This window comes from Ustilaginoidea virens, chromosome 1 (genome assembly GCF_000687475.1).
Source record: "Ustilaginoidea virens chromosome 1, complete sequence".
NCBI classification, from domain to species: domain Eukaryota; kingdom Fungi; phylum Ascomycota; class Sordariomycetes; order Hypocreales; family Clavicipitaceae; genus Ustilaginoidea; species Ustilaginoidea virens.
The window spans coordinates 702,422-844,877 of NC_057316.1; the positions used below are offsets into that span (position 1 = coordinate 702,422).

General features: G+C 46.0%; 20 protein-coding genes across 20 annotated transcripts; 11 read left to right on the forward strand and 9 right to left on the reverse strand.

Moving 5' to 3' along the window:
• Window positions 1-7,437: 7,437 nt before the first annotated feature.
• On the reverse strand, window positions 7,438-9,217 carry UV8b_00118 (uncharacterized protein; the record flags this gene model as incomplete). Its single annotated transcript, XM_043137616.1, has 7 exons — window positions 7,438-7,809; window positions 7,908-8,007; window positions 8,099-8,182; window positions 8,283-8,337; window positions 8,391-8,527; window positions 8,669-8,843; window positions 8,920-9,217. 7 exons carry the CDS (start codon window positions 9,215-9,217, stop codon window positions 7,438-7,440), a joined length of 1,221 nt encoding a protein of 406 aa, XP_042993550.1.
• Window positions 9,218-12,042: 2,825 nt separating this feature from the next.
• On the reverse strand, window positions 12,043-13,327 carry UV8b_00119 (uncharacterized protein; the record flags this gene model as incomplete). Its single annotated transcript, XM_043137617.1, has 5 exons — window positions 12,043-12,555; window positions 12,638-12,784; window positions 12,849-12,869; window positions 12,974-13,230; window positions 13,297-13,327. The coding sequence occupies 5 exons, from the start codon at window positions 13,325-13,327 to the stop codon at window positions 12,043-12,045; spliced, it is 969 nt and encodes a 322-aa protein (XP_042993551.1).
• Window positions 13,328-14,824: 1,497 nt separating this feature from the next.
• Window positions 14,825-18,043, forward strand: UV8b_00120 (uncharacterized protein; the record flags this gene model as incomplete). Its single annotated transcript, XM_043137618.1, has 1 exon — window positions 14,825-18,043. One exon carries the CDS (start codon window positions 14,825-14,827, stop codon window positions 18,041-18,043), a length of 3,219 nt encoding a protein of 1,072 aa, XP_042993552.1.
• A 128-nt stretch (window positions 18,044-18,171) lies between these two features.
• On the reverse strand, window positions 18,172-18,642 carry UV8b_00121 (uncharacterized protein; the record flags this gene model as incomplete). The annotated part of the gene is made up of 1 exon (XM_043137619.1): window positions 18,172-18,642. The coding sequence occupies one exon, from the start codon at window positions 18,640-18,642 to the stop codon at window positions 18,172-18,174; it is 471 nt and encodes a 156-aa protein (XP_042993553.1).
• A 450-nt stretch (window positions 18,643-19,092) lies between these two features.
• On the reverse strand, window positions 19,093-19,749 carry UV8b_00122 (uncharacterized protein; the record flags this gene model as incomplete). The annotated part of the gene is made up of 2 exons (XM_043137620.1): window positions 19,093-19,488; window positions 19,594-19,749. 2 exons carry the CDS (start codon window positions 19,747-19,749, stop codon window positions 19,093-19,095), a joined length of 552 nt encoding a protein of 183 aa, XP_042993554.1.
• Window positions 19,750-20,265: 516 nt separating this feature from the next.
• On the forward strand, window positions 20,266-21,087 carry UV8b_00123 (uncharacterized protein; the record flags this gene model as incomplete). Its single annotated transcript, XM_043137621.1, has 2 exons — window positions 20,266-20,733; window positions 20,887-21,087. 2 exons carry the CDS (start codon window positions 20,266-20,268, stop codon window positions 21,085-21,087), a joined length of 669 nt encoding a protein of 222 aa, XP_042993555.1.
• Window positions 21,088-21,302: 215 nt separating this feature from the next.
• UV8b_00124 (uncharacterized protein) lies at window positions 21,303-23,839 on the reverse strand (the record flags this gene model as incomplete). Its single annotated transcript, XM_043137622.1, has 4 exons — window positions 21,303-21,471; window positions 21,574-21,737; window positions 21,781-22,281; window positions 22,334-23,839. The coding sequence occupies 4 exons, from the start codon at window positions 23,837-23,839 to the stop codon at window positions 21,303-21,305; spliced, it is 2,340 nt and encodes a 779-aa protein (XP_042993556.1).
• Window positions 23,840-24,681: 842 nt separating this feature from the next.
• On the forward strand, window positions 24,682-25,578 carry UV8b_00125 (uncharacterized protein; the record flags this gene model as incomplete). The annotated part of the gene is made up of 2 exons (XM_043137623.1): window positions 24,682-25,020; window positions 25,162-25,578. The coding sequence occupies 2 exons, from the start codon at window positions 24,682-24,684 to the stop codon at window positions 25,576-25,578; spliced, it is 756 nt and encodes a 251-aa protein (XP_042993557.1).
• A 2,695-nt stretch (window positions 25,579-28,273) lies between these two features.
• Window positions 28,274-29,156, forward strand: UV8b_00126 (uncharacterized protein; the record flags this gene model as incomplete). The annotated part of the gene is made up of 3 exons (XM_043137624.1): window positions 28,274-28,290; window positions 28,673-28,779; window positions 29,107-29,156. The coding sequence occupies 3 exons, from the start codon at window positions 28,274-28,276 to the stop codon at window positions 29,154-29,156; spliced, it is 174 nt and encodes a 57-aa protein (XP_042993558.1).
• Window positions 29,157-30,068: 912 nt separating this feature from the next.
• UV8b_00127 (uncharacterized protein) lies at window positions 30,069-32,474 on the reverse strand (the record flags this gene model as incomplete). Its single annotated transcript, XM_043137625.1, has 4 exons — window positions 30,069-30,533; window positions 30,686-31,990; window positions 32,059-32,167; window positions 32,272-32,474. 4 exons carry the CDS (start codon window positions 32,472-32,474, stop codon window positions 30,069-30,071), a joined length of 2,082 nt encoding a protein of 693 aa, XP_042993559.1.
• Window positions 32,475-34,647: 2,173 nt separating this feature from the next.
• On the forward strand, window positions 34,648-36,052 carry UV8b_00128 (uncharacterized protein; the record flags this gene model as incomplete). The annotated part of the gene is made up of 3 exons (XM_043137626.1): window positions 34,648-34,669; window positions 34,780-35,876; window positions 36,008-36,052. 3 exons carry the CDS (start codon window positions 34,648-34,650, stop codon window positions 36,050-36,052), a joined length of 1,164 nt encoding a protein of 387 aa, XP_042993560.1.
• A 3,201-nt stretch (window positions 36,053-39,253) lies between these two features.
• UV8b_00129 (uncharacterized protein) lies at window positions 39,254-42,642 on the forward strand (the record flags this gene model as incomplete). The annotated part of the gene is made up of 3 exons (XM_043137627.1): window positions 39,254-41,174; window positions 41,246-41,880; window positions 41,941-42,642. 3 exons carry the CDS (start codon window positions 39,254-39,256, stop codon window positions 42,640-42,642), a joined length of 3,258 nt encoding a protein of 1,085 aa, XP_042993561.1.
• Window positions 42,643-43,847: 1,205 nt separating this feature from the next.
• UV8b_00130 (uncharacterized protein) lies at window positions 43,848-45,377 on the forward strand (the record flags this gene model as incomplete). Its single annotated transcript, XM_043137628.1, has 2 exons — window positions 43,848-44,099; window positions 44,202-45,377. The coding sequence occupies 2 exons, from the start codon at window positions 43,848-43,850 to the stop codon at window positions 45,375-45,377; spliced, it is 1,428 nt and encodes a 475-aa protein (XP_042993562.1).
• Window positions 45,378-45,776: 399 nt separating this feature from the next.
• UV8b_00131 (uncharacterized protein) lies at window positions 45,777-46,824 on the forward strand (the record flags this gene model as incomplete). The annotated part of the gene is made up of 3 exons (XM_043137629.1): window positions 45,777-45,899; window positions 46,020-46,310; window positions 46,459-46,824. The coding sequence occupies 3 exons, from the start codon at window positions 45,777-45,779 to the stop codon at window positions 46,822-46,824; spliced, it is 780 nt and encodes a 259-aa protein (XP_042993563.1).
• A 463-nt stretch (window positions 46,825-47,287) lies between these two features.
• On the reverse strand, window positions 47,288-48,955 carry UV8b_00132 (uncharacterized protein; the record flags this gene model as incomplete). Its single annotated transcript, XM_043137630.1, has 1 exon — window positions 47,288-48,955. One exon carries the CDS (start codon window positions 48,953-48,955, stop codon window positions 47,288-47,290), a length of 1,668 nt encoding a protein of 555 aa, XP_042993564.1.
• Window positions 48,956-49,910: 955 nt separating this feature from the next.
• Window positions 49,911-52,543, forward strand: UV8b_00133 (uncharacterized protein; the record flags this gene model as incomplete). Its single annotated transcript, XM_043137631.1, has 2 exons — window positions 49,911-50,273; window positions 50,423-52,543. 2 exons carry the CDS (start codon window positions 49,911-49,913, stop codon window positions 52,541-52,543), a joined length of 2,484 nt encoding a protein of 827 aa, XP_042993565.1.
• An 869-nt stretch (window positions 52,544-53,412) lies between these two features.
• On the reverse strand, window positions 53,413-54,420 carry UV8b_00134 (uncharacterized protein; the record flags this gene model as incomplete). Its single annotated transcript, XM_043137632.1, has 1 exon — window positions 53,413-54,420. The coding sequence occupies one exon, from the start codon at window positions 54,418-54,420 to the stop codon at window positions 53,413-53,415; it is 1,008 nt and encodes a 335-aa protein (XP_042993566.1).
• A 3,005-nt stretch (window positions 54,421-57,425) lies between these two features.
• Window positions 57,426-57,911, forward strand: UV8b_00135 (uncharacterized protein; the record flags this gene model as incomplete). The annotated part of the gene is made up of 1 exon (XM_043137633.1): window positions 57,426-57,911. One exon carries the CDS (start codon window positions 57,426-57,428, stop codon window positions 57,909-57,911), a length of 486 nt encoding a protein of 161 aa, XP_042993567.1.
• Window positions 57,912-61,252: 3,341 nt separating this feature from the next.
• UV8b_00136 (uncharacterized protein) lies at window positions 61,253-63,365 on the forward strand (the record flags this gene model as incomplete). Its single annotated transcript, XM_043137634.1, has 2 exons — window positions 61,253-61,265; window positions 61,351-63,365. The coding sequence occupies 2 exons, from the start codon at window positions 61,253-61,255 to the stop codon at window positions 63,363-63,365; spliced, it is 2,028 nt and encodes a 675-aa protein (XP_042993568.1).
• Window positions 63,366-63,734: 369 nt separating this feature from the next.
• On the reverse strand, window positions 63,735-64,346 carry UV8b_00137 (uncharacterized protein; the record flags this gene model as incomplete). The annotated part of the gene is made up of 1 exon (XM_043137635.1): window positions 63,735-64,346. The coding sequence occupies one exon, from the start codon at window positions 64,344-64,346 to the stop codon at window positions 63,735-63,737; it is 612 nt and encodes a 203-aa protein (XP_042993569.1).
• Window positions 64,347-142,456: the final 78,110 nt, after the last annotated feature.

Consider the following 142,456-nt stretch of genomic DNA (forward strand, 5'->3'; position numbering starts at 1 on the left):
ATTTGCTTCTATAAAAAGAGAAGCTGCTAGTGTTGGAATCGCTATCGCAAGGTGCCCAATTGGGCATATTGCGACGAATGTGCCACGCACACCCGTTACGCACGATGTGGCCACTTATGCCCCTATGCCCCTAAGCCCGGTAGGGCACGCGGGCAGTCCGGCCCGACCGCGCCGAATCACGTGACTACAGCACGCACAAAAAGGCCATATTGTGTAATTACTCTTTTGCTTCCTTTCTTTCCTCTTAGTTAGTCAGTTATAATCAAAGAAGTAATCATACCTTTAACCGGTGACCTCACGGTACTTAATACCACGCGCGCAACCTTACGTATAACTGGGTACCCCTTGATGTGACACCAACATATTTACCGTTATATTTAATAGTCAAATAAGTAACTGGAACGCCTATAATATCTTGCCCGACTATTGCTTCCTTTTTTACTTCCTTCCTTCCTTTTTTTTATTAATTACTTCCTTCTTTCTTTTATTAATTACTTCCTTCTAATATATACGCCTACCCCTATCAATATTACGATGGAAGGATTACTACCCGAAAAGCTCAGGTCTTACGCCGATACTATTATAGAGGATTGGGTAAATTTAAAAGGGCAGATTGACCCTACTAATGCTACAGACGAATAGTTATACAATCGTATCGCCTACCTCATCAATAACTATATAATAGGCGATAAGATAGATGATGATCTATGGGAATAATTCCGTGATAATTGTAAGGAATAGACTGAGGAGCTATTTAACTATATTAATAAACGGCTTTTATAGGAATTCCGAACAACCCTATGGGAATATAGGGTATATGTTGGAAGCATAGGATCGTTAGCAGTTAAGACCCTTACCTACTGTCTCTAATAAGAGTATATGCCTGAGTGGCCTTAAGAGGAAATAGATCTCTAATTTGCACGCAAAACCTTTATATCCCGGTTAAATCTAGATAGGGAATAATTAGTCCCTATTGCTTATACCGAACGGGAGATATAAATGAACCAGAATGCCCCCTCTATTACAAGCTCGAAGAATTCACTCCCTGCTATAATTGTTTGAATACCCTTATAGATACTATTACGAATACCCTTATGAATACCCTCGCGATTACCCTTGCGAAGACCTTTATAAGCCCCTTCGACCCCCAGGGACTTTATAATACTAACGGCATAATAACCCCTTATCCCTCTATCTATGTTAAAGAAGGCCCCTATTCCTACCGAAGAAGAAAGGGGCCGGCCGCTATAATAGAAAGGGAAAGCGCCTATTTATAGGCCGCTATTTAAGATAAGGGAAAGCTCCCGATAATAGCAATATTTAACAGACGATGACTATAGCCCGACCGACTAAATACTTCATCCTAGGGGTTATACCCCTAGCCGAGCTAGCCGAGGCGGCTATCCTAATGCCCCTTGGAATTATAGTATGCCCATAAGGACTAGAGGATAGGTTATAGGCCCCGATGATATGCTTTAATCAATAGAGAGCGCCAACAGTAACACCCTCGAAGTTGCTAGCGATACTATCTAAGCTACCAATATTAATATTCCCTAATATACCGCTATTAGCGGCACCGGGTAAGCCCCTAATATTGATAAAACAGCTGCCCCTAATACTAGATATCACGAATCATAGTATCGCAGCTATAACCCATAGGCCCGGATGCCTCAACTATAGGCTTAAATGCCTCAACTACCGGCTCTAATGCCTTACCTAATAATGCTAAAGATAGGCACGGCACTAGACCCCTCCCGGCACTATCGGCCTACCTAGGCCGATGAATGGACCATCTTAATAGGAAGACCAATAAACCTAGACTGACCTGGGTTATAAGATAACCCAGCTAGAGATCCCGCTAGCCTACCGTAAGGCTACCGATAAGCCGTTCCGGAATACCCTCCGGAATAATAATACCACTAAGAAGATTATACCCGAAGAGCCTATATAAAGGCCGGGTTTAACAATATTTCGAAGAAGATATCTAACCTCTTATATAGCTATCGTATAGAAGATAGATATAGCGGCAAAATAGATGACTTTTTTATACTAAAGGTAGTATCCTTTAAGAGTAAGTGCTGCCTTCTAGGACTGCCCGATTATATATTCGCTAAAGCTTTTTAAATTATGCTAATCGGCGATACTGAGATATATTACTTCGATAATATCGAACGCATTCGTAATACCCTCACTTTTGACGATATAGTCTGCAAAATTAAAAGCCATTTCGAAAATAAGAGTATAGAATAATTCTATTTGCACTATTAGAATAGAATAATACTCTAATTAACTATCGCGAAATATCCCGATAAGTTAAAGCTAGAATGCCTTAACATCCTACTAGAGGAACTTTAGCGCCTATATCGTGGTCTTTTTCCCCCCTTTATAGCTAATATAGAGCTTCATCGGCAAGTGCTTAACGCTATAAGGGATATCCCTAAGTATAGCCAGGCTATATATCATTATGCCTCTATATTCGAAGGCCTTGCTACTAACCTATAGCGATCCCTCTCTATCTATAAGTTAATTTATACGAATTAATAGCATTATTTCCTTTAATAACAATATTAAAATACTGACGATATTGATGATAATATAGCGTTATTTATAGATCGTAGATATAGTTAATCCTATAACCGGTATTAATGCCCCTAACGATACAGACCCTTTCAACGCCGATTTAGCCTAAATCAATAGCATTAATAATAGAATCGCGCCTTTCTAGCTAGGCCCCATAAAAAAAAATACTTTATTTACGATAAATTAGGATATTAGTTATCTAACTATACTGCCTAAGAACAATAAGAATTAAAGGCATAATAGCTAAAGAACCGTTCCAACCATACCGCCCCTAATGATAGGAAATTCCGTATTTTCCTATAGGAATACGAAGGGACTACCGACTAAAGCCACCTCGATAATGCTAATTTTGATAATATCGCTAAAGATATTGAAGTCATAATGGCAGGGGTTATATATTGGAAAACAGAAGATGCTGTCGTACCGCAAATTATAGCCACTTAGTATTTCTTAACCCCTGCGCAAATAGAACCGTCACCTTCTTTATCTATCGAGATGTTATAAGCCCTATAGGATGAATCGTGCCGATATGCCTTCCTATAGATTAACCCTTTCTGAATACCCTTATCGGACCGTAATTCTACCTTTCTAGAAGAAGAACGGTATAGTGACTATATCTTTTATAGAATCCTACCGGATATCGGCGCCTCCGGCCTATCTATAATAGGCATAGGTTAAGTAAGAGCCTTAATGAGATTGATGAAATCTTTAACGATTGAGTCAATAGATAAGCAGTATACCATTAATTTTAGAGCAGGTTCTGCTATATCTTCTAGTATATTAAATATCCTAATGATATTCGGTAATATCCCCTTCTATGTTTTTAATAGCGGCACCCCCTTTCTCTATTCTATTATGGATATAGATAGGATGGGCGTAAAGCTAGATAATATTAATAACTTGCTTATTAAAGGGGATATTAAGGTTCTAATTATCAGGAAATAAGGACATCTATAGTAGACTCTTAATGCCATAGATACTACAGCCTTCTATCTATCGTTATAGGAAATCTATTAGCTATATTGTCGATTCGGGCACCCCTCTATCAATAGGCTCTCTAAATTGCTTTAATAGGCTAGTTATAATGATATTAACCGCAATATCATCAAGAGTATTACCTATATGTGCTATTAATGCCAGATGAATATAAAGGCACCTAACCGGTTTAAATTCACCCTTAAGGATAATAATACTAGCTAATTCAACTATAAAATTATCGTCGATATCCTTTATATTAATAATCGGCCGGTATTATATATCGTAGATGCTATAATAAGCTTCTAGGCAGCTAGGTTCCTCGATCTATAAAGATAGAAGGCCTAAGACGTCTAGAATACCCTTAAGAAATACTGGATCGATACTTACCTTAGCCCGCCAGATTGGATAATTTATAATGCTAGTCTAAACTTCGCCTCTACTGAATTCCGTTATAATGCCCGGCTTTTCTCTATTAATATAGATAAAATCCCTATTGAAGCCTACTATAGCATTAGTAAAATCGAGAGATACTACGCCCCGTTACGTAGAGCCTATACTATCGTCAATAAAAAAGTAGGCGATCTAATAATAAAGAAATAGAAATTATAGCTTGCTGTAAAAGCTATCAACGATTCCACTAGACCTAACGGTCTAGTGCCTACATTATTAGTCTTTAGAGTATATCCTCAACTTACGGATAATTTACCCCCTAGCTTACTAGTATCATAATGTGCCTTAATGTTACGAAAGGCTACTAATAAAGCTAGGAAATGCCTCGCCAAGCGATAGGTTCGCGATGCCCTCGCCTAATAGAACGGCCTAGATACCCGGCCTATCTACCGACTACCCCTATAATCAGATATATGGGTATAGAGAGAAAAGGGTGGATAGTATAGGCCATACCGGCTAATTAGCCTTAAAGGTAAGACCTATATCATGCAAATGCCATATAGCCCCATTAAGTTCCGGTTAACGGTCGTTAAGCTATATAATTACGACCCCGACCGTAATACCGATCCTAAAGATATCGTCTATCCTAAAGGCCCGGCCCGCCCCGGCAGGCTAGAAGTCAGGATACCGGCTGCAGCCGCACCTCCAGCCGCGATGATACCTGCAGCCGCGATATTATCATCGCCAACCCCTAACCCAGCCAAGGTACCGGCATTACGGCTAATATCACTATTACTAGTAAGGGTGGTATCCGATATTATAATCAATAAGGACTAAGAAGAGGCTCTCGTTAATACTATCGCTTTTAGTACTGTTATTAATGCCTCTTTCCTTACCGCGAAAGAGTAAGCCGACCTATAGCTTACTAGTTAATTATGCTAGGAAAAAAAGATTATAACCCTAAGAGACCCCTTCGAATAGTCTAACCGTATAGAGGTAGAAGCATTATAGGCCTATAATATATTCTGACTTATTACCTTTAATATCGGTAAACATAGAGCCTAGCATCTATTTAACTCACGTATAGTACGAGAGATTAAGGGTAAAGGCATAGATATACCGTATAAGAAATCACGACTTATTATATAAGGTTATAGTAATAATAAAAAGCAATTGATATTGACTTAATCCCCTATAATCTAACGGGCTAGTTAATAGTTACTTATATTATTAGCCCTATTACTATAACGCTCTTACGGCTTATTCCTCTAGATACGTGATATCATATAGGCTTACATATAGTTATCAACTACCCTTAATCGGTCGATTATCGCCAAATTACCTAAGCAAATAGCTCACCAGTACCCTAATAATACTATTATAGAAGTGGTAAAGCTACTATATAGAATAGCTAAGGCAGGCACCTACTAGTGGGCGATATACTTCCGGCACTATCGCGAGAAGTTAGGCATAACTATATCGACCTATAACCCCTATTTACTAATATCTACTAATGTTACCGACCGTACTAGCGATACTATATGCTTTGGTATCGTGGGTATATAGACTAACGATACCCTCGGCCTGAGTGACGATGCCTTCTTCCAACGGGAAGAATTAGAGCTTACTAAGGCAGGCTTTAATACTAAGCCTAAGACAAAGCTATTACCAACCGTGCCCTTAATATTTAACGGATGTATGCTCACATTTAATAACGCAGACGGCATAATAATGTTGTGCTAGAAAGGCTAAAGCAAAAAGATCGCCACTATCGATAAGAATGCGCCTATAGTATAGCATAATTATATCGAGTAATACGCTCGCGGTGCTTATATGGCTATAGTCTGCCAGCCTGAGGCATCCTTTGACCTATCTATTGCAGCATAATACTAATAGCCTGACCCTATAAATATCACGAGATTAAACAGGCGCCTTTAATAGCAGCTAGATAACTAGGATCGTGGCCTACGGTATATCAATTTAGCCCTTAATATAGCTAAGATCTTTATATTTGTTAATGGATCCTTTGCCAACAATAAAGATTTAAGCTCCCAGATTGGTTACATAATTATGCTAGGTAATAAGGCAGATACTATAGATAACGCCTTCTAGCTGACCGGTAATATTATTACTTATAGCTCTACAAAGAGCAAGCGGGTAACGTATAGCGTACTCGCTTCAGAGCTATATAGTATAGTATAAGGGGTCGATATTGCATACACGATAGGCACGACCCTTAATATAATTACCAGTAGGCTAGGACTGCCGAAGATCCCTACCATTATATATATAGACTCGTTTTCATTATACGAATGCCTTATTAAGCTAGGCACTACGAAGGAGAAAAGGCTTATAATAGATATTATGGCCTTACGATAGTCATACGAGCGCCGGGAGATATATAAGGTCCGCTAGATTAATAGGAACGATAATCTTGCCGATATAATGACTAAAGGAACGCCAAATAAAGCCCTTAAGACCTTCATTGACTACAATAAGGCTATAATACATATGGAAGGGTGGGTAAAGAGGCCGGTCAATGTCTGACTGAATTTGGGTATAATTAGTGATATCATAGGTGGCAAGTATGTAGATTTTCCTATATTTAATATTATGTTATATTTACTGCGTTTACTGCTGCCCCTTTTTGCCCTTTTGTTTTGGCTGCGATATTCAATATACCGGCTGTACAGTATGACGCCGGCCGCGCGGCGCGATAACGTTATCGGCGGCATAACCTGCCGAGACCGCGCCGCACTTTCTTTTCTATATGTGCGCCTTACATCCTAGCGATTCCGATGTTTGCTTCTATAAAAAGAGAAGCTGCCAGTATCGGAATCGCTGTCGCAAGGTGCCTAATTGGGCACATTGCGATGGATGTGCCGCATACATCCGATGCGCACGATATAGCCACTTTTGCCCCTGTGCCCCTGAGCCCGGTAGGGCACGCGGGCAGCCCGGCCCGACTGCGCCGATGCACGTGACTACGGCACGCACAAAAAGGCCACATCGTGTAATTCCTCTTTTGCTTCCTTTCTTCCCTCTTAGTTAGATAGCCATAAGTAAAGCAATAGAATCCGTTGCTTCGTGACCACTCGGTACATCCTACCACGCGCGCAACCCTACGTACAACTGGGTACCCCTTGATGTGACACCAACAGTACCAGTCCAGGACAACTTGGTACAATACGTACTCTTTTGTCTGGTCTAATGGTCAGACAGAAGGTTGGGCCAATACCCAGACGATGTGCGCAGACACCCGCTTAGGGCCCAATTGGGCCACTTCGTTACAATATTAGCTAGGGCGCGGCGCTGCTAGCGATCTAATAGTAGGCATACAATCGATATATGGTAGCTTAGTCGTCAGGCTTTATCAGCGCACTGTCGTATGGTCATACAGTAGAGCTATTAGCGCGCGTCGTCTCATAGCTTGGAGTAAATTTTATTAAACTAACGGAATTAAGACCCATGGCTGCACATCCTCATCGCCTAATAGATGGCTTGGCTAATGCCTATGTCCTGCGCCGGAGGGCCTTCTACAGCACGGGCGGAGGAGGAGCTGGCGTTAGTGTCCCTGCTCCTCTCCCTGCTCAGACCAGCATGCATCTGGTGGTCGGCCTCCTCGACCATGCACTCGTTGCTCTCGCCGTCCATGGTCGTCCACCCCAGCCCCTTGCGCCCGCTCTTCTCCTTTGCGCCTTTGTCCAGAACCGACAGCTCATGCGTGCCAGCCGGCGAAGCCTTGGTGCCGTCTGCCCCGTACGCGGACGCTTGTCTCGACCTCAGGCTTGGGACTCGGCGCACGCCTCGGGCAAGCCAGGGCCCGACGATGGGCATGTTGGCGGCCACGATGCCAATCGCCTGGGAGAGACCCCGTGTCAGAGCGCGTCTTGCACCTTTCGCGGGCTCCGGCTTTCCGGCTTTGGAAAGGGGGAGGTGCCGTAATCCCGGGCACTCACCGCCTCTCTGATGGACCACACGGTTCGATCGTGGGGCGATCGAAGGTGCTGCAGGGACAAGACGCATCGGAGGATCGTGGCAATGACGATGAAAACTCCGCTGCAGAGCCAGAGACCGCATACAAGCTTCCTTTTTGGGGCGTGGATGCCACGCCAGTCAGCATTGTTCCTCGTTTTACGCACGGGAATACCACGCAGGCGTCGCGTACTTTTTCCACGGAAGCTGCACCGTCAGGAGCAGCGGGATGGGGATGACAGCAATCAGCAAGTCGGTCCTAAAACTACAGTCAGTCACCTCTTGCGCCACTTCGTGAGCATTTCCCTCCCTGCTCTCTTGGGGGGAAAAAAAGGATGCTTGGTGTCGGCAAACCATACGGGACGTTGGTGGCCATAATAGCGTAGTATATAGGGGTTCCGAGAACACAGGCGTCTTGAGAGCATGGTCAGCGTCTCGTCTGCTTTCGCCGTCGCTCAAACACATACCGCCGGGATAAGGGGTGATTTGCCACTTCTTATGTATGGGCGAGCAGTGTCCCAGGACCACGGCTATGGCGGCGATGAAGGCAACCGCGCAAATCCACGCCGTGATTTTCACCAGTCTCTCCTGCTTGAGGTTCAGCCTGTGCAAGAGTGTGGTCAACAGGCGGGTCAAGCATAAGCCAACGATGCACGATGCTCGATGCTCGATGCTCGATGCATGCCAGGTTTGGTTCCAAGGGCAAAAGCGCGAGCGCTGGCCATGACGGCTGGATGAAACTCACGTCAACCTCTGGTACAGAAACAACATGCACGCCTTTAGCAGCCAGATTAACAGAACGTAGCCGCACCAGAGCACCAGGACGCATTTGCGGCTGACGACAATAATATTCTCCTCGTCATCTGTCATCCTTGTGTTGAGACGATGGCCTCTCGTGGCGATACTCGCGGTCTTGCGTGCTACGGGAAAGACAGCGTGCAGTGGCTCGTCAGCAGGCGGCTCAAAGACAAGCAGACGTCCGTGGACGCGTTTTACCTATGTAGGACACCAAAGTTACCATTGCCTTTGCGGGAGAGGAATTAGCGAGTCGGTCCAGAATCCATGCCATGCTGTTTTGCTTCTTTTTGCTCACCGTCCAGAGAAACACGGCGGCAACCGAGCAGTAGTCGTCTCCATCCCACTTGGAACCCACGGATAGACACCGGCAGATGATGCGGCACAGAAGAATGGCCAGACCTATCGAGTATTCCACCCATATTTCCGTCATGGTTACATTGTGCCGCGTGGAGTCGGACGCTCTTCGGTCGAACATGATGGACGACGGAAAGGTCATTTGCTGGCTGGCGGTGATCAGGTACGAGTTCCGTCTGAGCCTACGGCACATGCCAAGGGGCCTGGCTGTTCTCTTTTTATCCTTTCCGGTGAGGCGTCCTAAACAGTGCTTTCTGTCAACGAGCGACAGGGCTCTTTTTGAAACACAGTTTCCCCAGGGCTGGCCGCATATCGACATCTACTCCAACAACTGCTCCATGCATGCCAGCCTTTCCGCCGACACGTCACTTTCTTGCTGCGAATTGTCCTCCTCCCAGTGGCCAACGCATCCGAGCTGTACTGTTGGTCGTGCCCTAATATTCAAAAAAAAAAAAATAAATAAATAAAAATAAAAATCATGGAGTGTTGGGGCGACGCTCGTCCTCCATAAGGACTCTGTTCGGGTCATCGGCATCCCGCCTTGTCTGGTTCCGTAGCCCGCGGCCAAATCCGAAAAATGACGGGGACCAGGAACAATTCTTGCCTTGGTATCGTTGGCTGGATCAACTCGAGACCCGTGCGCGGCGGAGTCGGCGTTGGTGCCTATCCCCGGGCCGGATCCCGACGGACAACCAACCACGTACATTCATCATCGTCAAGGACAACGCCAGGATTGGGAGCATGTCGTTGTAGACAACATCTGTACATACCTTGTGCGACATGGTCCACGGAGATGGTTGCCGCTTGCCGAAAAAGCAGAAAGAAAACGGAATAGAAAGAAAAAAGAAAAGAAAAGAAAAAGAAAGGGAAAAAAGGGGGGAGAGGAGGGAGGGGGTCTTCGCTTCATTTACAAGACTGGAACCCTCCAGTCTGTTGGAAACGGGGTTCGTCTCCTTCGTCCTTGGCTCAGTAACGTGACGGGTTGAGGCTGCACGGTGGGCATCTGCGAAGCGGCGCGGAAATTGTCGTCCCCGAAGTGGTTGCCTCTGTTGGCTTTTACAAGTTCCACGACGAAATTCCCGTCCCGATATGGACGCGTTGGCCTGATCCTCCACAATGTGCGTACGGTCCTCCCCTTGGCCCTTGCCTTTGTCGAGATGTCCCCCCCCCCCCAAAAAAAAGAATATGCTATCAATGAGACTTTCAGCTCCTGCACCAAGCATAGAGTAATCCCAATCCAGACTGCCTTGTTATGGTGGATGTGATCGGTCACACTGACCTCACTGCCATCCCTTGATGGTTCGAATGCTCACTCATTTCGCTGAAGAACGGGCTATTTAATTCGAAAGGTTGGCCGTCGGAACCAGCAAGCTTCCATCATCGAGTACAAGTCACTACTGTTGGCAGCGGCATTCTCGGACATGGCGAGCGCGCCCCTTTTCGTCAATTCCAGCGTCAACGGCATCATATTCATCCATCCAACATGAAATAACTAGAGACGATGCATTCAGGGGCTGCATATTCTCTCTCGCCAGTACATGTCGAGTAAGCATAATGTGGCCATTGACATTCAACTTTGGAAAGGCGAAAGCATACAATGATGAGCGTACCTATGACTCGACAATATCTCAAACCAAACTATCTCGAGCAGGCTCCCAAGAAACATCTTTCTAGTCCTGATCATCAAGCCTCTCTAAACTGTTTTTCTCTTCTTCTTCTTCTTCTTCTTTTTTTTTTTCCCAAGTGCCTGTGGCTTTGTTCTTCGGTGATAATTGGGCAACGTCGTCATCATCTTGGACCTGAATATATGGCAAGGGTGGGGAAGGGGGATTATCGAGGATACAGCGTGACGGTAAATGTTCCAATGTGTGTGACGGCAGGCGTTACCACAACCCACAATCGACGCGGTTGCGTCGGTCGTGAATGACGTTGTAGACTGAACTGGTGTCTGGTTTGCGCAGCAACAGGTTCCGCTCGGGAAGCAAGGGAAGTACGGTGGATTGGGTAAAACGAGGCGGCTCGTCTCGCGAAACTGAGTCGAAAGCGAACCGACTGACTCGAGGCTAGACTACTTGGCTGCTGGATCGACGTTGACTTGGGGCAATTCTGTACGCAGCCGGCGCATGCCATGCCATACGTGTATGCGCACGGCGACGGGACGTGCCAAGTGCGAAGCCAACAGTCAAGAGACCAGCAACGTCCGAAACAGTAAGCAGAAACAGTAAACATAAACCGAAGACAACAGAGCGAGGGGGAGAAGCTTGCGCCGATGCAAAAGGGCTCGCAGATCAAACGCAATCGCGACGTGTAAGCGTGACGGTGTCGGTGGAAGCCGGTCACGGTGCACAGCTACGAGCCAGCCCGCCGCATTCGCCTGATGGCATGCATCTGCAACGGAGCTTCTGGAACGGCGCATTGTGCCGTGGAAACAGTCAAGGGACGTCGTCATTGGAGGTCGAACCGAGTGGCAGCTGGCTCCATGCCGAGATGGGTGCTGCAACGCCAGTCGCACGTCGGGTCGTGAGTCAAACGTTTGAATTTTTGCGCCGCCTCGCTCGTCCACGGATTGCTTTTGCGCTTGCTGACAATTGCGCTTGTCACCTTGTCCCTTGATTGCCCTTTAGAATGAATGGACGGGGCCGCAATACGGGATGCGCAAGACGGAACAACCCGGACCAAGGATAAGGAGCTTGCCATCCATTTTCCTCTCCCGACTGATCCATGTTCGGCAGTCAAACGACGTCTCGTCCAAGGCAGCATGGAAGCCACGCATTGGACGGCATCTGCCATCGGTCCAGCGCTTGGAAGCAAACATGAGATTCACCAGTTTATTCACACGGCGTATAATAGGACAGGACGCAATCCCCCTCTCATCCGGCGTGTTCGTGCCACCCCCCTCCCGCTAGTCTCACCCAACTCTTGTCCAGAGCAGCACTGTTGGTCATGCCAATGTACGCAGCACTCGTTTCATTCAATTCTACGAACCTCAAACGTCATCAAGTACGCTTCCTCGCCATGAACTGCGTGTATCAGGTCCAACCTTTTTGGTTCGCCCCTGTCCGTCCGGACCTGCCACTTGGTACCAGTCTCTGCCCCCATCTTCTCCCAGAGCATCGCCCAGCTCTCTGGCGAGTGCACAAACACGTTGCCCAGGGACGGAACACGTTGCAGTTTTGCGGTTGCGCTGCCGACTTGGCTTCCAACCAGCAGAGTGTTGGTGGTCGGCCTGAGCAGGCCCAGAACCGATCGGATGATCCTGACCTGCTCGTCCATATCGAACAAGTGGAAGAATAACTGGGCGTTGATGATGTCAATGTCTCCCTGCAGCTTCTTCAGCGCCTCACCGGGGTTCAGCAAATCCGCAACGATGAACCTATCCTGGAGGGCGCCGTGGTCTCGGAAGAGCTTGTAGCCCAGCGCAATGAAGCTTGCGTTTGCGTCAGAGCCAAACACGTTTTCGCTCGAGGCGCCGTCCATCACCTTCTCGCCCGTCAGCACTGGTGGAAAATCACCCTTTTCCTTCCGGGGCCCAGTCAGCGCAGCCGGTGCTCTCAGTGCTTACAAGCTTTCGCAGGTCCTGTCCAAAGCAGCAACCCAGGTCAAGAAACTTGGCCCCTGCCTTGACGCGGTCCTTGACCTCGCCATAGCACGCCAGACGCATCAAACTCAATTCTAGAAAAGCGAAAGCTCCAATGCATGGGTAAGGCATCTGAGATTGAAACTGGTCAACGCGAATGCGCGCGCCTGCTGGGGGTTCTCTACTTTTTGCTTACTATTGCAAGCGCGCTGTCTCGCTTTCGTTGCGGCTCTTGTCAGGTTTTTTTTATTTTTTTTATTTTTTTTTTTTTGTTCTCTTCGTGCGAACTAGCAGTCTTTGGCTGCTCGTGACTTCACTCACCACGCTTTGAATGTGTGGTATGACTTCCTCGGCGGGCAACCCGGCGTATTTTTCAAACAGCTCCCTTGCAGGCTCGTTCACCTCTCGGAGCTCTTGCACATACCAAGGCAACAGTGCAGCGTTCTCGTTGGTCCATGGCACGGAGGATGAATCCATACTGATCGGCGTTTTCGCAAGCTCGTAAAATAATTGCCTGGTTGTGATGCAAAAGTCTGCAAACGACAAAACGCTACAACCGAAAGCAATCCCGGAGTTAACTGGGTCCGGAGATTTCCAGAGAGACCAGCTGAATATACAGCTCCCTTATATACCTCGGAACCCACAGGTCCGGAAAGGAAATTCTCTCATGGCCATGCCGTAGCCAGCTAAGGATGCACGATTTTGTGCTAACGAGCCAGGGTCTAGCTTTGGTCCGTCATGCCTGCAGTGCCATGTTGCCATTCGTTGATGGCACGGGTGGATAAATCTATATTGACCGGGATGTCGCAAGCTTGCGGAGCAATGCCGGGTTATAATGGCAACTATCGGAATGCACAGGGAAAAGACGATCTTATTAACGACCAATAACAAGCCCGACTGACCGACACTCGTTGTACCAGCTATTTATAACGGGAAAAGGAGTAGCCTCAAGGTGCTACTGTTACTGAGGTGATACTGACGTTATAGTGAGGTTATAGTGGCGTGACCGAGCCGGACGGACTTTGGCGATATCCGCGTCAAGATATCCGCGTCAACTCCTAGGATATCCCCTGCGAGACAGACCCAGCAGAGATTAAGACGTTGCGGTGAGGCACACTCAATAGCTGATGCCAGGCGTTTATTACGTAAAGATCCGGGAACTCCGGGAACGTGCCCAAGACCTCGTTAACTCGCGCACGCATCACCCCTGCCCGGGCTGACCCAGCCAGCTGCCACATGATGACAGGTGGTGTCTGGTATGGAGTATGTGAGGCCGTTAAAGAGCGACAAGCAAGCCGTCGCAGCTCGCGCTATTATATACCGAGAGCACCATCGTCAGCTTGGACCCCGTTTGTCCGTCCAACCAAGGCTGACTTCTTCTTGCTTGCATAAATGCACAGCTCTTCTCGGTCTTTCCCTATCCGGTATTGGGCTTTTCCTTGTCGGTAATACGGAGTTGTCACTCTCACGGGCAGGGAACGCTTCGCCCCGGGGTATCGCACAGAGCGGGGTACAGTATGTAAGCGAGGAGAGCAGAAAAGTCCTTGATTACCTAAGGTGCCTACCTACCTAGGGAGGTAGGTACAGTACGTAGGAAATGGCGAATAACGCCGCTATAAATAATGCTCTTATATCACACAATTGTGCATATAAAAGATAGGATTTATAGAGGCTAACAAAAGGAATTGCTAAGGACTAACTTGGTGTCCAACGCATAAAAAATGACAGAGGATTGATTGAGACTGCCTTATACAGCTTAGTAGACATATGCTCGGAATAAGAGACATACGGGAGAATATGCGCTACATATATCACAATAGGGGGGTATGAGGGGACGACTTACTATAGCTTTTTTATCATTGCAGGAATGGTTTTTCCCCCAGCACTCGAGTTTTTTCCTATCCGGTTTGCCTGTAGAGGTTCTAGCTAGGTTATTTAGATTTGGATCTAAATAGCCCCTAGTGTATTCTAATAATACATAATACGCAGTTATCGACGAGGGCTTTTGGACAACTTTTGACAGCTTTTCTGGGCGACGAGAACATGGCAGTCCCACTGCGCTCCACTTTTCTTGAATCTGCCAGTCACGTGTTGTGGTGCTTGCTTAGTCGCGTCCCTGTTGACGCGCATCACCGTGCTGACTGCAACAACGCCCAACATGGACCGAGAAAAATGAAAAGCGAGAATGAAGATGAAATAATCGAAATCTTAGATGATGATCAAACAGCCTCCGCCAACGACAGCCGCTCCAATGAGGGCGACTTTGCCAGAGGGTTCAGGAAGCGAAAGGTTGGGACAGACGACATCTCGGAAAAGGTTCAGTGGACCGACGACTCTGACGGAGCGCCAGTGAAGCCGAAAAAAAGAAGAGCCAAAAGGAAATCAGCAGCCAAGAGAGGCAAGAACTGCCATCACCATGATGGCCATGCGGCACACGTCGACGACATTGACCTCGGCGAACTTCCAGACTACCTCCGGGAGAGACGCCGGCGGTTTGATGCGAACAAGAAGCTGCATCACGAGGCTGCTCTCATGCTTCCCCCAGACTATACCGGCATCGATCTTGACAACTCGTCAAGGCTCGGGGGCCCGCTAAAAGAGCGTCCTGAATTCGACGTCGGCAGCGGCGTCAAGCCGTCTCGCCCATACAAAGACATCCAACTACCTCAGTCAGGCGGATTGATTCCCGCGTCAATCGCTCGATACTTGCGCGGCTATCAAGTTGCCGGGGTCAGGTTCTTGCATCAAAAGTTTGTTTACCAGGAAGGTGGCATTCTGGGTGACGACATGGGCCTTGGAAAGACGGTTCAAGTAGCTGCATTCTTGGCCGCCGCCTTCGGAAAGACGGGCGACGAGCGAGATGACAGGCGGATGAGAGAAGTCAGGCTCTGCCCTGGCCGCTGGTACCCCAGAATCCTGTTGATCTGCCCTGGGTCTTTGATTATGAATTGGAAAAACGAGCTGCAAAGATGGGGATGGTGGCATGTCGACGTCTACCACGGCTCCAACAAGGAGGACATTCTGGGAACCGCACGTGCCGGCCTTTTGGAGATTATGATTACGACGTATGACACGTACAAGAACAATCGCAGCGCCGTCAACATGGTAACTTGGGATGCCGTCATCGCAGACGAATGCCACCGCCTCAAGGACGGATATTCCGAGACAACCAAGGCGATGAAGGAAGTCAACGCACTCTGCCGTCTTGGGCTGACGGGAACTGCGATTCAGAACAACTACGAGGAGCTCTTTACACTGCTGGATTGGACGAACCCGGGCCATTTCGGCACAAAGGCCGAGTGGATGCAAACAATCAGCAAGCCCCTGACGGTCGGACAGTCTCATAACGCTACCGTTGCCCAACTAAGTCTAGCCAGGCAAACGGCCCAAAAGCTTGTGCAGAATCTGTTGCCGCGCTATTTCCTCCGTCGGATGAAGACGTTGATCGCTGACCAGCTGCCAAAGAAGACGGACAGAGTCGTGTTTTGCCCCTTGGCGGATTCGCAGCGGGAGGCGTATGAAGCGTTTCTCGCGAGCGTGCAGATTTCCCTGCTCCAAGGCATCTCGGAAACCTGCAAGCACGGCAAAAGGCAGGGCTGGTGTTGCCGCAGGACGCTGCCTGACGGCACGCCGTGGCAGGCCACAGTGTTTCCCAGCATGATTGTGCTGCAAAAGCTGGCAAACCACCTCGCCCTCCTGGCGCCATCCACCTCGGATGTCGACGCCAAGCACCAGAAGGAGCTAGAGACGGTTCGGCTTTGCATGCCAAAAACCTGGAAACCATTTTACGAGCAGAGGGACCAAATCAGAAACCTTGTGAATCCCGAGTTTTGCGGCAAATGGAAGGTGATGAAGAAGCTGCTGAAGTTTTGGCACCAGAACGGCGACAAAGTGCTGGTCTTCTCGCACAGCGTTCGACTGCTCCGCATACTGCAGCACCTCTTCACCAGCACCAGCTACAACGTCAGCTACCTGGACGGATCGCTCAGCTACGAGGAAAGGCAAGACGTGGTGGACACGTTCAACTCGGACCCAACCCAGTTTGTCTTCCTCATCTCCACGAAAGCCGGCGGCGTCGGTCTCAACATCACATCCGCCAACAAGGTGGTCATTGTCGATCCGCACTGGAATCCCTCATACGACTTGCAAGCCCAGGATCGAGCGTATCGCTTTGGTCAGACGCGCGACGTGGACGTCTTTCGGCTCGTCTCCGTGGGCACCGTGGAGGAAATCGTGTACGCGCGACAAGTATACAAGCAGCAGCAGGCCAACATTGGCTACACGGCCTCGTCCGAACGGCGCTACTTCAAAGGCGTTCAGCAAGACATGGACCGGAAGGGCGAAATATTCGGCCTGTCCAACATCTTCACCTACCGCAGCGACTTTGGCCTGTTACGCGACATTGTGAACAAGACAAACATAGCAGAGGCCAAGGCCGGCGTGCATCTGGTAGGCGTGGACATGGAGCGAGCAGTCAAGGACGAGGAGGCGTCTCTGGGCCCTGCCAAGAAGGAAGACGACGGGGACGTGGAAGATGACGGCGGCATGGGCCAGCTGGCGACAATCTTGACTGCCGAGGACCAGCAGCAATTACTCGAAGTTAAGAAGGCGCGCGCGCCAAAGAGCGACGCGATCCAAGCCATTCTAACCTCGGCCGGCGTCGAGTACTCGCACGACAACTCCGAGGTGGTGGGGACATCCAGAGTAGAGGAGCAGCTGTCGCGGCAGGCGGCCATGAGATGCTACGCAGACGGGGATGTTGAAGGCCAGAATGCGCTCTTCGCAGACAGCCAAGACGACGGCGACGGCGACGAAGTTGACGACGACGAGACGCCGCTCCACGGCACGTACCGGCCACCCGAGGATGTGTGCCTCCGGCAGTTCTGCACCATGGCGCGCGAATTTGGGTTCGTGAATGCCACAGAGTTTGCCCTGGTGGTGGAGAGCTGGTCGCAAGAGGCGCGGCGCAATTGCCTAGACACCTTTTACAGGCGACGCGAAGCGGCTTTCAAAAGAGCAGCCGAGCCTGTCAAGGCGGAGGCCGATGCTGAGCGCTCTACGAGGCCAGCTGTCCAACCGGCCGTCAAGGCGGGAAATGGGGCTACGTCCGCCGACGAGAGGGACCGGAAGGAACCAAGGGGCAAGGATCCCGAAGGCATCAAAGAGGGAAGGGCCAAGGATGAAGACGCCAAGGATGACGGGATGAAGTCGGAGCTGCTGGACGTCGGCGCCAAAGCTGGGATCGAGGATGGGAAAGCCAGCACTAACCACAGACACGTCGCGCGGGAAAAGAGCGAAACCCGGGGGACAGGCGGCGACTCCAGGTCGGACGACGGGGGCCCAAAGAGAAACTCGATATTCATCTCGGATGACGACGACGACGAGCTCTAGGGGGCTCGGGTAGGGTTCCTAGGCAGGCTTGCCGTTTGTTGTCGGACGCGGCCACGCCGCGACGAATGGAGCCACGCATGCCTCATGTTCATGTTTCGATGCCCTGCGAAAATTTTTCTATATGAAAACTAGACGCGCCAAATAGCCACGTGAAACGGACCGACGCCCACGCCATGCTCCGCTGCGCTGTGCTCATCACAACCAAGTCGACGACTTACTTGGCCAAGAACACCGACGACGTGCGGCAGAGCCGCAGAAGAGGGCGTATCAGGCGCCGCTGCGAGATCAAACTCGTCCCACGGGCCGGCGCAACGCCCGCGAGAACGTGGGCCCAGTCGCCGGATGCGGCGGCTCCTACTCTGCCTTGCAGCAGGACGGCGACGACCTCTTCCGCCCTGGCTGTTGGTTGCGGGCCCAGCGCCGCCCGCGCGTTTGCGAACAGGTCGTCGAGAAAGGCTGGCGGCAGCAGCCGGTTCAAGTCGCGCGGGAGGGAGGGCCAGGCGGCCACGTGGTAGACGCACATTGCCGAGACCCCGATGAGGAGCCCACGGCTCGAGGAGGCTTTGGAGAAGCTCCGCAATGGTGGTCAGAGGAGGCATGGTTGCGCTCGGGGGATGCGCGTTCAACTTGGGTGTGGTTGTCGAGAGATGACGGTTTGGACGAGGGCGAGCAGCCAGGTCAGGTCAGTTGCTTCGCTGTCGACAAGAACCTGAACCATTATAGATTGATGGGTGTGCGTACAGTCTTTCAAGGGCTGCAGATTCGCTCCGTCAATTTTGCAGTAGACACACGTAGTTTGCAGTCCAAGCAGCAGACTCCGACTCGGCGATATCTCACGATCCCCCCCTTCTGAATCCCGCAACCGTGTATGCACCGGCCATTGCAACGGCCATCGCAACGCCGCATTCATCCCTAGCAATGCATAAAAAAAAAAGAGAAAAAATCTATGAGCATGATGCTTCCCGTAGAAAAAGAAAGAAAAAAGAGAAGAGAGAGGCAAGGAAGGAGAGGGGAGAAGAAGAAAAAAACGCCGGCCCGATGCTCCCAAGTCACAACAGCTCGAAATCATCCAGCTGGTCCCGATACTTCATGATGTTCCTCTTGATCTTGCTGCCGACCGACCACGTCACAAAGTCCTCCGTCGCCCTCGTCACCAGATACGCCGGGTCGGTGACGGTCTCGACCCCCACGCGCACATGGCCCTGCTCAATCATCTTGGTGGCCGCCTGCACCGTCTCCGCCATGCGCAGGCGCGTCATGACCACGGGGAGCCGTCTCCGAGCAAACGCGCTGACCGTCACGCTCTTCTCCACCGCCGACAGCTTCGACTTGCTCGGCAGCACGCCCATGTCGTACAGCTTGTCGAGCACGAGGTCCTCGTGCCGGCGGCGGACGGCGTTGTCGGGCGGCAGGAGGGAAAGACGGTGGGCCAGCTGCCGCAGTGACTGCAGGGCCGCCAGGGGCACGGGTCAGCATTTCTCTTTGATTTTTTTTTGCACCCCGGGTTTTTATGATGCCATGTAGGAGGGAGGGGGGGGGCGAGGACGTACCCCGCAGAGTCGGTTGTACTTGTGGTAGTCTTCGGGCTTCTGAATCATGTAGCGCCTGATGACGGCCTTGTCGCGGTGTCCATTGTCGGATTTGTACGAGATGAAGTCGGTTTTGCGGAGGAGCTTCTGCTCGTGGTATTTGAGTTTGCGCACCATTTGGGCCGACTACGGTTGGGTCGGGGAGCTTGATGCGTCGCTGCTTCTGTTGTCTGCTTCTGTCGCTGCTTTATCGCTGCTTCTGTCGCTTCTTCTGCCGTCTGCTTCTGTTGTCTGCTTCTGTTGTCTGCTTCTTTGGTGATTCCAGGGTATTCCAGGGTCAACAGATTGGTTATCGCGGCCCTTGTGACATGAACCTCGTCGTCGGCTCTTGGATGTCCGAATATAAAAATTACATCGGCAAAGGAAAGAGAAAGAAAGAGAAAAAAAAGTGGGCCAGGACCACTCCGAAACTCGGATAATTAGGGGAGCCGGTACGGAGCGACGCAGCTGTGGATGAGCCAATCAACATGGTGAAACCCGAGGTACTTGCGGATTGCATGCCAATTAGCCTGCGGCCCTCGTAACCCCCCGTTATTCCTTGCAGACAAAACAACCTCTCAACTCCAAATCTTCCACCCCGAGACGAGCAACCACGGCACCAAGACTTCGTCTGCGCCAACCCCCCAAACCACCATGCCGCCCCGACTCCCATGCAGCGCCCTACGCTCGCCCGCACCGCCGTTCCGCCTGCCCACAGCCCGCGCGCTCTCCTCCACGCCCGCGCCTGCCTCCCCCCCCCGCGACGCTCCCGCGCCCCACGCCAGATCCTCCTCGAGCGGCGACCTCCTCTCCCTCATCCACGACAAGCCCCGGCGCGCCGGCCGCCTCGCCCGCCCCGTCGCCCGCCCCGGCGAGACGGCCAGCAACCTGCTCAGCCGCCTCGAGAGGGAGACCAAGCACCGGCGCGAGTCGCTCGAGGCGCTGCGCAACGAGAAGATCTCGACCGACTACTTGAAGCAGATGCCCCGGCGCTGGGACGCCGGCGACGTCTACTCGCCGCATGACCTGAGCCCCGCCGAGATGCAGAAATGGCGGAGGCGCTCGGCCCGCCGCAGCGACGTCGTCGACGCGCTGGGAATCAGGCCGCTGGACATGTACAAGGTGAGGGCGGCCTGCGCGTGCCTCGCTGCTGGGAGCTTCCCCCTGCGTCCTTTTGCTTCCGCTTGGTCTTCTTCTTCTTGTCCTGAAAAAAAGGGGGGGGGGCTGCTGCTAACATGCCGGGTCTTCTTTGCCCTCCTTTTTTTTTTACTTCAGAATTTCTCCCTCGTGCAGGAATTCACCACCTCCTCCGGCCAGATCATCCACTCGTCAGGCACCAGCTTGAGGCCCGTCAACCAGCGCAAAATCGCCAAAATGATTCGTCGGGTCCAAGGAATGGGCATCTATCCTACGATTCACGATCATCCCGAGATGATTCGGGAAAACTTCTTTCCACCTTCAAAGACGCATCATTAGCGTCCTTTCCAAATCTCCTTGCCGGCGTCGTGGGAAAAGGAAAGCCAGCACGCCGAGAGAGCTATGGCCGGGTCATCACATCTTCATGCATTTACTTTTGATGTAACCGCTGCATCCACAACAGCCCAGAGCAAAGGCACGGACGGCACATCTTTCATGTACGAGTAAAAAAAAATAAATAAAAAATTGTCTATCATCTAGTTGCGGAAGTCGCGTCACGTCTTCATAACTCGCTTGATCTTGATTCGGCACAGGCCAAACTCGTCCAGACGCCTGCTCACCTTGTCCAACTCCGCCCATGCCGCGCGATAGCTTTTCTTGGCCCAGTCGCGGAAACTCGATTGCAGCTCCTGTCCGGGCAGTGCATTGTGCGCAATAGCCAACCTGTTAAAAAAAAAAAAAAAAAAAAAAAAAAGAAAGAAAGAAAGAAAAAAAGATCAGCAAAGGTGTTCGCAACAATGGTCAGCGCCGGAGATTGGAACCCACGTCATGAAATCCGGCTCCGATCCAACATACGACGCCATGTTGGCAATCAGGCCACGAACTTCCTTTTCGTTGCCGTTGCCAGCAATCGCCCCCACGTAGGCGTTGTACACGGCAGGGGGCACCTCCAAATCCATGCTCTCGATTCTCTCCCATATTTCTCGGGCCTGCTTCCCCCCCCCCCGGTTTCTTCTCCAGCGCCCAGAATACGGCTTCTAGGCTGGCGTACGACGGCCCTTCCGCGGATTGGGTAATCTCGTACCAGAAATCCAACGCCGTGCTTGGCTTGCCGCAAGCCGTGTAAGCCAGCATGAGGCCCGTGTGGAGCCTCGTGTCTGGCTGCGTCGTGGTGTCCATCTTCAGCATATTGTGTATCATCAGGAGCCCCTCGGGGTCCGGGTGCTGCGTGACCCCTTCCAAATACTGAATATACGTTTCCATCGTAGGGTGGTAGGACTTGTTGCGGTGTTGGCGCATGTGTCCGAAAACATGCGCGGCCATGTCTGGTCGGCCGCGGTCGAAAAAGGCCGCCATGAGCTTCATCCGCAGCTCCAAGCTCGTGTCTTGGAAGAGCTGCTGGAGGAGTTGGTATGCCCCCCCAAGCGCGAGACGTGCTGACGCCAGAGTCGAGGCAGAATGCGACAAAGGCGTTTTGCACGACTTGCCGTTGTTGCTCGCTATAGTGGAACGAGTGGACAGACAAGAGATCAACTACGTCAAAGCTTTGGTCGTTTTCCAGCAGCTTGACGCACAGGCATCCTACCGTTTCTGGGTCCAGCAGCATCTGCTCCTCCTCGACAGCCCGGATGAGGCCGAGGATCAGCCCAAAGTCTGGGGGTACTTGCCGAGACAGCAGCGTCAGAAATCGGTTGGACAATCGTCGAAAGTTGTTGAAGATGCCGGATCCCGATTCGGTGGCCCAAGGTTCGGAGTAGCCGACCTGTTCGTAGGCTTGTTTTGCCCCTGCCAGGTCGCCGGTTTCAAGCCGTAGTTCGAGCAGAATGAGATGCGTCTCTCCGTCTGCGACCAATCCCTTCTCCAGCCCGAGCGCGATGATGTTTTCCGCCAACCTTGTGTCTCGCGTCTCGAGGGCAACTGACAGCAGGCCATTCATGGTACTGGTGGTAGCGCTGAGCGGGCCGCTGTGGTCGACCATGTGCGACATCATGGCTTCCACTTCGGGTAGGTCTCGTCCCAGGAGCAGGATCGATTGCAGGATTGCGTCCCAGTGTTTTGGTCCTGGTTGGGATTGCCCTAGTTCGAGGAAGAGAGGCACCGCCCATTCTTGTAGGTTCTTTCGCCTGGCCAGAGACGCCACGGCGCGGTAAACCTGGACCCGCGAGTACTTTTGACTGATGGGTTGATTCAGCCAGTGTTGAGTCTCGGCCACGCGGTCTCTGCTAGCAAAGAATTCCACCAAGACGCATTGGATGCCGGCATCGTACGGGATCCCGTGCTCTATCGCGTAGTTGGCCACGTCGACAAGCTCCCGCTCCCTGCCCTCTCTTGCAAGGCCCCGGCAGACGGATTCTAAGAGGCAATCTCTCTCGACCAAGCGTGCGCGGTAGACTGGATTTTCCCACTCTGCCTTGATCATCCGTAGCGCTTCTTCCGCGGCGCCGTACTCGCACATACTCTTGACGAGATAGCTCCACTGTAGCTCATGGGCACTCGGCGGCTCGTGGGGGTGATTCCCCGACAGCCATACCGCGTGCAGTTCTTTGGCGAAATCGATGTGATTTTTGGTTCTTTCTTGCGGCTCAATCTCCAAAAGAACCTGTCGGGCCATGGCCAAGTCGGCTGCAGATAGCGACTCGTTCGGCTGGTGCTGCTGCTGCTGCTGCTGCTGCTGCTGCTGCTGCTGCTGCTGATTGTCGCCGCCGCTCCGGCTCGCGGAGAGATATTTCAACAACCGACAGCACTGCAAAGCCTGTGTGCTGTTCATCGGCACCCTCCGCTCCAGCTTGGACCGCATCAGCTTCCTCCAAGCGTCCGTCAACTCCGTCCTGCGAGGCGGCCGCAGATTATCCAGCACCCGACTCCGCCAGACCATGACTTGCATCCAACCCGGTTCGTACTCTGGCTGCCGGATCTCCCGCGGCGGCTTCTGGAACAAGCCATTGAACAAGGTCCGCTCGAATCCTCTGCGCACCGGGGGTCGTGAGACCGCCCGTCGTCGGGCAACGTTCGCGTGGGGGAGGCAGGCTGGCGTGGCAGCCTTCGGGTGGACGAGGAGACGGCGACCATGACGGGCCAGATTCGCCCTCATGGTGGGAGAGGTTTTTCTACGAGACGACGCCGCTGCGGGTTTGCGAGGTGCTGATTGGGCTCGTTTCGGTCATTTTCAGTTCATGGCATCGAGTCCGGGATGTTTGCCGTCGAGCAAATTGGGGGGGGGGGGGGGGCGCTGCTATCTGATGCAAACAACTGGTTCGAATGGTTTACCAAATATTTTGCCCCCAGCCGCTGGTGCTGGCGGGCTGGCGAGAATTCGCCGTAGTTTCGCCGCGAGTCACCCTGGAGTCAGCCAGCTCCATAATGTTCCCTCCCGGATCTCCACGGAGAAGCGTTGGCGACTTGCTGAACGGGGGATTCTGCACAACAGCTTTTCCCACGAAGGGCTCGGAATCATGGAGGGGAGAATCTCATGTTAGACACGGGACTGCCAATGCGGATTCTGCGTGGAAAAAGTCACTTTTTAAACGGCTCTGGATAGTTTCGGGTTTCGGGCTATGAGTGACCGATTACTCTCTGTGCTCGTAGGAAAGTCATCACATGCTGCTCTAAAACAACGAGCAGTTCAAAAATCCCAACTGAACCGCTGCTCTGCCTTCCTGTTCGTGCAAGGACTCTCTCTGTCACATACAAAACACTTCCCAAAGTCATTCAGCAACGTTCAGCAATTCGCTCCGCAGAAGAGTCAAGACGTGCGGCATGTAATGTACCTGTGATGTGCTGCCTGGACTGACCAAAGAGGCGGCCAATCACGTGACAGGGATGACTCGCTCACCTCGACCTATCTTATGTAAAAAGTCTCGAGAGCTTCAACGCGTTACTTGAACGGGTTGCACCACGGATCCATGTAATCGCCCAACCAACTCCTTTCTCACCATGTCCTCGACAATAGCAAAAGAGCACTCCGCCCAGGCGTCCGACGCGAAATCCAGGCCCGGCATCCAGCCCGTTGCCATTCTCGACAGCCCCCTTTCGAAACCCGTCGCGCTCGTCCGACCAGCGGTGCTGCTAGGCCTCCTCGCCCTGGGGTTCAATGACCTCGTTGCCGAGCCCGTGTCGACGCTCCGAAATGCCCTTCCCGTGGTTGCATTGGCACAGGCTGCCTACGCGGTTGTTTGCCTGCCCATTGCAGGGTCGTCACATACTACCACCTGCAAAAAACTGCGTCCTGGAGAGAAGAGGAAGGTCGATGCGAACTCGGCAAATGCCATCTCGGTAAGCCGCGAAGCGAATGCCGCTCTTTTTTTTTTTTTTTTTTTTTTTTTTTTTTTTTTTTTTTTTGCTACTTGACGCCTTTTTGCTCACATGTCGCACCTCTTTTTTTTTTTTTTTCTGGATTCCTCCTTTCCGTATTAGACCGCCATCCTAGCCCTGCTGTTAGCTTCGCTATCGACGCCAATCATTCACGTCCTCTTCGTCCTCTTCGGCGCTCCGTTTCTCGATCACGTCCCCCACACGCTCTTGTGCGCCGCGCACTTTTCCCTGGTCGGGCTGTTCCCGATATTTTACACCAGGGGTGTCGACGGCCAAGCCTTGACCACAATAGCGGCTGCCGCGGCACCGCTGGACGAAACTTTTGGGGGGCTCGCTGGTGCTGTGCTTGGTGCGTGGCTGGGAGCGGTTCCCATTCCGCTGGACTGGGATCGGGAATGGCAAAAATGGCCCGTCACCATACTGGTCGGCATGTATGCTGGCTCCATGCTCGGCAGTTGGATGTCAGGGGCGCTGTTGTATGGGAAACAGCTAGGCGAGACGTCAAGCAAGGACGAGTAAGGTCGGGATGGGCACAGTGGTGTAAAGGAGCAACTTGGCCTCCGGAAGCTTCAAAGTTCTGCTGCGAATGCAGTGGCCAAGAACAAACAGTACGCGCGATGGGCCCTCGCATGCAGTCGTTGCCGCAAAAGACGTCGTCGTCTCACTCGTCAATGAGACGAAATGCGTGCGAGCCCGACACAAAGGCACCATTTTTTCTGACAGGCAGGCAGACCGGGCTGGGCACACATGACACAACACATGGCTTTGCCGAGAAAAGTTTGCCAAGGGGTGTGCGGAATTGTGTGGATGGGGTTACAGTGACAATGGTGAAGCCTTGAAGGACAAAAGATGGGGACGTTGAGCACCGAGTCCCATTGGCAGCCCTGCACGTCGACTTTGAGTGGGCGCGGGTGGTGGTGATTGCTCGGTTCGCTGGCGGTTGACTAGAAACAAAAAAGCCGGGCCAAGTTTTGCAATCTGCCTTCAACCTTGCGGCCGAGACTCAATATTTTTTTCCCCAATGAGAAAAGCCGGCCCGTCTCGGGGGGGCGCGATGCACCAGCCAGTCGACTGTTTACAGCACGGAGATATTTCGCCCTCTGCCGATGTGTTTTATGTCATCCCACGTTGCCTTGCAGCAAGGACTCTGCGGACTCTGCGGATCCCGGCGGCGGCGGATGGGCAAACAATAACCGAGACTGGACCCCAAAGGGCGGCGGCATAGCATAGCCACAACGAAGCAAGCAACATAAGCAACCGGTGACGACGGCGCCGCCTGCAGCGGCTGCAGGACAACCATTTCCAACCGTTTCACGCGCAGGCCGGCTTGGCAGGCTGGCTGGCTGGCTGGCTGGCTGGGGCCTCAACCCGGGTCGGGTCTGGTTGTATTTGTCGACGCGGGGGTTTGTGATTTGTGATGATTGATGATACAATTACATACAGTACAATGCCCCAGCCCCAGCCTGTACGGGGGGGGGGGGCAGGGCAGTTGGGGCAGTTCTACACGGAGCATGCGGGGCTGTGAACTGCGCCACGAGGCAAGGCATACAATCAAGTCAATAGCAGCCCGTGTCACGTTGACCAAGCTGAACCTCTGTACGGAGTAGCTAGTCGGGCGTTCTGCCTACCTAGGTACCTAGATTGCAAGGTGGTTTTCCTGGGTAAATCTTGTTGGACGCCGTCTGGTCGGCCGCCTGTGCAGCGAAAATATGGAGCGTTTCCGAGCTGTTGATGCAGCAGTCGAGACTTGCCCCTGCGCCCTGTGCCCTGTTTCTGTTTGACACATGTCCAGCAGACACAAGTCCAACAAGCTGACGATGGCCCAAAAATCCAACGTCACTTTGCGTCATGACAACCTCTGTCGATCCCAAACGGGGCTGGGGGGGCTGCCAGATTCCAACTGTGGCTGGTGCGTCACGATGTGGCGGGCACGGCAGCAGCAGCAGCAGCAGCAGCACGCTCCTGTGATTGGTTGGAGAGGGCCTTTTTCTCGGGCTGGCACCACCCTGGAGGCCCGCCTGAACATAGGAATGGAAAGGAAGAAAAAAAAAAAAAAAGCTTGGCAGTTGGCAGAGCCCAATGACGTAGCAGCTGAAATCCAAAGCATGCAAGCAGCTTACATAGCGCGCGCGCGGGCTCCGCAAGACTGACCGAGTTTTCACTCCCCCACAGAGCTCCGGATCTTGGATCGAGAGGAGAGGAGAGCAGTGCAGTGCCAGTGCCGTGGGCAAAAAAAAAAAAAAAAAAAAAAAAAAAAAAAAAAAAAAAAAAAAAAAAGGAATGAAAGAAGAAAGAAAAGGTGCGCAACGCAAACTTGCCGCAAACGACGTCCTGTCCGTCCCACAAGACAGCGCGAGCGTGGTTTGTGAAGCTCTGCTCGGTCAACGTCGCAGCACGTCGTTTGCCCCCAAACATGGTTGCCCAGGTTGGGCCAACGGCCGACTCCGCAGTTGACGTGCGGAGTAACGGAGACACGAGTACCTAAATGTACGGAGTACATGGACGGACCTCTGGCCGGGCAGCTTGGGGCGAGTCCATGACGACGCAAGAGGCGGGGTGGCTGGCCAAAGTCTGGAGGACGGACTGGAGCTTGACTGATTCCCGTACGGAGTACTACAGAGTGCTGCAACAGCCGCCAAGGCATGATGATGCACGGGGGACATGAGCGAACGGGGAAAAAAACTTGAACCAGACTCTGGGCCCGCTGCAGAGCCTGGAAACCCGGTTTTGCATCCATCCATTTGATCCATCAAAAAGACGTTGATGGCAAGGTGCTGGGTCCCGGTACAGTGTGCGTACAGTACAGCACGGTCTTGCAGCAGGCCACTTGGGGGTGCGGGTGGGGGTTAGCGGCGCCCCGGTCGTCCAAGCCCATTGAGACATGCCCGCAGTACAAGGTAGGTACCTGATACCTTTGGTACCGAGTACCAGGTACCTACCTCTCTACTCTTTTTGTTGGCGGGATGCAAAGTGGACGGAGAAAAAAAAAAAAAAAACAGTAATAAAACCCCCCCCACCCCCCCCCGCCGTCCCAGCAGAGGACGGGTCGTCTTGCTCTCCCGTTATTTTTCGTCTCGTCTTATCTCCGGTGCGAAAGCTGTAGCCCAATTGATATCAACGCATCCTCTCGCGACTCCGACACCGTCCACCATCGTGACCAACGCGTCTTGCCACGTTCTACACTCGGAAGCAGCACAGCAGACCTCTCGTCATCATGCCTTTCACCTCGAGGTAAGCGCCGTGTTTTCCCCCATGCCGTCCTCGTCCTGCCCGGTTGCCTTGCTCTTTGCCCTCTGGTCGCTGCTGCCCAGGCCTCCTCCAGACGCCAGCCGCCCGCCGCCTCCTCAAGGCAGCTCTCCCGAGCTTGCGCCTGAGCCTGAGCCGCCGCACATGGTCTGGTCTGGTCTGGTCTGGTCGGGTCGGGTCGGGTCTCACGTCATTCACGTCATTCTGAGCTGGGATGCAACTCGGCCCCGCGATACATGCGAAATCTCTACTCCGAACACGCATCAGATGCTGGATGCCGGATGATGGATGCTGGATGCCGGATGCTGGATGCCGGACGCCGACTGCTGGATGCAGACTGCTGACTTCTGACTGCGCTCTCCTCTAGCGACATCTGCAAAATCATCTTGGCCATCATCCTCCCCCCTCTGGGCGTCTTCCTGGAGCGAGGATGCGGCGCAGACCTCCTCATCAACATTGTCTTGACAATCTTCGGTAAGCTCAGCCACTCACTCACTGGCGCGCGCCCTCACTCCACACCCCAGCACCAACTCGTCGCCAGGCCCATGGATTGCTAGCTTGGCTCGCCTCGCTGGCACCCATGTCGCGCCCAAGTCGCGAGCTGCCTACCTAGCCTTCCTACCTACCTTGCCTCCTATTGAACCTTTCCCCAAATACCACTCCCAAACCCCTTGACCCCCGTCCCCCGTCTTGCACGACCCCACCCACTGTCTCACCAGTCTCACAAAACACTTGGCCGATCAAGCAAAGCGTCTGGTCGCGGCTGTGTGGCTTCCGAGTTCTGACTTGCGCGTCCTCCAGGCTACATCCCCGGCATCATCCACGCCCTGTACATTATCCTCAAGTACTAGATGCGCTCCGCCGCCACTATCAGCTGCATGTTTTGAGTGCGCGGCTACGAGTACGAGCCCCAAGGCCGTCACGATGACTGCTCGCATGGGGAAAGTGACGGGGCGTGGATGTGGCGGCCTGTGTCTGTCGGGTGTGTCTTGCGTCGTGTTGCCGTTGGTCGGCAGCGCGGACGCACAAACGTGTGTTGAGTCGTGTCCCGTCTGCCGGCCGCACGCTGGACAAGGGACGCTGGACAAGGGACGCTGGACAAGGGAACGGCAGTAATGGCTTTGTCTTTTTTTTTGCGCATGATGTAACTCACGATACCATTGGTCATCTCCAGGCAGTAATCTGAATATTGAATACCCCACGAATCAACAGTCCTCCACACATTGTGTGTCGGCATATCCAAGTGCAACTCGTTCGTATTGCAGGGATGGCTTGGACGTCATTTAGCCCGAACAAGGATTCCGCAGTTACCAGGTAGGTATGTACCTGTTGAAGAGGTACCTATTGAAGGGATAGAGGGCCTGGGCATGCCCCGTGCGAATCAAGTAATATAACCATTCCTATTATACGAGGGCGGTTCAGTTGGCCCGCCTCGAATGATTGCGCAACACCAAACAGGGCAAAGCGTCCAAGTCTGACGAGTATCAACAACCTCGATAACCAAAACCCGGACAAAGTTCCAAGACACCTACCAACCGACTCCGTAACTGACAGGCAACTAGCAAGTACTCCGTATCCGTCCAGAAGCACCCCTTTGAATCATCTGCACCTTGTCAAGCGCCACAACTATGTGCTTATCCATAACTGCTCCCGGCGGCTCATTGCTCATCCACGTCCCATCCACCACGCCCGTGCGCCTGTCGACGACACCAACAACGTGCGAAACAACAGCCAGGCCCGCCCCCCCTTTTCTCTTCCCCCTTTCAGAGTAACTCCCCCCCCTCTGCCAGCTCGTCCTCCTCCTCCTCCCAGTCCAACTCTCCGGCCAACTCCTCGGCTCGGCGCTGCACCTCGGCCAACCCCGACAGCTCGGCCACAAACTCCTTCTCCTGCAGCGCCCTCTTCACAAACCCCCACCCTTCTGCGCGGTACGCGCTCAGGATCCTGGGGCTGCACGCGCTGCAGCAGTCGTACGGCTGGCCGCGGACGACAATGTTCTGAAACGTCGACACGTAGCCGCGGATCTGGTGGGGGACCAGGCCGAGCGGGTGATGGGGAGGGTCTCGGTCCGGCGCGCTTCCCGCCGTGGGCTGCGGCGCAGGCGCGTCCTTGCCTAGCGGGTGCTGCAGGAGGCTGGTGAGGAGCTCGACCAGGAGGGCGGACGCCATGGCCGCGACGCCGGGCCTCGTCACGGTGCATTGCTGATCGAGAGTCTGGTCCTTCATCGACTTTTTGTGTGCGTGAATGAAATGTCAGCCCGATGAAGACGAGATGAGGGAGAGACGCACAAAAAAACATGCAGAGAGGGAGAGAGAAAGAGAGAGAGAGATAGAGAGAGAGAGAGAGAGAGGCGAAACATGCCCCCCCGCATGACACTTACATCCGCTGGAGCCACTACGTCGTTGCAAAAGTAGCAGCCGAGAGAGCTCGTCTGCCCGTCATCCCTGGTTTCGGAACCGTGCCGCATGACAACGTACGAGTCAAACCCAAGCGCGGCATTCATCACAATCTTCCCTCGAGCTTTCCCAATGACGGTAGGCAGCCACCGCGACTCGCGCGTGTCCATGAGCAGGAAGACGGCGTCGTGGGCCTCGATCAGGCCCTCGAGCTTCTCCAGATCGGCCTTGGTCTTGGCCTCGTCCGTGAAGGCGTGTCCCAGCATGGGCACCGACAGAGAATGCCCCTCGCTCTCGACCCCCGGGTAGATGCGCTTCAGCATGGCCGCCGCCGCCGCCGCCTTGGGCCGGCCCCCGTCCGCGCAGTCGCTAAACTCGAAGAGCGGTTGCCGCACGGGATTCGAGTACGACACCCGGCCGTAGTCGACAAAGGTGACTTTCCTCACGCCCCAGCCCAGCAGGTTTCTCGACACGTAGCCTCCCAGGGTGCCGGCGCCCAGCAGGAGGCATTTGGTCTTCTTGATCAGGTCCAGATCCAGATCGGGCGCAACGCGCCACTTCATCAACTTGAGGTTCAGGTCGACAGACGAATCCGCCAGGCGCACCGGGTCCATGTACTCTCCCAGGTTGGCGAGCTGTGCTTGCAGCTTTCCGTTCCGCGATCTCTCCCACCCCGTCACCTTGGGCATCTCCGTCATCTCCGTCGCTTGCGCACGCTTGACCTCGATGGGGAGCACAAGGCTCCTGGCTTCGTGCCTCCTGGCCCACGTGTCTCGATAACACAGGATCTTGACTCTCGACAGGCGAAAACGCTGTCGAATCAGAACCAGCAGGTTCCTCAGGGGCCATCCTGGCCCGTCCGCGTACGTCGACGGGTCGACAAAGGCGACGTAACAATCCTCCTCCGGTTCCGCGTTGAAGAAGCCTTCCTCGAAGCATCGCAACGAGGCTACCTGCCACCGGAAGGATAACTTGCCAGCCGTCCCCTCCATGTCCTCAGTCTCCACCTCCTGGCCGTCGCGGACTTTTTTTGCGAGGAAGAAGCCATGCTCCCGGCTATCAACGCTGTACCGCCAGGTCCCGACTCTATCCACGAGGGCTGTGCTTTCATCGGCGGTGAACCTCTCGCTTGGTCCGCATCTCTTCCACTGCGGGTCTGAATGCAAGGCGGGAAACGCAAACCAGTAGGTGAATTTGTACTTTTTCAAATCGGCGTAGGAGAGAATGACAAAAGACGAGAGCAGAGAAGGCACCGAGTAAATGGTACCGTCGTTGATCGCGTCCCAGATCTAAGCCAGTAGTCAGTGGCTGCAGGCAGGGTGAATCCATTGGAAGAAAAGCCGGCATCCTGCGGTACCTGTCTGCCTGAGGTCTTGATCATGGCCGCCTTGTCCATCTTTTTGAAATCCTCCAGAGTATTGACGTTTTTTATAATGCCTTCTCCTCTGGCGATGCCAAGGGGAGCACTTGATACATGAGTCAGCGATTAAAAAGAAGAATAATGATGACGAAAAAAAAAAGGGGGGGGGGGGGGGGGGTTTGCCGCCGGTATTCCCAATCGCGAACGTACGTTTGACTTGTGAGGGCGTTTCCTAAAATCTGCATCTTGCAGCTCGCCTCTGGTTCTTGGACCCTTGCCTCATACAGACCAAGCACGTTTCTTGCCGAGTCATCGAGTTTGTCGTAATCGAGCTTGGACGCAAACAGAGCCGAATAAAAGGGCAGCTCTATTTCCGACGTGAACGTCGCGAACTGAAGAGGAGAGTCGGCCATGACGAGGGAGAGCAGCCCGCCGGCGCCTTTCCACGTCGCGCTGCCACGGTAGTTGCCCCAAGCCAAGCTCGACTGATCGGAGCGTTGGGATTGATGATTTGGATGCGACACTGTGAATTGAGGCGATGCGCGGGGGCGGGGTACGGGCTTTTTTTTTTTTTTTTTTTTTTCGCCAAACGTGAACGAGGGGGGGACCAAAAGAACCGGACCCTTTTCTAATCAGATTGCCTTGAGCGCCGTGAGTCGAGTTCTCGAATGATGGCTTGTTAGCAAAGGATGGCGAAACGTGCCGAGTCGGGTCGTGAGCAGGGTGTCATATGACGGCGAGAGTCATCATGAGCCGCCAAGTTCAGGCCGGTGATGTCGCCTGGGGGGGGGCCTAGGCAAGGAAAGATTGACCACATGCACTCACCCACCAGTAGCAGCAGCACTTGATTGCTCGTCAGCGCCAGACTCCAGCTAATAATGGCCCCGCCGGAACGCCGCGGCGGTTGTTTGTTGTATTGACTGTACATACCTAGCAGATGCCAACAAAGGCCGATGCTCGTAAGCTACTACCGACATTTGAGGCTCTCATTCGGCGAAGGGCTGGATTGCGCAGGGGAGAAAGGATTGCAACAGTTGGGCGTGAGCATAGTCAACTAGCGGCAAAAGCTGAGCTTGAAAGCCCCAAAGCTTCAAGACTTTCAGTCAGGCAAGACACAACTAAAACGCCCCGAGGCGAACGCCCCAAGGCGAACGCCCCAAGGCGAGACGCATGCCCCCACAGCCCCCGACCAATGTTGCCCATCAAGGTCAAGTGGTCAAACAAGCGGCCCCCTTCACCATCAGGCGGTATCCGGTATGGTGTAGTGGCTAACATCGCTCGCTCTCACCGAGCAGCCCAGGGTTCGATTCCCTGTACCGGAGAGGTTTATTTTTTGGGCTCACTCATACTGTCCTCGTTCAAAAATGACCGTCGGCGTCCCTTTGTTTTTGCGTGTTCTTTCTGCTCGTTTTTTTGGGGGGTTTTTTTTTTCGCCATCAAACACGAATAGTATGGAATGGAATTGCTTGCTACATACATATTCCACGTTTCCTATTCTCACCGTCAGCTGATGTGATGCTTTCGCAGTGCACACCAACCCCCTGGCTCGGCCACGGGATCGCAAGCTCCAACGTGGCCATGCCGGCCGAAACTTGCCACGGATCCTACCACGACGTCTCTCAACTACTGCCACTCTAGCAAGTGTGTGCAATGCCAGGCCCAAGAAGAACCGTTTCCCAAATGCGCAATGCGTACTCCGTACCTATGCATTATTTGTATGAGCGCACTGTCCAAAACTCACAAGATTGGGCCGTCGACCCCATGAACCAACCAACCTTCAGTAGTGAAATATAGGGTCTCTGCGGTGACCGTGCATCTCAAACCACCCCCTAAACTCGGGATGCGTGAGTGCCGCCGTATGAAACAACGGAGAAGACTACTCACCCGCCTCGCCCGCCACGCAGACACGTTCAACGGCCATTCCCTAGTTCCTCGGGGTGGAAAGGAGAGGGTCGTCAGTGCGAGGCGGCAAGCGCACAACTGCGTAGATCATGTGAGGCCAGGCCATTTACGCGACCCAAAGTGGGAAGCAAAGAGGGAAAAAAAAGTTCCGTCTCCAGTCGTTTTCCGTCTTGTTTGCATTCCTTCTCTTGTGACCCGATTCTTGTGACCCAAAGAAGAAAGAAAGAAAAAAAAAAAAAAGAAAAAAAAAGAAAAAAAAAACCATGCCTTGCCTTGCCTTGCCTTGCCTTGCCTTGCCTTGTCCCTCGTTCTCTGGCAATGACTCGGCGCTGCAACCATGCCTGCCTGGAGAGAAGAAGAACATTTGATCCGACGGCATGTTCATCTCGGCTTCGTCAACCCATGACATCGAACATTGAACCCTGAAGAGTCAAGTTGGTCTGGTCAACTGCCTCTGGGAAACTTCAGTACCCAGGGTTCACTACCGTTGACTTCAACGGGTCAATGCTACAATTGACCTGCGCGTTACCCCAGACCCCACCAGAACAAGAACAACGCCTGCGTGCCTGGTTCCCATCCCACCGTGTGCCGTGCCGGATCCCTCGTTCATTCTTGCGATCAGCTTGAGGCTTGCCATTGAATCGGGCCACGCACAGCTTTTCAGAGGCAGCCCGTCCATTGAGGATGCTCATTGGAATCTGCGGGGGTAAGGATATCCCAGCTGCTCAATCAACGCAAAAGAAAGAAAGAAAGAAAGAAAGAAAAAAAAAAAAAAGATGATTTAAAATGCACTCATCCAACACGTTTCTGCAAAAGGCATTTGCTCCGGCAAAAACACGGTTGCTCAATATCTCGTCGAGCACCATGGCTTCAAGCGTCTCTTCCTCTCGGCACCCAAGAGGGACAATCGGCGGATCGATGACGGTGACGAGGAGGAGGACGCTTCTTCCGCGCATCCGAGCACGTCCGAGCCGTCCGAGCCGCCGCACGATGCCGCCTCTTCCGCCGCCTTGAACGCGAGTGCTCCCATCGCCACCAACGGGCATCCCTCGTCTTCATCGGATGCATCGTCGGCTCCGCGGCCTCGTGCGGAAACCGACGCCTTCGCCACGCCCGAGGACCTTCTCGACCACGTCACCCTACGCTGGCAAAGTCGCTTCGTAACCACAGACATCCCCACCGAGGCTGTTCTCGACGTCTTTCTGCGGCGTCCGTTCTTCCTGCTCTTGTCCGTTGACGCTCCACTTACCGTCAGGTGGCGACGGTTCCAGCTGCGCGCCAGGCACGCCGGCAGACAGGTCATGAGTCTCGACGACTTTGTCTCTCGTAGCGATGCTCACCTGTACGACCCGCACGGAGGCTTCCAACCACTCATCTCGCGAGCTACCGTCAGGCTGCTCAACACGTCGTCTTCCCTCCCGCATCTGTACGCTTCGCTGGGCAAGCTCGACATTCCTAATCCCAATCGCCTGCGTCCGGGATGGGACACGTATTTCATGGCTCTGGCATCTCTTGCCGCCCAACGCTCCAACTGCATGAAGCGTCGCGTTGGCTGCGTCCTCGTCGGCAAGGAGCGCCGTGTCATCAGCACAGGATACAACGGCACCCCTCGTGGGATCCGCAACTGCGCCGACGGAGGCTGTCCCCGCTGCAACGACGGCAACGGCTCAGGCGTTGGGCTTGCCACCTGCCTGTGTATCCATGCGGAGGAGAACGCCCTGCTGGAAGCGGGTAGGGAGCGAATCAGAGACGGATCTGTGCTTTACTGCGATACGTGTCCGTGCTTGACTTGCAGCATCAAGATCTGCCAGCTGGGCATCAGCGAGGTCGTTTACACCCACGAGTATAGCATGGACAAGGAGGCTGCGCTTGTCTTTAGCCAGGCTGGCGTCACGTTGCGGCGGTTTATCCCTGTAAGTCTCTTGTCCGAGCCTGAGCCTCCCTGGGAATGTACATGGCTGTCCCATTTTTCTCCTTATTCATTTTGCTATTCCTCTCTTTCTGAACGCGGGTTTCAGCTAATGCAGAAAAATTTGATTTCTAGCCGCCAAATGGACTTGTGCATCTGGAGAAGATGGAGCTGTACTGAACGGGTTGATTGTATCGTGTCTGGTCATGGGTGTCATGGGTGTGAACATGCATCGCAGCTATTTGGCGCGCGAAGGGGAGGGGGGACAGGGAGGGGGAGGGGGAGGGAGCTTGAGGGCTATCTGCGTGTGAGGAAGAGCGTAGGCGCTGCTCAGCTGTATCATAGTGGAGCCTCACATGTCGACTGAATCCCATGATATCTCTCATTGGCTTCACATCATACTGCTGCTTTGATCATCTCTTTTTTTCTTCCACCACGAGGGCGACTTGGTCATCCGTTGATGGATGAAAGCGATTGGTCGTGGCGATGATGGTTCGGAGTCACAGACTGGCGATGAACCCCAAGGCTGACAACGGGCAACTCGACAATCTACACGTTTTGGAAAACCACGTACATACCGAGTACTCAGTGCAGCAGCCGCGATTTCGAGCGGGCCCATTCATTGGTTTCGAAAACCGGCTGGGTGTTTTGAACGACATCGGGACGGAATATGACCCCGACGCAGAGTGGCAGGCAATAATGTCCACGAGCAACTACGGAGTACTCCGTGCGTACGGTGTGCCTGATTCAGGTTTGATGCAGGCCAAAGCCATGTCCAGCCGACAAATTCTCTCCTGTCACATACCAGCTAATGCAGGACAAGTGCCAATGTGGCGGTCAACGAGGACTGACGAGTCTGGTTTCTGCCGCTGCATGGCGGGGTGTGCGTGACTTGACACGTTAGTTTTTCCTTTTGGAATCAAACCCAAGGTTTCTTTTGCCGGTGAGCGGGAGTGGCATCTCGGACCACTAGTTCGCGGGTCAGCAAGGGGGATTCCGACGAGCCTTGTCTGACTCGCAAATGCTAGCCACGGCAGTGCGATGAGTCTACAGATTCAATCGGGAGGGCCGTCCACTCACAAACCGTGGACCTGGGCCCCCCAGATTAAATGCTGCAACCATGAAGCGAAACCCAGCCACGCGTAATAGGGGGGTGGAAGAAGTCGGGGTCGGGGCCAGACCGCATCCATCTGAGCAAGCTCCATCTGCTCCATCCGCTCCATCTCCACATGTGCAGTTCTGTCATAAAAACGCACCTGATAATACTCGGTTAATGATGCTCTGTGTCGTTCTGGATAGCGTCGCGAGGTTGCCAGACATGTGTGTGTTTGAGCTTGGTCAGTATCTGTTGCTGCTGCTCGAACATGGACCGAGTTTCGACCCGGTCCAGATGAAGGAGATGAAGGAAACTCGCAAAAAGAAAAAAACAAAGTATGGTGGCGGAAGGAAATAATGGCCAAGGAGAGCAAGTTCCGCCTGCCGTGACTAGTGGTAGTGGTCGATCACCCGGATATAGAACTATCTGTGCATATTTGCTTTTTGTGAACAACACGACGTGACCACTGACGACGTTGAGTAAAGTATCGGATTTATCGTTGCAACAGTTTGTCGCTTGGACACGCGGCCCAAGGGAAGAGAGTTGGGCTTTGTTTGCGGTGGCGAAAGGGCAAAGCCACGACGCTCCATGAAGGGCACGAGTTGGTGAAATGATCGACGTAAGAAGCACAGATTCCTCGATCGACAAAGTCCAAGCCAAAACATGGTACTGGCGTGAGCCGCAAGGGTTTCATCACAGCCCACCTTCAGCCGGGCTTCCAAAACTTGGGCCCTTTTTCATTCTTTGCCACGCCATGGGACCCTGGAAGGCGCTAGGGGGGCCCAACCGACATGGACGTATTCGGGAGTCCGCGTTCCGTACCAAGTAGTCCGTACGGAGTACATGTTTCTAACATGGCTCAACGGAGAAAAGGGGCTGCGGATGTTGTTGTCAGAGACCCAAGTCACCCAACACACATGATGTGCCAAAAAGCGGGCATCATGAGACCCTTGTTTTGTCTGGAAGAAGCTGTGAACCAAGAAATGCAGCGCGAGCCGGTGCAAGGAGCGCAAAGGGCCAAACGTCACCTGCAAAAACCTGCAAGCTGAACATGGCCCCTGCCCCGTCCTGCCCCGTCCTGCCCCGTCCTGTCCCGTCCTGTCCCGTCCTGTCGTCGGCACGTCCAGTCCGTAATTCTGGGTAGACTGCAGTGCTCCCAGCCCTCGTGGGTCTACATATTTGTTGCCCACAAAGGCAAAGTTGGTCACGGATGGATGGGGGCTACTTTTGCGTGGCTATTTTTCGTGGTGGCGTGCTGAAGTTTTGTGATCGCCAGCCAGGGGGGACGCGTCCTCGCCGCGTGGCGCTAGCCAGAACAGGTAAGACTGTAAACAAATGCATCACTCCACCCGCACCCCCGGCAGGCGCGACTCAAAGACAAAGCCTGACTTGTCGAGCCAGGGCCCATATCCCATATCGACGAGTCTCGCTGGGCTCCTCCTGAGTCCCCCAGCCCGCTCTTTCCCACACCCTCCTTTATTGAACAACCCATCTGCGCACTGAACCACCCTCATGTTTCGTAACATTCCAGTCGACCAAGCTCACTCACTCACTGTGTTCATGTTTTGTTCTCTGCGCCATTGTTGTCAGTACCCCTCTTCCTGCTTTATGAGTCATAGATCGACTCTCGATTTCCGTTATGCACTATAGCGCCGAATGCGCTTTTTGAACTAGGACGAGAAGCGACAACAAATAAACAACGCTGAACAACTATAGTCCGTACATGAATGGGGAGAGGAGGCAGCAGCGAGCGACTCACATCATGTGGTAACTGCCGCATGATCGAGCAACACCACCGCACCAATACGCTCTATTGCCTCCCCCTTTTCCCCTCCTCCCTCGCGGAGCGCATCAGAAGGTATACGCTCACGACCTAACTTGCGAGCTGGCATTCATTCTACTCCCGCGCGAATTGCCGGCTTTTAGTGGATGCCACGGGACATATCCTAGCATTGTTATCTTTGAAAGGAAAACAAGAGAAAAATCCGAGTCGCCAACTTCATTCAGATTCAGAGGCCATTCAGCTAGACGTTGTCTGTATTTGAATAGCCCTCGCACCCCCCCTCTACCTCCAAGTCCTTCCATCCAAGACAGTGCTTCGCCTCTGAAACATTTTACAAAAGCTCTCCATTGCATGGACGCCTAGCCCGCTCTCATTTGGATACGGGAACTTGGGAGAGCTCTAACACGTATCAGTTTCGCTTACGAGGACATTCCTTACCTGACAGCACGCGACTGTTTCGAGTGAGGGGGACCTTGCATTCCATCAACCTGCTATAAACACCATGTCTTTCTCAAATGGGGGTGGCACTCTGGCCCTCCCATCGCCAACCCACGCACATCATATGGACGTCACGTCGGCCGTCCGCAGTCTCAGACGCTCCATATCAAGATCACCGTCAAAATTCTTATCACGAACAAGCTCACAGAGCTCCGAAAAACTACGACAGGCTTCGCCACAGTCACCCTGCCGTCGTTTTGGAGCGACCCCTCAACGGCAACATATTGCACCGTCTTTGCCGCAGACAGCTCCGCCAGCTGTCACCTCCGCACACGCCACTCTAACTCACCATTCCTCCATCTCGACACCTGTAAGACCAAGTGTCCGGCTCTCACTGCGCTCTGCCAAGTCTGCCAAGTCGTCTTCAAACCTATGCCGCCCAGTAGCTCGCGTCAAAGCATCGCCAAAAAGTCCACTGAAGCGAGGCTTAAGTGCTGCTCCTGATTCTGGCAATCCGGTACAGCCGTCAGCGTTGCCCTCACCGCCCACTACGACAAACCAGCACGGCCAGGAAAATAGTCCATCCCCTCGCTCCGCTCCGGTTTCTGGAGACAAGCCGTCACGCCATAGTTTTCATTTGGATGTGTCGGGCTCTTCCCAATCCGCTGTCTTGAAGGCGTTGGATACAGCGAGCAGCGAGCCGTTTATGGTTTCAACCACGGGCGCATTGAAGCGCAGTGATGCGACTATGAATTTGGATTACCCTAATCAAGGCAGCCCGGTGGCAAAACGTCGCAGCTTGCACGGAATCACGGGCCTTGGTCAGTCGGGAGACCTCAACGCATTCGGTTCAAACACATTTTCACAGGGATTTGACATCCACGAAGACTCAGCGCCGTCCGAGTATGAACTCTCGGGAACAACCAATGATTTTGCAACAACCCGGCGCGATCCGCTAGCTTCGCCAAGCCCAGTATCCAATCTTCCCAGGAGATCGTCTTCTCTACGAAAATCTACTTTACAGCAACGATATGGCGATAAAGGGTCATGGGGGAGACGGTCAGGCGAGAGACAACTAGCACAAATGGGCGGGAATAACTCCACCCCAGTCCGAAGTCGTCCTCGCCTTTCCACCGATCATTTTGTACCACCACAACCGTCCCGGGATAGTCCATTCAGCGCCGGCAGCCCACTTCCGAATGCATCCATTCACCCAGTGGAAAACAAGGGACATCAACCTCACCCTCTTTCCAAGACATTGACAACTTCAAATTCAGGCAACAGCTTGACAGAGGAGCCTACTTCATATGCGCCGGCTTCTAAAGCTGCTGAAAGGTCCAAGTCGCATCCCTTTTCTCGATCATTGCCTCTGGCTTCCACCAGGCCTACGGCTCGCTCCACTGTTGAGCACACCAAAGCAGTCGCCACACCCAGTCGTTCTCATCAGCTCTGGATTGGTGCTTTCAACTCTACCGGTCTGATTTCAAAGGTCAACCGCAACCCAGAGGAAGAAGCTGATAAGAAGATTGCACCACCCGACACTCCATGCAAAAAGCACGCCAACCCTTTCGCAACCTACCCACCTCCAGTTGGCAGTGCAATCAAGAGAAAGGGCAACAATCGAAACTCCTTTGCCGGCGTACCGTCCACTCCGTTCCACCCATTGTCGTCACTGGCTCCCGACACGTTTGGGCAGCCCACAAAAGGCCTTTCCATCTTCCAACGTGGCTCAGCCTCCCAGGGATCGCGTCGGGGCAGCATCTTGAGCCTGGACGGCGAAGACCGGAGGCTTTTCTGCGACATTACCGACGTAGGGAACCCGTCTGACGGAGACGTGCCCCCCACGCCTACCAAAGTAGTAGCTCTTACTCCGAGTCTGAGCAACCTCAGCGAACAGTCACTTGAAAGCCCAAGTGCTAACCGGACATTCGTTTTGCCATTATCTGCTGTCAAACCTGCCGCAGGACGGTCGAGAGAATCGACAAGTAAGTAATCGGGTATACTCTCTTACTTCACAGGGTCCAACAGCCACTGATCTTAATGCCTCTTACTTTAGGAAGTCCCGTCGATGGACGGCGTACACCACAAACTCCTCGAGAGACATTGTTGCCCTCGGACACAAGCCGCCTGTCCATGTCGCAAGCCCCTGACGGGTTCAATGAGAATAACATGCCTCCTCCGGTTACCCCCACCACGGCCCGCGACTTTCGATCATCCACTAGCATATTTGTTACACCTGTGAATGGTCGGACTAGCAATGTGGACGTCGATTCCAGCTTGCACTCGAGGTTCGACAAAGTCGAGCAAGTTGGCAAGGGCGAGTTTTCCACCGTGTACCGAGTTACCAAGCTTGAGCACCACAACACCTTTCCGTTTGACAGTCTTACGCCGAGTCACAGTGCCTCTCGGGCTCCCCGGAAGGGGCAAGTTTTTGCTGTGAAGAAGAGTCGGCACTCGTATCAAGGACCAAAAGATCGAGAGTCAAAACTTCGCGAAGTCCAAATCTTGCAAGCATTGACACATGCCGAGCATGTCCTTCAGTATGTTGATAGCTGGGAGCACAATTTCCACCTCTACATACAGACTGAGTTCTGTGAGGAAGGCACATTGGATAAGTTTCTTGGAAATGTTGGTCGAGGTGGAAGGCTGGATGACTTTCGTATTTTTAAGATCCTGCAAGATCTATGCTTGGTATGTAGCGCAAGCTAGCCCTGGCTGGACCTCTGGAGTTGGTCGCTAACTATGATGTAGGGATTGAAAGAAATTCACCAGGCAGGGTACATGCACTTGGATATGAAACCAGCGAACATTCTCATCAACTTTGAAGGGGCCCTGAAAATTGGCGACTTTGGACTCGCCCAACCATGTACCTCGACCGAAGGCGTAGATGTTGAGGGCGACCGTGAGTACATGGCTCCTGAAATGCTTAAAGGCAAGGCCGGCCAGTCAGCCGATGTCTTTTCGCTGGGCCTCATAACCCTAGAAGCGGCTGCCAATGTCGTACTTCCGGATAATGGGCCTACCTGGATCGCTCTCAGATCTGGGGATCTTTCGGATGTTCCCAGCCTCACTTGGACGCCCTCGCTGGAGACTCAGCGAGACGCCGCAGGCAATGAGATTGAGTCTGCCCACAGCGATGAGCTGCATGGTGGGAGAACTCACAGTGCCGGGAACCTCTTCGGGTCACTTAAGCGATCAGAGTTGCACGGGCCGCCCAAGTTTATGATTCAGGCATTTCATCCCAGCTCATTGGATTCGATCGTTCGGTGGATGACGGCGCAAGAACCAGCTGACCGACCTCTGATTGACCAAATACTTGAGCTTGAAGGCCTGCGCTGGGTGGCTGAGCGTCGTACCGCCCCAGCAACTGTTTACGAAGGCAACTGGGGCCTTGCTGAGATGTTCCCCGTCTCCATTGCCGGAGATAGCGATACGGAAATGACCGATGTTTGAAACAAGAGACGGGGGAAAAAAAAATCCCATGTCGCTTTAGACATGTGGTGGCAGATATTTGAGTACCTTTCAAATTAACGAACGCATATACCGACCCTTTACGATGATTACTCTTTATATACCCCCAACGCACCTGTTAGACGATTAGTGGACACCAGCGAATCTTGTGCTGGAATATGTACAAGTAGATTTTCTCGGAGGATGACGTTTTGAAAACAAACTCCACAAGGGCTACCACTGGATGGCGAAAGCCAGGTAGGTTTATGGAAAGGAAATGCGTCCCTGAGGACCAGTCGAGTTCGGGGCCGCTTGGGGCTGTTTCACGTCCGCAGCCACCTGACCTGCCCTCTTTTTCATTTCCTCTATTCTTTGTTCTCTTTTTTGCCTGTGTACCTTTTGTTGCCGGAACTCTTTTCTCCTTTTTTTTTTTTTTTTCTTTTTTTTCCCTTCTTCCTCACTGCCCAGCGAGTCTTCGAAGAAACGACGATACGAATTGTGCTGGTTTGAAAATAAAAAGCACGGCAGCTGGAGACGATATCACGAGTTTTGCGAGGGTGGCCGTTTACGGGTGGTATATCGAGTGCTGGTGAGAAAGAACAATAGCCCTAACTTGACTCTTCCTTCCTATGGGGTGCACGGGGCGTCTGGGAAGTCGCATGAATCATGTAGACAGAGATATAGATGAACTTGGTGAGGCGGTAGTATTCGGTTTTACTACTAGTTGCCTTGCACTCTTGGTTGGTTGGAATGGAATGGAATGGAGTCTCGGGCTTCGGGCTGCCTGTCAGGTAGTCACGTTTGTATGACGAATGGTATGAAAATTGTTACGAACAAAGCCATGTGCGCAAGTAAGAGGCAGAGTGTTACGAAAAAAAAAATGGTGCTACGTAGAGTACATCATGGCAAGCTACCTACCTCCTACCATGCTGCTTGGATAATCGGCGGCTGGTGGTGGACGTTGATAAGAGGTAGGTACCAGACTCTTTTTTAGGAGGGGGGAAGCTGAGCGTGGGTGTGGCACGAGGGGGTGTGATTGGGGGGAACAGGGGGTGTGGTTATCTTGATGGATAAACGCCAGGCACCAACTTCAAACCAACCAGTTTCCCATACCAGTCCAGACTGTAAAAGACGTGCGGAGTATGTTGAGCTTAGCGACTCGCCTTTTGCTCTTGTTGATTCCGGGAGCCAGGCTGTGGCACATCACCATGGCCGGTACAAAGCTACAAGAGGGTCAGTCCGGACCGCCAACTTTGCAGAGTACTCATTCGTATTGGCACAAAAACCCATCGACGGTTCTCCAAGGTCACCGAACCACGAGCAAGCTCCCTCCCGCTGCTGATGTCGTCGTGATTGGGACCGGAATCACGGGTGCCTTTGCCGCACGGGAGTTGATGACTGGTGGCAGAAGCGTCTTGCATCTGGAGGCGAGGGAGGCATGCTGGGGAGCTACTGGAAGGGTGAGCCAACGTTCTCCTGACCAACCAGACCCTCCCTTCCCGACGCTTCTCTTCTTCTCCATGGGCAAGCTGATTCTCATGCCCAAACGCCTGCGTCTCTAGAATGGCGGCCACTGCCAGCCAATGGTGTACTCTTCCAAGCCCAGTGTTGCACGATTCGAACTGGGGACGTATCACTTCCTCAAGGCCTTTGTGGCCAAGAACAATATTTCATGTGACTGGCACACCGTTGGAGGCGTTCATGCCTTGTTCGACGACAAGGCCTTCGGCCTCGTTGAAAAGGTCATCCAGCGCTTGAAGCTGGAACATCCAGATCTTGCCCAGCATGCCATTCTCGTGAAAGGCGAGAAGGAGCGTGGCGTGCTTAGGATACCCGCAGCGGTCGGTGCCGTCTATCAACCCAATGCTGCCAAGCTGTGGCCGTATAAGCTGGTCGCCTGGGTGCTAGAGAAGCTGCTCCAAGAATACCCGGCCAGTCGCTACAATCTACAGACAAATACAGCCGTGGAGCATTTACAACACACCGGCGACGGCGGCTGGGTAGTCCACACCCCTCGCGGTCAAGTCGTTGCCAAGCATGTCCTTCTCGCCTCCAATGCATACACGTCGTACCTTTTGCCACAGTTTACGGGCATCATCACACCCGTCAGGGGGCAGGTTGCTGGGCTGACACCGCCGACAGGCGACATTCCTCTGGAGCACACCCACGTATGGGTCCAGGGCAACGGCACTGACGATTACTTGATCCAGAGGGACGACGACGGGTTTCTCATCCTTGGAGGAGAGCGGTTCAGCACCGCCGGCGCAGAAGAAGGCATATGGGATGACGGCCAGGTAAATGACGAGATTGGCGCAAAGCTTCGCAGCCAGCTGCAGCACAGTGTTAAGCTCCGCGGGCCCGACTGCGCGGAAGAGGAGGAACTCGACGCGCAGTATGAGTGGACGGGGATAATGGGGTATGCCAAAGACCATTATCCCTGGGTGGGCCGCGTGCCTCCCTCCCTCGGCGGTACGCGCGACGACGGCGACGACGACGACGAGGACGAGGAGGGAGCTCGGAGCCACTTGTGGATCAGTGCCGGGTATACGGGCCATGGTATGCCGACCGCCGCAAGGTGTGGCATACGAGTTGCGGAGATGATATTGGGAAGGGAACCGACCTTTGACATGCCCGTGGAGTTTTTGGCGAGCGAAGAGAGGGCCAGGAGAACAAAGGACGCCAAGACGACGATTCGCCGGAGCCTGATGGACGAGCTGAATGCACTGTTGGATGACTAGGCGTGGTTGTTGCGTGCTCGCGATGTAGATCAGCTTGGTGAATATTGTTCGGACGATGTAAATGTTGGAAATTTTGGCGTCTGGTGTTTTTTTTTTTCCTTTTACTCAGATTGGAGAATTTTACAGCTTTCGGAGAGCTTGCTCATGCAAAACATGGCAGGCTGCAACAAGTAAGGAGACTTTTGAAAAAGGCCCGCCCGGGCTATCCGATCATCAGCCGCGTCCGCCAATCACAGCCACTCATTTTGCAAGCAGCTTGACCTGCCTCAGCCTCAGCCATTGCAGACAAGAACAGCAACTTCGCATCGTCTGCAAGTTGCAACCTCGGACCCTCGACCCGCCGCCATTGACATCACACAAAGGCCAAACTGCCGTTGACGCAGGGCCAGACCACCCGCAATGGCGAGCAAGATGACGCCCTTTCTCTTTCGCTCATGCGCCCGCGCGTCCTCTCGCCTGGCGCGGCTGCCCGCCCGCCACTTTTCCGCCTCGTCCCGCCGACCGAGCGATACCCTCATGGTTGTACGTATGCCATGCTGTCACTTTATCTTTTCTAGGCCCGGAGACGCGGAAGACGCGGAAGAAGAAGAAGAAGAAGAAGAAGAAGAAGAAGTGGAAGAGTCGACTAACAGGCTCTTGCAGCACCGCAACTCCCGGGACAACAACCCCGACATCCCGTTCAGGTTCAACCAGGAGAACGAGGCCGTCATTGCCGAGATCCTCAAGCGATACCCCGAGCAGTACAAAAAGGCCGCCGTGATGCCCCTGCTCGACCTGGGCCAGCGCCAGCACGGCTTCACCAGCATCAGCGTCATGAACGAGGTCGCCCGCCTGCTGGAGATGCCCCCCATGCGCGTGTACGAAGTGGCCTCCTTCTACACCATGTACAACCGCGACCCGGTCGGCAAGTTCTTCGTCCAGGCCTGCACGACGGTACGGCGGATTCCCCCCCCCCCCCCCCCCCCCCCTTTCCAAACATCCCTTTGCCCTTGTTCCCCCCCCCCCTCCCCCTCCCCCAGCACGCTCTCTGCCGGATGCTGACGCGGTCTTTGTCCCCTCTCTCTTGTTTTCGTCGCCACAGACCCCCTGCCAATTGGGCGGGTGCGGCTCCGATGTCATTGTCCAAGCCATCAAGGACCACCTCGGCATCAAGCAGGGCCAGACCACCCCCGACGGGCTGTTCACATTCATCGAGGTCGAGTGCCTGGGCGCGTGTGTCAATGCGCCCATGATCCAAATCAACGACGACTACTACGAGGACTTGACGCCCGAGACGGTCGTCGACCTGCTCAAGAAGCTGAGGGCTAGCGCCGGCGACGCCAAGGCCGCTGCTCTCGTCCCCAAGCCTGGGCCCCTGTCGGGGAGGGATACTTGCGAGAACAGCAAGGGGCAGACGAACCTGTTGGACGAGCCGTGGGGAGCCGAGAAGACGAGGTCCGACTTGTAGACTTGGTGCTTTTGTATCGATCCATCTTTTTTGGGGGGGCTCGTCTTGTAAGCTCAGGGGGAAGATTGGCGTGGGGAAGGGAGAGGGAGGGGGGAGGGTTGCGTCTGGTCCTCGGGACATTTCCGTGGGAGGATTGACCCGGGGCGAAGAACAAAATACTGTATATAAAAAGTCATGTTCCCAATGCCAAGTAGCGGTATAGACAGGGTTGAATTTCTCCCATTTTTCACGACAATGCTGTGTGGTTTCAAGTGGTGAATGCTTCATTCTAGCATGAAATCAGAGTGGAAATTCACGAAGAAAAAAAAAAAAAAAAGAGACAAAGAACAAGAAAGAAAGGAAGAAAGCACAAAGGCAGGTTTTCCACACACATGAAACAAAATCCCAAGATGTTCGTTTTTTTTTTTTGGAACCCCAGCTTTATCTCAACAACCTTTTTGCTCTTGAGATTCATCACGGCGGCTCACTCTCCCAGGCGTAATATCCATCCGTCGCCAATGCGCTTGTTATCCGCCCCCAACCCGCCCCAGATGACGACGGCGCTCTCAACATCTGTCATGGGCGCACTTGCCAGCCATCCTCTCGGCGTCGGCACTTCACCGCCGCTCTCGTGGTCGTGGGGTCCGGTGCGCAGCTTTTGCCATTTTCCTTCCCCAGTCTTTCGGCCCACGGCCTGATACACGGCCGCGGCTAGGCTTGCCGCGGTCATGCCCAAGGGCGGGACCTGGAAGGTCCAGACGTCGTTGCAAAGGGTACCTGCTCCTTCATGCCCGTCCGCACTGGGGGCTCGTTCGCCCATACACAGGACGAGGACTTCTTTGCCGCCTCCGACCGTCAGTGCTTGCAGCGAGGCGACGCTTCGGGGGGGAGGCCACTCCTGGTGCAGCTCAGCGTGGATCTCGGTTGACGATGCATCCGCGTCTCCTTGGCGGATGGTTTGCCAGCCTCCTCGGGCGTGGATGGCAACCTCGGCTTTGGTGTGGCCGTCATCAAATGTTTCGACCTCGAGATGGAGAAAGTCGAGCTGCCCACCTGCCTCGGTTTCGCCGTCATAGCCGCCGAAGCGATACAGGCGACTTTTGCTGATGCAGATGGAAGAGCCGCCACGGGAGGGGCCAGGAGCAGCTGGCAGCTCGGTCCAAGTGCGGGCGCGGACGTCAAAAGCCCAGAGATCGCCCGTACGGTCGCCGCTAGCGAGACAGCCTGCGTGTATGAGCAAGGTCCCGTAGCCGTCGGACTCTTGGTCGACGGCTTCTTCGGCGACGTAGCCCACCACGGGTTTTTGGGGAATGCCAGTCTTTGCTGCATCGCCCAGGGCCCACTGTCGCCATGTCTGAGGCTTCTTGAAACCGGCAGGGTGAGGGGTATCATGGGGTCGGTTTGTAGCCGTGGCGCAGTGATAGCTTCGAGGAGCAGGGTGAGGCACGATGGCGCCACCTTTGACGGCTGGGGCGGGATCGAGATAGGACCACGTATGGGAGCGCGTGTCGTACACCCAGACTCTTCCGGCTTCCTGGAGGGGCTGCATATCGGGGCCGCCTCGTCCCCCGAACAAGAAGATGCGTGATCCGATGACGGCGGTGGCGTGGCCGACTCGCGGACCGGGAACCTGGCCCATGCCCGAGGCTTCATCTTTGGCGATTTCTTTTCCTTTGCCACTTGACGTCTCTTGCAGAGCGACGTCGTCCAAGCTGCTCTGCGCTTGGTGGGCAGTGGGGGATTCGCTCAAAGCAGGAGGACTGTGCTGTTGCTGAGATTGCTCTGGCAGAGCCGTCGCTTTTGCCCTGACCTTGTGGTAGTCTGCGCCGGCGCTGCTGAACGGTAGCCGGATGATGTGCATATCGTTGTCAACTGGTTGCCGAGGTTCGACCTCCCCGCCAAAGACGTAGGCGCATCCGGATACAACGTTGAGAGTGTGTGACGAGCGGGGCAGGGACGGGATGTCGATGCGCTCCCAGGTGGCTTGGACGTCGTTGGCGGGACGGGTCTTTTTCTGGCGAAAGTGAGGCAAGGAGGGGAGTCTGCCTTGAATCTCGGACAGGTTGGGCATATCGACCTTGGTGTGCAGATTCTCCTGGGCTTGCTTGAGCAAGTCGGTGGAGCGACGCTTGAGCCGGTTGAGCGGCTCCATGGCGGTAGACTGGTATGGTAGTCTGGCGGCGACGACAGAGTCAAGCGGGTGCAAAACCCGTTGCCTCGGATGGGTTGAGGCTGGAACAGGTGAAGAGCAGCCGATGGGGGTATGGGCGGCTTTGCGGAGCGCTCAACTAAGCAGACATGATATGTAGCAACGGTCTGAACGAGGAGATTGCTTGCCAGAAACCGGCACAGCCTTGTTGGCAGCCCGGGTGTTGTCTGGTGCCTTTTGTCGGAGAGAGCCTTGAGGGTTTCCAACAATGGCGTGTAGCTTTCAGAAGATCGCTCGTCTATTGTGGGTTGGAACGATGATGGTTCACATGAAGCGAGGGGATCGCACGAGGGAATTGCACGAGGGAATTGCACGAGGGAGGCCGGGAAGGAACCTGTAAGCAGGCTGGGCTTGGCGGTGCATGACAGATGTTGACAGCTGCACTGCCCAGTGCGGCTATGAGCGGCCGCGGTTCGGCCCAAGCAGGGATAACCAGATTGACCCCGACTAGCACAGTAGCATGAAGCCCACTCTACACAGTGTTCTCTCCGGTCTGTTATGTAGAATGCACAGGCCAAGGTGGTTGGGTTGCTGTCATCTGTTATCTGTTACTCCGTACTTACCAGGTAGTAGTTAGGTACCTGGCACGTTACCTTGGGCACCTCTTCACCGAGCACCTACCAGAGGTATCTATGTACCTCCTAGGCAGGCACCTTGGCATTGAACTTCTCCCCCAACCCAACATATCCACCCGCGTATCCGTACATTGATTATAGATGACAGCCTTGCCATCGAACCCACCCTGCCTGCCGCCCCCCAACTTCCAAGTCGCCTGGCAGCAGCATCTTGTCACGGTCGCAAACAGATAAGCGCCAGCAGGCTCCGGAAATGCTTTATCGACTGATGTAGCCTTCACTCGTGAAGCCCGCGCCTTACCGGGATTGACCTCCGGACTATCATGGCGTCCTCCACAACATCTGCTGCTGTGGGAGGCATAGTCCCAGCACAGCTTGGTTTCCTTGCCATCTTCAACCCGTGTCTGGGCAGTACAGACGACACAATCGACCATCAGATAGTCTACTATGCATCGGACGCTTTGCGGCAGCCCGGGGGCAAAAAGAAGAAACGGCGCACACGTGGCCGACCAGCCGAGGACGCTCCTCCGGAGGAGCGCAACGAGCGTCTGCGCCAGATAGGGTTGGCTCAGGGCATGATCAAATTCAGCAGAGATTTTGCCGACGGCGCAGCTCTGGATGCCGTGGACACGGAGAAAACCCGGGTCATCACCCATGAACTGGAACCTGGCTGGTGGATTCTTGCTGTGAGTGTGACAGCACTGCCATGCTCTTCGCCCAGCACCCCCCCCCCCCCCCCGAAACCCCAATCCAAGAAGACTTGCTTTGGCAAAGATGAGCGAGCAAGACGATGTTGCGGCGTTTTGGCTTACTGGCGGGGACACCCCTTTTCTAGAGCATCAATTTTGCAAAGATTCCGCTTCCGCCGCGGTTACCGGTCAAATCTTCTGCTGCTGTCGGTGATGCTGCTGCTGCTGCTGCTGCTGCTGCTGCTGCTGCTGAGCAGGAAGACAGGTTTGAATACTCCAGCAGAGAGCTAAAGCCAGCTTCTTTACTGTTACGAGACCTGCTCCGCGCGCACAGCATATTTCTGATGCACCACGATGCGTCGCTCGACGCGCTGTTTATCCGCACCAAACGTACCAGATTCGTTACCGTTCTCGGGCGATACTGGGATCTGTTCCTGTCCACATGGAACGTGATGCTCCACGGAAATCCCCTGCGCAGCATCTTTGATGGCATCAACGTTGCTGCTTCAGGCGAGTTGGGCGTCGGCGTCGGCGAAGAGGAACGCGGTAGTGGCGAGCGGGAAGTGCTGGAGGGCCTGGTCGGCAGGATAGAGGGCCTGGTCGACCTGGTCGTCTCCAAGTTCGGCAACGAAGAAGGAGCTCAAGACCTCGCGGGAGCCAGGCACAAAAGGGAAGCCCAGTGGCTCGGAGCAGGGGAGGAGCCTGCCGCCGAGGACGGAGCCATCTTTTTCGGCGTCGGAGCCCTGAGCAGAAAGTCCGTGAGGGATGTGACGCATTGGATGGAGGATCTGTACCAGTGGGGGGAACACGCGTACGGCGTCATCAGCAGCCCGACGTCCACGCGCAAAGCCCGCACCAGAAGAGCAAACTCGCCTGTCGGGCGCGCGACGAAACCCGACCAGGCTGCCGCCACGCCCGTCGCAGGAGAAGGTGCAGAAGCGAAGACCGAGGCAGGGAAACGGGAGACCCAAGACGGCAAGCTCGACAAAATGCTCGGCTACATGAAACTGGGCTACGGCTCATACTGGACCATCCCGGGAACAGGCGCAAACACAACCACGGCCGCAGCCGCAACCGCAACCGCACACCCTGGCGCGAGCCGCGCACCTGCCGAGACGAAAGCGAAGCCCTCCCACGACGCAGCCGCACGCTCACCACCTTCAGCGGCACGGTCGCGACCGAGCCACCCCCCCAGACGGGCCTCCACCGACGCCCACGGCCACTACCTGATCGGCCTCAGGGGCCCCATCGAGGAGGGGCGCCTCGGCTCCGGCTCGTCCGGCTCGTCCGGCTCGTCCTCCTCCGAGTCAAACTCCCGCACCGTCCTCCGCACCATCAACGTTGAGCTCCAGGGCGAGCCGTGCTCGCGGCCGGAAGCCACCGCGGCCAGGGACCTCGGCCACCCCGGCGGCAAGCTCCCCCCATCCCAGGGAGCAGGCAGCACGCCCCTGGGCTGCACGTCGCTCCAGGGCGGCACGGCCGAGAAGGTTCGCGTGGTGGTGTACGTCAACCGCCCCTTCATCTTCGCGTTCCTGTTCCGCCTGCACACCGACTCGCTAGCGTGGGACGCCCTGTACCGCTCCCTGCACCACCAGCTCTCCCCGCTCAAGAGACCCCTGCTCTCGTCCACGAGCTACCGCCCCGAACCGCCGGCGTCCAACGCCCCCGGAACCGGCGCCAGCAGACACCTCTCCTCTTCCCCGCCATCCATACACAGCCTCGTCTGGGACCCCTCCGCCCTCACGGTCCATTCCAGCATCCCCAACATCCCCGAGGCCTCCGCCTCGGAGACCTGGTCGCGCGCCGATGCCGTCAACACCCATCTGCACCTCCTCAACATCCACGCCGCCACGCGTCTCGCCCACGCGGACCTGGAGAGGACGCACAAGACCAACCGCGGATGGTGGATCGTCTGGACCCGTCATCTCGCGGAAAGGGCCCTCCTCCATGCCGGCGCCGCGCCACCTCACCAGTCACCACCGTCGCCTGCCGCATCCGCCACCAGCAGCAGCAGCAGCAGCAGCGGCGGCGGCGGCGGCGGCGGAGGCACAGATGAGACCGGCCAGGACGGAGGGACCGCGGCCCACGAGCAGGGGCATCCCGTGGGCAAGGAGATCTTTCTGGTCAGGCGGGCGAGCGATCACGCCGGGCTTGGAGGCCTGTCGACAGGCCCAGGGGGGGGCAGCGCAGAAGGCGCTGGTAGGTTGGTGCAGGGCATCGGGGTAGACACCCGGCGATATGTGGAGGAGCTGCTGAGTTTCCTGTAAAAAAACCCTTTTTTGAGGACACGGAGTGCCTTGCGAATGAGCCGGCGACATGAATACCAGCCAGAGCATAGACCTGTCATGTCTTGTTTTTCCTGGCATCGTCACACCGCCTCGCAAGGTACTCCGTACCTCGGGTTACTTACCTCTCGAGGTACCTGCCTAAGGAACCTCTTTCCCGCCTAAAGATACCATGTATGGTAGGTACCGTTCTCATGGAGGACAACACCTTCACGGCCCTCGCCAGAGGCAGGCCCGGCAGCAGCTACTTTCACAGGCGAAAACTACGGCACCAGACAAGTTTCACTTCACATCGTCTGCACGTCGAAAGCAGAGCTGGTTGGGGTCAACAGCGGGTTTTCTTGTCGCTTGGCAACGTGCCCTATACTCGACTTGTCCCGCCGACTGCTTCAGTGCAGCAAGCTCCAAGTTCCCAAGGGGGGATCAAAGACCATATATATACAACGAATGGTAGAAGAAGAAACAAATCAATTGCGCCACTGCATGGCTGGTATTCCCATCTCGGCTCAAGAGCAGAGAGAGCTGCCATGGGTTTTTTTCGCCTGGATATCTCTGGGACATGTCAAACTTGTAAATCCCGGAAATTCGTCTGTATCTCCCAAACCCGAGTCCCGTTCAGCGCCGGAAATTTAGCCCAAAGCATCGTCATTGAATACCAAAAAAATTCCCTCCCCCGAAAAAAAAAAAAAAAAAGGTCGTAAAGGTCATCATAAGAGCAAGGTGCTTTCCGGCACAAGCAGCGCTTCTTATGTTGGGCCGTCAAAAAGAAAAGGTGAGATGGGCCGACACCGTGCGCAGCACAGGCGACAAAGCCCACCACCCCGTCTTCATCGGCAGGCCGTTGAGAGTGCTCAGTTGTTGAAGGACCAGGTGATAGGCATGCGGCCCGAGGTGAGGCTGCCGTACAGCTCCTTGTATACCTTCTCGCTGACATCAATGTCCAATTTATCACAGCCCGTGCACTTGTCAGCCACAATGGCGGTGGTGGACTTTCCGTTGCCGTAGATGGTGATGGTCTTGCCGCACATTGGGTTGCCGTTGGACTGGGTGCCCATCAGGAGGTGAGAAAGAGCAACAATGTTGGCGCTGTTATCCTTGCCAGTGTCATCCTGACCACATGCTCCCAAGCCAATGGTATAGTAGGTGATATCTCCTTGGTTAGTCCCAGAGCCAGAGCCGGAGCCGGAGCCGGAGCCGGAGCCAGACTTGTAGGAGACGCCAGAGCTTCCAGAGTTACCAGTGCTGCCGCTGCCGCTGCCGCTGGGAACAGGAACAGGTGCGGGAGCAGTACTTGAGACGACAGAACTAGAAGGAGGGGGTGGAGGAGCCACGTAGACGGAGGAGGAGCTAGGCGCAGGCGGAGGGGGAGGAGGAGCCACGTAGACGGAGGAGGAGCTAGAAGCAGGCGGAGGAGGAGGAGCCACGTAGGCAGAAGAGGTAGTAGGAGCAGGCGGAGGAGGAGCCACATAGACAGAGGAGGAGGAAGAGCTAGGCGCAGGTGGAGCCACGTAGACGGAGCTGGACGTTGAAGCAGTAGAAGCCGGAGGTGGCGCAGGAGCAGCACTTGTGAAGGACGTCTCCGCAACGGAAGACTGGGGCTCGAAGAAGTTGCCCTGAGGGTTGGAAGAAAGGGCGGCGGACACGGCGGTGCTCTCAGTAGGACCGATCCAAACAGTCGTGGTGGCATCGATGAGTTCTGTGACATACTCAATCTGCGTCACCCACTCGGTCTTGATGACGACGTCGCCTGAGGCGGCATCATCACGGATAGCATGGTGGTGACGCCCGTGGTGTCCACGGTGAGGCTGGGCGGCGGCCACAGAGAGCAGGGCGGCAGAGGCGATAGCGGAGTACTTCATGGCGGTAAATGGCCGGAAACTCTAGTTTTTCTGACAGTTCGGAGGTGTCCCAATGCAGTTGACTTGTGTTGAATGAACGTGGGAAAGAATGGCCGATCCCGGGGGGGTGTATGACTGTCTCAGTTTGTGTTTTCGTTAAGCTCGCTGGCAGCAAATGAGTTTGACAGAGCACGTCGAGTGCCGAAGTGAAGGAGTGTGTAAAACTGGGTGGGAGACCGGCCCGTGGAATTGTTTGTTGAAGGAAGGGTACGACCTCTGGTCTTTTTTTCAGATGAAGGAATGTGGATGTTTGAGGAATGAAGAGAAGAACAGAAAGGCAAGTTGAAGGAGAGTCTAGAGGGGGGAGGGGGGCTTAAAAGCGGCATGAATCAATGTCCAAAAAACAAAGTCGTTTGGGTGGGGGCACAGATGTACTCCGCAGAGGGGCGGCAGGTTCTTCCGAAGGAGTGGTTACATTGAGCAGCCCAATAAACACTTTGACACAGCTGACACAACTGACAAGTCTGACACGACTGACACGACTGACACGACTGACACGACTGACACGACTGACACAAAATTGTCGGGGAAAAAAAAAAAGAGGCCTTGTCGGGTGGATTCATTTGTCGTCCCAGCCCAGTCGACCCACGGGAGGGGGCCCTGGTAGAGGCGGACCACCAGGAACAGGCGGACCAGGATTGGCCAGCTTGCAGTCAAGTCAGTCAGGCAGCTCGCCCTGCCCAAGCCCCCGTCGCCCAGGGGCTCGCCAGGAAACAAACCAGTGACCAGCCCAGCCCGTAAGAGGCTAGCTGGCACCCTGGCGCCATCACCTGGGAGGCAGCCACGGCGACACGGCATTCCATTGGCACCCCCCTGACTGCAAGGGCCCCGTCTGGTCATCTCTCTAGGTACCTAAGGTACCTTACCTACTGTCTGGTAGGCCAGGTCCCTACACGTACCATCCCGCCAAGTTCAAGTACCTAACCAGTCGTGTTGGCTGTGTGGGGATGAGCGACGTGTTGGCGGTCAACTGAGTAATGGACGAGAAGCAGGTGTGGGCGGGGGCGGGGCTTTTCCGGGCCCTTGGACCAGACACTGACAGGACGAAACAGGGGGAAACAGTGGCGGCTGGGCCTCTACGAGGTACCTAACCTAGGTACCTAGGAGGTAGGTATGTACGGAATGGAGTCAATACCTTTCCAGACTGCATGTGGTCTGGTCGCCCCACCCACGAGCCCCCAAGCTACCAGCCAGACCCAAGAGTAGCGGCACCGACGCTGCGCACGCCAATTGGCCAGTGTCGGGTTCCGCTACCCAGCTGGCCCCCCTCCTCTTCCTTGCCCAATTCTTGCCCCTTATTATGTACGTACCGACGACGGTCGTGAACTCGTGAACTCGTGAACTCGAATCAAGTTCAATTGCTCCCATCCGTTCGTTCTAGTTCGTAGGGGCTGGTGTACTCCGTAGCCAAGAATATTACCAGGCAAGGCAGAGCTTCGGCTGGTTTTTTTGTTTTTTTTTTTTTTTTTTTTTTGCAAAGAAATCGGAAGGCAACCAGGGAAAAGGGCGCAGCTCTTTCCCGCATTCCCTCTGTCAACTTCAGTGAGGCCGTCGTATAGGAGACATATAAATCGCCTCCTGCGAAAGAGTCAACGTTCTTGATTATTTAGCCAACAAAAAGAACAAAAAGTATCGCGACACTTTACTCTGGCGAGTTGTAGGACTAAGAAATATTCACGCACGAAAAAAAAAAAGGCGTTGAGATTGTTCGGTGCTGCTACCAGACGCTTTTTGGCAGAAGCACGCCGCAGGCCTCCCGGAAGTGGCTACATAGTAAGGACAGAGGAAAAGGATCAACACATTCAGAAGCTACAGTCGAGAAGATACGTATATCAGCACTTGGTGAACAGTGGTGCGCGGCGTTGATATTACTGTGCAAGCACACACAGCATAAGCCCAAGGCGGGATATTTACCCGTCCTGCTGCCTCTGCTTTCCCCCCTCGCGGGTCGACCGGTCGTTTCGATAGACTTCGTGTCCCGACTAAAAATATATTCTCGGGATAGTAGATATCTGTCCACCTGGTCGAGATGGGCCCGTATCTTTCGTGATGGGTTGCCACCTGAGCAACCCCGATGGCGCTTGTACGCAAAATCATGACAGCACCCAGGTGAGACCGCCAGCGCGCGGGCAATCATCAATCGCAAGAAAAGAAGAAGCAGACGGGACCCGAGTGTTGTCTACAAATCCTGCTTCTTGCTTCTTGCAGGGAAGGTTCAGTAGGCTGGCGAATGGCAGCGGACAGGGGGGGCAGGCATCAAGTCACAGGGGCTGAAGCCCTTTGGATTTGATATTTGATCAATGCCTACAGTACCATCTGTCCTCCTTTGTTATGTGGTCTCCTCTGAGCCACACAACTTGTTCAGCGGCCGGCGACTAAACGGCGACCTCTCGCGCATACGTTTCCATGACGCGGGGCAGCAGCGGCTAGAGTCCTCGTGGTGGGTGTCAATATTAGTAGTCATACTCTGGGGCTAACTGGGCTACTGTCTGGTAGGTGGCGCTTAGACGGGTCCAGACTGCAGCGTCCAGACCTGGTGCTGGTGCTGTATTCCGTTTCCGCCGTAGCAACTTGGCAAGGCTGGCGAGGCTGGCGATGGCATGGGCCATTATCACCGCCGCCAGTCGGGATCCGGCATCGGGATGTCCGGATACATGCAAGCAAGGCGTCGGTTATCTATCATCTGCCGTCCTGCTGTAGTAATATTTCGCAGCCATCGTCGAGTCCCTGGTTTATCTGTAGCTTCCCCGCGGGGTATAATAGAAAGAAAAAACCAAATAACTATAAGAAAGGGCCCCCTAGGTTCCCGGTCCAGGCAGCCAAGAAGAGCCAGGTCGAACTCCCTCCTAAAGGAACCAGACGTAAAAAGACAGACACACCAGATAAGCTGGGCGGCAAATAGACGCTACTTTTCCCAACGTGGAACGTGAACCATACAGCATCTTCCCCCTTGCCCAGTCGTCGACATGCGGTACACCGTCACATCTACCACAAGTATGGTCCTGATGCTGGCCTCGCTGGCCTCGCTGGCCACCGCTACCCCGCCCTTGGCGCCTTTCGCTGGGAGCTGCACTGAACTGGGCCAGGCATGCCGTTTTGACTCGCATTGCTGTGGAAACACCGTTCGCCATATCGGCTGCGTAAATGGCCTATGCGCTTGGACGCAGCTTCCCTGCAAAGGGGCGAACCAGCAGTGCGTTGTCAACACGAGGTCTCCCTGGAACATGTGCTGCGGCGGCAACACCTGCAACCCACTGACCAACCGGTGCGAACCAAAACCCGTCGCTCAGCAGGTCCAGGCGCAGGCGCAGGCGCAGACGCAGGCGCAGCGTTCTCGCTGGTATTCAAACTTGTTTAGAAGACCTCAAGGAAACCGACGTGACCTAGCCTCGGGCCCGGAAGCCAACATTGCGGCACGCTCGGATGATGATGAAGCGGGCTATGACGAGTAGACGGGCTGCTTAGCGACTCTGTTTGGTGTAGTGGGCCACCCGGGGGAAGCTGCGGGGGGATGTTGCAGGATATGTTGATACCAAGAAATAATGGCTGGCCGGCTGGGGGTTCGTCTGGTTGGGGCTTATGTGGTGTTTTGATGCGCTTCAAATGACCATGGTCGTTGAACGATTTGATGTGCTTTTTTTTGATGCGCTGTTTAAGCGCGCTTTGTAATATCTGGTCTGGTTGGTTGGTTGGTTGCCTTTGTTGCGCTGTTCAAGTAGCCGAGCTGTTTGCTAGCCGGGGCTTTACGGAGTACAAGTCATGCATGTCATGGTGGATGGATGGATACATGTATGGATGTAACCTTGCCTCTCCTTCTTTGACTTTCTAAATGGTCCGCAATTCATCATAATTTTTTTTTCCCTTTTCTAGCATTATTGTGCCCACTGCCTTTTCACAGCAAGTCAGCCCCGGGGTCGCGCTTTACCAGACTCATTGGCCCAGCCACGCGACGTGACTAGCGGGGGGCCAAGGGCCAATCAACAACTCCCTAATTCCTGCGAGCCTTGAACTCCAGACTTCAAATTTTACGTTTGGAGATGCATGCGCTTACAGAACCCACCGGTTCGCACCCCATGGCAGGGTGCGTCCACGGCAGAGGGCAAAAAAAAAAAAAAAAAAAAAAATAAAGGGAGAGGAAACAGGCGCCCCGCAATACTCCGTACTCCATACTTCGTACCGATATTTGGTGCGGACCCACCACGAAAAAAAAAGGGGAAAAAAAAAGAGACGAAAAAAAAATTATACTGAGTAGAGTGCAAGGGTCTGTTGTACTGGTCCCACTTTAGCTTCGTCGACGTGGAAATCTTGGGGACAGAAGACGGACGGCGCTCATCTAACAACTCACCGTACCCGCCTTACTCGACGGATGGAAGTCCAAGAGACTGGAGTGCTGGAGAGCCGAGTATCGTCATCACCACTGTGCTCGAGGGCCGGCACCCAAAATCACTGCGGTTCCTCTCCGTCCCGACCCGGACCACACTGAATCGGTTTTACCGCCTCGGCCTTTTGCATCGGCGGCACCTTGCCACTCACGGGCAAGGCATAGCCATCCTGCACGCCGCCCGAGCCGTTCCTCACCCGGCCTTTGCCACGCTGGCGTCGAAAACAGGTCGAAAACAGGCCGAAAACAGGCCGAAAACAGCCACGGGGAGGCGGGAAAGACGGGCTGGATCGCAGACTCCCAAGGCAAAGACGCCAAGATTTCGAACCGCCCCGCGATGCCGTGCGCATGCATGCACCTGGCCGCGGATCGAGACACTCCCGCAGCCCGTTAGGCGCCGTCCGCTCGTAGACCTGCCGACGAGACTGGCGACTTTGCAAATGATTCGACCTACTGGCTGACACTCCGGCGCCGTTGCGCCCCGATGCACGCCTCTGTCTACTTTTTGCCCCGGCGCCTCCACGGTGATTCTCCTCTGACGCGTCCTACAGCTGGCTTTTCTCAGCTGCTGGCCGTCGCGGGCCGGGAGCAAGCAAGCACTTTAGTTCCAAGCCCGTAAGCCGTTACCAGGTCCCTCCAGCCTTCCATCCCAAGTGCCGGCCGGATGGGAACAATCGTGCTGGGTGAAGGCAAAGGTGCGCACTGGCAAGCGTGACTCGCCCCTCGCGGACGATAGCCGCTTGCATGGTGCTCGGTTATTCCACGACAAGGGGTGGCAAGACTACCTGTTTCCCCGTCGTATATCTGGTAGCTGAACCTTTGTTTGTACAGAACCCGGGACGTTGGGCGCCTTCGCCTACATTTTTGCCCCCCCCCCCCCCCCCCAGTGACACATATGCTAAAGGAGTTGCATGTGTATAAGTAGAGGTGGCAGTCAAACTCATTGTCGAACCCGGAGAAGCTGCAGGTTAGGGATATACACTGCTGCTTTGGCGGCAACCTCGCATCCTGCTGGAGCAATCCAAGGAAAACTTTCCCTTGTCCAGACCGTCGCCAATTCGTGCCCATGCCATGGCGTATACCAAGGACTTGCGGACACACCAAGTTGCTATCCATGTCTTTTTCAAAGCGCCTTGCCATGACCGCATGGGCACCAGATGTCTGGGTACCACCTGCTCGAGCAAACATGCATCGGTGCTGCGCCCCTGCGGCAGCAAACGGTTTCTCTTTTTTTTTTTTTTTCCCCCTCCTTTCACTGCTGCAAACGTGAATCCTGCTCAAGCCATTTCCAGGTTTCATGGTAAGATCCTCGCACTACCAGACTCGTGCCCAGACAGTCTAAGCCTCAGGCGCAAATCGCTGGCGGGCCGACAACGGGCCCTGGGCATTGAGAGACGGTGAGAAATTGTCACGCATCGCCAAAGGCACTAGCTGATTCCTGTGCAGAGACTATATTCGAAACCTTTCCCGCGAGCCGTCGCTGTTCATGGACCTGACGCGGCCCAAGCCTCTGGTGCTGTGTCTGGCCGATGGAAGTGAACCGATTCAGGATCTTGGGTTTCCCTACCTGATGAAACAAACCGTTGCCTGCCACGCCTGATATCGCTGCTTGATTACGGCTGGCTTTTGTGATAGATGCGGGCATTGCCTTGCCCTGCTGTAATGACTGTACGTAAAGCGACGTCTGCTATCGCTGCCTCGAAGTCTGCCGAGCTAGATATCCTATCATACCTATTGGTATGTGCCGCCATGCACTATTGTTAGCAGCGGCTGTGTGGCTATAGATGATGCTATTGATAGAAGCGGCTATGTGGCTATGTGGTATATCCTACGTAATGACTGTGAGATATTTGGCTGTATGCCACGGGATGTAAAGACCGTGTGTTGCGCAGCAATTGCCGTGTTGAAGGCAGGGCGCAGGTACAAAAGAAAGAAAGGAAAAACGGCTTTCTTTTGATATTATAACGATAATGTATATTTTTTACTCAACTTCATTTTTATTTCTATTTCAATGTCGATGAAATCTTAAATACACTTCTAAATAAAGGTAGGATAGGCAGTAGCTTTCTGCGGCATTCTAGTAGAGGCTATTTAAGAAGATATAGATACATAGGAAAACCGGGCCTACGTTATTCCTCCGCATGTAATGAGCCTATCAAAATACAGCATGTCCGCCAACATTTATCGCGTCGATTACACGGCAGTTTCCTAGACGTGGCTGGTTTCGGCCAACTTGACCCGTGGTTAAATGATCGTCGCAAATTGCGAGCCACCCAGATAGTGAGAAACCTTCGGCGATCATTTTGGACGCAGTCGAGCTGGCCGCCAACAGTGGTCTACACTCGTCGACGCATTCTGGCCAGAACTGAGAGGAAACCCACCATTCGATAGTCGGAAACTGTCAATGATTCGATGGGCAAGCACTGTAGGCAAACCGTTACCACATAATAGCGTTGGCCTATTTCTCGCGCGATGCTTCGACAACCTGGCTAATGAGTTGTTTCAATCAGCGCAATATGGAGTGATCCTCGACGCGGGGTCATCAGGAACTCGCCTCTACGTCTACAAGTGGAAACATCCCGTCGTGGCCAGGAAAAATGCTTCTGCTCCGGCATTGCGAAGCCTGCCGAAATTGAAGCTGAAGAAAAGCAAGAAGATACACCCGGGCCTCGCCACGTTTGCTCACGATGCGGCACTAGTTGGTCGCGAACACCTCAAGCTTCTCATGGATGTGGCCTTGAATGAGGTACCCAGGGACAAAATCGCAGAAACTCCGATATACTTGCTGGCTACAGCAGGCGTTCGACTACTGCCAGAGCATACGCAGGCATTTCTCCTTCAGAATGCTTGTAGTTATCTGCAAACGACCAAGTTCCGCCTGCCTAACTGCCGTGAACAGGTTCGAGTGATAACGGGCGAGACGGAAGGTCTCTATGGCTGGATCGCAACAAATTATCTTCTAGGTGGATTTGATCAGCCCAAAGAGCACGCTCATGGTAAAGGCCACCATACCTACGGTTTCCTCGACATGGGTGGTGCTTCGGCCCAGATCGCTTTTGCTCCCAACACCACTGAAGCTGAACGTCACGCAAACGACCTTAGATTGATTCGCATGCGGCGGTTGGACGGGTCCCCAATGGAATACAAAGTTTTCACCGCGACGTGGCTGGGCTTTGGCGCTAACAGAGCGCGGGCACGATACATCCAAAGCCTGGTGGAAAGCTATGGCGATCTTGTTGATGAAATACCTGACCCTTGCATGCCCAAAGGGCTGCGAAGCCTGATAGCAAAATCACACGTTGCCGAATCGCACAAAAAAGGGCAAAGTTTGATTGGCACTGGTGCCTTTGATGAGTGTCTGAAGAAAACCTACCCGTTGCTTCGGAAGGACGCACCTTGCGAAGATCACCCCTGCCTCCTCAATGGGCAACATGTTCCTGCGATAGATTTTGAAGTTAATCATTTCGTCGGCATTTCGGAGTACTGGCATGCTACCCACGGTGTCTTTGGAAAGGCACAAACAGCGTATGATCTAGCGACTTTTCAGCGCAAAGTCATGGAGTTCTGCAACCGAGACTGGGCAACCATAGAGGGCGACATGGTCAAACGGAAGAAGTCAATCGAACAAAAGGTCGAAGACGCACGGAATGCGTGTTTCAAAGCATCCTGGCTGATCAACATGCTGTACGAAGGGATAGGAATTCCTCGGCTCGGCATAGAGCCGACAAATCTAGCCGGCGTCAACACAACAAACGAGGGTCATGACATTGCAAAGCAAAACTTCATGGGTCCCTTTCAGCCGGTCGATACAATCCAAGGCGTGGAAGTGAGCTGGACACTTGGGAAAATGATTCTGTATGCTGCCGGTCAAATCATGCCGGACAAACACTCCCTGCCCGTCGGATTTGGGAGCAACGTAGCACCGGGGATTCCTTCAGACTTTGAGAATGCTGGATCTGCCCCCCTCTCAACCACCTTTGATGCAGTTGACGATGATTCTGACTCCGACAGCATTACCTTTTTTACTGGCCATGCATTGTCTAGCATCCTGGGCGTCATTATTTTCGCCATCATAGTACTGTATTTTTGTCACAAGCCTGATCGACTACGTCGGATTCTTAGAGCCGTTCCCTGGCGATGCCGCCATCCAAAGCGCAAATCGAAGCCGTGGTTGGGACTGACCAGGAAGGTGTTTGGTCGCTGGACTGCACACTACGACCGAATACTGGAAGAAGGAGACGCTGACGAATATGAACTGGATGCGGCTTTTGATCTGGTGGATGGTTCAGATGGTGGCGATGGACATGGGAACGGAGGACCGAAAGTCAATGTGGAACGAGGTGATGATGTCAATCCTCCATCTGTGATGGACCGGCATGGGCTCGTGCTGCGAACAGAAAGTAGGGAACGTCTCACGACTAATCTGCAGATGTTGAATGCTGGGAAGAGGAGCAGAGCGGGCAGCCCAACTCGGTCAAAGGGCCCTCCTATGACTCCTTGGCAAGATTCTTTGAGGACAACATGAAGCGACATGCCGGCTTGATATCTGATGACTGGATTTTTCTTGCCTCGTTCTGTTTGCGAGCTAGCGTGCCTATCTTTGTGCTTGGGCTTTGCGAAGAAGCGGATCAGGCGTTTGTTATTCTTTCTTTGTTCAGAAACAGCTACCTATAGGCTCCTTTGTACGGTGGTTTTTCCATGCGATGCAGGGCAGCACATGGGCTGTTTGCGATGCATGACTGACGTGAGTGAGTGGTGGGTGAGCGAGCTGAGCGAGCTCTGGAGCGAAATGATTAGCATAGTACTTGACGCCTAGAAGTACTCTACACAGGCCGTCGCCTTGTCACCGCCAGGTTCGCGTTCTGGTGCTGTTCAAATTCGTGCTGCACTTCCTTCAATCTGCCTGTCTCTCGAGAAAACTCGGGTCAGCGCGGATCCGAGATTCGAATTTGCGCCACCATTCCTCAAAAGCTTTGAGAGGAACAACTTCTACACCTCCAGGTCCGGCAGAGCCGCTGAAACTCGAAAGGAAATTGAACGCATTACGAATTATCCGCTGGGCTAGCGCAATCGTGGATGGCTGCGAAGAGCCGGACAGCGACGCCGCGGGGCTCTTGCCCGCAGACAGCTGCTGCAGGCGTGGAGAGATGGAATCCGCAGACTCAACCGACACCCCAACGACAAGCTCGCTTGCGATTCCGTCGTCTGCGTCCGAGCCGATTTTGAACAAGGCACTCTCCTTGCCGGGTCCAATGGCGCCGAGAAACCTGAAATCCGGGCTGGCACCCGACTGGGCAGCGCTCTCCACGTCCCCGACTCTGGCTACATAGATGGCCGCAGCGGCGCCATCCGGAAGTGCGGTGTTGGGTAGCAAGAACACCATGACGTGCGAGGAGGGCTTGGCAGTCGGTAGCCTGTAGAGAAATGACCCGGGGGATGGGGTCGACGTCGGATCCGTGATGAGCGGCTGGCCGGCCGGCACTATCCCGAAGAGAGGCCCGGACATGGCGGAAAGCTGCCGAGGTGAGTGTTGTGTTTGCGCTTCAGGCTTGCCGGGTTGGGGTGGGCTTCCGAGGCACGCGGGCTTTGGATTCTCTGCCGTCACGAGCGCGGCATAGGCGGTTAGGTCAGAAAGTGTTTTTGGTTTCAGGCTGCCGACATGTTCCGATTTCGGTAGATCGAGCTTCGTCCCCAGTCTGATGGAATACTTACTGGGCTGGACATAAGCTTCTTCCCCCCTCGGATGACTACTCCTCTGGATTTCGACTCGACTTCCACGCGACCTACAGACGACCTACAGCAGACGCCGCTTTATTACGCCAGCAGCATATGCGATGGAGAGAGAGATGCATCGCACGACATCAGGTTGCTAGACGCTAACTAATAAGAGGCAAAAAGACCTACACTCGCTCCACCTTAGCGGAGCTTTTGCCTGCGAATCGATAATTGGCTAAGCCAAGCAAGCAGGCTTTTCACATAATAAAAGACTCTGATTTTTTTTTATAACAAGATATAATGGTTTATTATTATAAAATAAAACATTATTTAGTAATTAGCTTTAGAAAACTTATTGTTACGGACTCGGGCTATGCCCGTATTATGGATTGACTAAGGCTCGGGCTGCGCCCGTGCCTAGTCCGGGACAGATGACATAAGGTAGATGCGCGGGCCTATAGGGCAACATTAGGGCTTTAGCCCGCGCTACATACGGATGTATATAAACTACGGAAGGGACCTAATTCAGGCTCTTCTCCCTTCCTCCTTAGTTTTATCAATACATCCAATTAATACCTATTTGCAGCCGCCCTAGGGCTAGTCTATTATAATTAATAAAACTCTCTCAACCCTTATTATTATATTACATATAACTGCCGACAATAGATAGAGGCCCCTTATAGAACGCTATAGGCCTAGATAATACCCGGCGCGCCTCCGCTTATTAATAAGCCGCCTAATAGGAGTTAATTACTAACGCTATAGAAGTTCTTAATGCGAGGTTCTAAAAATAGCTATCCTAAAGCTAAAAGAGCGAGCATTAGATATACGCTTAGGCTAAGCAGACTGAATATTAAATGCAGGCTCTCATTAAATAGCTATAATAATAACTATTATTAGCCCCTATATTAACCCCTAACCGGTTTTAGACCGACTCTATTTTAATCCTAGAGGAAACCTAAATAAAGCGTAAGCTAATACTAGTTAGGGAACCCTTTAATAGTAAGAAAGCTATATTCACTATATAGAAGACCTTTATAGAGTATAAGCTAGAGATCGACTAAAACTTTATTGGTAATTATTGCAATTCTTAAGGTCACTATAAAAGTAGAGCCTTACTAGCTAGCTAGATGGCACAAGACTATCTGCGACCTGTGAACTAATCTTAGTATAAATACTAGATTTTTCACCAAGTCCTAAGACTATATAAGTGCTATAAAGGAGGGCAAGTGTAAAGGCAAGGCAAATATAAGATAACCAGAAACGCAGGGAAGGTGGAAGTTAAGAGGCATATAGTGCATTAACAGACTCGATTATGCTACCCTTCTACTATCTAGAAAGAAGGGGAAAAGCTATCCTATATATACACGAAGGAGGGGTGGGCCCAGGCATCCAAGGTAGCCAGTAAGAAAGCTCCCCGTAATGCTCGCTATGCCACGTATATAATACGTCAGCAGCCCCACTATATCCAGCCTTTCCAACCACCCTAACCACCGCACTAGTAATTAGCCACCACGCTAGTGACTAACTACTACGCTAGTGACTACCCACCACACTAGTAGACTAGCCACCACACTAGTAGGCCCACCACGCTAATTTAGCAATGCCACACCTTTTTTAATAAGGCCTACCTTACTTAATATACAGTAAATAATCCACTGAAAATCCTAAGGTAAAAGGCAAAGGCCTAAGGTTGGTAAGACTACCGTAAGTCTAAGAGGCGGTATAAGGACTAGAAGGTCAGTAAGCCAGTAGGGCATTAGGCCAGCAGCCTAGTAGGCTACTATAGGATTTTAATAGTAATAATAAAACCTAATAGATATTTATCTATTAGAATCTTTTGGCTATAATTTAATCTTAAATTATAGCATTCTTTAAGAACAGTATAGCCTTCTACTACCGCCCTATAGCCTTCTTTAATTACTTATAGCAACTCTTTAAAGACCTATATTAAAAGGAATATATAATTAGTAAACTTAAGTATACCCTCTATTAGGAGCTAAAAGAATCCTTTTCTACTTTCTTTATATATTTTAAAGAAAAGTTAGTATTAGCAGGGGGGCTTAGGTAGCCTAAGTTAGTTAAGCTAAAAATACTCTAATCCGCCTTTAACCTTTATATATCGGAAAAGATTATCGGCCTAAAGGTCTCCCGTAAAGACTATAATATAGCTATCGTACGGTACTATAAGATCGCTATCGACTTAGAGATTAGCCTTACCGTAAAATACTATATAGACTCGTCCTAGAACTATAATGCTAACGACCGGGATCTATAGATAAACGCTTAGGATAAGGATAATAATACGCCTATAATAGGTATTAATAAGCTAGGCTTAAAGGGTAAGAAGAAGTTATCTATAAAAAGGATAATATAGGTTTTAATAGATATTCTTAAGGAATACTACTAGAAGTTACTTTATCCTTAATATAGGGATACCGGCTATAAGATATTAGAATATAAGCTAAGGCCGGCCTATCCTTTATAAGCGATAATTATAGCCTTTATAGACTTTAAGGCTATAGAAACCTTATAAATCGCTAAGCTTAAAGAGAGCAATAGTAATAATACCTAAGGAAAAGATTAGCCTTTAAGCCGAATCTCATAAAAAGGCTTAAAATATATACCTAGCCCTTAGCTAGATTATAATAAAACTACTATCAAAAGAAGATTAATAATATTAAGGAATATATAGAGAAATACCCCTTTTTAATCCCGATATTATATAATAATTCTACCTTTATCGATACCCTAATTAATTCTAATTGTAATTACTATAATGCGATAAGCAAAAGAACTATCTAAAGGTTAGGATTTTAGCTTATCTGCCTATTATCTTATAAAAAGCTTAAGACCGTAATAAATATAAAGAGCCAATTAGAGGAGTAATAAGCTATTACCCCCTCGATTATTTATATTATCTATATCGATATTAATATCGATAGATAGCTATTAGCTATAATATATTACGGGCTCGGGCTACGCCCGCGCTATAATGTGGCTAGGATACGGGCTGCGCCCGCGTCTAGCCTAAGAAGGGCAATAGACGGAGTCACGGGACTATACTAAGACTCTAATACGTATTATAATCGGGATATAAATAGACTAGATAGAAGGTTCTTACTTAGATCCTTTTCCTTCCTCTTTAGTCTATTTAATATATATTATTAATACTTATTTGCAGCCGCCCTAGGGCCAGTCCTTTATATTTAAATAGACTCTCTCAGCCTTACTATTATAACTCTATATTATAGAACTAATAATACAAGCGTTATACAACATCGAAATAAGTATGCCTAATAAAACGGGGGCAGACGGCATAGGGCAGTAGCGCCTCCGATATAATATACTATTGCAATTCTCAAGGTCACTATAAAAGCAGAGCCTTACTAGCTAGCTAGATGGCACAAGACTGTCTGCGACCTGTGAACTAATCTTAGTATAAATACTAGATTTTTCACTAAGTCCTAAGACTATATAAGCGCTATAAAGCAGGGCAAGTGTAAAGGCAAGGCAAATATAAGATAACTAGAAACGCAGGGAAGGTGGGAGTTAAGAGGCATATAGTGCATTAATAGACTTAATTGTGCTGCCCTTCAACTATCTAGAAAGAAGGGGGAAAGCTATCCTATATATACACGAAGGAGAGGTGGGCCCAGGCATTTAGGGTAGCTAGTAAGAAAGCTCCCCGTAATGCTCGCTATGCCACGTATATGATACGTCAGCAACCCCGCTATATCCGGCCTTTCCAACCACCCCAACCACCGCACTAGTAACCAACCACCACGCTAGTGACTAACCACCACGCTAGTGACTAACCACCACACTAGTGGACTAGCCACCACGCTAGTAGGCCGCCACCACGCTAGTAGGCCACCACGCTAATTTAGCAATGCCACACCTTTTTAACAAGGCCTACCTTACTTGATATACAGTAATAATCCACTGAAAATCCTTAAGGTAAAAGGCAAAGGCCTAAGGTAAGACTACCATAAGTCAAAGAGGCGGTATAAGGGACAGAAGGTCAGTAAGCCAGCAGAGCATTAGGCCAGCAGCCTAATAGGCTACTATAGGATTTTAACATATACACACCTAAATGCAGCAACTTTCCGAGGGAATACAATAGATTTAATCGCAAATAAATTCTTTATAAGCTTATCTCGTAGAGTAGGCGAGTAAACCCTAACTAGAATACTAATTAGTCCCAATAATATAATAGGGCGGACCTATCCCCCCTATTACTCTCGGCTTATACCCAACCTAAGTGTAAGCCGATCCCAATAGGGGACCCTTTTAACGGTAAAAAGATAATATTTACCGCCTAGCGAACCTTTATATAATATAAGCTTAAGGTCGATAAAGACTTTATTAGGGACGAAAAGATGCAATAGATATTTATCTTTTAGAACCTATCTTCTATAGTTTAATTATAAGTCGCAGCCTTTTTTAAGAATAGCGAGGCCTATAATTATAATATAGTAAAGTTCTTTAAATACCTCTAATATCTCTTTAAGGATCTATATCAATAGGACTATATAATTACTAAATTTAAGTACTCCTTATGCTAAAGCCCTAAAGAACCTTTTACTGTTTTCTTTATCCGATTTAAAGAAAAACTAGTATTTATAGGAGGAATTAGTTAGCCTAAAGAAGCAAAACTTAAATACCTCTATTCCGCATTAAATACTAAAATAGCCGATAAGATTATCGGACTTAGGGTCTCCTATAATAACTACTATATAGCAGTCGACTGCTATCGTTAAATCACTATTAACCTTAAGATTAGCCTAATAATTAGGCACTACCTTAGTCCTTTTTACGATCGATAGAATAATAACCGAAATATAAAGGGTAATATATAAATAATAGGTATTAATTAGCTTACTTTAAAGAGTAAGTGTTACGGGCTCGGGCTACGCCCGCGCCACAATATGGCTAGGACGCGGGCTGCGCCCGCGTCTAGCCTAAGAAGGGCGACAGACGGAGTCACGGGACTATACTAGGACTCCGATACGTGTCACGATTGGGATATAAATAGACTAGATAGAAGGTTCCTATTTGGATCCTTCTCCTTCCTCTTTAGTCTATTTAATACATATCATCGACGCCTATTTGCAGCCGTCCTAGGGTCAGTCCTTCACAGTAAGCAATATATAGCCGAATAGGTCTTACAAAAGGTCTTTAATAAGCAATAAAAGAAAGACCTTTACCTTTATTATAATACTTCTACCTACTATATATAGAAATACCGTTTGCAAAGGGCCTACAGACTAGGAATAATTAAAGTAGCTATAGTAGACTCTTAGAGTGCAAAAAGATTTCGCCCGCACCTAGGTAGCGGCACGGAACCGCCTCTAAAATCAATTCTAATATTTCCAATCGTTTTTTCTCGTCTGTTTACCCCCCTTACCTATAGCGTATCGCGTCTAGAGAGTGGGCGCGGCAGGCGCGGATAAAGTAATAGATATCGACGGAGGGAATAGGGGCGGCATAGCATATAGCCGCTATAACCCTAACACCACGATTGCGAATAGCATATAGTATAACCAGTCTGAGACCGAACCTGCCTAAGGGCGGAAGCGACTAGTAGCCGATATTATTATAGATTTCATAAAAGAGCTTTAGGACTATATTCCCCTAGTAGTACTAGGAAGAGTGCGAGAGGCTATAAACTTTATAGTAGAGATTGCCCGGCAAAAGGCCGACCCAGGCAATATCTATACCCCTATTGGAACCTTTATATAGACGATCGAGACCGCAGTTAATAAGGCTATATAGAATCTCCTAAAACCTACTGCAGCCCCTGCCACGTGGGTATCTATCGCCACACGAGGGCTTATAGCCGCTATACTACCCCAATATAGTCTAGCTCCCCTTGCGGTACCCTTCTATATCTACCGCGAAGTCTTTATTAAAGGAAATACTATTAGTAAAATCCTCTAGAATTGCACCCTAATCGAAATCGTTAATACAGTCAATAGGGCTACCGCTAAGGGAGTAGCGGTTACGGCCTATAGGCTCTATAGTAGTATTGCAATTCTTAAGGTCACTATAAAGCAAAGCCTTACTAGCTAGCTAGATGGCACAAGACTGTCTGCGACCTGTGAACTAATCTTAGTATAAATACTAGATTTTTCACCAAGTCCTAAGACTATACAAGTGCTATAAAGCAGGGCAAGTGTAAAGGCAAGGCAAATATAAGATAACCAGAAACGCAGGGAAGGTGGAAGTTAAGAGGCATATAGTGCATTAACAGACTCGATTGTGCTGCCCTTCTACTATCTAGAAAGAAGGGGAAAAGCTATCCTATATATACACGAAGGAGGGGTGGGCCCAGGCATCCAAGGTAGCCAGTAAGAAAGCTCCCCATAATGCTTGCTATGCCACATATATAATACGTCAGCAGCCCCACTATATCCAGCCTTTCCAACCACCCTAACCACCGCACTAGTAATTAGCCACCACGCTAGTGACTAACCACCACGCTAGTGACTACCCACCACACTAGTGGACTAGCCACCACACTAGTAGGCCCACCACGCTAATTTAGCAATGCCACACCTTTTTTAATAAGGCCTACCTTACTTGATATACAGTAAATAATCCACTGAAAATCCTAAGGTAAAAGGCAAAGGCCTAAGGTTGGTAAGACTACCGTAAGTCCAAGAGGCGGTATAATGGTCAGAAGGTTAGTAGGCCAGTAGGGCATTAGGCCAGCAGCCTAGTAGGCTACTATAGGATTTTAACACCCCCTCTGATTAGCTACTGTAGTATCAAGCTAATCGTATAAAGGATAGGGAAAGAAAATGCAATAAAGGTCCTAAGGAAAAACATAGGAAAAACCTTAGTAAGTTAGTATAAGTTAGCAGGCCCTAAGACCTAGTAACTCGCGGAACCTAGTAAATTTAGGGCCCGGCAGTGGCTTTGTAAGACCGTCAGCAGGCATACTATTAGTAGGTAAGTAGGTAATTTTAACCAAGCCCAGCTGTGCTTGCTCCCTAATATACCGGAATTTTAATAGTGTATGCTTAGTGCGAGCATGCTGGTTAGGGTCATTAGAATTCGAAATAGAGCCCTGATTATCGCAGTATAACGGTATAGGGCGTAAAATATCGATTTCCAGCTCCTTACAAAGGTTAGAAAGCCACTGTACCTCACGGATAGTCTCAAGTAATGCATCAGATTCAGCTTCTAAAGTAGATAATACTACTAAAGAGGCTCGCTTGGAACGCCAGCTAATAGGACCACTATTAATAGTAGTTAAGAAGCCTCCAGTAGATTTAGAGGTTTCTTTATAGCCAGCAAAATCGCTATCAGAATAAGCGGTTATAATAGGCTGTTGATTGCTTTTAGTAAAGCAAATAGCTAGGTTCTCAGTGCCTTTAAGGTAGCTAAAGCTGCCTTTCGCAGCATTTAAATGCACATTAGTTGCCTTAGACATAAACCGAGAAAGGTATTGGGTAGGAAATGCTAGGTCGGGCCTAGTCATCATCATAAGCCACATTATAGTGCCAGTAAGGCTCTGATAAAGGCTCTGATCAGTAGGGCTAAGGTCTTTTCCACTAGATTCATTTAGAATCCCTAGTTGAAGTGGAATTAGCTGAGGTTTAGTATCCTGTAGACCGAATTTAGCTAGGACCTCTGCTATAAATTGGGCTTGGTGTAGCCATAATAGACCTTCCTTCCTATTTCGTATAATCTGTACGCTTAGGAAGAAGGAAGCCGGACCGCGGTCTTCTATAGCATAGACCTTATGGAATTTCCTTTTTAGCTGGTTAATATAAGTTATATTTGGACCAACTAATAGGCAATCGTCAATATAGGTGACGATAAAAGTGCTGGTTTGCTTATTATAAAAGACGGCAGCATCAGAAGCTAAAGGTAAAAAACCTTCACTAGAAATCAGGTCTTTTAGCCGGTGTTGCCATTTGCGGGGTGCTTGTTTTAGCCCGTATAGGGCCTTCTTTAGCAAGATAGCTTGCTTAATAGAAGGGTTAAATCCAGCTTCTTTAAGCAAAGTTAGTAGCCGTTGGCGCTGTATATTAGACCAAAGCTTGTTATCAGTTAGTAAACTTTCCGTAAATTCAAGGAATCCATCAGGAATATCCATATAAATAGTCTCAGAAAGTTCGCTATTTAGAAAGGCGCCTATAAAGTCTTCTGACTTAGGAAGGTAATCCACGGTGGCATTAGTATTAGTAATATCATCCGGGGTAGCATTAGTAATGCTAGTAAAATTAGTAGGGTCCGGCATGCTTTCTAGGTCATCCGGTATAGCATTAGTGCTAGTAATGCTAGTAAGGTTAGCAGAGTTAGTAGGGTCAGGAATGCTTTCTAGGTCATCCAGTAAAATAGCAGGTTCTTTACTGCTAAATACCCCCTCTGAACCTGTATTTTGCCCTTTGTGAAAGTCTCCTTCTAGGCCACTAGAAATAGGGCCTATACCTTCATTTTGATGGATAAAGGTAATAAAGGTTGTTTTAGTAACAACCTTCTTCTTTAGAAGGTAGACAAGGTAGGTATTAGCATAGGTCTTTTTAAGTAGCTGAATACCTATATGCCCTAGCCGTACATGCCAAATGCCGGCTAATTGTAATAGCTTCTGATATTCTGTATCAGCAGCTATAAGGGCAGGAGTAGGGCTAGTAGCCACTACAGGATTTTCGCTAGTCGTAATAGCGGGATTTTCGCTAGTCGTAATAGCGGGATTTTCGCTAGTCGTAATAGCGGGAGAGTTAGTAGTAGGGCTGGTAGCCTCTACAGGGTCTTCGCTAGTTGTGGTAGCGGGCTGGTTAGTAGTAGGGCTAGTAGCCTCTACAGGTTCCTTACTAGTCGCAGTAGTAGGAACGGGGGTAATAGTAGTATCCTCAGGATTACTATAATCAGCAGGGTTAGTAGGGCTAGGGACCTCTACTGATATACTATTAGTAATAGTATAATGGCTGCAAGGTTGATGCAGTAGTGATGTGTCTATTCCTTTCTGTAGAAGGAAAAAGCCGTATTTTTCAAAATTAAAAATGCCGATGCATTTACGGCTTGCTGACCAAAGCTGATTTCTAATTAGTACCCCTTTAGCGGCATAGTGCTTTACACCGCTAATAATGTTAATATCCAAGGTAGGAATATATAGTGCATTCTTGAGCTCTATAATACCCCATTTGGTGGGATTAACGCCCTGTAGCACAGTAAATCGTGCTGTGCCCCAACCAGTAGGGGAAATAGGGCTACCACCAGTAGTAATTACCGGCTTATCATCCTTCTCAAAATAGTGAAAAGTGGTGAAATACTTCTTATCATTTACAATATGATAAGTAGAGCCTATATCGTAAAGGAGGGCATCCTTAGGGGTCCTACCGCCTGATTTAGCACTATAGCTTATATCAGTGGATATAGTGGTAGAAGAAGAGGAATAGGATATATTAGTATCCTGGGTATTATAATTGCCTATAATAAAGGACTCAATATTTTGCTGTTTGCTGCTATTATTATAGTCCTGTTCCTTCTTCTTTTGCTGCTTCTTTTTCCTATTATTAGTAGAATTATTCTTGCTATTATTAGTAGAAGCGGCATTAATAGTAGTAGGGCTAGTAGCCTCTACAGGGTCCTTGCTAGTCGTAATAGCAGAAGGTTGGATAGTAGGGCTAGTAGCCTCTACAGGGTCCTTGCTAGTCGTAATAGCAGAAGGTTGGATAGTAGGGCTAATAGCCTCTACAGGGTCTTTACTGTTCATATTAGTAGGACCGGAGATAGTAGGGCTAGTAGCCTCTACTAGTTCCTTGCTAATTGTAATAGTAGGAACGTTACTATTTTGCCTACTAACTAAGCCTTGTATAAGGGTAGTTAGGGTATTCATCTGGGACTTTATATAGTCCATATCTAGCTGTAGTCGTGCAGTAAGATGAGCTTTAGAGTTGGAATCCAAAGTGGCCTTATAAGTGGAAGGCCTAGACTGTGCCATTATAGTGGTTAAAAGTCGTTAAAAATGGTGCCAATAGCTGTAGGAACAGATGAATAACCAGCTAAATAGCTGGCAAAATAGTCGAGCAATTAGCTGGACAGCTAGTAAATATAGTGGCTAGTAGCCTACTATAAAAGGTAACCGCAGAATATAGCGGTAGGTCTCAGTATAAAAGCACAAATGCCGTAGGCGTTGTGCAAGTCCAGAATATAGCGTTAGTATTTAAGGTGCTTATGTGGTGCCGTAATATAAAGGTGCCGTAAGTGCCGTAGGTGCCGTAGGTGCCGTAGGTGCCGTAGGTGACGTAGGTGCTATAGGTGCCGTAATATAAAAGGTGCCGTAAGTGCCGTACCAAAAGTGCTATAAGTGGAAGAGTATAACAGGTGCCGTATAGTGCAGTAGGTGTCGTGCACTAGGTGCAAAGGTGTTATACAGTGGTATAGTGTGGTAGATATCACACTATAAAATCCGTAGGTGCCGTAGGTTACTCCGAAAATAACGTAAGGTTACGCTAAAAGTGCCGTAAGGTTACGCCGTAAGTTGCCGTAGGGGTACGCCGTTGATTGCCGCAGGGTAATGCCGTAGGTAACAAAGGGTAAGCCAAAGGTGATAAGGGTAAGCCAAGGATACCAAAGGATAGCTATATTAGTAGTACTAATAAGCAAGAGAGACTAAGGGGTGAACACAAAAGAGGTAGGGTAAAAACAAAGAAGTAAAAACCCGGGCTCATAACCTATTGCAATTCTCAAGGTCACTATAAAAGCAGAGCCTTACTAGCTAGCTAGATGGCACAAGACTATCTGCGACCTGTGAACTAATCTTAGTATAAATACTAGATTTTTCACCAAGTCCTAAGACTATACAAGTGCTATAAAGCAAGGCAAGTGTAAAGGCAAGGCAAATATAAGATAACCAGAAAACGCAGGGAAGGTAAGAAGTTAAGAGGCATATAGTGCATTAACAGACTCGATTGTGCTGCCCTTCTACTATCTAGAAAGAAGGGGAAAAGCTATCCTATATATACACGAAGGAGGGGTGGGCCCAGGCATCCAAGGTAGCCAGTAAGAAAGCTCCCCGTAATGCTTGCTATGCCACGTATATAATACGTCAGCAGCCCCACTATATCCAGCCTTTCCAACCACCCTAACCACCGCACTAGTAATTAGCCACCACGCTAGTGACTAACCACCACGCTAGTGACTACCCACCACACTAGTGGACTAGCCACCACACTAGTAGGCCCACCACGCTAATTTAGCAATGCCACACCTTTTTTAATAAGGCCTACCTTACTTGATATACAGTAAATAATCCACTGAAAATCCTAAGGTAAAAGGCAAAGGCCTAAGGTTGGTAAGACTACCGTAAGTCCAAGAGGCGGTATAATGGTCAGAAGGTTAGTAGGCCAGTAGGGCATTAGGCCAGCAGCCTAGTAGGCTACTATAGGATTTTAACAAGTAGCAATACGATCGTTACCTTTAAAAAAGAAAAAGTAAAGTATACTATAGATACGACCTAAGTATGCCCCGCCTTTAGCTAGGAGGCAGAACCTAACCGACGCTTATTTAGTATTATTATTAAAAGCTTCCCGACCTATTATACTGCGAATACTGCGATAAAAGATATTTAGTCAAATCTTACTAAAGCTAATAGAGAGGGCTTCACTAGGGTCTCCTTTCGCCGCCCTAGGGGGACCGCAATATAAACGCCCCTAATTATAGGGGTAGACTCTATCGACCTTATAAATAAGCTTTATAAAGCCGGCATTATATACTAAGTAGAGATATTCGAAGCCGAACCTTATAATAATGCTATATACCCTCGCTAGTGCTATAATTACTTTAAATTCGGCTATATCGCTATATATTGCATAGCGGTAGCTCACTATGGCTAATACGGCTCTAAATGCTACCTAGATAACGATTAAAGCTGCCTAGCTACTATATAGAACTAATGTAAATCCTGCCTTAACTATCTCAAACTATACCTAGCGTAGTCCTACCTCTATAAAGTAGCAAACGAATAATAAGAAAAAGCTAGAAACTCCTATAGCGATAGACTAAGGCTCTTCGCCTTATATATAGTATTAGACGCTAATGCTATCCTAATCGCGGACTAGGGCTGCCGCTATATAGCTAGTAGATCTCCTTTATACGAGCCCTCCCCCTAGAAATAAGGCCGACCGGTTAGAAGTATTAATAGGACCCTTTATATTAGGGCTAATAGTAGTATTACTGCCTTTGTTGGTGTCACATCAAGGGGTACCTAGTTATACGTAGGGTTGCGCGCGTGGTATTAAGTACCATAAGGTCACTGGTCAAAGGTATGATTACTTCTTTGATTATGACTGACTAACTAAGAGGAAAGAAAGGAAGCAAAAGAGTAATTACATAATATGGCCTTTTTGTGCGTGCTATAGTTACATGCTTCGGCGCGGTCGGGCCGGACTGCCCGTATGCCCTACCGGGCTTAGGGGCATAGGGGCAAAAGTGGCCATATCGTGCGTAATAGGTGTGCGCGGCATATTCGTCGCAATATGCCCAATTGGTGCCCAATTAGGCACCTTGCAATAGCGATTCCGATATTAGCAGCTTCTCTTTTTATAGAAGTAAATATCGGAATCGCTAGGATGTAAGGCGCATATATAGAAAGAAAAAGTGCGGCGCGGTCTCGGTAGGTTGTGCCGCCGATAATGCTATCGCGCCGCGCAGCCGGCATCATACCGTATAGCCGGTATATTGAATATCGCAGCTAAAACAAAGGGGCAAAAAGGGGCGGCAGTAAATATAGGAAAAACGGCAAATGCAGCATTAAACATAAAGAAATCCACCCACTTGCCATATATACCATCACTAATACCTTCCAAACGCAGTTAGATATTAACCGACCTCTTTACCCACCCTTCTATATATATAATAGCCTTGTTTTGGTCGACGAAGGTCTTAAGGGCTTTATTAGGCGTTCCCTTAGTTATTGCGTCAGCGAGATTATTATTCTTATTGATCTAATAGATCTTATAAATCTCCTGGCGCTCGTATGACTATCGTAGGGCTATAATATCTATTATAAGCCTCTTTTCCTTAGTAGTGCCTAGCTTGACTAGGCATTCGTATAGCGAAAACGAATCCGTACATATAACTATAGGGATCTTTAGCAGTCCCAGCCTGCTGGTAATTATGTTAAGGGTCGTGCCTATTGTATATACGATATCGACCCCTTGCACTATGCTATACAGCTCCGAAGCGAGTGTGCTATATATTACTCGCTTGCTCTTTGTAGAGCTATAAGTAATGATATTACCGGTCAGCTGGAAGGCGTTATTCGCAGTATCTGCCTTATTCCCTAGCATAATCATATAACCAATCTGGGAGCTTAAATCTTTATTGTTGGCAAAGGATCCGTTAATAAATATAAAGATCTTAGCTGTGGTAAGGGCCAAATTGATGTACCGTAAGCTACGATCTTAGTTATCGCGCTGCTATTAAAGGCGCTTATTTAACCTCGCGATATCCTTAGGGTTAGGCTGTTAATATTGTGCCGCGATGGATAGGTCGAAAGACGCCTTAGGCTGGCAGACCGTAGCTATATAAGCACCGCGAGCGCGTTATTCGATATAATTATATTAGGCCGTAGGCGTATTCTTGTCGATAGTCGCGATCTTCTTACTTTGACCTTTCTAGCGTAATATTATACTATTAGCATTAGCCGTTAGCATACACCCGTTAAATATTAAGGGCACGGTTGGTAATAGCTTCGTCTTAGGCTTGGCGTTAAAGCCTGCCTTAGTGAGCTCTAATTCTTCCTATTAGAAGAAGGTATTGTCACTTAGGCCGAGGGTATCATTAGTCTGCATTCCTACGATACCGAAGCATATAGTATTGCCAATACGGTTAGTATCATTAGTGCGGTTATTACCGGCGGATATCAGTAAATAGGGGTTATAGGTTGAAGTAGTTATGCCTAACTTCTTATGATGGTGCCGGAAGTATATCGCCTACTAGTGGGTGCCTGCCTTAGCTATTCCGTATAGTGGCTTTACTACTTCTATGATAGTGTTATTAGGGTATTGGTGGGCTATTTACTTGGGTAGCTTGGCAATAATCGATCGATTAAGGGTAGTTGATGACTATATATAAGCCTGTGTGATGTCCTATATCTAAAGAAATAGGCTGTGGGAGCGTTATAATGAAGGGGCTATTGATATAAGTAACTGTTAATTAGCCTATTAGATTGTAGGGGACTAAGTCAATATTAATCGCTTTTTATTATTATTATACCCTTGAATAATAAGCCTAGACTTCTCGTACGGTATATCTGTGCCTTTGCCTTTAATTTCTCGTACTATACGTAAGTTAAATAGGCATTAGGCTTTATATTGATCGATATCAAAGGTAATAAATCGGAATATATTATAGGCTTATAATGCTTTAATCTCTATACGGTCCGACTGCTTAAAAGGGTCTCTAGGGGTTGTAATCTTGCCTTCCCGGCATAATTAGCTAGTAAGCTGTAGGTTAGCTTACTCTTTAGCAGTTAGGAAAGAGGCATTAATAATAGTATTAGAAGCGATAGTATTAACGAGAGCCTCTTCTTAGTCCTTATTGATTATAATATCGGATACCACCCTTACTGGTGATACTAGCCTAACTTAATCAGGGCTAGTGGCTGGCGATAGATATGTCGCGGCTGTAGGTGCGGCTGTAGCTGGTATCCTGACTTCTATCCTACCGGGACAGGCCGGGCCTTCGGCATAGACAATATCTTCGGGATCGTCTATATCGGGGTCGTGGTTATAGGGTTTGATAACCGTTAACCGGAACTTAACGGGGCTATATAGTATCTATACGATATAGGTCTCACCTTCGAGGCTGATTAGCCGGTATAGCCTATGCTATCCACCCTTTTCTCTCTATACCCATACATCGGACTATAGGGGTAGTTAGTGGATAAGCTATATATTTAGGCCGTTCTATTAGGTGAGGGCATTACGAACCTATCGCTTAGCGAGGTATTTCCTAGATTCGTTAGTAGCCTTTCGTAATATTAAGGCATATTGTGATACTAATAGGCTAGGGGGTAAGTCATCCGTGAGTTGGGGATACACTCTAAAGACTAATAATATGGGTATGAGGCCGTTAGGCCCAGCAGAATTATTAACGGCTTTAATAGCTAGCTATAGTTTTTATTCCCTTGTTAATAGGTCGCCTATTTCTTCATTAACGATGGTATAGGCTTTGCGTAATAGGGCGTGGTATTTCTCGACTTTACTAATGCTATGGTGGGCTTCGACGGGGATTTTATCTATATTAATAGAGAAAAGCTGGGTATTATGACGGAATTTAGTAGAGGCGAAGTTTAGACCGGTATTATAAATTATCCAATCCGGCGGGCTGAGGTATATATCGATCTAGTATTCCTTAAGGGTATTTTAAACGTCTCGGGCCTTCTGTCTTTATGGATTAAGGAATCTGGCTGCCTAGAAGCTTGTCGCGGCATTTATAATGTGTAATACCGGCCGATTATTAATATAAAGGATGTCAACGATAATCTTATAGTTGAATTGGCTAGTATCGTCATCCTTAAGTGTGAATTTAAATCGGCTGGGTGCTTTTGCGTTTATTTAGCATTGATGATATATATAGGTGATCCTCTTGATGATGTTGCGGTCAATATTATTATTATATCCGGCCTATTAAAGTAATTTGGTAAGTCTATTGATAGAGGGGTGCCCGAATCGACGATAAAGCTAATAGATTTCCTATGATGAGAGGTAGAAGGTAGTAGTATCTATGGCATTGAGAGTCTACTATAGATGTCCCTATTTCCTGATAATTGGAACCTTAATATCCCCTTTAATAAGCAAGTTATTAATATTATCTATATTGCAATTCTCAAGGTCATTATAAAAGCAGAGCCTTACTAGCTAGCTAGATGGCACAAAACTGTCTGCGACCTGTGAACTAATCTTAGTATAAATACTAGATTTTTCACCAAGTCCTAAGACTATACAAGTGCTATAAAGCAGGGCAAGTGTAAAGGCAAGGCAAATATAAGATAACCAGAAAACGCAGGGAAGGTGGAAGTTAAGAGGCATGTAGTGCATTAACAGACTCGATTGTGCTACCCTTCTGCTATCTAGAAAGAAGGGGGAAAGCTATCCTATATATACACGAAGGAGGGGTGGGCCCAGGCATCCAGGGAAGCCAGTAAGAGGGCTCCCCATAATGCTCGCTATGATACGTCAGCAACCCCGCTATATCCGACCTTTCCAACCACCCTAACCACCGCACTAGTAATTAGTCACCGCACTAGTAACTAGCCACCACGCTAGTGACTAACCACCACACTAGTGGACTAGCCACCACGCTAGTAGGCCACCACGCTAATTTAGCAATGCCACACCACGCTAGTAGGCCGCCACCACGCTAGTAGGCAACCACGCTAATTTAGCAATGCCACACTTTTTCAACAAGGCCTACCTTACTTAATATACAGTAAATAATCCACTGAAAATCCTTAAGGTAAAAGGCAAAAGCCTAAGGTTAGTAAGACTACCGTAAGTCTAAGAGGCGGTATAAGGGCCAGAAGGTCAGTAGGCCAGTAGGGCATTAGGCCAGCAGCCTAGTAGGCTACTATAGGATTTTAACACCCCCTCTGATTAGCTACTGTAGTAGCAAGCTAATCGTGTAAAGGATAGGGAAAGAAAATGCAGTAAAAGTGCTAAGGAAAAACATAGGAAAAACCTTAGTAAGTTAGTATAAGTTAGCAGGCCCTAAGGCCTAGTAACTCGCGGAACCTAGTAAATTTAGGGCCCGGCAGTGGCTTAGTAAGACCGTCAGCAGGCATACTATTAGTAGGTAAATAGGTAATTTTAACCAAGCCCAGCTGGGCTTACTCCCTAATATACCGGAATTTTAATAGCGTATGCTTAGTGCGAGCGTGCTGATTAGGGTCGTTAGAATTCGAAATGGAGCCCTAGTTATCGCAGTATAGCGGTATAGGGCGTAAAATATCAATTTCCAGCTCCTTGCAAAGGTTAGAAAGCCACTATACCTCACGGATAGTCTCAAGTAATGCATCAGATTCAGCTTCTAAAGTAGATAGCACTACTAAAGAGGCTCGCTTAGAACGCCAGCTAATAGGACCACTATTAATAGTAGTAAGGAAGCCTCCAGTAGATTTAGAGGTTTCTTTACAGCCAGCAAAATCGCTATTAGAATAAGCGGTTATAATAGGCTGTTGGTTGCTTTTAGTAGTACTAAAGCAAATAGCTAGGTTCTCAGTGCCTTTAAGGTAGCTAAAGCTGCCTTTCGCAGCATTTAGATGCACATTAGTTGCCTTAGATATAAACCGAGAAAGGTATTAGGTAGGGAATGCTAAGTCGGGTCTAGTCATCATTATAAGCCACATTATAGTGCCAGTAAGGCTCTAATAAAGGCTCTAATCAGTAGGGCTAAGGTCTTTTCCACTAGATTCATTAAGAATTCCTAATTGAAGTGGAATAAGCTGAGGTTTAGTATCCTGTAAGCCGAATTTAGCTAGGACCTCTGCTATAAATTAGGCTTGGTGTAGCTATAATAGACCTTCCTTCCTATTTCGTATAATCTATACGCCTAGGAAGAAGGAAGCCAGACCGCGGTCTTCTATAGCATAGACCTTATGAAATTTCCTTTTTAGCTGGTTAATATAATTTATATTTAGACCAACTAATAGGCAATCGTCAACATAGGTGACGATAAAGGTGCTAGTTTGCTTATTATAAAAGACGGCAGCATCAGAAGCTAAAGGTAAAAAACCTTCACTAGAAATCAGGTCTTTTAGCCGGTATTGCCATTCGCGGGGTGCTTATTTTAGCCCGTATAGGGCCTTCTTTAGCAAGATAGCTTACTTAACAGAAGGGTCGAATCCAGCTTCTTTAAGCAAAATTAGTAGCCATTAGCGCTATATATTAGACTAAAGCTTGCTATCAGTTAGTAATAAGCTCTCTATAAATTCAAGGAATCCGTCAGGGATATCCATATAAATGGTCTCAGAAAGTTCGCTATTTAGGAAGGCGCCTATAAAGTCGATTTGCTCTATCTCCCAGTTATTACTAGCAGCCAAAGCTAGTATAACCCTCCAGGTAGGTAGGATAGAGGTAGAAGCATAAGTATACTGAAAGTCCTTTCCTTCGACTTGCATAAAGCCCTTGACAACTAATCTAGCCTTATATTTTATAGGCTGATTATTAGCATCCTTTTTAACCCGAAAAATAGGCTTATTGCGTATAATTTTCCTATCAATAGGAACGCTAGACTTAGGAATAAACTGGAAAACTTTAGTATCCAAAAGCTGCTTGAATTCTTTAAATAGTGCCTTTATCTAAAGGTCTTTTTCTTTTTTAGGGCATCGTAGCACATCCTTCCAGCTATTAGGCGTACTATTAGGGGCCTTTTTAGCTAGCTTACGCTTAGCTGCATAGCAGGAATCCCATATTAGGTGATATAAATCATAATTAGGGAATAAGTCGGTAGGGCTAGTAGGGTTAGCAGGGCTAGCAGGGCCAACAGGGCCAACAGGGCCAGTAGGGCCAACAGGGCCAGCAGGGCCAACAGGGCCAGTAGGGCTAGTAAGGTCGGCAGGAGTAAGGCTAGTAAGGATATCTATAAGGTCATCCTTTGCAGTAGCCGGGGACTGTAGTATAGTACCTTCTGACTTAGGAAGGTAATCCACGGTGGCATTAGTGTTAGTAATATCATCCGGGGTAGCATTAGTATTAGTAACGCTGGTAAAATTAGTAGGGTCCGGCATGCTTTGCAGGTCATCCGGTATAACACTAGTATTAGTAATGTTAGTAAGGTTAGTAGGGTCTGGCATGCTTTTAAGGTCATCCAATAAAATAGCAGGTTCTCTGCTAGATACCCCCTCTGAACCTGTATTTTGCCCTCTATGAAAGTCTCCTTCTAGGCCACTAGAAATAGGGCCTATACCTTCATTTTGGTGAATAAAGGTAATAAAAGTTGTTTTAGTAACAACCTTCTTCTTTAGAAGGTAGACTAGGTAAGTATTATTACCTAGAGTAGTAAGGAGCCTACCAGGCTCGGTATGGGGCGCTAATTTGCGGCTTTTTACACGCTTTTCGTGTGGTATAAGCACTTCAATAGCTGCTCCAATGGCCCTAAGGTTAATAAGATCAGGGTAGTGCTCCGGCGTAATATGGTCATAATCCTTTAATAGCTCCTGATAGGGGCTAGAAGGTCTATTAGTAACAGCTGTTATATTTACTAGTATAATAATGCTAGTAATTACAGTAGACCAGAGGTTAGATGGAAGCCTTGACCAGGCTATAGTAGCACGTAGCCTATCAGCTATAACCCTAATGGACCGCTCAGCTAGGCCGTTTTATTCGTGAATATAAGGGCAAGAGGTATTAAAAGCTATACCCTGTTTAATAAGCTAATCACTAAGCATTTTGTTGATTTCATTTCCACCATTATAGTGGAATTCAACAGGCGTTTTACTATATCTGACCTGTAGGCTCTGTATAAAGCTCTGTAATGCTTTAAAAACAATAGTGCCTTCCCTATTAGGCAGCAAGTAAAGCCAGCGGAATCGGGATTTTCTGTCCACTAATATAAGGGCAATAGGTCGTTTGTTATATGGCATAGGTGATATAGCAAAAGTATTACCTTCTATAATATCTAGGCATTTAGCTGGATTAGGTATCGTATCTTTAGAAGGTCTTCTAACCTTTTTAGCCTGTATATAGGCTAGATAGCGAAAATCAGCATCTTTAACCTTATTAAGGTTAGGTAGACTAGGGGTATTAGCATAGGTCTTTTTAAGCAGCTGAATACCTATATGCCCTAGCCGTACATGCCAAATGCCGGCTAATTGTAATAGCTTCTGATATTCTGTATCAGCAGCTATAGGGGCAGGAGTAGGGTTAGTAACCTCTATAGGGTCTTCGCTAGTCGTAATAGCGGAAGGTTGGGTAGTAGGGCTAGTAGCCTCTACAGGTTCCTTATTAGTCGCAGTAGTAGGAACGGGGGTAATAGTGGTTTCCTCAGGATCACTATAATCAGCAGGGTTAGTAGGGCTGGGGACCTCTACTACTATACTATTAGTATAGTGGCTGTAAGGTTGATGCAGTAGTGGTGTGTCTATTCCTTTCTGTGGAAGGAAAAAGCCGTATTTTTCGAAGTTAAAAATGCCGATGCATTTACGGCTTGCTGACCAAAGCTGATTTTTAATTAGTACCCCTTTAGCGGCATAGTGCTTTATACCGCTAATGATGTTAATATCCAAGGCAGGAATATATAGTGCATTCTTGAGCTCTATAATACCCCATTTGGTAGGATTAACGCCCTGTAGTATAGTAAATCGTGCTGTGCCCCAACCAGTAGGGGAAATAGGGCCACCACTAGTAGTAATTACCGGCTTATCATCCTTCTTAAAATGGTGAAAAGTGGTGAAATGCTTCTTATCATTAACAATATGACAAGTGGAGCCTGTATTATAAAGGAGGGCATCCTTAGGGGTCCTACCGCCTGATTTAGCACTATAGCTTATATTAGTGGATGTAGTGGAAGAAGAATAAGATATATTAGTATCCTGGGTATTATAGTTGCCTATAATAAAGGCCTCAACGTCTTACTGATTGCTGCTAGAGTCCTATTTTTTTTTCTGTTGCTGCTTCTTTTTCCTATTATTAGTAGAATTATTCTTACTATTATTAGTAGAAGCGGTATTAGTAGACCCTTTATTCTTAGAGTCTTTAGAAGCCTTAAGCTGCTTAGGGTTATTATTAGTAGCTACTTTATTAGACCCTTTAGAACGCTGTTCTTCTAGTAGGTTAACTATAAAATACTAGAGGTTAAATTTGCTGCTGTTAATAATACCTTGGGCGCTATAAGCCCTAATTATAGAGCGTTGGCGTTTAGTCTAGCGGGTAAATACCCCCTCTACAGCCTAAAGATACTAGTTAACTTAGTCGAAAGAGTCGATTTTAGAACCTAGGATTCTAAGGCGAGAAATATAGCTGTTAAATTCGCTATTAAAAGCTTCTAAAGTGCCCTTATAACTGGTAAATGTAAGGGTGTGAAAGGTAGGGTATAAGTATGCCCGCTATACTTCTAGTGAGTGGCAATACTAGGCTACTAGCAGAAGGTAGGCTTCCTCTGGGTCATTACACCAGTCTATAGCCTCTGCAGCTTCTTTACTATAGCTATTCTTTAGCATTAGTAGTAGAAGTGCCTGCTTAGACTCATTAAAGTGCCTTGCTATAGAGGGGTCGTTAATAAAGTTAGCTATTTTAAAGGCCCTAAGTTGTATAGTAAGGGCCTGCTTCTATTGGTCGAAATTATAGGGGCTTTTTAGCTTTTGGGATTCCTTAAAGCGGTTGGCAGTCTTCGCTAATTCTTTAATAGCCCCATCACTAATTTGGTTGGTAATAGTTGTTGTTGGTGGCGTTATATAAATAGGCTCTTTACCCTTATATTTTATAGGAGTAGAAGGTTGGTCGATTTCTATAACGTCAGCTTTACTATCATCATCTTTAGTGGTAGTCTTAGTGGAAGGTCTAGCTTTAGTGGCTTTAGTAGGCTTCTTATTAGTAGCCTAGGTAGCCTGGGTATCGTTATTTTGCCTACTAACTAGGCCCTATATAAGGTCAGTTAGTATATTCATCTGGGATTTCATATCGTCCATATCTAGCTGTAGCTGTGCATTAGTATCAACTTCAGTATTGGATTTAGGGACCTTATAGGATCCTGACTCTGCTATAGTGGGCAAAAAGGGTTTAAAAATCCATTGAAAAATGGTGCCGATAGTTGTAAAAACAGAGGAATAACTAGCTAAATAGCTAGCAAAATAGTCGAATAACTGGTAAAATAACCGAGTAACTAGCTAGACAGCTAGTAAATATAGTGGCTAGTAGCCTACTATAAAAGGTAACCGCAGAATATAGCGGCAGGTCTCAATATAAAAAAGCATAGATGCCGTAGGCGTTGTGCAAGTCTGTATTATAGCGTTGGTATTCAAGGTGCTTATATGGTGCCGTAATATAAAGGTGCCGTAAGTGCCGTAGGTGCCGTAGGTGCCGTGGGTGCTGTGGGTGCTATAGGTGCCGTAATATAAAAGGTGCCGTAAATGCCGTACCAAAAGTGCTATAAGTGGAAGAGTATAACAGGTGCCGTACAGTACAGTAGGTATCGTACACTAGGTGCAAAGGTGTTATATAGTGGTATAATATAGTAGATATCACACTATAAAATCCGTAGGTGCCGTAGGTTACGCCGAAAATAACGTAAGGTTACGCTAAAAGTGCCGTGAGGTTACGCTGTAAGTTGCCATTAGGTACGCCGTTAATTGCCGCAAGGTAATACCGTAGGTAATAAGGGTAAGCCAAAGGTGATAATAGGTAAGCCGAAGTTAATAAGGGTAAGCCGAAGATACCAAAGGATAGCTATATTAGTAGTACTAATAAGCAAAAGAGACCAAGGGGTGAACACAAAAAGGTAGGGTTAAAACAAAGAAGTAAAACCCGGGCTCATAACCTATTGCAATTCTCAAGGTCACTATAAAAGCAGAGCCTTACTAGCTAGCTAGATGGCACAAAACTGTCTGCGACCTGTGAACTAATCTTAGTATAAATACTAGATTTTTCACCAAGTCCTAAGACTATATAAGTGCTATAAAGCAGGGCAAGTGTAAAGGCAAGGCAAATATAAGATAACCAGAAAACGCAGGGAAGGTGGAAGTTAAGAGGCATGTAGTGTATTAACAGACTCGATTGTGCTACCCTTCTGCTATCTAAAAAGAAGGGGGAAAGCTATCCTATATATACACGAAGGAGGGGTGGGCCCAGGCATCCAGGGAAGCCAGTAAGAGGGCTCCCCGTAATGCTCGCTATGATACGTCAGCAACCCCGCTATATCCGACCTTTCCAACCACCCTAACCACCGCACTAGTAATTAGTCACCGCACTAGTAACTAGCCACCACGCTAGTGACTAACCACCACACTAGTGGACTAGCCACCACGCTAGTAGGCCACCACGCTAATTTAGCAATGCCACACCACGCTAGTAGGCCGCCACCACGCTAGTAGGCAACCACGCTAATTTAGCAATGCCACACTTTTTCAACAAGGCCTACCTTACTTGATATACAGTAAATAATCCACTGAAAATCCTTAAGGTAAAAGGCAAAAGCCTAAGGTTAGTAAGACTACCGTAAGTCTAAGAGGCGGTATAAGGGCCAGAAGGTCAGTAGGCCAGTAGGGCATTAGGCCAGCAGCCTAGTAGGCTACTATAGGATTTTAACAATCTAGCTTTACGCCTATCCTATCTATATCCGTAATAGAATAGAGAAAGGGGGTGCCGCTATTAAGAACGTAAAAGAGGATATTACTAAATATTATTAGGATATTCAATATACTAAAAGATATGGCAGAACCTGCTCCGAAATTAATAGTATACTACTTATCCGTTAACTTAATTATTAAAGATTTCATCAATCTTATTAGGGCTCTTGCTTGACCTATACCTACTGTAGATAGGCTGGAGGCGCTAGTATCCGGTAGGATGCTGCGGAAGGTATGGTCACTATACTATTCTTCTTCTAGGAAGGCAGAATTATAATCCGGTAAGGGTATTCGGAAAGGGTCAATCTATAGGAAGGCATATCGGCACGATTTATCCTATAGGGCTTATAACATCTAGATAGATAAAGAAGGTAACGGTTCTATTTGCGTAGGGGTTAAGAAGTACTAAATAGCTATAATTTGCGGTGCGATAGCATCTTCTGTTTCCCAATGTGTAACCCCTGCTATTATGACTTTAATATCTTCAGCGATATTATTAAAATCGGCATTATTAAGGTGGCTTTAGTCGGCAGTCCCTTTATATTCCTATAGGAAAATACGGAATTTCCTATCATTAGGGGCGGTACGATTAGAACAGTTCTTCAGCTATCGTGCCTTTAATTTTTATTGTTCTTAGGCAGTATAGTTAGATGACCAACATCCTGATTTATTATAAATAAAGCATTTTCTTTGATGGGGCCTGGCTAGAAAGGCGCGATTCTATTATTAATGCTATTAATTTGGGCTAAATCGGCGTTAAGAGGGTCCGTATCATTAGGGGCATTAATACCAGTTGTAGGATTAACTATATCTACGATCTATGAATAACGCTATATTATTATTAATATCGTCAGTATCTTGATATTATTATTAAAGGAAATAATGCTATTGATTTATATGAATTGACTCGTAAATAGAGAGGGATCGCTATAGGTCAATAGCGAGGCCTTCAAATATAGAGGCATAACGATATATAGCCTGGCTATACTTAGGGGTATCCCTTACAGCATTAAGCATTTGCCGATGAAGCTCTATATTAGCTATAAAGGGGGGAAAAAGACTATAATGTAGGCGCTAAAGTTCCTCTAATAGGATATTAAGGTATTTTAGTTTTGATTTATCGGGATATTTCGCGATAGTTAATTGGAGCGTTATTCTATTCTAATGGTGTAAATAGAATTGCTTTATGCTCTTATTCTCGAAATAGCTCTTGATTTTGCAGACTATATCGTCAAAAGTGAGGGTATTACGAATACGTTTGATATTATCAAAATAGTATATCTTAATATCGCCGATTAGCATAATTTAAAAAGCTCTAGCGAATATATAATCGGGCAATCCTAGAAGGCGGTACTTACTCTTAAAGGATACTACCTTTAGTATAAGGAAGTCATCCATTTTGCCGCTATATCTATCCTCTGTACGATAGCTGCATAAAAGGTCAGATATCTTCTTCGAAATATTATTAAACCCGGCCTCTATATAGGCTCTTTAGGTATGATCTTCTTAGTGGTATTCTAAAGGGTATTCTAGAACGGCTTATCGGTAGTCTTACGGTAGGCTAGTAGGATCTTTAGCTGGGTTATCCTATAACCTGGGTCGGTCTAGGTTTACCGGTCCTCCCGTTAAAATAGTCTATTTATCGGCCTAGGTAGGCCGATAGTGCCGGGAGGGGTCTGGTGCCGTGCCTATCTTTAGTATTATCAGGTGAGGCATTAGAGCCGGTAATTAAGGCATCCGGGCCTATAGGTTATAGCTGCGATACTATGATTCGTAATATCTAGCATTAGGGGCAGCTATTTTATCAATATTAGGGGCTTGCCTAGTGCCGCTAGTAGCGGTATATTAGGGAATATTAATATTAGTAGCTTAGAGGGTATCGCCAGTAACTTCGAGGGTATTACCGTCGGCGCTCTCTATTAATTAAAGCATATTATTGGGGCCTATAACCTAACCTCTAGTCCTTATAGGCATACTATAATTCCGAGGGGCATTAGGATAGCCGCTTCGGCTAGCTTAGCTAGGGGTATAACCCCTAGGATAAAGTATTTAGTCGGTTAGGCTATAGTTATCATCTGTTGAATATTGCTATTGTCGGAAGCTTTCCCCTGTCTTAAATAGCGGCCTATAAATAGGCGTTTTCCTTTTCTATTATAGCGGCCGGCCCCTTTCTTCTTCGGTAGGAATAGGGGCCTTCTTTGACGTAAATAGAGGGATAAGGGGTTATTATGCCGTTAGTATTGCAAAGTCCCTAGGGGTCGAAGGGGCTTATAAAGGTCTTCGCGAGGGTAATCGTAAGGGTATTCATAATAGCAATCGCGAGGGTATCTATAAGGGCATTTATAAGGATATCCATAAGGGTATTCGAATAATTATAGTAGGGAGTGAATTCCTCGAGCTTATAATAGAGGGGGCATTCTGGTTTATTTGTATCTCCCGTTCGGTATAAGCAGTAGGGACTAATTATTCCCTATCTGGATTTAACCGGGATATAAAGGTTTTGCGTGCAAATTGGAGATCTATTTCCTCTTAAGGCCACTCAGGCATATACTCTTATTAGAGATAGTGGGTAAGGGTTTTAACTGCTAACGATCCTGTGCTTCTAATATATACCCTACATTCCCATAGGTTTGTTCGGAATTCCTATAGAAGCCGTTTGTTAATACGGTTAAATAGCTCCTCGGTCCATTCCTTATAATTATTATGGAATTATTCCTATAGATCATCATCCATCTTATTGCCTATTATGTAGTTATTGATAAGGTAGGCAATATAATTGTGTAATTGTTCGTCCGTGGTATTAGTAGGGTCAATCTGCCCTTTTAAATTAGCCTAGTCCTCTATGATGGTATTAGCATAAGGCCTAAGCCTTTCGGGTAGTAATCCCTCCATCGTGATATTAATAGGGGTAGGCGTATATATTAGAAGGAAGTAATTAATAAAAGAAAAAAGGAAGTAATTAATAAAAAGAAGGAAGGAAGGAAGTAAGGAAGAAGGTCAAAAAGGAAGTAAAGAAGGAAGCAATAGTTGGGCAGGATATTATAGGCATTCCGGTTGCTTATTTGACTATTAAATATAACGGTAAATAGGCTCTTTACTGTAGATATTATTGCGGTTTAGGGTTGCTTGCGTAAGAACCCGCATTTTGGCCTGCTAATTGTATTCACTGGCTGTTATACTATTAGTGTGATATTTAGCGATTGTTCCTTATGATAGACGAGTAGGGAAGGTTAGATATAATCAGTTTATCCCTTAGTTCGTAATATCTGTAGCCGTTCCTCTGAATAGGCTAGATCACGTTCTTTATTAGCACGATTTGATCAAACCGTTTCTTTTTGCTGGTCCTAGCTAATTTATAAAGTGAACTTTAACTTTACTAATCAGTATTAGTATTACATCAAGGGGTACCTAGTTATACGTAGGGTTGCGCGTGTGGTATTAAATACTGTAAGGTCACCGGTTAAAGGTATGATTACTTCTTTAATTATGACTGACTAACTAAAAGGAAAGAAAGGAAGCAAAAGAGTAATTATATGATATGGCCTTTTTGTGCGTGCCGTAGTCACGTGCTTCGGCGCGGTCGGGCCGGACTGCCCGCGTGCCCTACCGGGCTTAGGGGCATAGGGGCAAAAGTGGCCATATCGTGCGTAACGGGTGTGCGCGGCACATTCGTCGCAATGTGCCCAATTGGTGCCCAATTAGGCAACTTGCGACAGCGATTCCGACAGCCTTCCTCTGAGCTACCCCTGTATAAGATTATAGTGCGACCGCGCCTGCCCTAAATGCCTAACCTATAGCCACCTCTAATATACCGCCGCTATTAACCCCCTCGCGATTATCTATATAATAATAGTCCTCTACTGGAATATATAGAAGAAAACCACCTTTGTAAGATTAGCACTCTATTACTAACGCGAGCCTAATATTATAGCGATCTAAAAACCTACTATACCTAGATAGACCCTATTAAGCCCCAGCCTTAGAAGATATATATTAGTAGTATATAGTAGGAGAATAGCAATATATATCTATAAGCGGTATAGGCCCGGCATATAGTCTAGCAATAAAGGAACCAATTAGTATAAGATTTCCCTACTATATACTAATATCTACTCTATCTACTCCTTAGGCTATAAGCTAAATTGGATAACCCCCTTTACCGCACTCGTTAAGCTCCTACCCCGCCCCTATAGTACTTTTATTAGGGACTTTAATATATACTACCCTCTCTAGGATAGCCTAGACTAGACCTTACCTAGTATTAATACTCTCTTTAAACTTATAATATAATAGCGGCTTAAGCTAATTACTCTTTATAGCAAAGTAATAAAGAAGGCCTTAGGAAAAAGAAGTAGTACTATCGACTATATATAGGTTATACCGGATATTATAATTAAATATCTTAGAAATACTAACCTTATCGGGTCTGACTATATCCCTTAGCTTATATATATTAAGACTAATAACTATTGCGTAAAAGCCCCCCCTTAAAGAACGGCTAGAAGTCCCTTAACTAATACTTTACTTAAGTCAAAGCAAAAAACCGATTTACCACCTATTATGCTAAGGCCCCGCTCCGCTCCCCTACTAAGATAAATATATATACTAAATAGCTTACCGGCTAATTCTAGAGTATCGCTAATATCGCAGCACTAAAGAGGGCACCTAAAGCTCCTAGTATAGAGCCCTAGTGGAACTCTTACGCTAAGATGGCCTAAATAGCAATAAAAAAGGCCTACTAAAAATAGGTAGTATGCTATACCCTAGAGAACCTTAGTGCTACTTAAGAAGTAGGAGCGACTTAATCCTATATTATCTAAGAGGAATAGCGCTAGTTATAGCGAGAGGCCCTTAATAAAGTAACTATATAAAATACCGACCTATAATCTCTAGAGAAATAGGCTTGCCTATATAGCGGCCTCCCGCCTAAATTAAGAGAGATCCCCCTACTAAAATAAAGTAGTCTAGGCCCGAAGGCAATAACGCACGAAGAAAAAGCATAAGTACTCGCCTAATAGTTCTTCCTTACCTCTTAGGCTATTTATAACGATATCCCCGACCTAATATTCCCCTAACTTATTACCGCTGCATTCCCCTTTATAGACTCCTTTACCTATAAATAGGTATATACTATATTATGCAATATAGCAGGCTAGAAAGCATTAGGCCTCGATAGGCTCCTAATAGGATTCCTTAAAGTATATAGCCCTTTACTTATTTAAACCCTAATATACCTCCTTAACGAAATATACTATATTAGGTACTACCCGGCCTAGTTCTAAGAGGCTAGAGTAGTAATACTATAGAAGCTTAGAAAAAGGCCTAAGGAATACTTAAAGGTAGGAGGATAGAGACTAATATCGTTATTTAACCTAATAGGGAAGGTTATAAAAGCCGCGGTTATAAGGCGGCTTACTACCGCACTTGAGGAGGGTAACCTCCTTCTAGATCTTTAAATAGGTAATAAAGTAAACTAATTAACCGATATAGTATTAAGCATACTAGTAGAGATTATTTATATAACCTGACACTATAGTGGGATCGCCTTACTCTTTTAATTAGATATATTAGTAGCATTTGATATAGTTAATTATACCCGCCTTATCTACCTACTCTTTAATAAAAGGCTTCTACTATAGCTCGCAGTATAGGTATATAGCTTTACTGATTCGTAAACGGTATAAATTTACTTTAAGGGATAGCTTATAGAGAAATTGCTAATTATTATTGGGGTACTATAAGGGTCCCCCCTCTCTTTTATCCTCTTTTTTATCTATATTATACCACTCTATAAGAGGCTATAAAAGGTAGCCTTAACTATTATATTAGGCTTTGCTGATAATATAAATATTATAGCCTATAGGAGAGATATAGGGGAGATAAGGGTGCTACTTAAGAAAGTATAGCTTATTTGCGATAGCTAGTCTAAATAAGCCGGACTTAACTTTAATTTTAGTAAAAGCGAGCTTATCTACTTTACTTATGCATATAAGGCAGATAAGATTATAATACGGCTTAAGACTGTAATAATCTAGCTAAAGCAATATACTAGATTCTTAGGAGTTGAAATCTACTATAAGCTAAAATAAAGGGAATACCGTATTAAGATTGCAAAGAAATTTAAGTAATAGCAATTCGCGCTTATAGTAATAGCGGCCTTAACCTAGGGCTGCTAATACCGGGAAGTATGCTTAGTCTATACGCAGGTTATCCGGACCTCTATTGCCTTCGGCATAGGGGTATAGTATACCCCTACCGCCCCTAAAGGGGTAGCAAAAGGTATTATAAAATCCCTAGCTATAAAATAGTTAGCCTGCCTCTATATAGTTACTAAGGCCTTTAAAGCTATACCGCTAAATACCCTCGAGATTAAGGCAGCTATACCCCTAATTGACCTCTATCTTAACTATATCTACTAGCGGTTCTTTAAAAAAATAGAAAAGATAGGTATAACCGATAGGATTAACTATATATTAGTAGCAGTAGCGGTAATACTCTAATACTATTAAAGGAAGGGTTACTAAAGACCTTTAGCCTATATATTATTCCTTAATCCTAACCTTAGCTAGCTCCCGGCCGAAAAGCAATTAATAAAAAATTAGTATAACCGATAGCAGAATAATTAGGTAATAATAAAAGCGAGATACTTCTAATATAGGACCCTAGCGGCCGAAAGAATATTAGACTTTTAATCTATAGCGAAAATAACCTAACTATATAAAAGTCTATAGAAGTATAAATCGGCGATATTTACCTAACTCTATATAGAAAAAATCGGCCTTAACTCTTTCCTCTACCTCTAATAAATTCCCTTAATACTATTACCTCTCTATTACTATAGGGAAGGCCTAGAAGACCTCTACTATATTATCCTCTCCTATTTAAAGTACTATAGATAAAGGTATATACTCTTTAGGCCTAGTCCTAGCTTTAGCTTACTTTATAATCGATATAGTATATCTATTATACTTAATAAACCGCACTTTATATAAACGATTGCTCGCTAGATGCTTAATATTAACTAATTTAATTAATTCTGGCTCGCTTAATCCCTCTAATATAGTATAGCTAAAGGCACTACTAAATACCTCTATATAGCCCCTATATAATATTCATAATAATCCCGCAGTAGGAACGAGGTGCACTAAGAATAAGTAAATCTTTTAGGCCCTATAGGCCGAAACTAGTTAATAGTTATTATATTAGTAATAGGGGCATTCTCCCCCCCCTCCCCCCCTTTGCCCTCCTTATTACTCTCCCCCCTTTTATCCTTAGTTTATTCTCCTTCTAAAGCCCCCTCCCTTTCTTCTTAGGCTAGAAAAACCTATAATAATATAGTAATATCCTTTTAAGTGTAGGCTTATCGTTCTAAGGTAAAAACCTTCCTCTTTTTAAGGTCTAATATCTCTTAGATTACCCTAGGAGTGCTAAGGCCCCCTACTATTACTGCTGCTGCTATTACCGCCGCCCGACTATGCCCCTAAGAGGTAGACGCCTATTTAGCCCTCTATTAAAGGGCCTTATAGTCGTCTACCTAAAGCTAAAGATAGTTAGCTGGTAGCCCGCATTATATATAAATCGAAAACGCACTTCTATCCCCCTAGTAATAATCTCTTATATATCTAGGAGCTTTTATACTAGGATTTAGTTCCTAAGGGTCCTCTCTAGGGGTATATATATCTTGCCTATAAGGGCATAAGGATAGTAGGCCGCACTAATCCCTGCCTATATTAGCTTCGCTAGAGAGTAGGTACAACCTAATTTATACCTTATTGATTGCGGTATTAATACTTAGGATCCTTTAAGCGCATTAGATATAGCCCGCAAGGCTATACGTATAATTCTCTAGGCTATATCATAAGGGTTAGCTGTAGTCCTGCCGCGCATAAGACCTATACTTACCCCCTTATCTAGTATCGCCGACCGCTTAGGCATTTTCGCTACTATTGTTTTTATTATTACTAATATTATTATTATTGCTGTTGTCGCTGCTGCTGCTGCCGTACTGCTAATAGGGTTAGTATTGGCCCTATACCGCGATAGAGGGGTTATTATATACTTTAAAATTGGCGCTATAAAGGAAAAGAAGAAAAGAAGAAAAGGCACTAAATTAAGGGGCATTACTGACCTATATACTGATATAGTGCCTAAGGCCGCCCGCTTCAACCTTTAGAATTAGCTTACTTCCTCTTCCGACCCAAAAATTAATATATACTAAGAAGCGCCTGGGCTACTATAGATATACGCCCGGCGAGAATACGCCCGCCGTAAGCGTGATATTAGCCCTACCCCCCCGGCTTTACCCTCTTCTTACTTCTCACCCAATAGGATTACTAATCCGGACCCGATATTCTAGGACTTCTCGCTCGCACTCTTCCTATACAATACCGCTAGATATAGTCCTAAGCGGTTGCGCACCTTATTCTCTTACGCACTAGATACCCGCCGCCCCTAATGCGGGGCGATAAAAAGCAGAAATTAAGAAAGTAGGAAGGGTTTTCCTCCTAGCTACTAGGTTTTTCCCTTTCCGAATTATCTATATAGAAGTACTAGATAGGTTATTTAGCTTTAAATAGCCTCTAGCGTAATTTAATAATAATAATAAAAATAGTAGACTTTTAGGCCGCTAAGGATAATAGTAGTAACGACTCTTAAGGAAAAGACTAGCTTTTAAGCTTAATCTCGCGAAAGGGCTTAAAGTATATACCTAAAACCCTAATTAATTACGAAAAAGACCCTATACAAAAAAGATAAAAGAGATTATAAAATATATAGATAAGCACCCCTTTTTAGTACCGATATTATATAAATCTTATACTTTTATTAATACCTTAATCGACTCGGGTTATAATTACTATAGCGTTATAAGCGAAAAAATAGTGTAATAGTTAGGTCTCTAACCTATCCGCCTACTATAATATAAGAAAATCGGAATAGCAGTAGAGATTTAGAGCTATTTAGGGGAATATAAGGAAGCGATTTCCTCTATTACGTATATTATTTATATAGATATTAATATTGATAGCTAGCCTTCTATAGTTATACTTTATATAATCTTAGGCTTTACCTATAATATTATCTTAGGTCTCCCTTAGATAGAATACCGCAATATTATATTGTAAGCGAAACAATATCGGATATAGATTAGAGTAGTAAGTAATCTTATCGTCTAGGAATTAGTAGTATAATACTCTAGCCCCGCTATAGTTAATATTCTTAGTTTAGTCTTCTATAGTATACTTCGGCAAATAAAGTATTCTAAAGACTAATCGACCTTTTTTATTACTATAAGCCTATAAGAGATAATATATATCCTCCGTATTACGCTTCTACTATATTAGGACCCTATACTATCTCTATAGAAGCTATAGATTCTACACCTAGAGTTATAAGAATTTAGCGACCTATTTAATAAGGAAAAGGCCTCTAGCCTTCCTCTATACTAAGGTATATTAGACTATTATATTCGGCTTAAGAAGGCCCTAGATAGAAGCATATTGTTAAAATCCTATAGTAGCCTATTAGGCTGCTGGCCTAATGCCCTACTGGCCTACTAACCTTCTGGCCCTTATACCGCCTCTTGGACTTATGGTAGTCTTACCTTAGGCCTTTGCCTTTTACCTTAAGGATTTTCAGTGGATTATTTACTGTATATCAAGTAAGGTAGGCCTTAAGGTAGGTCTTGTTAAAAAGGTGTGGCATTGCTAAATTAGCGTGGTGGGCCTACTAGTGTGGTAGCGGCCTACTAGTGTGGTGGCTAGTCTACTAGTGTGGTGGGTAGTCACTAGCGTGGTGGCTAGTTACTAGTGCGGTGACTAGTTACTAGTGCGGTGGTTAGGGTGGTTGAAAAGGCCCGATATAGTTGGGCTGCTGACGTATTGTATACATGGCAAGTGAGTATTACGGGGAGCTTTCTTACTGGCTACCTTGGATGCCTAGGCCCACCCTTCTTCGTATATATATAGGATAGCTTTCCCCCTTCTTTCTAGATAGTAGAAGGGTAGCACAATCGAACCTGTTAATGCACTACATGCCTCTTAACTTCTTACCTTCCCTGCGTTTTCTGGTTATCTTATATTTGCCTTGCCTTTACACTTGCCCTGTTTTATAGCACTTGTATAGTCTTAGGACTTAGTGAAAAATCTAGTATTATACTAAGATTAGTTCACAGGTCGCAGACAGTCTTGTGCCATCTAGCTAGCTAGTAAGGCTTTGCCTTATAGTGACCTTTAGAATCGTAATAGGTTATGAGCCCGGGTTTTTACTTTTTTGTTCTTACCCTACCTTTTTGTGTTCACCCCTTGGTCTCTTTTGCTTATTAGTACTATTAATATAGCTATCCTTTAGTATCTTCGGCTTACCCTTATTAACTTCGGCTTACCTATTATCACCTTTGGCTTACCTTTTGTTACCTACGGCATTACCCTGCGGCAATTAACGGCGTACCTAACGGCAACTTAAGGCGTAACCTTACGGAACTTTTAGCGTAACCTTACGTTATTTTCGGCGTAACCTACGGCACCTACGGATTTTATAGTGTGATATCTATCATACTATACCACTGTATAACACTTTTGCACCTAGTGTACGACACCCACTGCACTATACGGTACCTGTTATACTCTCCCACTTATAGCACCTTTGGTACGGCACTTACGGCACCTTTTATATTACGGCACCTATAGCACCCACGGCACCTACGGCACCTACGGCACCTTTATATTACGGCACCATATAAGCACCTTGAATACTAATGCTATAATACGGACTTGCACAACGCCTACGGCATCTGTGCTTTTATATTGAGACCTACCGCTATATTCTGCGGCTAATTTTATAGTAGGCTACTAGCCACTATATATACTGGCTACTTAGCTAGTTATTCGACTATTTTGCTAGCTATTTAGGTAGTTATTCTTCTGTTCTTACAACTATCGGCACCATTTTTTAACGGATTTTTAAGCCCTTTTTGCCCACTATGGCAGAGTCAGGATCCTATAAGGTCCCTGAATCCGATACTGAAGTTGATACTAATGCATAACTACAGCTGGATATGGACGATATGAAGTCCCAGATGAATATACTAACTGACCTTATACAGGGCCTAGTTAGTAGGCAAAATAACGATTCCCAGGCTACTCAGGCTACCCAGGCTACTAATAAGAAGCCTACTAAAGCCACTGAAGCTGGACCTTCCACTAAGACTACCACTAAGGATGATGATGAAGCTCATATTATGGAAATCGACCAACCTTCTACCCCTATAAAATATAAGGGTAAAGAGCCTCTTTATACTACAACGGCACCAATAACTATTACCAACTAAATTAGTGATGGGGCTATTAAAGAATTAGCTAAGACTGCCAACCGCTTTAAAGAGTCTCAAAAGCTAAAAAGCCCCTATAATTTCGACTAGTGGAAGTAGGCCCTTATAATACAACTCAGAGCCTTTAAAATAGCTAATTTTGTTAATGACCCATCTATAGTAAGGCACTTTGATGAGTCTGAGCAGGCACTTCTACTACTAATACTAAAGAATAGCTGTGGTGAAGAAGCTGTAGAGGCTATAGACTGGTGTAATGACTTAGAGGAAGCTTACCTTTTACTAGTGGCCCAGTACTGCCACTCACCAGAAGTACAGCGGGCACACCTTTACCCTACCTTTCACACCCTTACATTTACCGGTTATAAAGGCACTTTAGAGGCTTTTAATAGCGAATTTAACAGCTATATATCTCGCCTTAGAATTCTAGGTTCTAAGATTGACTCTTTCGACCAAGTTAACCAGTACCTTTGGGCTATAGAGGGGGTATTTACCTGCTGGACGGAACGCCAACGCTCTATGATTAGGGCTTATAGCGCCTAAGGTGTTATTAGCAGCAGTAAATTTAACCTCTAGTATTTTATGGTTGACCTATTAGAAGAACAGCGTTCTAAGGGGTCTTCTAAGATGGCTGCTAATAACCCTAAGCAGCTTAAGGCTTCTAAGGACCCTAAGAAAGGGTCTGCTAATGCCGCTTCTACTAATAATAGCAAGAATAATTCTACTAATAATAGGAAAAAGAAGTAGCAATAGAAGAAGAAATAAGACTCCAGCAATAATCAGCAAGATGTCGAGGCCTTTATTATAGGCAATTATAATACTTAGGATACTAATATATCCTATTCCTCTTCTTCTACTACTATATCTACTAATAACCAGCCCTTAGCTATAAGCTATAATGCTAAATCAGGCGGTAGGACCCTAAAGGATGCCCTCCTTTACGATATAGGCTCCACTTGTTATATTGTTAATGATAAGAAGCATTTCACCACTTTTCACCACTTTAAGAAGGATGATAAGCCTATAATTACTATTAGTGGTAGTCCTATTTCCCCTACTGGTTGGGGCACAGTACGATTTACTGTGCTATAGGGCGTTAATCCAACCAAATGGGGTATTATAGAGCTCAAAAATGCACTATATATTCATACCTTAGATATTAACATTATTAGCGGTGTAAAGCACTATGCCGCTAAAGGGGTACTAATTAAAAATCAGCTTTAGTCAGCAAGCCGTAAATACATCGGCATTTTTAACTTTAAAAAATACGGCTTTTTCCTTCCACAGAAAGGAATAGACACACCACTGCTGCATTAACCTTGCAGCCATTATACTGTTACTAATAGTATAAAAGTAGAGGTCCCTAGCCCTATTAACCCTGCTGATTATAGTGATCCTAAGGATACTACTATTACCCCTGTTCCTACTACTGCGACTAGTAAGGAACCTATAGAGGCTACTAGCCCTACTACTAACTCTCCCTATCGGAATCGCTGTCGCAAGGTGCCCAATTAGGCACTAATTGGGCACATTGCGACGAATATGCCGCGCACACCCGTTACGCACGATGTGGCCACTTTTGCCCCTATGCCTATAAGCCCGGTAGGGCACGCGGGCAGTCCGGCCCGACCGCGCCGATACACGTGACTACGGCACGCACAAAAAGGCCACATCGTATAATTACTCTTTTGCTTCTTTTCTTTCCTCTTAGATAGTCAGTCATTAGTAAAGCAATCAAATCCTTTACTTAGTGACCTCACGGTATATAATACCACGCGCGCAACCCTACGTACAACTGGGTACCCCGAGTTTATATCAATACTGATCAGTAGTGATAACCACCACTTACAGGATAATTACATCCCGCAAAGAACGGTGCATTACAGATCAGCAAGATATTGATTTCGAAGAGGCAGTTGAGCTTTCTTAGCTGTACTAACTAGAGGGAGAACGATTTATAACCTCTCCTTCCCCTTATCTATTACGAGGAAGAAACTTATGCTGAATATTACGATCTTTAAAGATATCCTCAGCATTTAGGAAGAACGATTTATAACCTCTTCCTATTCTTTCTTTCTTTTACTACTACGGTAAAAGCCCTCTCGAATCTTGCACTCCTTGCAACACATCCCCCCCCCCCCCCTCTCTTTAAACCCTCATCTTAATACTATAGCCTCATCACAATAATTACGAGAGCTACCTAAGAGGATATAATGATTTGCCTCACTCTTTAACGATAATTGGACTAACGCTATAGAGCCCGTCGACCCTAATAATGCTACGAATATATAGCTATACAACCGTATCGCATTCCTTATAGATACCTATGAGGAAAATACCTACCTGGATGATGATCTCTGGGAATAATTCTACAAGGATTATAGCGAGTGGAATAAGGCCCTATTCTGCCGTATTAATGCTTAGGTTTTACGGCAATTCCGCTTAATATTACGGGAACGCGGCGTATATATTGGAGTATCGGGTTCCCTAATAATACCAACCCTATTTGAATGCCTTTAACAATAACAGAATCTATAATGGCCTTAAGAGGAAGTAACCCGGTAATTTGCTCGTAGTGTATTCCTATCCCGGCTTAACCCTACTAGGGAAGCCTCACTACCTATTGGTAATACCGAGCAAAAGATGCAAAGGCTTTAAAATACGCCCTTATACACACGCATAAGGTCCTTATCATCATCATTACGAGCCCCTATAACAGTTGTGCGAATACCCTCGCCAAGGCTCTTGCTACGGCACTCACAAGCCCTATTAACGCCAAGGGAATTCGCAATACTAATGGCACGATTATAGTCATAATAACCTATCGTCCCCCCCTCTATATCGAAGAAGCCTTACGCCCCTACCGAACAAGAAAGGGGCCGGTCCCTATAACTAAAAGGGAAGACGCCTATTTATAATAGGCCGCTATTCGAAACAGGGGAAAGCTCCCATTATTAACAATATGCAACGGCCGATGATTACAGCCTATAAGACCGACCCGATTAATTATATCAACCTAGGGATTATACCCCTAGCTAAGGCGGCTATTTTAATGCCCCTCGAGGTCATAGCATACCCAACAGAGCTCGGGTTATAGGCCCCGATAATATGCTTCCTTCTATAGAGGACCCTAATGATACCCTCCAAGCCAATGCCGCCACCGCCCATGATACCAGATATCGGGCCTAAACGCCTCATCCGATAATACCAAAATTAGGCACGGCACCTAGCCCTTCCCGTTAATATCGCTTTACCCAAGCCGATAAACGGACCGTCTTAACAGGAGGACCGGTAAACCTAGACCGACCCGGGTTATAGGATAACCCAGCCAGAGCTCCCGCCAGCCTACCGTAAGGCTACCGATAAGCCGTTCTAGAATACCCTCTGGAATAATAACACCACTAAGAAGATCATACCCGAAGAGCCTATATAGAGGCCGGGTTTAATAATATATCGAAGAAGATATCTAACCTCTTGCGCAGCTATCGCATAGAGGATAGATATAGCGGCAAAATAGATGACTTTATTATACTAAAAGTTATCTCTTTCAAGAGTAAATGCCGCCTATTAGGATTACCCGACAATATATTAGCCAGAGCCTTCTAAATTATACTTATTAGCGATACTGAGACCTATTACTTTGATAATATTGAATGTATTCGCGATACCCTTACTTTTAACGATATAGTCCGCAAAATCAAAAGCTATTTCGAAAATGAGAGTACGGAGCAATTCTATTTGCACTATTGGAATAGAATAACACTCTAATTAACCATTACGAAACACCCTGATAAATTAAAGTTAGAATGCCTTAATATCTTACTAGAGGAACTTTAACGCCTATATCGTGGTCTTTTTCCCCCCTTTATAGCTGATATAGAGCTTCACCGATAAGTCCTTAATGCTGTAAGGGATACCCCTAAGTATAGCCAGGCGCTATATCGATATGCCCCTATATTCGAAGGCCTCGCTGCTAACCTACAGCGATCCCTTTCTATTTACGAGTCGGTCTATATAAATCAACAGTATCATTTCCTTCAATAGCAATAATATTACGATACTGACGATATTAATAACAATATAGCGCTGTTCACAGACTGTAGATATAGTCAATCCAACGATCGGCACTAACGCCCTCAACGCCGATTCGGCCTACAGCAGCAGTATCAACGGCAATAATAAAATCGCGCCTTTCTAGCCAGGCCCCGTTAAAGACGTTGCTTTGTTTGTAATAAATTAGGATGTTGGTCATCCAACTATACTAACAAAGAGCAACAAGAATTAAAGGCACGATAGCTAAAGAACCGTTCTAACTGTACCGCCCCTAATGATAAGAAATTCTGTATTTTCCTATAGGAATACAAAGGGACTGCCAACCAAGCCCTTAAAGATGCCGATTTTAATGATATCGTTGAAGATATTGAAGTTATAATGGCAGGGGTCACATATTGGGATATAGAGGACGCTGTCGCACTATAAATTACAGCCACTCAGTATTTCTAAGCCCCCCTGCAAATAGAGGCATTACCAATTGAGACGTTGCAAGCCTTATAAGATGAATTATGCCGATATGCCTTCCTATAAATTAACCCCTTCCGAATGCCCTTATTAGACCGTAATTCTGCCTTTCTAAAAGAAGAACGCTATAGTGACTACACCTTCCGCGGAATCCTACTGGATACTAGCGCTTCCGGCCTATCTATAGCAGGCCTAAGTCAAGTAAAGGCCCTGATGAGATTGATGAAGACCCTGACTATCGAGACGACTGATAAAAAGCATACGGTGAACTTCGGCGCTAGCTCTGCTATATCTTCCGGCATACTGAATATCCCCACAATATTTAGGAACATCCCCTTCTACATCCTTAATAGCGGCACCCCCTTCCTTTATTCTATTACGGATATAGATAGGATGGGCGTAAAGCTTAATAATATTGATAACCTATTAATCCAAGGGGATATTAAGGTCCCTATTATCAGGAAATAGGGATATCTATAGTGGACTCTTAATGCCACGGATACTGCTGCCTTCTACCTCTTATCATAGGAAATCCGTTAGCTTTATCGTCGATTTGGGCATCCCTCCATTAATAGGCTTACTAAATTGCTTCAGCGGGCTAGTTATAATGATATTGATCGCAATATCATCGAAAGCATTACCTATATGTGCTATTAATGCCAAATGAACGTAAAGGCACCTAGCTGATTTAAATTCACACTAAAGGATAACCGCTAATTTAATTACAAGATAATCGTAGATATCCTTTATATTGATAATCGGCCGGTATTATATATTATGGATGCTGCGATAAGCTTCTAGGCAGCCAGATTTCTTGATCCATAAAGGCAGAAGGCTTATGATGTTTAGAATGCCCTTAAGGAATGCTAGATCGATACTTACTTTAGCCCGCCGGATTGGATAGTTTACAATACCAGACCCAACTTCGCCTCTGCCGAATTCCGCCATAATGTCCGGCTTCTATCTATTAATGTGGATGAAATTCCTGTAGAAGCCTATAATAGCATTGGCAAAGTCGAAAGATATTATGCCCCGTTACGCAGAGCCTATACCATCGTTAGTGATAAAGTAGGCGATCTAATAATAAAGGAATAGAAATTATAGCTTACTGTAAAGGCTATTAATAACTTGGCTGGACCTAATGGTCTAGTGCCTATATTATTAGTCTTTAGAGCGTATCCTCGACTTATAGATAACTTACCGCCTAGCCTATTAGTATTACAATGTGCCTTAACGTTACGAAAGGCTACTGACGAAGCTAGAAAATGCCTTACTAGACGCCAGGTTCGCGATGCCCTCACCTAATGGAACGGCCTGGATACGTGGCCTATCCACCGACTACCCCTATAGTCCGATGTATGGGTATAGAGAGAAAAGGGTGGATGGTATGGACCGTACCGGCTAATCAGCCTCGAGGGTGAGACCTATATCGTGCAAATGCCTTATGGCCCCGTTAAGTTCTGGTCGATAGTCGTTAAACCCTATAATGACCCTGCTGCTAATGATCCTGAAGATATCGTCTATGCCGAAGGCCCGGCCCGCCCCGGCAGGCTAGAAGTTAGGATACCGGCTGTAGCCGCACCTCTAGCCGCGATGATACCTGCAGCCGAGATATTATCGTCGCCAACCCCTAACCCAGCTAGGATACCGGCGTTACGGCCAGTATTACTGTCACCATCACTAGTAAGGGTAGTATCTGACGTCATGATTAATGAGGACTAAGAAGAGGCTCTCGTTAATGCTATCGCTTCTAATACCGTTATCGATGCCTCTTTCCTAACCGCGAAAGAGCAAGCCGACCTGTAGCTTGCTAGTTAATTATGTTGGGAAGGGAAGATAATAACCCTAGGAGCCCCCTTCGAATAGTCTAACTATATAGAGGTAGAAGCGTTATAGGCCCGCGATGTATTCCGATTTGTTACCTTTAATATCGGTAAATATGGAGCCTAACGCCTCTTTAACTCACGTATGGTACGAGAGATTAAGGGCAAAGGTATGGATACACCGTACGAGAAGTCTAGGCTTGTAATATAAGGTTATAGTGATGACGAGAAGCAATTGATATTGACTCAGTCCCCTATAATCTAATGGGCTAGTCAACGGTTACTTATATTATTAGCCCTATCACTATAACGCTCTTACGGCTTATTTCTCTAGATACGTGATATCACATAGGCTTATGTGCAGTTATCAATTACCCTTAATCGGTCGATTATCGCCAAGCTACCTAAGCAAATAGCCTACTAATACCCTGATAATACTATTATGGAAGTAGTGAAGCCACTATACGGAATAGCTGAGGCAGGCACCTACTGGTGGGCGATATACTTCCGGCACTATCGCGAGAAATTAGGCATGACTATATCAACCTATGACCCCTGTCTGCTGATATCTAGCGATACTGACCGCAATATTACTGACCGTACTGACGTTCCTGACTATGCTGGCGATACCATATGCTTCGGTATTATAGGTATGCAGACTGACGATATCCTTGGACTTAGTGATAATGCCTTCTTCTAACGGGAGGAATTAGAGCTTATTAAGGCAGGCTTTAATGCTAAGCCTAAGATGAGGCTATTACCAATCGTGCCTTTAATGTTCAACGGATGTATCCTTACAATTGATAAGACTGACGGCATAATGATATTATGCCAGAAAGGTTAAAGCAAGAAGATTATAACCATCGATAAGAATGCGCCTACAGCCTAGCGTAATTATATCGAGCAACGCGCTCGCGGTGCTTATATGGCTACGGTCTGCCAGCCCGAGGCATCTTTTGACCTGTCTGTTGCAGCATAACACCAGCAACCTGACCCTAATGATATCGCGAGGTTGAATAAGCGCCTTTAATAGCAGCGTGATAACTAGGATCGTAGCTTGCGGTACATTAATCTGGCCCTTACTATAACCAAGCTCTTTGTATTTGTTGACGGATCCTTTGCCAATAATAAAGATTTAAGCTTATAGATTGGATATATTATTGTGCTAGGGAATGAAGAGGATAACCCTACGGATAACGCCTTCCTGCTGACCGGTAATATCGTCACTTATAGCTCTATAAAGAGTAAGCGTATGACGCGTAGCGCACTCGCTTTGGAGCTGTATAGTATGGTGTAAGGGGTCGATATTGCATACGCGATAGGCACGACCCTTAATATAATTACTAGCAGGCTGGGATTGCCGAAGATCCCTACTGTTGTGTGTATAGACTCGTTTTTACTATACGAATGCCTTGTTAAGCTAGGCACTACGAAGGAGAAAAGGCTTATAATAGATATTATGGCCTTACGATAGTTATACGAGCGCCGGGAGATATATAAGATCCGCTAGATCAACGGGAACAATAATCTCGCCGACGTAATAACTAAGGGAACGCTTAATAAAGCCCTTAAGACCTTCGTTGACCACAATAAGGCTGTAATACGTGTGGAAGGGTGGGTAAAGAGGCCGGTCAATATCTGATTACGTTTGGGAGATATTGGTGATGTTATGGGTGGCAAGTGTGTAGATTTTCCTATGTTCAATGTTGTATGCATTTGTTGCTTTTACTGCGTTTACTGCTGCCCCTTTTTACCCCTTTGTTTCGGCTGCGATATTCAACATACCGGCTGTACGGTATAATCCTATATAAGCCGGCCGCGCGGCGCGATAGCGTTATCGGCGGCACAACCTGCTGAGACCGCGCCGCACTTTCTTTTCTATGTGTGCGCTTTACATCCTGGCGATTCCGATGTTTGCTTCTATAAAAAGAGAAGCTGCTAGTGTCGGAATCGCTGTCGCAAGGTGCCCAATTGGGCACCAATTGGGCATATTGCGACGAATGTGCCGCGCACACCCGTTACGCACGATGTGGCCACTTTTGCCCCTATGCCCCTGAGCCTGGTAGGGCACGCGGGCAGTCCGGCCCGACCGCGCCGATACACGTGACTACGGCACGCACAAAAAGGCCACATCGTGTAATTACTCTTTTGCTTCTTTTCTTTCCTTTTAGATAGTCAGTCATTAGTAAAGCAATCAAATCCTTTACTTGGTGACCTCACGGTACATGATACCACGCGCGCAACCCTACGTACAACTGGGTACCCCGAGTTTATATCAACACTCCCGCTATTACAACTAGCGAAAATCCCGTAGTGGCTATTAGCCCTACTCCTGCCCCTATAGCTGCTGATACAGAATATCAGAAGCTATTACAATTAGCCGGCATTTGGCATGTACGGCTAGGGCATATAGGTATTCAGCTACTTAAAAAGACCTATGCTAATACCCCTGGTCTACATAACCTTAATAAGGTTAAAGATGCTGATTTTCGCTGCCTAGCCTATATCTAGGCTAAGAAGGTTAGAAGACCTTTTAAGGATGCGATACTTAATCCAGCTAAATGTCTGGATATTATAGAAGGTGATACTTTTGCTATATTACCTATGCCATATAATAAACGACCTGTTGCCCTTATATTAGTGGACAGAAAATCCCGATTCCGTTGGCTTTACTTACTACCTAATAGGGAAGGCACTGTTGTTTTTAAAGCATTATAGAGCTTTATACAGAGCCTACAGGTCAGATATGGTAAAACGCTTGTTGAATTCCACTATGATGGTGGAAATGAAATCAACAAAATGCTTAGTGATTGGCTTGTCAAACAGGGTATAACTTTTAATATATCTTGCCCTTATATTTACGAATAAAACGGCCTAGCTGAGCGGTCTATTAGGGTTACAGCTAATAGGCTACGTGCTACTATGGCCTGGTTAAGGCTACCAACTAACCTCTGGTCTGCTGTAATTACTAGCGTTATTATGCTAGTAAATATAATAGCTGTTACTAACAGACCTTCTAGCCCCTATCAGGAGCTACTAAAGGACTATGACTATATTACGCCGGAGCACTACCCTGATCTTATTAACCTTAGGGCTATTGGAGCAGCTATTAAAGTGCTTATACCATATAAAAAGCGTGTAAAAAGCCGTAAATTAGCGCCCCGTACCGAGCCTGATAGGCTCCTTGCCACTCTAGGTAATAATACCTACCTGGTCTACCTTCTAAAGAAGAAGGTTGTTACTAAAACAACTTTTATTACCTTTATTCATCAAAATAAAGGTATAGGCCCTATTTCTAGTGGTCTAGAAGGAGACTTTCACAGAGGGCAAAATACAGGTTCAGAGGGGGTATCTAGCAGTAAAGAACCTGCTATTTTACTGGATGACCTTGAAAGCATGCCGGACCCTACTAACCTTACCAACATTATTAATACTAATGTTATACCGGATGACCTGAAAAGCATACCGGACCCTACTAATGCCACCGTGGATTACCTTCCTAAGTCAGAAGGTACTATACTACAGTCCCCGGCTACTATAAAGGATGACCTTATAGATATCCTTACTAGCCTTACTTCTGCCGACCTTACTAGCCCTACTAGCCATACTAGCCCTACTAGCCCTACCAGCCCTACCGACTTATTCCCTTAGGAAGGTAATACTTTACACCACCTAATATGGGATTCCTGCTATGCAGCTAAGCGTAAGCTAGCTAAAAAGGCCCCTGATGGTACGCCTAATAGCTGGAAGGATATGCTACGAAGCCCTGAAAAAGACCTTTAGATAAAGGCATTATTTAAGGAATTTGAGCAGCTTTTAGAAACTAAAGTCTTCTAATTTATTCCTAAGTCTAGCGTTCCTATTGATAGGAAAATTATACGCAATAGGCCTGTTTTTCGGGTTAAAAAGGATGCTAATAATCAGCCTATAAAATATAAGGCTAGATTAGTTATTAAGGGCTTTATGCAAGTTAAAGGAAAGGACTTCCAGTATACCTATGCTTCTATCTCTATCCTACCTACCTGGAGGGTTTTACTAGCTTTAGCAGTAAGTAATAATTGGGAAATAGAGCAGATCGACTTTATAGGTGCCTTCCTTGATAGCGAACTTTCTGAGACTATTTATATGGATATCCCTAACGGATTTCTTGAATTTACAGAAAGCTTATTACTAACTAATAGTAAGCTTTGGTCTAATATATAGCGCTAATGGTTACTAACTTTGCTTAAAGAAGCTGGATTTGACCTTTCTATTAAGTAAGCTATCTTACTAAAGAAGGCCCTATATAGGCTAAAATAAGCATCCTACGAATGATAACACCGGCTAAAAGACCTGATTTCTAGTAAAGGTTTTTTTACCTTTAGTTTCTAATGCTGCCGTCTTCTATAATAAGCATACTAGCACCTTTATCGTCACTTATATTGACGATTACCTATTAGTTAGTCCAAATATAACTTATATTAACTAGCTAAAAAGGAAATTCCATAAGGTCTATACTATAGAAGACCGCAGTCCGGCTTCCTTCTTCCTAAGCATACAGATTATACGAAATAGGAAGGAAGGTCTATTATGGCTACACCAAGCCCAATTTATAGCAGAGGTCCTAGCCAAATTCGGTCTACAGGATACTAAACCTCAGCTAATTCTACTTCAACTAGGGATTCTAAATAAATCTAGTAGAAAAGACCTTAGCCCTACTGATTAGAGCCTTTATTAGAGCCTTACTAGCACTATAATGTGGCTTATAATGATGACTAGACCCAACCTAGCATTCTCTACCCAATACCTTTCTCGGTTTATATCTAAAGCAACTAATATGCATCTAAGTGCTGCAAAGGGCAGCTTTAGCTACCTTAAAGGCACTGAGAATCTAGCTATTTACTATACTGCTAACAGTAAGGAACAGCCTATTATAACCGCTTACTCAAATAGCGATTTTGCTGGCTGTAAAGAAACCTCTAAATCTACTAGAGGCTTTTTAACTACTATTAATAGTGGTCCTATTAGCTGGCGTTTTAAGCGAGCCTCTTTAGTAGTGCTATCTACTTTAGAAGCTAAATCTGATATATTACTTGAGACTATCCGTGAGGTATAGTGGCTTTCTAACCTTTGTAAGGAGCTGGAAATTGATATTTTACGCCTTATACCGCTATACTGCGATAACTAAGGCTCTATTTCAAATTCTAACGACCCTAATCAGCATGCTCGCACTAAGCATACGCTATTAAAATTCCGGTATATTAGGGAGCAAGCCCAGCTGGGCTTGGTTAAAATTACCTACTTACCTACTAATAGTATGCCTGCTGATGGTCTTACGAAGCCATTACCGGGCCCTAAATTTACTAGGTTCCGCGAGTTACTAGGTCTTAGGGCCTGCTAACTTATACTACTTTTACTAAGGTTTTTCCTATGTTTTTCCTTAGCACTTTTACTGCATTTTCTTTCCCTATCCTTTATACGATTAGCTTGCTACTACAGTAGCTAATCTGAGGGGGTGTTAAAATCCTATAGTAGCCTATTAGGCTGCTGGCCTAATGCCCTACTGGCCTACTAACCTTCTAGCCCTTATACCGCCTCTTGGACTTATGGTAGTCTTACCTTAGGCCTTTGCCTTTTACCTTAAGGATTTTTAGTGGATTATTTACTATATATCAAGTAAGGTAGGCCTTAAGGTAGGTCTTGTTAAAAAGATGTGGCATTGCTAAATTAGCGTGGTGGGCCTACTAGTGTGGTAGCGGCCTACTAGTGTGGTGGCTAGTCCACTAGTGTGGTGGGTAGTTACTAGCGTGATGGCTAATTACTAGTGCGGTGACTAGTTACTAGTGCGGTGGTTAGGGTGGTTAAAAAGGCCCGATATAGTGGGGCTGCTGACGTATTGTATACGTGGCAAGTGAGTATTACGGGGAGCTTTCTTACTAGCTACCTTAGATGCCTAGGCCTATCCTTCTTCGTATATATATAGGATAGCTTTCCCCCTTCTTTCTAGATAGTAGAAGGGTAGCACAATTGAACCTATTAATGCACTATATGCCTCTTAACTTCTTACCTTCCCTACGTTTTCTAGTTATCTTATATTTGCCTTGCCTTTACACTTGCCCTGCTTTATAGCACTTATATAGTCTTAGGACTTAGTGAAAAATCTAGTATTATACTAAGATTAGTTCACAGGTCGCAGACAGTCTTATGCCATCTAGCTAGCTAGTAAGGCTTTGCCTTTATAGTGACCTTTAGAATTGCAATACATATTAGACCTACCTTAGGGCCTATTATATAATATGCCATAGGACTAGCTATTTAAGGTTTAGAGATAGGTAACCGACTTTATAAATAAAAGATAGATTTAGGTAAGCTCTTTATTAGTAATAGCTTTAATCCTTTTAGTTAGGAAGGGGAATAAAGGGTAATATTTTTATATAGATTATTAAGCCCTAAATAAGGTTATAGCCTAAGATCGATATCCCCTTCTACTAATTAAAAAGACCCTATAATCTTTATCCTAAACGAAATAGTTTACTAAAGTCGATATATATATAGCATTCTATAAAATCTGTATTGCAGAAGGCGATAAATACCTTACTATATTCTGTATATAATTTGGCCTCTTTAAGTGGCTTATTATACCTTTTAGCCTTACTAGAGCCCCTATAATATTCTGACGATATATTAATAAAGCCTTAAGAAATACACTTAGGGATTTTACGACTATATACCTTAATAACATCTTTATTTATACCTTAGGATTAAAGGAGGACTATATAGGATGCATTAAAGATATACTTTAATGACTTTAAAACGCTAGTCTTAATTTAGACTTAGAGAAGTATAATTTTACTATAATAGAGGTCTAGTATTTAAGTTATATTATAATAATAGGAAAAGAGATCTATTTAGACCCCAAAAAGATTAAAGCTATCTAGAATTAGGAAGCCTTTATAAAATTAAAAAGGGTTTAAAGCTTCCTTAGCTTCGTAAATTTTTACTATAATTTTATCCCTAACTTTTTTTAATTTATAGAACCCTTAATTAAATTAATAAAAAAAGGGGTTCCTTTTTAATAGTTAGATAAGGAAGAGGCGGTATTCTAAGTGCTTAAGTAATACTTTATTTTATACTTAGTTCTCGCCTAATAGGACCCTAATAAGGAGATAATTCTTAAAGTAGATAGCTTTAATACTGCTTTTAGTAGCTACCTCTCTTAAATTAGGGAGGATAAAATCCTCTACCCTATTATATACCACTCTATATGCCTTATAGATGCCAAATGGAACTATATAATTTACAATAAGGAGCTTCTTACTATTATCTTTTATTTTAAGGTATAGTTAGCCAAACTCTAATTAGTAGCCTCCCTATTTACTATTTTTATAGACTATAAGAATCTAAAGTATTTTACTCAACCCTATAAGATATTAGAATAGTAGGCTAAATAGGCCGAAATATTAGCATTCTTTAATTTCTATCTCTAATATAAGCTAGGGTTATAGGCTTAATACCCTAATGCCCTATTTTAATAAAAATAAAAAGCTAGTAGCGCGATACTAAAAATTAGCTAAATCTCAAAACCGCTATTAATTTTAGTATTTTACTTAAACTCGACTACTAAACCGGTTCCTATAGCTATACCTTTAGGGTTAAGCTTACTTAATAGCTCGCGTATTTTTACTAACTCCTACCTTTAGGCATTTTAGGATTAGGCTACTATTAAAGATAAAATATATCGGGTATACTAAGTAGTAGTAGCGATAGGCGAAAGATACTTCCTAACTAAGGCTTCGATAAAGGAATAGATTATAAATTACGCCTTAAATATATATAGCGCGCTTTTCTACTAGGGGTAGATATAGCTCCCTTCTTTTAAACCCCTAATTACTATAGTTATATAGTACTACTATAAATTACCTACTACAGGCTATCTAGGGAAGAATACTATATTTTAGTTATTATATCGCGATTATTACTTTAATAATATATCTTTAGTAGTAGCGAGATATATTTAGAATTGCTAATACTGCGGGGTATATAAGAGCCGATAATTATACTAAGGCCTATTATAGCTATTACCTATCCTAGACCGATTTTAGTTATAAATTTCTATCGATTTTATAATAGATCTTCCTATATATAATATATCTAACCCACGATTCCTTATAATTATTACTAATTGCCTATCAAAGTATATTTAGCTTAAGGCAATATACTTTTTAAAAGCGGAAGATTATATAGAATAGTTCTAATAGTACTAATGGTATTTCTATAGGTTCCCTAAAGAAATTATTAGCGACTAAAGGTCTAACTAGATAGGATAATTTTAGACTATATTTTATAATTTAATTAAGACTAAATAACTCCTTTCGATTATATATCACCCTTAGACCGATAGTAGTATAAAACGGATAAATTAAAAGGTCTAAGCTATTTTACGTATTATAGTCTTTTTTGACTAATATAACTAGCTAAAATACCTTATAGTGTGCTAACTAGCATTAAATAACTAGATATTATTAATAACTAGTTTTAGTCTTAATCGGCTCCTTAATAGATTTAATATTCCAATAGTTATATCGCCTTTAGATATAATACTAAATTTAATAACCCTAAAAGGGCGGGCTGCCTTATTTTTAGCTAACCTCTATAAGGGATAGGAAATAGCCTAAGCTGCTATTGCCTTTGCATAATAGCGATAGTAGGATGCAATTAACTATTTATACTGCCTAGTAGAATATTTTTAAATTAGGGATTAAGTATAGCTTACCTTACATAATATTAAAATAAACTGGCCTTATAAAAAGCTCGATTAGGTCTCGGCAAAATATATAGTTATAGCTATACTATCTCCGCTTAATATTTAACTTAATATTCTATAGGGTATTTACTTAGTTTTCTATATTAATTTAATCGAACGAATGGCCTTTAATCTACTTCTAAATTAGGAGCTAACTAATATATAACCTAATCCCTTATTTATACTACCTTAGGACTCTAATCGGCTATATAAGGAATATAAAGTAGAAGAAATTTTAGCTATAAGAAATACTTAAGGTCGGGGGTAGAATTATAATATACTCGTTAAATAGAAAAGATATAATTTACTTATATAAAAACCCCTAGAGAACTTCTTAGAGATAGCAGTATAAAAGGCATTTAAGGCTAAATAGGGGGATATTTAGATATATAATAGACCTATACGGCCTTAGGATCGGATTTTAGACTTATAACCTTAATATCGTCTAATAATATAAAAAAAAAAAAAAAAAAAAACTAATCCTTTTCTTTTCTAGTAAAGCAATCTAGTAAATTTTAGTATTTATCTTTTATTTTTTAGCACCTTTAGCCCGTTTTTATATTTTTAATTCTTACTATTTCTACTATTCTTACCCTTATCGGTATTCCCCTACCCCCTTATAGGATTCAGTAGGGGGGCATATAGGGGAAAAGGGGGGACTATAGGATAATAAGGCAGGAAAGGTAGTAGCGGCATTAGCGGTATAATTAGTAGATACTAACTCGGTATAGTATAGCTTAGGTACCTATAATAGGGCGTGATAGGTCTAGGGGGATATACTTATAATACCGGGCCGATAGTAATAAAACCGGCCTTAGCTAGTAGTATAATCGTTAGTATAAAGGCTTAGGGCGAGGCTATACCGGCATATAGGGAGGACGCTAATTAAAGGGAAGTAGGCGGAATATAAAGCGTAGGTATAGTAGGGGTGACCTAATGTGTAAAGCTGGTTATCGCTTCTACTATAATCTATATATCTTATTATTACTCTACGAGCAGTTATATAATAGGCGCTATAGAGTTGCCGCCTGCCTATTAGGATCTAGTAGTTAAAGCAGAAGGAATAATAGTCGTTATAAGCGCAATAGGAGTCGACCTACTAATATTAGTAGCTGAAGTATATACGAAAAGGGCCATTATAGTATATTCTTACGCTATAACCTATAGTTTATCCTATTAACGATATAGCGTATTAAACTTAAGGCGAAGATAGGCCTTTTAGCCTAGGATATCTCTTACCTTCGGATGGGCAGCCTTCTTAATACTTTATTTCTTTTACGCTATATAGACGATACGCTTTATTACCCACCATAGTTAGGGATTTATCGATATTATATACTCGCACTAGATATATATTTTATATTTCTAATGGTATCAAATATAAGCCTAGGAGCGACCGGATTATATATAGATAATATATTCCCTGGTATCTATAGTATACTATATATAGGTAATATAGGTATACTCTACCTTTTCGATATTATTAGTATTTAATCCCTTAGAATCCCTTTAGATAAAGAACTCTCCTATAGTATACTTCTTCTATAACTACTAATATAATGATTTAATAGTAGGCGAGGGCGGTATTTTCCTAGCGCGCAAAGGTATCTAAAGCGTAATAGTAGACGAAGAGGAAGCTAATAATATTCTAAATAGAATCTTAGGGGTAATAACTATTAAAAAAAAAGCTTTTATTAATATTACCCCTATCGATAATAAGACTCTTATATAAGAAGAGGCAAAAGAATATAATAGTAATAATAGGGCTCCTATATTAGGCGATAAGGGCTCTACCAGACTCTTATTATCATTAGAAATAATAATAAGCTTAAAGCTAGGGGGGGAAATATATGATTGTCCTAAAGAAGGTATAGACTATAGCGGCTATAATAGTATTTCTAATTAGGAATCTCCTTTACGCTTAGTACTTCTAGAGCCTCTAATAGATACTTAGGATAGACCTAATAGGGTTATAAGAGGGTCCTAAGTAATAGGCGTATTCCTATCTACTAATTCTCTAGATAATATAATAACAAATCCGATATAATAGCAAATAGGGGGGGGACTTAAATACCTATTAGTACCAGACGATTTACTATGCAAACCTAATATAAACGATCTAGGAACTTTCGATAGCGTAATTTTATTAGTAGGGATGATTCTCATGATAGTAGTAATACCGTAGACTTACTATTAGGAATAATGGCCTTAGTAACGGTAGGCATAGGGATAGAGAGAGAGAGAAAGAAGTATAAAAGTGTTAAAATCCTATAGTAGCCTACTAGGCTGCTGGCCTAATGCTCTACTAGCTTACTAACCTTCTGTCCCTTATACCGCCTCTTTGACTTATGGTAGTCTTACCTTAGGCCTTTGCCTTTTACCTTAAGGATTTTCAGTGGATTATTACTATATATCAAGTAAGGTAGGCCTTGTTAAAAAGGTGTGGCATTGCTAAATTAGCGTAGTGGCCTACTAGCGTGGTGGCGGCCTACTAGCGTGGTGGCTAGTCCACTAGTGTGGTGGTTAGTTACTAGTGTGGTAGTTGGTTACTAGTGCGGTAGTTAGGGTGGTTAGAAAGGCCGGATATAGCGGGGTTGCTAACGTATTATATACATGGCATAGCGATTATTACGGGGAGCTTTCTTACTGGCTACCCTAGATGCCTAGGCCCACCCCTCTTTTGTATATATATAGGATAGCTTTTCCCTTTCTTTCTAGATAGCAGAAGGGTAGCATAATCGAACCTATTAATACACTATATGCCTCTTAACTTCTACCTTCCCTGCGTTTCTGGTTATCTTATATTTGCCTTGCCTTTACACTTGCCCTACTTTATAGCACTTGTATAGTCTTAGGACTTAGTGAAGAATCTAGTATTTATACTAAGATTAAGTTATAGGTTGCAGACAGTCTCGTGCCATTTAGCTAGCTAGTAAGGCTTTACTTTATAGTAACCTTTAGAATTGCAATAGGTTATAAGCCTGGGTTTTTACTTCTTTGTTTTACCCTACTTTTGTGTTCACCCCTTGGTCTTTTTTTGCTTATTAGTACTACTAATATAGCTTATCTTTTGGCACCTTTGGCTTACCCTTATTACCTTCGGCTTACCTATTATCACCTTAGCTTACCCTTTATTACCTATGGTATTACCCTGCGGCAATTAACGGCGTACCTAATAGCAACTTATGGCGTAACCTTACGGCACTTTTACCGTAACCTTACGTTATTTTCGGCATAACCTACGGCACCTACGGATTTTATAGTATAATATCTACAATACTATACTATTATATAATACCTTTACACATAGTGCACGATACCTACTGCACTATACGGCACCTGTTATACTCTCCTACTTATAGCACTTTTGGTACGGCACTTACGGCACCTTTATATTACGGCACCTATAAGCACCTTGAACACCAACGCTATAGTACGGACTTACATAACGCTTACGGCATCTGTGCTTTTATACTGAGACCTACCGCTATATTCTGCGGTTACCTTTTATAGTAGGCTACTAGCCACTATATATACTGGCTATCCAGCTAGTTATTCGACTATTTTACTAATTACTCGACTATTTTGCTAGCTATTCAGCTAGTTATTCCTCTGTTTTTATAACTATCGGCACCATTTTTTAACGGATTTTTAGACCTTTCTTGCCCATAATGGCAGAATCAGGGTCTTTTACCTATAAGGTCCCTAAATCCGATACTAAGGCTGATACTAATGTATAACTACAGCTAGATATAGACGATATAAAGTCCCAGATGAATATACTAACTGACCTTATATAGGGCCTAGTTAGTAGGCAAAATAACGATACCTAGGCTACCCAGGCTACTAATAAGAAGCCTACTAAAGCTACTAAAGCTAGACCTTCCACTAAGACGACTACTACTAAGGATGATAATAGTGAAGCTAACGTTACAGAAATCGACTAACCTTCTACCCCTATAAAATATAAGGGTAAAGAGCCTATTTATACTATAATGGCACCAACCTCAACTATTACTAACCAAATTAGTGATGGGGCTATTAAAGAATTAGCTAAGACTACTAACCGTTTTAAAGAGTCCTAAAAGCTAAAAAGCCCTTATAATTTCGACTAGTGGAAGCAGGCCCTTACTATACAACTTAGGGCCTTTAAAATAGCTAACTTTATTAACGACCCCTCTATAGCAAGGCATTTTGATGAGTCTGAGCAGGCACTTCTACTACTAATACTAAAGAATAGCTATAGTGAAGAAGCTATAGAGGCTATAGACTAGTATAATAACCCAGAGGAAGCCTACCTTCTATTAGTAGCCTAATACTGCTACTCACTAGAAGTATAGTAGGCATACTTATACCCTACCTTTCACATCCTTATATTTACCGGTTATAAAGGCACTTTAGAGGCTTTTAATAGCGAATTTAATAGCTATATTTCTCGCCTTAGAATCTTAGGTTCTAAGATCGACTCTTTCGACTAAATTAACTAGTATCTATAGGCTATAGAGGGGGTATTTACCCGCTAGACAGAATGCCAACGCTCTATAATTAGGGCTTATAGCGCCTAGGGTATTATTAATAGCAGCAAATTTAACCTCTAGTATTTTATGGTTGACCTACTAGAAGAACAGCGTTCTAAAGGGTCTAATAAGGTGGCTGCTAATAATAACCCTAAGCAGCTTAAGGCTTCTAAAGATCCTAAGAAAGGGTCTACTAATGCCGCTTTTACTAATAATAGTAAGAATAATTCTACTAATAATAGGAAAAAGAAGCAGTAAAAGAAGAAGGAATAAGACTCTAAAGATATTAAGGCCTTTATTATAGGCAATTATAATACCCAGGATACTAATATATCCTATTCCTCTTCTTCTACTACTATATCCACTGATAACCAGCCCTTAGCTATAAGCTATAGTGCTAAATCAGGCGGTAGGACCCTTAAGGATGCCCTCCTTTACGATATAGGTTCCACTTGTTATATTGTTAATGATAAGAAATATTTCACCACTTTTCACCACTTTAAGAAGGATGATAAGCCTATTATTACTACTGGTGGTGGCCCTATTTCCCCTACTGGTTGGGGCATAGTACGATTCACTATGCTACAGGGCGTTAATCCCACCAAATGGGGTATTATAGAGCTTAAGAATGCACTATATATTCCTACCTTGGATATTAATATTATTAGCGGTGTAAAGCATTATGCCGCTAAAGGGGTGCTAATTAAAAATCGGCTTTGGTCAGTAAGCCGTAAATGTATCGGCATTTTTAACTTTGAAAAATACGGCTTTTTCCTTCCACAGAAAGAAATAGATACACCACTACTATATCAACCTTGCAGCTATTATACTGTTACTAATAGTATAATAGTAGAGGTCCCCAGCCCTACTAACCCTGCTGATTATAGTGATCCTGAATATACCACTATTACCCCTGTTCCTACTACTGCAACTAGTAAGGAACCTGTAGAGGCTACTAGCCCTACTACCAACTCTCCCGCTATTACGACTAGCGAAGAGCCCGCTATTACGACTAGCGAAAATCCCGTAGTGGCTACTAGTCCTACTCCTGCCCCTATAGCTGCTGATATAGAATATCAGAAGCTATTATAGTTAGCCGGCATTTGGCATGTACGGCTAGGGCATATAGGTATTCAGCTACTTAAAAAGACCTGTGCTAATACCCCTAGTCTGCCTAACCTTAATAAGGTTAAAGATGCTGATTTTCGCTGCCTAGTCTGTATCCAGGCTAAGAAGGTTAGAAGACCTTCTAAGGATGCGATACCTAATCCAGCTAAATGCCTGGATATTATAGAAGGTAATACTTTTGCTATATCACCTATGCCATATAACAAACGACCTATTGCCCTTATATTAGTGGATAGAAAATCCCGATTCCGCTGGCTTTACTTGCTGCCTAATAGGGAAGGCACTGTTGTTTTTAAAGCATTATAGAGCTTTATACAGAGCCTATAGGTCAGATATGGTAAAACGCCTGTTGAATTCCACTATGATGGTGGAAATGAAATCAATAAAATGCTTAGTGATTGGCTTGTTGAATAGGGTATAGCTTTTAATACCTCTTGCCCCTATATTTACGAATAAAACGGCCTAGCTAAGCGCTCTATTAGGGTTATAGCTAATAGGCTACATGCTACTATGGCCTGGTCAAGGCTACCATCTAACCTCTGGACTGCTATAATTACTGGCGTTATTATGCTAGTAAATATAACAGCTGTTACTAATAGACCTTCTAGCCCCTATCAGGAGCTACTAAAAGATTACGACTAGATAATACCGGAGCATTACCCTGACCTTATTAACCTTAGGGCTATTAGAGCAGCTATTGAAGTGCTTATACCACACAAAAAGCGTGTAAAAAGCCGCAAATTAGCGCCCTATATCGAGCCTAGTAGGCTCCTTGCCACTTTAGGTAATAATACCTACCTAGTCTACCTTCTAAAGAAGAAGGTTGTTACTAAAATAACTTTTATTACCTTTATCCACCAAAATGAAGGAATAGGCCCTATTTCTAGTGGCCTAGAAGGAGACTTTCACAGAGGGCAAAATACAGGTTTAGAGGGGGTATCTAGCAGTAAAGAACCTGCTATTTTACTGGATGACCTGGAAAGCATCCCTGACCCTACTAACCTTACCAACATTAATAATACTAATATTATTCTGGATGACCTAGAAAGCGTCCCGGACCCTACTAATCTTACCAGTGTTACTAATACTAATGCTACCATAGATTACCGTCCTACAATACAGTCCCCGGCTACTGCAAAGGATGACCTTATAGATATCCTTATTAGCCTTACTCCTGCCGACCTTGCTGGCCCTACTGGCCCTGCTGGCCCTGCTGGCCCTGCTATACCTGCTAGCCCTACCAACCCTACTAGCCCTACCGATTTATTCCCTAACAGGATTTATACCACCTAATATAGGATTCCTGCTATGCAGCTAAGCGTAAGCTAGCTAAAAAGGCTCCTGATGGTACGCCTAATAGCTGGAAGGATATGCTATAAAGTCCTAAAAAAGACCTTTGGATAAAGGCACTATTTAAGGAATTTGAGCAGCTTTTGGATACTAAAGTCTTCCAATTTATTCCTAAGTCTAGCGTTCCTATTGATAGGAAAATTATACGCAATAGGCCTGTTTTTCGGGTTAAAAAGGATGCTAATAATCAGCCTATAAAATATAAGGCTAGATTAGTTATTAAGGGCTTTATGCAAGTCGAAGGAAAGGATTTTCAGCATACCTATACTTCCACCTCTATCCCACCCACCTGGAGGGTTATACTGGCTTTGGCAGCTAGTAATAACTGGGAAATAGAGCAAATCGACTTTATAGATGCCTTCCTAAATAGCGAACTTTCTAAGACTATTTATATAGATATTCCTAATAAATTCCTTAAATTTACAGAAAGTCTACTAACTAATAGCAAGCTTTGGTCTAATATACAGTGCTAACGGCTACTAACTTTGCTTAAAGAAGCTGGCTTTGACCCTTCTATAAAGCAAGCTATTTTATTAAAAAAGGCCCTATACGGACTAAAACAAGCACCCCGCGAATGGCAACATCGGCTAAAAGACCTAATTTCTAGTGAAGGTTTTTTACCTTTAGCTTCTAATGCTACCGTCTTTTATAATAAGCAAACTAGCACCTTTATCATCACTTATGTTGACGATTGCCTATTAGTTGGTCTAAATATAACTTATATCAACCAGCTAAAAAGGAAATTTCATAAGGTCTATACTATAGAAGACTGCGGTCCGGCTTCCTTCTTCCTAGGCGTACAAATTATACGAAATAGGAAGGAAGGTCTATTATAGCTACACTAAGCCTAATTTATAATAGAGGTCCTAGCTAAATTCGGCCTATAGGATACTAAACCTTAGCTTATTCTACTTTAACTAGGGATTCTAAATGAATCTAGTGGAAAAGATCTTAGCCCTACTGATCAGAGCCTTTATCAGAGCCTTACTGGCACTATAATATAGCTTATGATGATGACTAGGCCCGACCTAGCATTTCCTACCTAATACCTATCTCGGTTTATGTCGAAAGCAACTAATATGCATCTAAATGCTGTAAAGGGCAGCTTTAGTTACCTTAAAGGCACTAAGAACCTAGCTATTTATTTTAGTACTACTAAAAGCAACCAATAGCCTATTATAACCGCTTATTCTAATAGCGATTTTGCTGGCTGTAAAGAAACTTCTAAATCAACTAGAGGTTTTCTTACTACTATTAATAGTGGTCCTATTAGCTGGCGTTCTAAGCGAGCCTCTTTAGTAGTACTATCTACTTTAGAAGCTGAATCTAATGCATTACTTGAGACTATCCGTAAGATACAGTGGCTTTCTAACCTTTGTAAGGAGCTGGAAATTAATATCTTACGTCCTATACCGCTATACTGCGATAACCAGGGCTCTATTTCAAATTCTAACGACCCTAATCAGCATGCTCGCATTAAGCATACGCTATTAAAATTCCGGTATATTAGGGAGCAAGCCCAGCTGGGCTTGGTTAAAATTACCTACTTACCTACTAATAGTATGCCTGCTGACGGTCTTACGAAGCCACTACCGGGCCCTAAATTTACTAGGTTCCGCGAGTTACTAGGTCTTAGGGCCTGCTAACTTAAACTAATTTATACTAACTTAGTAAGGTTTTTCCTATGTTTTTCCTTAGCACTTTTACTGCATTTTCTTTCCCTATCTTTTATACGATTAGCTTGCTACTACAGTAGCTAATCAGAGGGGGTGTTAAAATCCTATAGTAGCCTACTAGGCTGCTGGCCTAATGCTCTGCTGGCTTACTGACCTTCTATCCTTTATACCGCCTCTTTGACTTATGGTAGTCTTACCTTAAGCCTTTGCCTTTTACCTTAAGGATTTTCAGTGGATTATTACTGTATATCAAGTAAGGTAGGCCTTGTTAAAAAGGTGTGGCATTGCTAAATTAGCGTGGTGGCCTACTAGCGTGGTGGCGGCCTACTAGCGTGGTGGCTAGTCCACTAGTGTGGTGGTTAGTCACTAGCGTGGTGGTTGGTTACTAGTGCGGTGGTTGGGGTGGTTGGAAAGGCCGCATATAGCGGGGTTGCTGACGTATCATATACGTGGCATAGCGATCATTACGGGGAGCTTTCTTACTGGCTATTCTAGATGCCTAGGCCCACCCCTCCTTCGTGTATATATAGGATAGCTTTTCCCCTTCTTTCTAGATAGCAGAAGGGTAGCATAATCGAACCTGTTAATGCACTACATGCCTCTTAACTTCCACCTTCCCTACGTTTCTGGTTATCTTATATTTGCCTTGCCTTTACACTTGCCCTGCTTTATAGCACTTGTATAGTCTTAGGACTTAGTGAAGAATCTAGTATTTATACTAAGATTAAGTCACAGGTCGCAGACAGTCTCGTGCCATTTAGCTAGCTAGTAAGGCTTTGCTTTATAGTAACCTTTAGAATTGCAATAAAAAGAAAAGTAGATAAAAGAAGAAGCCTTAGTATAAACGGATTTCTAACTAACGGCTAGTAATAAAATTTTTCTGCTCTACGATAGCTGCAATACGGTTTCTTTTAGCTAATAGCACTATAACCGGCTTTAATAGGATTCTATTACGTCTGCCTAAAGTATACCGACTCTAGCTCCTGCTATATTTATATCGGTCATATATTAGCAGGTTTACACGCCCGATTATTATCCTGTATATCTAATTGAGGTTATTTTTAAGGGCTATAAGAGGTTTTAATTAGGGGGCGATATATATATTCTTCTACCTCTAAGGAAGAGGAGGGGGATATATCACAGGCTCGGGCTACGCTCGCGCTATAATATGGTTAGGACTCGGGCTACGCTTGCGTCTAGCCTAAGAAGGGCAATAGATAGAGTTATGGGACTATACTAGGACTCCGATATATGTTATAATCGGGATATAAATAGACTAAATAGAAGGTTCCTATTTGGATCCTTTTCCTTCCTCTTTAGTCTATTTAATATATATTATTAATACCTATTCGCAGCCGCCCTAGGGCCAGTCCTTCATATAATACTATATATCGTCCTAAGCCTAACCTATAATATTATCCTAAGGTTACTTTAGATAGAGTATTATAATATCGAACTATAGGCGAAGTAATACTAACTAAAAATTAAAGCCGCTAATAGCCTATTTATAAAAGAATTAACTACTCGATCCTTTAAACTTACTATAATTAATATTTTTAGATCGGTCTTTTATAGTATACTATAATATATAATATATACCTAAAATAACTCGACCTCCTTCTTCTATATAAGCCTATAGGAGCTTATATATATCCTCTATATTATACTCCCGCTATATTAAAATTTAGCTTCCCCCCTAGCCTAATTATAAACCCTACTACTAAAGCTTTAAGACTTTACTAACCTCTTTAATAAGGCAAAAGCTTTTAGCCTTCTACCGCACTAAGGCACGCTTAATTATTATATTAAGCTTAAACCGACCCTAAATAGGGGGCTATCCGACCTCCTATAGGGACCACTATATAATATACTATAGGACTTATTACTTAAGGTTCGGAGATAAGTAACTAACTTTATAGATAAAAGATAGATTCGTATAAATTTCTTATCGGCAGTAGCATTAGTCCTACTCGTAAAAAAGGCGAATAGTAGATAGCACTTCTATATAGATTACCAGGCCCTAAATAAGGTTATAGTATAAGACCGGTATCCCCTTCCCTTAATTAAGGAGATGCTATATTCCCTATCCTAAGTAAGGTAGTTTATAAAGGTAGATATCCGCACTATATTCTATAAGATTTATATCGCTAAGGGTAATAAATACTTAATTATATTCTAGACTTATTTTGGTTTTTTTGAGTAGTTAATAACCCCCTTTAGCCTAACTAGAGCCCTTATAATATTTTAGTAATATATTAATAGGGCCTTAGGAGATTTAATAAGGGATTTTACTACTATTTACCTAAATAACGTTTTAGTTTATACTAAAGGCTTATAGAAGGAATATATAGATCGCATTAAGGTAGTCCTTTAGCGCCTATAAGATACTAGCTTAAATCTAAATCTAGATAAATATAACTTCGTAATAATGGAAATATGCTACTTTAGCTATATCGTAACGGTAGAGAAAAAGATCTGCTTAAACCCTAAAAAGATTAAGGCGATTTAAAAATAAAAAGCCCTTATAAAATTATAGGGCATTTAAAGCTTTTTAGGTTTTATAAACTTCTACCGCAATTTTATCCTAGATTTCTCCTATTTATCTAAACCCTTAATTTAATTAATATAAAAGGATATCCCTTTTTAATAGCTTAAAAAAGAAAAAAAGGCTTTCTAAATACTTAAATAGTATTTTATTTTATACCTAATCCTCGCCTAATAAGACCTTAAGAAGGAAATAATCCTTAAGGCAGATAGCTTTAGTATAGCTATTGGTAGCTACTTCTCCTAAATTAAGGAGGATAAAATATTTTACCTAATCGTATACTACTTAATATAGCTTATAAAAGCTAAATAGAATTATATTATCTATAATAAAGAGCTATTTACCGTTATATTATACCTTAAAGTATAATCTATTAAACTCTATTTTATTACCGCTCTATTTATAATCCTTTTAGACTATAAGAACCTTAAGTACTTCGCCTGATTAAAGGAGATATTAGAATATTAGGCGTAATAGGCCGAAATATTAGCCCTCTTTAATTTCTACCTTTAGTATTAGCCCGGCTTATAGGCTTAACGCTTTAATACACTTTTACAATAAAAGCAAAAGGCAGATAATATAACTCTAAGGTTTAGCTAAATCCTTTAATTATTACCTATCTCTATTATTAAAGTAGACCTAATAAAAGACTATATAAACCTAATAAAGGACCGACCAGACCTAATAGGGAATTAACTAATTATTAACCTAAATATAATAAAGGATATACTAAGGGTAATACCTTTTATAGGAGTCTCTTTATTAGGTAGCTCCTAGATCTTTACTAATACCTATCTATAGGCGCTTTAGGACTAGGCTATAGCTGAGGATTCCCTATACTATACCTAATAAAAGGCTATAATAGATAGAGAGCGATAATTCTTAAAAGAAGTAAAGACTAAAGAGTAGATTATAGATTATACTTTAAACGCCTATAAGGCACTACTTTACTAAGGTTAGACTTAGCTCCCCTCTTTCAAATTATTAATAACTATAGTAATTTAATAATACTATAACTCCCCTACCGTAAGGCATTTAAGGAAGAATATAACCTTTTAGCTACTATAGCAGGACTACTATTTCGATAATATATCGTCTAAAGTAGCTTAATTTATTCGGAACTATTAATACTGTAAAGCGCATAAGAATCGCTAGCTATATTAAGGCCTACTCTAGCCTTTACCGATCCTAGATTATTTCTAGTTTTAGATTTCTATTAATTTTATAACTAACCTCCTAGCCTATAACGCCTCCGACCCGTATTATCTAATAGTTATTACCAACTACCTATCTAAATATATTTAGCTTAAAGTAATATACTTAATACAAGCAGAGGATTATATAAAATAGTTCCTAGACTGCTGGTAGCGGCATTATAGGTTCCCCGCCTAGATTATTAGCAATAGAGGCTTAGACTAGGTAGGCTAATTCTAGACTATAATATTTAAGGCTATTAAGACTAAATAACTCCTCTCGATAGCATACTACCTATAGACTAATAGCAGTATAAAGTATATAAACTAGGAGATTTAGGCTATATTACGCATTAAGGTAGCATTCGACTAATACATCTAGCCCTAATATCTCGCAATTTACTAATATACTCTAAATAACTATACTTTTTTAGTTACTAGATATAATCCGAACTATCTCCTAAATAGCTTTAATTCTTCTATTATAATACCTCCCCCTAATATTATACTAAATTTAATAACCCCTAAGGGGTAAGCGATATACTTCTTAGCCATAATATAAGAGGGTAGTAAACTCGCCTAAGCCGCTATCGCCTTTGCCTAATAGTAGCAGTAAGACGCGATAAACTATTCCTAATGCCTAGTAGAGCGCTACCAAATCGGGGATTAAATTTAGCTAAGCCTATAGAATATTAAGACTAACCGGCCTTATAAGAAGCTCGATTAGGTATCTACTAAATATACTATTATAGCTATTCCGTCCCTACTTAATATCCGACTCGATATCCCTAATAATATCCACCCGGTTTTTTATATTAATCTTATTAAATACGCCGCTTCTAACCCGCTATTAAGCTAAATACTTATAAATACTAGGCCTAGCCCCCTATTAATCCTGCTAGAGGACTCTAATACCCTGCATAAGGAATTCAAGGTCAAGAAGATATTAGCTACTAAAAACGCCTAGGATTATAGCGGTAAATATAATATACTAGTGAAATAGAAGGGATATAATTTACCAACTTAAGAACCACTAAAGAACTTTAAGGATACTATAGCGCAAGAGGCATTTAAGGTTAAATAGGGGGATATTTAGATATGTAATAGGCCCGGCCGAACCCTATAGCAACCCTAATATAGAAACGGATAAAATTTTTCCTAGAGAAGGGGGGTATATTACGGACTCGGGCTATGCCTGTATTATAGATTGACTGAGGCTCGGGTTACGCCCGTGCTTAGTCTAAAACGGATAATATAAGATAGATGCGTGGGCCTATAGGGCAATATTAGGGCTTTAGCCCGCGCTATATACGGATGTATATAGACTACGGTATTGATATAAACTCGGGGTACCCAGTTATACGTAGGGTCGCGCGCATGGTATCATATACCGTGAGGTCACCAAATAAAGGATTTGATTGCTTTACTAATGACTGAATATCTAAAAGGAAAGAAAGGAAGCAAAAGAAGGTAATTACACGATATGGCCTTTTTATGCATATGCCGTTATCACGTGCATCGGCGCAGTCGGGCCGGGCTGCCCGCGTGCCCTACCGGGCTTAGGGGTAAAGGGGCAAAAGGGGCCAAAGTGGCCATATCGTGCGCATCGGGTATGCGCGGCACATCCGTCGCAATATGCCCAATTAGGCACCTTGCGACAGCGATTCCGACACTAGCAGCTTCTCTTTTTATAGAAGCAAATATCGGAATCGCTAGGATATAAGGCGCACATATAGAAAGAAAAGTGCGGCGCGGTCTCGGCAGGTTGTGCCGGCGATAACGCTATCGCGCCGCGCGGCCGGCATTATACCGTACAGCCGGTATAAATATCGCAGCCAAAACAAAGGGGCAAAAAAGGGGCAGCAGTAAATGCAGTAAAAATAACACAACATTAAACATAGGAAAAACCACACACTTGCCACCCATAATATCACCAATCATAGCTAAATGCAGTCAGACATTAACTGGCCTCTTCACCCACCCTTTCACACGTATAATAGCCTGATTTCGGTCGACAAAGGTCTTAAGGGCTTTATTAGGCATTCCCTTAGTCATTACGTCGGCAAGATTATCATTCCTATTAATCCAACGGATCTTATATATCTCCCGGCGCTCATATAACTATCGTAGGGCCATAATATCTATTATAAGCCTCTTTTCCTTAGTAGTGCCTAGCTTAATAAAGCATTCGTATAACGAAAACGAATCCATATACACAACCATAGGGATCTTCGGCAATCCCAGCCTACTAGTAATCATATTGAGGGTCGTATCTATCGCATATGCGATATCGACCCCTTATACCATACTATATAGCTCCGAAGCGAGTGCGCTGCGTATTACACGCTTACTTTTTGTAGAGCTATAAGTAACAATATTACCGGTCAGTAGGAAGGTATTAGCGTTATCCATAGGATTATCCTCTTCATTCCCTAGCATAATAATATAGCCAATCTAAAAGCTTAAATCTTTATTATTAGCAAAAGATCTGTTAACAAATATAAAGAGTTTAGCTATAGCAAGGGTCAGATTGATATACCGCAGGCTATAATCCTAATTATCACGCTGCTATTAAAGGCACTTATTTAACCTTGCGATCTCCTTAGGGCCAGGTTGCTAGTATTGTGCTGCGGCAGACAGGTCAAAAGAGGCCTTAGGCTGGCAGACCGTAGCCATATAAGCGCCACGAGCGCATTATTCGATATAATTACGCTAGGCTGTAGGCGTATTTTTATCGATAGTCGTAATCTTCTTACTTTAACCTTTCTAGCATAAGGTCATGCCGTCACTATTGGCTGTCAATATGCATCCATTAAATATCAGGGGCACGGTTAGCGATAGCCTCATCTTAGGCTTAGCATTAAAGCCTGCCTTAGTAAGCTCTAATTCTTCCTATTAGAAGAAGGCATTATCACTTAGGCCGAGGGTATCGTCAGTCTACATACCTACGATACCAAAGCATATAGTATCGCCAGTACGGTTAGGAATATCAGTATCGTTAGTGCGGTTAGGAACATCAGTATCGTTAGTGCGGTTATTACCAGCAGATATTAGCAAACAGGGGTCATAGGTGGATATAGTCATGCCTAACTTCTCGCGATAATGCCGGAAGTATATCGCCTACTAGTAGGTGCCTGCCTTAGCTATTCTATATAGTAGCTTTACCACTTCCATAATTATATTATCGGGGTATTAATGCGCTATCTGCTTAGGTAGCTTGGCGATAATCGATCTATTAAGGGTGGTAGATAACTGCACGTAAGCCTATATAATATTATATATCCAGAGGAATAAACCGTAAGAGCGTTATAGTGATAGGGCTAATAATATAAGTAACCGTTGACTCGCCTATTAAATTATAGGGGATTAAGTCAATATTAATCGCTTTTCATTATCACTATAGCCTTATATCATAAGCCTAGACTTCTTATACGGGGTATCTATACTTTTGCCCTTGATTTCTCATACTATATATAAGTTGAATAGACGCTAGGCTCTATATTAATTAATATTAAAGGTGACGAATCTAAATATATCGCGGGCCTGTAATACTTCTACCTCTATACAGTCAGACTACTCAAAGGGGTCTCCTAGGGTTATAATCTTCCCTTCCCGGCGTAATTAACTAGTAAGCTATAGGTCGGCTTACTCTTTTGCGGTTAGGAAAGAGGTATCGATAATAGTATTAGAAGCGATAGCATTAACAAAAGCCTCTTCTTAGTCCTCATTAATTATAACGTCGGATACCACCCTTACTGGTAATAGTGGTAGTAATACTAGCCGTAACGCCAGTATCCTAGCTAGATTAGGGTCAGAAGTTAGCAACGATAATATCTCGGCTGCAGGTAGTCTATTAGGGGTCGGCAATAATATCGCGGCTAAAGGTACGGCTACAGCCGGGATCCTGACTTCTAGCCTGCCAGGGCGGGCCGGGCCTTCGTTATAGACGATATCTTTAGGATTATCGGCAGCGGGATCACTATTAAGATTATAGTTATAAGGCTTAACGACCGTTAACCGGAACTTAACGGGGCCATATGGTATTTATATAATATAGGTCTTACTATCGAGGCTAATTAGCCGGTATAGCCTATGCCATCCACCCTTTTCTCTCTATACCTATATATCTAACTATAGGGATAGTCGGTGGATAGGCTATATATCTAGGCCGTTCCATTAGTTAAGGGTATTACAGACCTAGCGTCTTGCAAAATATTTCCTAACTTCATTAATAGCCTTTCGTAACATTAAGGCGCATTATAATATTAATAAGCTAGGGGGTGAATTATCTATAAGTCGAGGATATATTCTAAAGACCAATAATGTAGGCACTAGACCATTAGGTCTAGTTAAGTCGTTAACAGCCTTTATAGCGAGCTATAATTTCTATTCCTTTATTATTAGGTCGCCTACTTCGTTATTAATAATTGTATAGGCTCTGCGTAAGGGGGCGTAATATCTCTCGACCTTGCCAATGCTATTATAGGCTTCTATAGGAATTTCATCTATATTAATAGATAAAAGCCGGGCATTATAATGGAATTTAGCGGAAGTGAAATTTAGACCGGCATTATAGACTATCCAATCTAGTAGGCTAAAGTAAGTATTAATTTAGTATTCTTTAAGGGCATTCTAAACATCTCGGGCCTTCTATCTTTATAGATTAAGGAATCTAGCTGCCTAGAAGCTTATTGCAGCATCCACAATATATAATACCGGCCGATTATTAATATAAAGGATATTGATAATAATTTTGTAATTAAATTGGCTGGTATTATTATCCTTAAGTGTGAATTTAAATCGGCTAAGTGCCTTTACGTTTATTTAGCATTAATGGCATATATAGGTGATGCTTTCGATAATACTGCGGTTAATATTATTATAACTAGCCTGCTGAAGCAATTTAGTAAGCCTATTGATGGAAGGGTGCCCAAATCGACGATATAGTTAACGGATCTCCTATAACGATAGATAGAAGGCTATAGTATCTATAGCATTAAGAGTCCACTATAGATATCCCTATTTCCTGATAATAGGGACCTTAGTATCCCTTTAGATTAACAGGTTATCAATATTATTAAGCTTTACGCCCATCCTATCTATATTCGTAATAGAATATAGGAAGGGGGTGCCATTATTAAAGACGTAGAAAGGGATATTGCCGAATATTATTGGAACATTCAATATACCGGAAGATATAGCAAAGCTAGCGCTAAAGTTTACCATATACTTTTTATTAGTCGCCTCGATAGTTAGGGTCTTTATCAACCTCATTAGGGCCTTTACTTAACCTAAGCCTGCTATTAATAGGCTAGAAGCGCCGGTATCTAGTAGGATTCCGTAGAAGGTGTAGTTACTATACTATTCTTCTTCTAGAAAGGCAAAATTACAGTCTAGTGGTAAGGGCATTCGGAAGGGGTTAATCTATAGGAAGGCATATCGGTATAATTCATCCTATAGGGCTTGTAATATCTCGATAGATAAAGGTAATAGTTCTAATTGCATAGGGGCTAGGAAATATTGTATGGCTGTAATTTATAGTGTAGCAGCCTTCTCTATATCCTATTATGTATCCCCTACTATTATTGCCTCGATATTACCGATAATATCGTTAAGGTCGGCCTCTGCTTCTTCTTTAAGGCCTTAGGGGCCAGGCTCTTTATATTCCTATAAGAAAATATAGAATTTCTTATCATTAGGGGCAGTACGGTAAGATTAGTTCTTTATCTATCGGTCCTTTAATTCTTATTGCTCTTTAGTAGAATGGTTAAATAACTAATACCCTATTTTATTATAAATGAAGTAATATCTTTAATAGGGCCTAACTAAAAAGGCGCGATTCTATTGTTGCCGTTGATACTGCTGCTATAGGCCGAATCAGCGTTAAGGGCGGGATTAACTATATCTACGGTTAATAAATAATACTATATTGTCATCAATATCGTTAGTATCGTGATATTATTGCTATTAAAGGAAATAATACTATTAATTTATATAAATTAACTTATAGATAGAAAGGGATCGCCGTAGGTTAGTAGCGAGGCCTTCAAATATAGGGGCATAACGGTATAAGGCCTGGCTATACTTAGGGGTATCCTTTATAGCATTAAGGACTTATCGGTGAAGCTCTATATTAGCTATAAAGGGGGGGAAAAGACCATAATATAGGCATTAAAGTTCCTCTAATAGGATATTAAGGCATTCTAACTTTGATTTATTGGGATATTTTGCGATAGTTAATTAGAGCGTTATTCTATTCTAATAGTACAAATAGAATTATTCTATGCTCTCATTTTCGAAATAGCTTTTAACTTTGCGGACTATATCGTCAAAAGTGAGGGTATTGCGAATATATTCAATATTATTAAAATAATAGGTCTTAGTATCGCCGATGAGTATAATTTAGAAGGCTCTAGCGAATGTATTATCGGGTAATCCTAATAGGCAGCACTTGCTCTTAAAAGAGATAACTTTTAGTATAATAAAGTCATCCATTTTGCCGCTATATCTATCCTCTATACGATAGCTGCGTAAAAGGTTAGATATCTTTTTAGAAATATTATTATACCTAGTTCGGGTATAATCTTCTTAGCTGAACCCTTATTGGGTATAATCTTCTTAAGGGTATTCTAAAGGGTATTCCGGAACGGCTTATCGGTTGCCTTGCGGTAGGCTGGTAGGGTTTCTTATGGGGTCATCCCATAACTCGGGTCGGTCTAGGTTTACTAGTCCTCCCGTTAAGACGGTCCGTTTATCGGCCTAGGTAGGCCGATATTAATAGGAAGGGCTAGGTGCTGTGCCTATTTTTAGCATTATTAGGTGAGGCATTTAGGCCCGATATCTAGTATTACGGGTAGTATTAGCTTGGAGGGTATTATTGGGGTCCTCTATAGAAGGAAGCATATTATCGGGGCCTATAACCCGAGCTCTATTAGGTATGCTATAACCTCGAGGGGCATTAAGGTAGCTGCCTCGGCTAGCCCGGCTAGGGGTATAACCCCTAGGGTGAAGTATTTAATCGGTCGGGCTATAGTCTTCGTCGGCCGTTATATATTATTATTAATAATAGGAGCTTTCCCTTGTTTCGAATAGCGACCTATTGTAAATAGGCGTCTTTCCTTTTTATTACTAGGACCGGCCCCTATCTTCTTCTTCTTCAATAGGGGCAGGGGTATAAGGCTTCTTCGATATTAAGGGGGGGATAACAGGTTATTATAACTATAATCGTGCCACCTTTAGTATTACGAAGTCCCTTAATATTAAGGCTTATAAGGATCTTCTTAAGGGCCTTACTATAGTAGGTGCTCGTAATAAATTCCGTGAGCCTATGACTTCCTTATCGAAATTGCCGATAGGTACTAATGCTTCCCTATAAGGGTTAAGTCGTGACCGGAATATCTTATAGCCTAGCTAACGGTCGATCTCTTCTTGAGGCCATTTAGGGTTCTATTGTTATTAAAGGCATTCCATCAAGGTAGGTATTGTGATAGAGCCTAATACTCCGATATATACGCCGTGATCCTATAGGTATATGCGGAATTCGCATAGGAATAGAGGATTAACGCGATTAAATAGTTATTCATCCCATTTACTACAGTCTTCTTAGAATAGTTCTCATAGGTCGTCATCAATAATACAATCCTTCTTATAGGTATAGATTAAGAAGGCCAGGCGGTTATATAATACCATAGTGGTGGCATCAGGGGTAATTGGCTCTATCGCAGTAGCCTAATTGTCATCGAGTAAGGGGGCAAATCGCTATAACCTTTCGGGCAATGCCAGTTATAATATTAATGATTGTGATCGTGCTATAGTATTGAGAGGAGGGGGGGATGTATTGCAAGGAGTGTAAGAGGGCTTTTATCTATAGGGGTATCCATAGGGATAAAAGAAAGAAATAAAGGGGTTAGTTAGCAAGATAACTATTTAATAGAATAGGTTATTTGCCTCCTATAGTAAGCAGGTGACCGTTCAACGGAATAGGTTAGCCGCCTCCTATATATACTAAGGGTATCTTTAAAGATTGTAATAGTTAGTATATTTTCTTCCTTTATAATAAACGGAAGTGAGCCGATTGGAAAAAAAAACTCTTCGCGATTTCGCCCGCACCTAAGTAGCGGCATAGAACCGCCTCTAAAATCAATTCTGATAATCCCAATCGCTTCCTCTCGTCCGTTTACCCTCCTTGCCTATAGCGCATCGCATCCAAGGAGTAGGCGCGGCAGGCGCGAATAAAGTAATAGATATCGATAGAGGGAATAAAGGCGGCATTATATACAGCCGCTATAATCCTACCACTACAATCGCGAATAGCACGCAATATAACCAGACCGAAACCAAGCCTGCCTAAAAGCAGAAGCGACCTACTACTATTATAATTAAAGAATCGATAAAAGAGCTCTAGGATTATATCCCCCTAATAGTACTAGGACGAGTATAAAAAATCATAAAAACTATAGCAGATACGGCCCGCGGTAAGGCCACCCTAGACCCTATTAGCACCCTTACCAATATAATTTTGAAGACTATCGAAAAAGCCATTAAATTAGCCCTTTAGGATATCCCAAAACAGGCGCCGGCTACTACCTAGGCAAATATCGCGGCATAAAGATATACCGCTACTACTATACCACCCTAATATACCGTCGCTCCCCTTCCGGTCCTGCTATATATCTATAGGGAAATTTTAATTAAAGGTGTTGCAAAATGGTGATTCAGAATACTGTTGGAAATGTACTGGATACCGACAGTGGCGTACAAGGCGTTGCAGAATAAAACAAAGAGCTGGTTAAAGATTTAAAGCGCACAAGAGGTTGACCAGAGCAAAGATGTCAGGGAAATCTGATTCTAATTGTTGGTGACTATTCTAGCTAGAAAGAGGGAATTTTGGGCATATTTCTACCATCTTGAAAAAGTAGTTGAAAATAATGAAAAACCGCAAAAATAGCGAAAAACCCGACGAAAAGTCGGTCTGCCCAACCGTGCCCAATATCCTACCCAATGCCTACCCAACCAAGCCCAGTGGCTTATAGCGGTGTGCCGGATGCCCTATAACAGCCTGCCGTACGGGCCGGAAGCCCTATATCGGTCTGCCGTAAATGACCGGTGTAGCGGGTGACTGTATGTAGAAGGCCGAAAGTGCTGGTATTAGCAAGGTTTGCCCATTTGGTAATCCCGTAGAAATGCGCCGCCTGTTGTGGGCCCTGTGGCCCGCTGTGACCGGCCGCTGTGGCCGGCTGTGGGGCGCTGTGCCGGTGCCGTGACCGGCGCTATGGCCCACTGTAATCGGCGTTGTGGGGCGCTATGCCCCACCATAGCGCCTAGTATAGCCACCGCGATATCTCAACGTAGAGACGTCGTACGGTAGCGAGACCAGTACCAAAATACAGCTAAAAAGGCGCTGATTTCAACACCCCCTCTGATTAGCAATATGGCTAATCCTAGCGTTAGAATAAAAGAAAGAAACCCTATAAAAAATCAGAAAAAAAAGATGATGATGCTATAGGGATTGCAGCCCTAATAGCTGCCGAAATATAGGGAATTTCGGGCTTGGAAGTGGTTTGGTGAGTCCATCCGCAGGCATATCTATCGTGGGTAAATAAGATATTTTTACTAGGCCACCGTGGGCCTTCTCACGTATATACCGGAATTTAAGCAAGGTATGCTTAGTGCGGGTATGCTGATTTGGGTCATTTGCATTAAAAATAGACCCTTAGTTATCGCAGTATAGTAGTATCGGGCGTTGAATATCGACCTAGATTTCTTTAAATAAATTAGATATCCACTCTACTTTGCGAATTGCCTTAAGCATTGCATTAGACTCGGCTTTAAGCGTTAATAAAACCACAGTCGAAGACCGTTTTGACCTCCAGCTAATAGGCCCACCATTTAAGGTAGTAAGATAACCACCAGTGGACTTCGAAGTCAGCCGGCATCTAGCAAAATCGCTGTCAGAAAATGCAGCTAATACTACGGTAGCTTTAGCGGCTCGGTAACAAATGGCTGTATTTGCCGTACCAGCTAAGTAGCGAAAAGCGCCCTTAGCAGCATTAAGCTGTGTAGTGGAAGCCTATTGCATATATCGTGATAGGTACTATATCGGAAAGGCAAGGTTAGGTCTTGACATTATTATCAACCATATTAATGTCCCTACTAGCTGCTGGAATAAGTATTGATTACTAGCATCTAGCGGCGTATCATCAGCCTCAGCAAGTATACCGGGCTGTAGCGGGATTAGATGCGGTCGTGCGTCCTTAAGGTTGAACTTCTTAAGGACTTCTGCAATAAATTGCGATTAGTGCAGCTATAATAGGCCCTTTTCTCTATCCCTAATAATCTGCACTCTAAGAAAGAAGGAGGCAGGTCCTCGGTCTTCTATAGCGTAAACCTTATGGAATTTAGTCTTAAGCTGGTTAATATAGCTAAGATCCGGACTAATAATCAAGCAGTCATCCACATAGGTCACAATAAAGGTATGCATTCCTTTATTATAGAAGACGGCAGTATTAGAAAGTAACGGCTTAAAACCCTCTTACACTAGAAGGTCTTTTAACTGTAACTGCTACTCGCGAGGGCCTTATTTAAGCCCATACAAGGCTTTCTTCAACAGTATGACCTATAATACAGAAGGGTTATATCCAACCTTAGTAAGCAAGGCTAGAAGTCGACGATACTACTAGTCAGACTATAAGGCTGGATTAGGTAAGAATAGGCTTTCTGCAAATTCTAGAAAACCAGCTAAAATCTCTATATAAATCGTCTCTAGCAGTTTACTATTTAGAAAGGCACTAATAAAGTCGATTTGCTCTATTTCCCAATTGTTTATAGCAGTAAGAGCAAGGATAATCCTCCATATTGGTGGGATCGAAGTAGAGGTATAGGTCTCCGTAAAGTCTTGCCTAGATACCTGCATAAAGCCTTTGATAACTAATCGTGCCTTATATTTAACCGGGTTATTATTCGCATCTTTCTTAATGCGAAAAATAGGCTGGTTACGCAATATTTTCCTATTAGTAGGAATACTAGTCTTAGGAATAAATTAGAAGATATTTAAATCGATTAATTATTCGAATTCTAAAAATAAAGCCTTAATCTAGCTATCTTTGTGTGGGTTATATAAGACTTCCTTCTAGCTGTTAGGCATACCTTCTAGGGCCCGTTTTGCAGTCTTTACCTTATAGCAGATATCGTGCATTTATTAGTAAAAGGTATAGGAAGGGTGGAAATCCTATATGGAAGCCTCTGGGGGGCTGCCTGGGTATCTGAAAATCTGGTCGTTTTTCGGCTGGGTGGGTGGGAAAGCACCCCATTAGTTAGTCTATAGGTCAGACTGTTGGTCAGACTATTGGTCGTTAGTCTATAGGTCTAAAAGTGACCTATAGTATCTATAACCTAGGATACCTTGTATGTCTCGTATCTGTGGTATTCTTCCTCGAATTCTACCCCTAGTAGCCCTAACCTGGTATGGCTGAATAGGCACTTTTTTTAATACTCGAAATATTTTCTCCTATAGTCTCTTATTTAAGGCGATATTTAGACTTTCGAATTTTAGATATTCTAGTGTAGGTAGCGTTTTACTATAGCGAAATACTGCATTTACTAGGAAGCCGGGCGAAAAGGCAGAATCTATTATATCGGAAAGTCGCAGAAAATCAGTGTGTATAGGGCTTTAAGATTCGGACCATTAAAAATTTATTATATGGGGCAAGTCAGAATTTTTACTTGTGTGGGTTATACCCACTTTTGTGATGGATTCGGAAAATCTCTAAGATTAAGATTCCTGGTGATGAGAACTTTCTGCATTTCCTAGCATTTGCAGCCTTTTTGTATGGGAAAAAGGCGCAAATTCCTTAGCCGGTAAAAAAGGACCATCTTGCCTAAGCTGAAAAGCTGAGTTAGGCTGAAGCGATTTGGAATTGAAAGACAGTAAATTGCTGGGAAATATTGCAGAGTGCTGTGGCGGGCCAATTGGTGGTAGGCCCACTGGTTGTGGTGGATCCGTGTGCTGTATTAGGCCTATTAGTTGTGGTGGGCCTGTAGGCTGTGTTGGATCCGTGGCCTGTGGTAGGCCTATGCCTTTGGCTAAGCCTGAAATAGGCATATTTAGGCGAGGCGACTTCTAGATAGGCTCTTCTAAGGTGATTTGGTCGGCGTTTACCCCCTCTAAAATGGAAGATAGTAGGAAGTCGAATTTGCCCTCTAGGCCATTTAAAATAGGGCCTATACCTTTATTTTAGTAGGTGAAAGTAATGAAAGAGGTCTTGGTGACGACCCGGCGATATGGGATGTAGACGAGGTAGGTGCCGTTACCTAGCGTAGCTAGTAACCTACCTGACTCGGTCCGGGGGGCCAGCTTATAGCTGATGACCCGTTTTTCTAGAGGGATTAGCACCTCTACAGCCGCACCAATAGCCCTGAAGCTAGTAAGGTCGGGTAGGTAGTAGTGCGTAATTTCTGGAAAGTCCTTCTTTAATTCTTCGAAAGGTGACAAGGAACGGTTTGTGACTACTATTAGATTTACCAAGGTAGTAATACTGAGAATAACTGCAGACTAAAGGTAAGAAGGTAACCGAGACTAAAGCATAGTAGCTCTAAGTCGGTTAATGATGACCTATATAGAGCGTTCTGCTAACCCATTTTGCTTATAAATATAAGGGGAAGAGGTTAAAAAATCTATACCCTTAAGAGCTAGCTAGGCTATGATGATGTTATTGATTTCCTTGCCACCATTATAGTGGAATTTAATAGCTGATTTGCCATAGCGATTCCGAAGACCTTAGAAGAACCCCTGTAATACTGGGAATACTGTGGGTCCCTCCTTATTAGGTAGTAAATATACCCAACGGAAGCGTGATTTCCGGTTAACTAAGATGAGGCAGATGGGGCGTTTGTTGTATAGAAGAGGATTAATTTGGAAAATATCACCCTCTATAATATCTAAATAGTGCATCAGGTCTAGTATAGCCCCTGATGTAAAACGCCGAACTGACTTTGCCCTTTTATAGGCGATGCAGTTGAAATTAGAATCCTTTACCTTATTGAGATCAGGTAACCCTATGGTTAATGTATAGGTTTTCTTTAAAAGTTGGATTCCGATGTGCCTAAGCCGGATATGCTAAAGTCCGGCTAATAATAGCAGCTTTTGATATTCTGTATTAGTAGCTGGTATTATGACTGGGGCTGGGTTGAGGGCGACCGGGGCCCTCTATGGTGGTTGGGCTGTATTGGGAATAGTAGCTTCTGTTGGTACCACCGAAAAACCAGGACTAGCTAGTGGGTTAGCTTACGAATTAGCTAGTGGAAGTAGAAGGTCTGAGTCAGCTAGTAGGGTAGGTAAATCCTCTGGCAGGGGATATTCCTCGTATTCTTCTGGGTTGGCTAGGGCAGGTATTTCGACCGAGATATTATATATAGCCGGTTGGCTAGTATAGTATAAAAACGGCGAATCTACCCCTTTTTATTATAAAAAGAAGCCATACTTCTTAAAATTAAGAAGCCTAATGCACTTATTGTTGCTGTTAACTAGGCTTTGGCCCTGAATACTGCTACGATTTAGATAGTGTTTAACGCCGCTAAAGATATTAATATTAAAAGCTGGTATGAAGAGGGCGTTGGTAAGCTCTAAGGTGCCCCACTAAGGTGGGTTGGTGGCCTATAGTACGGTAAAACGCGCTATGCCCCACCTATTGGGCTTGATTGGGCCACCACCTATGCTAATGATTGGTCTGTTTCCGGTATAGTATTGGAAGTAGGTGAAGTGCTTTTTATCGTTGATGATATGCACTGTAGAACCAGTATCGTAGAGTAAAGAATCTGTTGGCGTTTTCCTACCGGATTGTGCACTATAGCTAGTAGCTAGAAATTGCATATATTTGCGGTCCTGGAAGGAAGAATAGGCTGTCTCACTAGGTGTAAGACTTAGAGTGTTATAATTCCCTAGTACGAAGGAATTAATAGTCTTTTCCTTTTCGTCGGTCTTTTATGGGGTATCTGCTTTATTAGCTGAATCTTTCTTTTCTTTATTCTTCTTCTTATTTTCCGGCTTGCCTTATATAGCTGAAGAAGACCCTTATTAGGTAAAAGACCCCTGTTTCTTTTTATTAGCGTTGGTGGTAGTGTTTTTACCACCCTTGCTAGTGTTATTACTAGCTGGCTTGCTACTATTATTAGTAGCGGCACTCTTGACCTTTGCGAGGTAGGTAGTAGCCCTTACTACTAATGATCCTTTAATGCGTTATTCTTCCAGTAAATCAACCATATAAAATTACAGGTTAATATTTAATATATTTCCCTAAGTATAGGCGATTCTCATCATTATACGGTACCGTTCTGCCTACTAAAAAAAGACCCCTTCTACAGCATATAAATACTAGCTGATTTGGTCGAAAGGTTGTATATAGGAGCCTAAAATTTGCAGCCTGGATAGGTAGCTATTAAAGGAGGCGTTAAAAGATTCCAAGGTACCCTTATAGCCTATAAAATTTAGTTGATAGAAGGCAGGGTATAGGTGGGTCCGCTATACGTCTAATGAGTGAGAATACTGTTTGGTAAATAACATAAAGGCTGACTCTAGGTCAGTGCACTAGTTGATAGCGGCAGCTGGTCCTTCTATGCAACTATTCTTGATAAGTAATAGTAAAAGTGCTTGCTCTGAATCGTTGAACTTACTAGCAATAGAAGGTTCTTCGATAAATTTAGCAATATTAAGTGCCCTAAGTTGAATTATAAGGGCCTGTTTCCATTAGTCGAAATTAGATGCCCCCCTTAGCTTTTGGGATTCTTGGAATCCATTGGCTGTTTTAGCTAGTTCCTTGATAGCTATAGCGCTGACTTGGCTGCTAATACTGGATGGAACCGGCAGGGGTTGCTGCTAGGCTTTAGGTAGTGATGGTGGGTTATTTCCTTTACCCACAGGGGTTTGAAAGGTATCCATATCTATTATATCCTGGGATGGTGGGCTGGTAGCAGGCTTGATTAGTCTGTCCACTAAGGTGCCTACCTTATCAGCTAAAAAATCGATTTTTAAGTTCATTCGATTAAATTTATGACTAAATTCTTTTTTTATTTCCTATTGGTCTTCCCTAAGCTGGGCAATTTCCTGGTTATTATTAGATTCTTCTACCTCTGCCGTATTAGGGACTTGGTAGCCTGGGTTATTGTGGCCTGGGTTATTATGGCCTGGGTTATTGGTAGGAACGTTCTGACTGGCCATTATAGGAAGAGAAAAGGTGCCGGAAAGTCTTAAAAATGCGAAGAAAATTAAGACTGAAAATCTAGATAAAACTAGAAGAAAGCTGCGTTGAGGAATAACCTTAGAAAATCCTGTTGCAAGGATATATTACAGCTTGGTGTGGTAGCTGGGTTCCTAAATCTGGGATGATTAGTCCCTTGTTAGTAGATTTCTGGAAGGTTAGCTGCCAAATGCGTTAAAATCCTAAGTTAGCGTAAAAAAGTCTTAAGCTGGAAGCCTTAAGACACCGGGCTTATAACCTGTTGCAAAATGGTGATTCAGAATACTATTGGAAATATACTGGATACCGACAGTGGCGTACAAGGCGTTGCAGAATAAAACAAAGAGCTGGTTAAAGATTTAAAGCGCACAAGAGGTTGACCAGAGCAAAGATGTCAGGGAAATCTGATTCTAATTGTTGGTGACTATTCTAGCTAGAAAGAGGGAATTTTGGGTATATTTCTACTATCTTGAAAAAGTGGTTGAAAATAATGAAAAACCGCAAAAATAGCGAA